This window comes from Peromyscus maniculatus, chromosome X, assembly GCF_049852395.1.
Source record: "Peromyscus maniculatus bairdii isolate BWxNUB_F1_BW_parent chromosome X, HU_Pman_BW_mat_3.1, whole genome shotgun sequence".
Lineage (NCBI taxonomy): Eukaryota > Metazoa > Chordata > Mammalia > Rodentia > Cricetidae > Peromyscus > Peromyscus maniculatus.
In genome coordinates this window covers 49,328,174-49,472,352 of record NC_134875.1, presented here as the reverse complement: position 1 = coordinate 49,472,352, position 144,179 = coordinate 49,328,174, and the positions used below count along the sequence as shown (strand labels likewise).

Below are 144,179 nucleotides of genomic sequence, written 5' to 3'. Positions count from 1 at the left end.
TTTAACTCTGTGAAGCTGTGGTACTGTGCCTGTTTAAAATGCCTGATTGGTCTAATAAAGAGCTGAATGGCCAATAGCAAGGCAGGAGAAATAATAGGCAAGGCTAGCAGGCAGAGAGAAAAAAATAGAAGGAGAATAAGAAAGGAAATAGCAAAAGGGATCAAGGAATGAGAAAAGGAGGAGAGGGGGACTCCAGGGGACAGCCACACAGCCAGACATGGAAGGAAAGAAAAGATCTACAGAAATAGAGGAAAGTAAAAGCCTGGAGGCAAAAGGTAGATGGGATAGTTTAAGTTAAGAAAACCTGGCAAGAAACAAGCCAAGCTAAGGCCAGGCATTCATAAGAAAGAATAAGCCTCCACATGTGTGATTTATGTGGGAGCTAGGTAGCAGGCCCCCCAAAAGAGTAAAACAACAACAACAGTCCTTTGTCTAGGTTGACATTTCCCCCTATGTTAGCATATCTTTGGTGTCATCCTTTGAATCAAAGTAAACCTAGTCAATGATAAGTTCAGTATTGGAATCCGGAACTGTCTACAAAGCCATGGCCTTAAATATGACTATGAACTACCTCCATGGATACATTTTATATTCATTGTATTCTGAGTCTTTGTGAAATAGTAAAATTACCTTGAAAAATACCAAATCTGCTTTCTTTACCAGAATGTTTCAAGGACAAAATAAAAGAATAGCTAGTCTACGCCACAAACAAAATACAGAACATTATTGACGAGGAGTTGTTTTGGAGTTGGGGTATGCAAACACAGATAAGATTAAATTCCTTTCCTTCAGGAGATTTCCATAAGGACAATCTGCCTTGAACTCTCCTTGTCTGTGAAGCTGCCTTAACAAGCGTCAAACATTAGACAAGTGCCTGTTTCCTAAGACACTGTTTTATTACATGTACAGTGAAGGAAAGCTACCAGCCACCAGTTTGGAACAAGCTAGGGTAAAAATCACACATGGCTTTCAGCAGCTCCCTACAAAACTTGGCAACCAGATGCTGCCAATTCCCAAGGCAAATGAATGGAGAGGAAACAGGCAATAATTTGAAATGTGACTATAATGTAACGTGACTGCTGCTTTTTGCACAATCAGAGTAGACATGCACATCCAAAGGAGTGATGTCCCCTTCAGACTAGCACCTTGGGAGACGAAATCCCCCTGTACATTTATTGCAATGATGTTGCCATTGCTCAAAACACTTTTTGGAACCTTTCTTCTCTAGCAATTGACTTCCAAGCCTATGGCACATTTTCTTAAATACCCTCAGTGGTGATAAATCTTTGTCCTTTAAGGGTGGATTTGATTTTATCAAATAGCCAAAGTCCTTCAGAATCAATCCTAAAGAAGAAGGTGGATGATCAATTGCAGTAACAAGAGTTCTTATAAGGGAATAAAACACTTCTCCATTCTTTTTTCCATCCTATTTTACTCTACCCACGTCTCTCTTTCCCACTCTCTATTACATGTACGGCTACAAGCCAATAAGACCACTTTGCTAATGTAGTTAATAACCCAGTGTTGAACAGACACTACTGTCTAAAGTTTCAAGGCTAGGTGAGAAATAAGTATGGCTATACACTGTTTCCTGTAAAGCACAGGATGAGAACCTCCACTTAAAAGAATCTTCAGGGTAATAAATGAGCTTAAATAAAGAAAACAGAAAAGCACAAACTCCAGATTATTTATCTACAAGATTTATCTTATCCCTCACAGATGTCATAATTTTAACACTTATTTTTTTATTGAAAACTATCATACAAGATACTTATCCCCTCCCCCAGCTCCTCACAGATCCCCCACCCACCAAACTCTGCACTCTTTTCAATAAACAAACACACACACACTCACAAAAACAGAAAACAAACATACAAGTAAAGGACCAATAGGCCAAAAACTATGCCCAAACCAAACAATCTGAGACAAGTCTACAAAACCACCATTGAGTTGGTTTTGCGTCGGTCATCTACTGCTGGGCATCGGTCCTACTGTGACATGTGGTTAATATGCCCAATGAAACTCTATTGGAGAAAATAGTTTTTCCTTTGCAAGTGGGCATCAATTCCATATAGCTTCTTGGTTAGGGGTAGCAGCCAGTGTCTGCTCTGTATTCTCAGTGCTGGGACCCCATTTAGCTTGAACCTGTGCAGGCGCTGTGCATGGTCCCATAGCATCAGTCCTGTTGTGTCTGGAGGACACTGCTTCCTGGGGGACATTCATTCTCTCTACCTCTTACAATTTTTCTTCCTCTTCCACATAGCTCCCTCATTCTTGAGGGGAGGGCTTGATGAAGATAACCCATGTAGGAATTGAGTACCCCCAAATTTCTTACTTTCTGCACATTGTCCAGTTGTGGGTCTATGTGTCAGTTCCCATCTATTACAAGGAGAATCTTCCCTCCTTGTAGAGAAGCTTGACTGAGCAAGGCACTGATCTGAATCTCAGCCCTGGGTGGCCAGTACAGCACTTCTCCATGTCAGCAGGAATGTCCTGTGACTTGGTACTTCTTTGCAAATACACCCAACACGGGAGAGCTCAACATTTCTGAATAGTGACTTTCCAAATATGTTATAAGTTAGAAATAAGAATTCTGCCTCTTGGGGGCTGGAGAAATGGCTCAGCAATTGAGAGCACTGTCTGCTCTTCCACGGGACCTGGGTTCAATTCCCAGCACCCACATGGCAGCTCACACCTATCTGTAACTTCAATTCCAGGGTTTCCGACACCCTCACACAGACATACATGCAGGCAAAACACCAATGATCCTAAAATAAAAAATAAATTATTCCTCTAAAAAAGAATTCTGCCTCTTTATCCATTCTGACAACAAAGCAGTGAGACCACAGCAGAGTTGGGTTTGTCCCTGAGCAACATGGTGAAGGTGCAGAAAAGCACATCACTGGCCATTGCGCTTCTCTAGATCTCAACCATCAGCCCCTTGCCACCTTCTTCAGTTGCGAAGAGAATGGCATCGGGGCCCTCACATTAGGGAGTTAGAAGATGATCCATACTTTAGAAAACAAAGCATTGGAGACACAATTAATCCCACAAAAGGACACCAGTCTACCAGAGAACCTTGATGTATCAATAAAGAGATACCTTTAGGCAAAACTAGAGTATATGAAATCACCAAAACCAGGTAACACCAACCACTTCTGTGGAGTCATCCCCAGAATCCGCTGTTTGCCTGAAATGCTGACTTTTTCTTTAAGAGTCAGAGTTCAGACTATAGTATTTCAGAGCAGACAAAGCTTTTAGAAAAGACCATTCTCTCTTTTTAAAAATATGATGTGCAAGTGGATGTGACAGGCAACCAGAGTAAGAAGTAGCCTTTTTCTAGATCATACAAGGAGAGAATGGTTCTGCTGGGATAGAGCCCGAGGCCCTGGATTTGCCATCATACTGGCCTCTTTCCTCTAGGCCAGCAGTTATTTGTAGAAATGCCCAGCTCGGGGCTGGAGAGATGGCTCAGTGGTTAAGAACACTGACTGCTCTCCCAGAGGTTCTGAGTTCAGTTCCCAGCAAGCACATGGTGACTTATAACTTATAATGAGATCTGGTGCCTTCTTCTGGCCTGCAGGGACACATTCAGGTAGAACATTGTATACATAATAAATAAATCTTTAAAAAAAAAAAAGAAAAAGAAAAAGAGGGCTGGAGAGATGGCTCAGAGGTTAAGAGCACCGACTGCTCTTCCAGAGGTCCTGAGTTCAATTCCCAGCAACCACATGGTGGCTCACAACCATCTATAATGAGATCTGGTGCCCTCCTCTGTATACATAATAAATAAATCTTAAAAAAAAAAAGAAAAGAAAAAGAAATGTCCAGCTCGATGGCTAAGTGAAGTGGGCCACAATTCCCATGCTAGTTGCCTTCTGCTCCCAATAAAAACTCTTGCATTCCTCTGGGGAGAAAAGAATGAGAGAAATATCAGAGTCCTATGCCATTTCCAGAGGCCCAGCAGCTTCCCTCTTGAGGACAAACAATCCCCTGGGGGACCAAGGAGCTTTGCTCTTGAGCCCAGGCAGCTAGCACCTCTTCCACAGAACCTCAAGTTTGTTATTGAACCCTCAAGCTAAACTATTGGAGGAAGTATTCTACCAATAATGTTTCTGTAGGGCCCACGGCACATGGTCTTGATTAGGATGACTACAGCAAAGCCGATGTCCCCCTGTGAAGGTCTGAAAGCAAATTGAAATCTGGCCAGTATTGTCCCAGCAGCCATAGGCTAGCTTCCAACTGCTGCTTGGTTCCAATTCAAGGGTCAGGGAGATGACACCTGCAGGGGTAGGTAAAAGGTGCAGGAGGCCAACCTAGGGAAGAGGAAGCTGGAAGGACTGCAGTTACAGGGATGTTTGTTAGAGAAAACTTTCCCCAGCTTCCTCTCTGTTCCAGCTCTAAACCTCAACATGCCTGAGCAGAGCTGATTGCCAACCCACCTCATCATGAAGTTCCAAGGTGAGATTTCCCTAGACACGCCATCAGTTCCTACCTTCTGTACAAAGTCTTTCCAGACAACTCTAGCTCACTAGAACACCTCAATAGCCCCTTGGCTTCCTCAGCAAGAATACGGTAGCTTACAGTTACATACCTCTCTCCACTGTTGTGCATGATGTTTTCGTCTCCAGTGGGCATGTTGGCTTTTTCTTATTTATTTATTTTTGTTTGTTTAACAGTTTCATACCTTTATATAATGGACAGTAGTTGTTTACACCTGCAACCACTCTATCATTTTTCTGTGTGGCTGGATGCATTTGATTAGAGTTTCTTGCCTGTGAGTGAGTGGACGGTTATTTGCTGGAGCAAGGACACTTTGCTTTTTCTTTCTTAGTTATATCAAAGGTTCTCCACATTGGAGCCTACCTATTCCTTCACACAACTCATAACGCCTCACTCAGGGATTTGCAGGAGTTCAACAACAAAACGGAGGTCACAGAATCACAAATGGGGTTCTCTAAATTTTTGCTGGATTATCAAATCCAAGTTGCCTCTATGATCCTGACTATGTAGTCATGCTGTATAGGAAGAAGTGCAGAAATGGCTAACCCATTAAAAATTCACCCAAGAGAAGGAAAGTTTAATGTGAGCCCCTTAGTTGGAATAGTTAGGCACAGGACACAGAGAAATACACTGTGAGGAGAAATATTCATCTATAAGAGATAAAAAAAATTAAGAAAAATCTAACTTCTTGAACGCTGGTGCAAGGTAATTCCAAATCTGAAACCTTTAACTCTTACTTGGGTGTATCTAGAAGGCCAATTTTTAATGTTGTGGCTATCTATGTGTCAGTGGTGGGGTACAACTTTAGAAAAGCCAAAATCCTTATAGAAGTGTGTGTGTGTGTGTTTGTGTGTGTGTGTGTGTGTGTGTGTGTGTGTGTGTGTGTGTGTGTGTGTGTGCACATTCTCTTATTTTATAGACTATGTCCCGGTTTGGATGTTACTGCATAGACTAATAGCTCTATCACTCCTTCTCTAACATATTACAGCTGCATCTGCATATTACCCTGTGTTGGGACACTAAGTTTCATGAAGGAAATACCTAAGCACTTCCAGTAACATGTCCCAGTCCACACAATTCCTGCCACCAATTAGATGGCATATGAATAATAGGCTGACTGCCATCAATGCTGAGTGAAAATACACAATCTATTAATCAAAGCAGAATGAGGTTTTCCTCAAAGATGCAGAGTATTAGTAGAAATGGAGCCTGAGCTACATGACAATGAATGGAAGTAACTCCTTCATATCTTAGGAACAACTGGTTTCTGATTTGTATTTTTTTATTTTGTTTTAGGGTTTTCTGTAAATCCCTAAATCACCAAAGAAATTTAGAAATGTTGTCTTCTGAAGGATTATTCAAAAACAATTAGGACAAAGGTGGTTCTGAATATCTTCTAGGCAAGTGTCACATGCCTCCGTGGAATTTCCTTTCTAGCTTGTCAAGCTCACCAAACTGTGTTACACCATTCCCTTAAGCCAGTGCCCTGAGCTGTTCAAACTCCATTTAGGTTCTCCATAATGTATTATTCAAAATGATGAGCATGTCTCGAAGCCTGAATGTCTTTTCCTCCTTTGTATACCCCATGGTACCTCACCAGGGCTGCCCACTGAAGACCTACATCTCGCCTACAAACCAAGAGGAATCAGCTTATATCAGCACACTGAAAGAGATAACAGGCCAAAAGAAGTACTTACAAACACTGAGCAACGAGTTTCTCAAGCAAATGTTGCAATGTGAATGCTTTGGACTTTCTCTGGGGTAGTTGAAGCTGTTGAACACGGTCCCCTTTTATGTCCCGACATTTTGCCATGTTAAAGTCCTCCCTTTTAGTGACCCGGAAGAAAAGTAACACCAATCCAAGGACAGGAGCCTGGCCCCCTTTCTTTGCCCTATTCTCTTTCATTTATGCTGTTGTGTTTTGGGTTGCCACATACTCATTTTAATAGCACTGAGTTTCATAGGGACATTTTCATACAAGTATATAATATACTTTGACCATACTCCCCCATACACCCATCTTTATTTTATCTTCTCTTCTGTCCCTTTCCCAATTAGTCCTTTTGTTCTCTTAGACAGAGCCTTACTCTGGAGCTCAGCTTGCCTGGCTTAGAACTCAACATCGTCTGTTTCAGCCTCCCAGTGCTGGAATTACAGGCATGCTCAGCATGTCCAGGTAGTTACCTTTTTTCCTCTGGAAAGAAACAAAAAACACACACAAAAGAGGGAGAGAAAGAGAGAGTGAGAGAGAGAGAGTGTGTGAGTGTCTTCCCAAACAAACTGAGTTCTACAAACAAACTGAATTATAGGACTACACCCTTATCATTGACAGCAATTGGGAGGCTAGGGCGAAAAGAATATGAGTTTGAGACAAGTCTGGATTACATGAGCAGCCAAAGGATGGGTAAATAAATAAATAAATAAATAAATAAATAAATCAGTACTAATGAAAGAATTTTGTATTTCATAATAATCAAGGAAAACGGAATGTTCTAGCACCCTCCCAAAAATCATCACAGACTGTTCTTTTCCTCTCTGTCCATTGACCATTCATTCCTTTTGCATCCTTTAGGTGACCCTGATGTCTGTAGTCTTACCTAAAATCCTAGTGGATTATCAGAGTGCCCCAACATCACTGCCAGAGGCCACAGCTGGCTCTGTCTGAGACTCAGCAAGTTAGCATGTTTGTCTAGTAGGTACCACAGTGGGATTTAGGAAATCCAATGGTGTGTCCCTGTGTTGGGACACTAAGTTTCATGAAGGAAATACCTAAGCACTTCCATAAATCCATGCAGACTGACTACTTCACATCTGCTTTTTTGGAACTGTCCTCAAGTCCTTTTGAGTATGTTTAGATAACAGCATGAGGCATACCAGGGCAAGGGAGTGCCTCCTGGTTCTCATGTTTGTAGCATCGTCCTCAAGCCCTGAATTGTCAGGCACACACAGTCTGGTTGTCTAACCATATGCAAATATGATTACAGCACAGCTTATTGCCATGGCCCCAAAACACTCAGGGGCAAAGTTTGAGCTTTCCTTTATTTCTCCTCCTCTTTCTCTGGCTTCCTTTCTCTGTCCCTGCCTTTCTTCCCTTCCACTTTGCCTTTCTTTCATCCTTCCTTTCTCTGTTTCTTTTCAACAACCCTTTTAGGATCAGAAAGAAACTTAAGGCAGTTCCTGGAAATCTGTGCTGTATTCCGTGTGGCTGGATGGAGACAAGTATGCTAACTTGGCTGCAAAGACTCCAGCATGGCCCAGAGCTTACTGGCCTTGAGGCCCGGCCAGGCCTGACTTGTCAGGTCAGGGAATCCCTGCTGCTCTTGTACTCTGCTCTCCATTGCTCTGGCTCAGTTCAAGCTCAGTGGCTCGCACTGTCTACATTGGCAAGACCATGCTGTTGTAACAGGCCAGAATGAGGTTTTCCTCAACCCACTGTACAATCCCCTGGGAATGTGGATGGCCCTACCTCGCTGAGAACTCACTTCCTCTTAAGACTTCATCATGAAGTTGTAAAATGCTCAATGACTTCCTTCAAGACTGGAAGCCGTACAGCTGCTGTCAGGCCTGGAATACTCACCACAGGAAGCTTCCAAAAAGGGGAAGAGTTCCCAATTAATGAAAAGCAGTTAGCTCAGCAGCTTAAGGGAGAAGCAAAGCTGGGCAGAGGCAGTTTGCCAGGATGGATAAAGGCATTTCCTATTTCAACTGGATAAATAGCATGAAAGGAAGTTCCCTTAAACTTCTGGGTTGTGAGCTTAAGCCAAACATTAAGGGGAAGTCTAGTTTTCTGGCAGGCAATGCCCCAAATTTAGGAAGTCAAGGACGGCTTCTCCAGAGTGGATCAGATTGGGAGCAGGTTATCCACATCTTGTGCAGAGAACACCAATGGAACAGTTGGTACTTCTGATTAAAAGAGAAACCTTGGTGGGGCAAAAGTACCCAGTCACTAGAGACTTCTTCTTACCTATCCATAAACTAGAAAGCAGGATTCCTTTCTACTAGGAAAGATTTCAAGAAAAGTACATGAAATGGTTTGTAAAATTATTTATATGGCACCAAACAAGGGATGGGCTGTCACAGAAACTTCAAGGGAAGCAACAGTGTGATTGTTTGAACAAGACTGACCCCATAGGCTCATATATTTCTGTGCCTAGTCTCTAGCTGATGAGCCATCAGAGAAAGATTAGGTGTGGCCTTACTGAAATAGGTATAGCCTTGTTGGAGGGGTTGTGTCACTAAGGGTGGGCTTTGACATTTCAAGAACCCACTCCAGGCCCAGGTGCGCTCTCGCTCTCGCTCTCGCTCTTGTTCTCTCTTGCTCTCGCTCTCTCTGTCCTGCCTGAGGATCAGGATGTAAAGCTCTCAGACACTTCTCCAGCACCATGCTTTTCTGTGTGTCACCATGCTCCCCATGATGATAATGGGCTAAGCCTCTGAAACTCTAAGCAAGCCCCCAGTAAAATGCTTTCCTTTGTAAGCGTTGCCTTGCTCATGGTGTCTCTTCACAGCAATAGAACACTAAGACAAACAGCCAGTGTATAAACTAAAGCCAGCCTGGAAGAGGGATTTAGCGTTGTAGGGAGGATATTGGAACCACAGGAGCCTACAGATAAATCTAGTCACATCCCTTCATTGTGGTATTAAGGAAACCAAGTGTGCTATTTTTTTTTTTATTTCTCCAACAAAGTTCTTAGTGGAACAATTTGAAAGGAGGAAGGAATTATTTTGGCTCACAATTTCAGGGGCTTCAGTCCATGGTTGGTTTGACTCTATTCTTTCTGGAGAGATGATGAGGCAGAACATCATGGCAGAAGGTAATGATGCAACAGAGCTATTCACCTCATAATAGTTGAGAAGTAAAGAGTGAGGGGAAAAGGGGCTGAGACAAGGTATGTCTTTTCAGGACATTCCCAGTGAATAGCTTTCCTTAAGTAGGCCCTTTCTTCCACAGTTCCGCCACTTTTTAATAGTCTGTTTAAAAATTGAGTTCATCAGTGGATTAATACATTGTGAATGCAGAACCATCACCCATCCATTTCCCCAATGCACTATCTCTGACTCCTGCTTGCATTGGAACCAAACCTTCAATATATGAGCCTTGGGGGTGGGGGTGGTAACACATACTCAAATAAATACCAAGCCTCGGAGAGGGATAAGTTATTACCAGAAATGACACAACTAAGAAAGTGAGAACCAAAACTGGGACTTGGGCATTTGGACTCTAAGTAAAAGGATCTTTTCATTCTATAATCTTTAATGCAGATCAGTATTAGGAAAGGAAAGGATGCCCTAGATGTGTATGAACATTTGTACAGACAAGATTGTCTTCTAGTGCCACTTTGCTGTATCCAAAAGCCACGCCAAGCTTGTTGATAGAAAAAGCACCAATTAATAGGACACTATATATTTTAGCATATTGCCTACACCTTCTATCTTTCTTAACCTTTTAACTCAGCACTTTCCTATACTATGTCTTCAGATCAGGCTATTCTGCCAGATATATATATATAGCAGTTGCAGTCTGCCACCAGGTTTACACTGGTCTGTGTTGAAAGTATATTAATTAGAGCAATGAAGTAACTTTTTTATAAATTAAATTTACTCTAAATGCATCCTTCCTACTTGGGGGGACTAAAGTAATCAATCACTTTTAAATAAAATTATGGATATCTTTATTTGTAGATTTTTTTTTTGTTTCACAAAATAGAAGCTAGAGGCTGGCCACCCTAGAACATTCACAAAATAAATGATTTTCATTTTTCTCAGAAGCCTTAAACACTAAAGAGTACTGCAGTAATTTATCCATCCCCTTTTTAACAATGTATCTGGACCTTATTTCTACCTGCCACTGTTTTTTTTTTTAACTTTGTTTCCTGCCCTAGAAGGTAAATCTTCAGAAGCAGTGTCAGATAATAGTGATGCTAATGCTAATCACTGCTCTATCAAGTGCTTAATGAGGTTCCTAGGGGAAGGCACACACATCATGCATGTTTGTTAATGAAACTGTGGGTGGCTATAGTATCATTAATAAATGAATTGCCTACTGATTTGGCAATTGTGATATGGACCTCACACAGCCTTTAAACTCTCCTGCTTATCCACTGGCAAAATGAAAAGAAATAATTTGCTCCATTAGGGACATTCCCAGTGAATTTTACCATGGTAAAAGGAGGCATTATAAAGTTGTTCAGGTGTATCAGAACACCACACTGTGTACCTTAAATATATATGATTTCAGTATCTTAAACAAAAATGATGTTTCTTGGAGTTTGTTGATCATTATTATGTTCCTATTGCAGTGTTCTGGTGTGTGTAAATGTAATGTCTTTTCATGCAAGTACCAGGACTAAAAAACATATGAAGTCCATACAGAAGTAGAAACATGGAAGCAGCAAGGCATAAAAGACAAGTCCTGCATCCCAGAGTCATCTGATCTCTGCAGTATTTGTGAATAAGGTGCCCTTTGTCTGATGACATAGAAACATGTCATGACATTTCTTGAGCTAGAGTAAAAAGAAAGGTTTAGCATGTGACTTTTATGCTACTCTATGAATCTGTATGTTTCATAAAATTATTACTTAAACTACTTCACTTAAATTTTCTGATTAGCCTAAGGCTTCCTTTATCAAGGCAGTCTATTTTATTTATATTCACATGTATTGATTATACAAAGCAACGGGTTTCATTGTAACATTTTCATATAATCTTGTAATGTACTTTGTCACTACTGGGTTTTATTGTGATTCCATATATGAGAGAAAAAATGTGTGGTATTCTCCCAATTTGGCTTATTTCATTTAAAACAATGAATTTCAGTTCCATCTATTTCCATGCAGATTATATAATACTTGACTCAAGCTCCATTGTGTTCATATACCAGATTTTCTTTATTCATCCTTTAGTTGAGAATTACTTAGTTTGCTTCTATATCTTGGCAAGCTGATTTTTATGTTTTTGGTTTATGCCTGGAAATGGCATAGCAGGTATATAGAAGTTATAATTTTGATATTTTGAGGAACCTCCATGTTGATTTCCATATTGGCTGTAGAGAACAGAAGAGGGCATCAGAGTCCCCAGAGCTGGAGTTACAAGTGGTTGTGAGTCTCCCAATGAGGGTGTTGGAAAACAAACTCATATCCAATACAAGAGCATAATATATTCTCAACCATAAGGCCATTTCTTTACCCACTAAAATATTTTAAAATCAGTCATAATAATGATTTTATTAACATGTTTTAATTGTACACATTAGTCGAATTTAGTGTCTTAACTTCATTTATACATAGAACATACATTGGTCATATCCAACCAGCTTCCTTTCCAAGTGCCTCTCTAGTGCCCTTCCCAAGCTCACAGTCTATTTCACTTTCAAAAATAGTTGTTCCAAGTTTCCACAAATGAGAGAAAACATAGCAATTTTCTGTGTGATAATTTTGTTTGATATAATAACTTGATACAATATCCTCTAGTTCCATCAATTTTGCTGTAAATGGCAACACTTCATTCTTCTTTCTCACTGAAAAATAGTCCACTGTCTATATAGCATATTTTCTTTAATTTTTCATCTATTAATGGACATATACATAGATTCCATATCTTCACTATTTTAAATAGTGCCAGAATAAGCATGAGCACGCATGTATATGTGTATCTGCTGTGTACTATTTTCATGTTCTTTGGGTTATACCTAGGGCTAGGATAGTGAAATATATGCTAGTTCTATTTATTTACTTCTTTATTTATAGCAGTTTCCACAGTATTATCCAGAATATATGAACTAATAGTCATTCACACTAGCAGTGTCTAAGAGTTCCTTTTTTCCATATCCATACTTTTGTCTTTTGATAATAGTCACTCTAACTGAGATGGCAGGATATCCCATTGCAATTTTGGTTTGCAATTCCTTCATGGCTAATAATATCATGCATTTTCCCCACGTATTTACCCATCATTTGTATTTCTTCTTTTGAAAATGTCTATTAAGATCCTTTGTAATTTCTTAGTTTGATTGGTTTTTACTGCTAAATTAGTTGAGCTTTTACGTATTCATATTAATCTTCTGTCAGATAAATGCTACTAAATAGTTTCCCATTCTGTGAGCTATCTTTTCATTCTATTGATTATTTTCTTGCTGTGCAGAAGATTTAAGCCTGATGTAATCCCATTTGTCACTTTTTGCTTTTATTTCTTGTGCTTTGGGGGTTCTATCCAGAAGTCGTTGCCTGTGCCAATACCTTGAAGTGTTTCCCTTCCATTTTTCTCTAATAGCTTTTGGCTTGTTTGAGTTTCTTTCTCCTGTGCAAGATAAGAAATAGAGAGACAGTACCTAAGGAGCTATTGGCAACTGATGGCTACTGGGAGAGACAGAATAAGTTTTCTTCGGGGATATAGCCCCTGAGAGGGTGTCCATGCTCTAGCAGGTGGATCTATACCCTTGAACATACAGTCAGCAGTAAGTATACTGACTGGGTTTAAGGGGAGGGGACAAAAATGAGAAGGAAGTCTGGAGAGAAAAGTGAGAGGGCAAGATAGAAACTGGATGGAGAGGAAACGGGATGAATTTCATCAAAACACACTATATGCATGTATGAATTCTCAATTTAAAAAAAAGACAGGAACAGAAAAGAAAGAAATAGTAATGAAAATCCAGTCAGCATCTGCATGTGAGTGTTGAGTTTTCCCAGCCCCATTTATTAAAGAGGTGTGTCTTTTGCACCTTTGTCTGGAATCAATTGACTGTTGGGTTCTTTTCTCTGTGCTTTGAAATAGACATCTAAAAGTAAAACTTCTGGCTTTCATTGGCTTTGCAGTTCTATCTCATATTTCTGGGGGCTTCCTTTCCCTTCTCTTAGAAAAACGTTATCTCCACCTTTGTGCTACACTTTCGCTGGTGACTCAAGAAGTACAATAGTTTGTGAAGACTTACAAGGAAATTGCAAGGAATAGTGAGGAGTGATAAGAAGCTAGAGGGTGCATTCAATGAAGGAATAAGGGAAAGAGAGTATGAGTTGTATTTATCCTTGACTACATCTTGGTTTACACGGTCTTGATTCATCCTTATTAACCCATTGCATTTGTATAATTTTTCTTAGCTATATCTGGAGTTCTATTGCCAAGGTGCTATTGATTTGAGCTGACATAGAGTTGACAAATTTGATGGAGGCTCTTCTTTCTGTGAGAGTCCAGAGTAAAACAATCAGCCATATGGAAAGGTGTCTGAAAAATGCCAATACTTGATTAGGGACACACTGGTCATTTGCCTTCACCGGAACATCTTTTTTTTTAAATATTTATTTATTTGTTTAGTTAGTTAGTTAGTTATGTGTATGTGTGTTTTGTCTGCATGGATGTCTGTGCACCACATGCATGCCTGGTGTCTGCAAAGGCAAGAAGAGGGTATCAGATCCCCTGGGACTGGAATTACAGGCCATGGTGAGTGGACATACGGGTGTTGAAAACTGAACCAGGGTTCTCTAGAAGATAATCCAGTGCTCATAACCACTGAGACATCTCTCCAGCCCCTCATCATGACATCTTATCTCTCACCTGACATGGATTTTTATTTTTACCCACAACTCATAGATTAAAAGTGAAGCCAAAAATGTTCATCCTAAGATCAAGGATGCTTCAGGAAAGCAGCCTGAAGTACAAATGTGCCGTGCATATCTTACCTAACACTCTATTCATTAACATGTAACTATTTGATCAACCAGTACGTTGCAACCCACCAGCATAAATCAGAAAGAAGCCATCTTACCTGAAGGTTTTTCACACCTCACAACTGTCCTGTGATCTGCAGCATCTGCAATCCTCAGCGTTCAAAATCAACCTTACTGGACTTTTTCTTTGAGACAGGGCCTTCAACTCACTATGTGGTTAAGGATGACTTTTTAACTCCTAATCTTTCTGCCTCAACCTACCAAGTGCGATTTATGCAATGACAAGATTGTACCCAGGGATTCATACATGCTAAGCAAGGGCCCTACCAACTCAGCTACAGCCCCAGCTTTGAATTCCTTAGAATTTTTAACAATCTAATTGAATTACCTAAATATAAAGTACATAGAAAACTGTAACTATAAACATCAAGTCTACAGAAAACATTATAACTCAGTTTCTTATTTTTATATTGTTGCAATAAAACACTATGACTAGGGAACTTTATATAAAATAAAGTATAATTGGACTTATGGTTTCAGAGGGTTGGAGTCCATGATGAAAGAGCGAAGGTGTGATGGCAGCAATAGTTTAATGCTCATGTCTTGATCCAAAGTCAGGAGGCAGAAAGCAGGCACATTAGTAACAGCACAAGTCTTTTGAAACTTCAAAGTCCACCCACAGTGACACAACTCCTCCAACAGGGCCACACCTCTTAATCCTTCCCAACAGTTCCACCAACTGGGGACCAAGTATTCAAACATGCAAGCCTATAAGGGCGATTCTCATTCAAACCACCATACCTGGAGTCAATATTGAGGTATCAAAGACTTATTTTAGTTTACCAACGTATTATTAAAATTTGTCAATAAGCATGCATGCTTTTTATAACTTCAAATATTTAAGATAAATTCCCTTCTGGTTGTAGACTTAGTGCCAGTTTGAACTTGTTGAAGAGGGAGCATGAACAAATGCCACAAAGTATCTGAGAAGTAGCTGGGCTAGAGGCACTTAGCCTCTTGAGTTAAACATTGGTGTTGCTAGCCTGATACAAGTCGGTCCAGATGTTTTCATGGTGGAAAAGGAGCTAGGTGTTGCAGTAGACTTCTGAGGTCACTAAGGGGTTTGTTTACCATCACTGTCTCGTCCACTAGAAACAAAGGATTAAAGTACTAGGTGTTCAAGGTACAGTTGAAATGGAGTGAGTTCTGAGTGGAGGGAATGAAGAAGTCCATTTCTTGCTTCCCTTCTACTCAAAGAACTAACACAAATTATCTTAGATCCATGGGCCTTAAAAGTAAGATTAGTTCATGTGTCCCTTTTTTCTTCTTCATTCACAAGGCAGCTGCATCTTCTGCTACTGCTCTAACCCCCTTGAATCTCAGTATACTTTTTGCAGCATGGAGTAGATAATCATATTTGGGGCATTAGCCCATGGCTCTGCTGTCTATTGGTTTGAAGCTTGAGGGTAAAGTAGATTTGCTTTCATACTTGTCAAGGTAACCATGTCTGCCTGTAATCCCTACAGGCATGCCCAAGTGATGGATGGCAAACAAATAAGAATCTTTGTATGTACAAACTAAGCATTGTTCACAAAGGTTTTGTTCAGATTCTTATCAACAGCTTATTGTTCAACAGTATTGGATTTGAGCTTGGGGCTTGTGGATAGCTGCCGGGACCATGAAACATCTTATGAGTTCTGATGACTTGCTCAATGTGTGTCTGTAAGGAGCCTGAAGAAGCTCCAAAAGGATTCTAGGAAAGATGTCAGTTCCTTGCTTTCTTGGGTCTGATGATCTTAGGCCATTTGAAATACTGATTGCAGACTCAAACTCTAAAGATATGAGGCTTCTAATGTAGCTTGGGAGTTATCTGAATGGGTCTTTTGTCTAAGTTCCTGTCTCAAATGTACAGTTTAATCTCAGGAATAGTGCAAATTTGGAGGGGGGGGCGAAATCAGCTAAGGTTTTTGGCTTCAGTTGGATTAGCTTTTGAGCTTTAGATATCTTTTACCAAGAGGTTGAGACTGGCTAGGCATATTAACTGGAATCTTATTGGTTACTAGTATCTGGGGGCTTATCTCAATTTAGGAATATGAGAAGACAACATGATGTTTAAATGAGCTAAACCAGGGAGAAGAGTTTCTCTAAGACCAACTGATAACAGTCTAGTAGGAAACACAAACCTATTACTGTCTTCTTTTCCAAGGATTTCCTCATATGTTATTCCTGTTGAGCCTTACAAGCTTCCCATGAGGCAGGTAAAGAAGGAGCAAATGTTCTCACTTGACTGGTGAAGAAACTAACTCCAGAGAAGTAACATCAGTTATCCCAAACCCCAGCAAGTTAATGGCGGAACTTAAAGTCACACTGAGATGTTCTGACTCCCAGAACTACATTCTGTCAGCTAGATGCTATTTTGCTTCACGTGATAGTTTCCAATTTTTTCTAAATATTGATTAAGTACCTCCCACATAATGGAGATTATTCTAAGAATTGAAGATAAGGCAGTGAACAATATATTTGTCTCCAGACAGCTTATGTTCTGGTGTGAGGGGTGATAATCAATAGACAACTAAACAAAGATATCATTGTTCTAGTGTCTTTTGGGTGCCATAAAAAGAAACAAAATGCATGGGAATTGCTTTTCTTGATATGTAATTAAAGAAAGCTTTCTTCATTAAGATGACATTTTAGAAAAGACCTGCCAGAAAAGAATAATAAAATAATATGGGGACAGATGGGATTGCATATGTATAAACTGAGGCAGGGATGTGTAATATATTTGAGGAAAATAGCAATGAAGTCAAAATCCATTTTCTATGACATCTACTTATAGCCTATATATTTAAAAGTAAAAAAATAATAATTCCATCTTTGTTTAATGTTCATGCTCTCATATAACATGAGGGGTTTACAGCTTGTATGATCCAGAGATCTTCAGACCATGAGAGTGACTGAGTTACTCCATCAAGGCAGAGGGTTTTCCAAACACAGAGTAAAGCTCTAACTCTGTGACTTCAGCAGCAGCAGCAATCAAAGACTGAACTAGACTATGTGCATCTCATTTTAGTTCATGTTCAACATTAAGATTTTGAAAATCTCTGTGTTAGTTTGGATTCAGGCTCCACTTTGAAACAATGTTAAGGAAAAAGCCCAACAACAAACATCGGCTGAGGTCACAGTTCATTGAGAATATTTTTGCTTCATCTGGTCTGAGGTTCAGCAAATGAGTGAGGTAAATTCTGGTGTTTGGTTCCTGTTTTGGATACAGTCAAATTGCAGTATTCAGTGTCCATCAGAACTCCTTTCTGTAAACAGAGGTAGAACTTCTTGAAGTATTGATGGTATTGGTGATGTGGGACTTAAAAAATAATTAGGTAGATAGTTTTCCTTCTGTCAAAATTTTTAAAGCAAAACTACTTTAAGAGGCTGAAACTTTAGCTAAATTAATGTGGTAATGCAGTTTCTTTCTACGTATTTAATTTCAAAATGTGAGGAAACTTATTTCCACCTACCAAGTTACACAAAGTACCGAGAATGCAAGCTCTGACTCCGATTGCTGAATATGCTTGCCTCTGCCCTTTCATGTTCTCCAGTAGCTGCCATAGTCATCAGATATCTATTGGACCAAGCCCCAAAGCTAGGAAATTGTTCTCTCAAGTGGGCAATAAATTTCTAGGATTCAGAATTATAAACATCCCCATGTCTTTACAGCGTCTGCCGTGAACCATGTTATTTTAGTCTCCCTGGACAGTTTCACATCATGTGAGTATAGTTGAATGAGATGGGACTCATAATAAAGATGAATCTGCTTTTGATTCTACATGCCCTACATCACCTTTGTGACCTTGAATAATTTGCTTAAGTCTTACAAGCCTCAGTTTCTTTGTTTGCAATTTGACATTCATAATAGATCGCAACTTCCTGCACCAATGCATGGATCAGAAGGATACATATATGTATATAGTTTCTGCCATGTGTTAGGTACACAGTGATGATGATGATGATGATCATGATTCCCTACTAAAAGGAACAGATTTAGTAGTTTTCTGATTTGAAACTAACATTTACTAACTGACTCTTCAGAAAATTAACGATGCCTGGAATTAAGAGCCCCAGTTAATGTTTGCTCTGCAATGATGAGCTAAGAAAACATAAAGATTTAGAAATTCCACAGTGACTTGATTCGTCACAGACAATCCAGATCATGTCCACACTCCTACAGCAAACAAAGTTCTACTGTGCAGATAGTTTATCTGGTTTGGCTTCTTCTGTGACTTACCAGAGTATTTGCCAGATCTCTTTGCCATATGTGCCAACTTTCCCTTGGTTCTTGCTTTTGACACAAGATTGGAAGGGAGTCAGAAAAGAAATCCAATACTTGCCCTTCTGTTACTGCCTCTTTGACATAGTGATTTAAACTCAAACACCAGGAAAATTCCTAAGCATATGCCAAGGATTTCCAGACAGCATGAGGCTCTTCTGATTTCACAGGAGGAGGACCAACCAGTGAGTGACCCCAGTGAGTAGCGCCTTGGGCATCATCTAGCGGACAGTTTGTTGCAAATTGTGCTGTTGTGGTTAGTTAGATAAATGGTGTTTTAGGTTTTCTGTTGACTGACTGTTCTGCTGCTTAGCATTCAATACATAACTAATCCTTGCGGATACCAGAGGTTTCCATGAGCCTCTGGAAGCTTAGAGGCAGGGAAAGATCCTTTTTTAGGGGCTTCTGAAGGAGCCAGCACCTTGTTTTAGATTTTTGGGTTCTAGAATTTTTTATAATAAGTTTTATAATGTTTTAAGTAAAACAAAACAAATTAATCATCCTGTCATCTCCCTGGAAGCCAAGCTTATCTCTATGTAACTGAGCAGACAGGGATCTGAGAACATGTCAGAACTACAGATCCATTAGAAAATGTGTCCATTGCCTACTCACTTGGAACACATTCAATTTCCTCTTCCAAAGACAGAGGTCATTGCTGCAATGAGTATCACAATTTAGTGAATTAGCATTCACTACTATAAATACCATATGGAATTTAGAATTACTTAATATGAAGGAGAATTTTATGAAGTTCATCTGAGTCTACAGCTATTCCATGCCAACACATCTTATGTCGTCTGATCTTGGAAGGAATTAATCTGACAAGATAGAGGATCTGGTAGTTCTTTGGTAGATAAGTCATCATAGTTATAATTTTTCAAAGTCAGTGAACTTGGGCTAAAGTACTTGAAAAATAACTGGTTAATACATGATCATAAACTGATCCACAGATTAGTAATTTCAAGTCTCTCTCCCCTGGAAGAGAAGAAATCTGAACAAATAGGCTATATGTGTGACTTACTTCACTGTAAAGTATAAAAACTAAATCCATTTGGAAAGTGTAAGTCAGGAAATTATTAAGAGCATAGACTAAACGAAAATTTGTCATCTTTCCCTTGTACTGATGTGATATAACTAGCCAAAAATTGAGCTTGTCCAAAAATTGGCACTATAGATGAAGGAAGAATATACAAGATCACATGAGAGGTTAGAAAAGACAGTGCCAAACAAAAAGATGCAATTAATCACCAATAATGTATTGGCCTCATAATGGAAAAGGGTCATACTATGGTGAATAGAATTGCAAACATTACAGAATTAAGGACATAGTATATTTTCAATAGTGGATTCCCCTATTGACAGAGTTTGAATTTAGCAGCTATTATGCACCTGAAACAGAGAAATGCAATTCTAGTTCAAGCTCTGTCATTTACCAGCAGAGTAAACTTGGAGAAGGTTCATTTCTTATTGACGATTATTTCCCTAGTCGATGAAATTAAAAAGTTGAAGCCAAAGACATATAAGACCCTTCTTGCTTTGAAATTCTACAAACATGTTTATTGAAACTATAAAAAGGAATAAGGAATAAAAGCAGAATATTTGGGGGCCAGTCAGTGGGACATTTGGGTACATAACAATGATGTCTATCATTGTCATCAACCATTGTGCTTGACCTGATTTCTTAATACATGCAGTGTCATTGCCAAGCACTTGATACATTGTGCCAATATTGCTATGAGTCACTGAGTTATTTTCATTGCTGTGTTTATGCCAGCTACTACTCTTCACACCTAGAATAAGAGTGTATACCCTATCTGGTGTCAGTACCTCATAATTTACATGGAATAATAAGGTTCTGGTAACCTCTAAAGTGATTTACTTTATTAGTCTGTGAAGACACCAAGAAATTTGGAGGTATATACTTCTTTATATTTTCTATACTATAAAGAGGCTGACATTTCTTTAACTCAATGGCACACATTTCAAAACCACAAATGCAAAACTGTAAGAGTTACCCTCACATCCTTCAGTGCTTTCAATATAATTGTCTCTCAGCTAGAATTCCCATCAATAGAGAAGAATAGTATGATCAGTCATTGAAATATTTGTATTTAGCTTTCAAATGTGGTATTAGGTTTTTATATGAAAAGTTTTGATAATGCTCACACTACAGAAAATATTGAAGTATACCACAGAAGACCAGCTTAGGAAACTTCAGAAGGTTCAGAAGGTTTACAGCTGTCAGAATGATAGACAAGGATAATTAGGGGAGGAGCTGCAGTCATTTTGCCAGAGATGATATCTTTTCTAATCACATCTACTACCAAATTTTTCAACAGTTAAACATTTTTTCTATAGGCTTTATTTCTAATACCTATGAAGAACCCTAATCTATAAACTGGCATGGAAAAAAAGAGGTAAAACAAGCTAATAGCAAAAGGAGGTAAAATTGGTTTTGGTAATCCATCTGTCTATAACAAAAAATTAACTGAATTGATTATATGATATGATCGAGTGAAAATTATCGTATACGTATTCATAACCTTCTCTTTCCTCTATTGCATGAAGGAGAGATTTTTTGTTTTCTCATTCCTAGAACCCATCTTTGGCAAAATCCATCTTTGATCTTTTGTGCTATGGAATCCAGAAGGGGCAGAAAGAGCATATGAGAGAGAAGGGGGAAGAGTTACACTACAATCAGTGCCAATGGCATAAAACAAAGTTCTCAGGGAGAGGAGGCTATTGAGCAAAGTGAGTTATTTTATGTGGATGTTTAGGAATGGTTAGGGAGAGGTGTTGTATTAAAGGGAGAGGCACTGGAAACATGGGGAATGGGAGTTTTTAAAAAGCAAGCAAGGAATTGTGACTTCAGTGGTTTACTCTTAAATATATACATTGTAGCTTTTGATTAGTACATGACTTTGAGTTCTTTTGAAATTATTTTCAATTACTAGACACACCTATACAAGTCATGGAGGTCCAAACTCCCTAAGAGTTTCAACAATTTCATAAAAACATCTTTCTCTAGGTTGTGTGCTGTGGCCCTGTAGATATGCAATGGCATTTCATAGCAGACCTGACAAATTGGCTTTTCCCGTAGCTAAGCACCAAAGCCCTCCCTGGGGCCTTGGCAGTCTGGTGGCAATAGCACTATCCCTCATCTCTGACATTTGGTTAAAAATTGTAACTTCCCCCATAATGCTTTGAAATCAATTTTCTCTTCTTCTGTCCTCATGGAAACTCTGTGAGATTGCCCTATGGTCCTATGATGTAGGATTAACATGTGTATTTTTATTGTCTTTTGCCAGTAAGTAATTGGCAGAGATGACAAATACTTGGCTCTTAGTCTCAATGCTCCTAGAGATAACCTGCACAGAATTTGGCAACAAGTTTGTCACCTAAAGGACGACTTGATACAGAAGATACTTGCAAGTAGATAGAGGTCATGTTAACTGTCTGTTCCAGGTTTCCTTAAATCATATTATACTATTATAGGTGAACAGAAAGCAACTTATCTAAACCCAAATACTTTAGCTTCCTTGGAGGGTAATGAAGGGAAAATTCATATTGACTTAACATGACGTTTATACGCCTTTCTGTCTTTTTAAAGAGGAAATGATTTCTCATTGAAAATAATGTCTATGAATTCTGTAAAACTACATTTTCACCAATAAAAATATCAAGTATATAAAAAAATCACATTATCAATTCCACTAAATTAAGCAGCAGGGAAGAGATGAAGCACAGAGAAGCTTATGGGCATCATTTTTCCTCAGTAGGGAAGTATGCAAGCAACTGGGGAAGGGCTTGTGTTTTCTCTTATTCCTTTAGCTGACAAGAAACTCAGGTAAAATTTAATGAACAAATATGATGGATTTGTCAGGGAGTCTGTCTGAATTATCTAGTACTATTTCTTACCATCTGTCCTTTTGGGTTTTTTTTATTTTGTTTTCTCCTTCTTCTCCTTCTCCTTCTCCTTCTCCTTCTCCTTCTCCTTCTTCTTCTTCGTCATCGTCGTTGTCGTCGTCGTCATCATCATCTGAATTATCCTGGTTTGGTGTGTTTTTGACATTTGAATACTGCTTAATTGTTTTAAGAACATATGCAAAGGAATTATACACGTAAGGGTTCTCAGTAGAAAGAGATCTTAATTTAATACCCCAAATACTATCTTTCCCACCACTTGATTATTTAGCCTCTGAAGACGTCCAGATAGAGAAGAGATAGCACTATCTCTAAGGCTCAATCACTCAGTTGTGGACAGCTCCTGGTCACTAGGAAGTTCTTACTTATGTAGAGTTTATAACCCCCAATTATATAATTTGACCCAGATTCTTCTTCCAACACAGAAAACAAAGTGAATATTATGCTCACCAATGAGTGCATTCTTTTCAGCACATGAAATGGTAAAGGGCTTGCTATCAAATAGTAACTATCAAGGGAAAAATAGGCAACTAATTACAACATAATAAATATGTAACTTAATTTGGTTGTTTTAAATAGTATGTGCGGAATATGAAAACACTACATGGCTTTGCAAATAAAAATAAATTTAACTTCCAATAAATGCAACAAATACAATATAATGTGCTTTCAAATAATATGCATAAAATGTTGGTCAAAGGGAGGTGATGTAGATAGATACATGAACAGAAATACAAGAAAATATTAAGCCAAAAGGAAAAATTCACAGAAAATCCATTTATTTCATACATTAAAATACATACAGAGTGCCTCTTAAGTATATCAGGCACTGTATAGAATACAAAGAGGAATCAAACATTGTTCAAGCCCTCAAGAAGTGTGTAATATTCGTCTTTTCTTTTAAGTCAAAGGATAATGCAAGATAACAAATGTCCAAACACATTAAAAAGTTAATAGTTCATAGCCACTAAAGAAGTAAAGATAAAATTATTATAGGAGTTGAAAAATAAGGATATATGCTTAGAAGAAGTAAGAGCTTTCTAGAGGAAGTGATATTTAACTAGACTTTCTTTGAAGGATAAGTGGTATTTGGACATGTGGAGGCAAGGAGACAGAGAAGGACTTTTGGGTAGAAGGAACAGCATTAACAAAGGCAGAAAATAGGAACCCAGACCAGGTTAGGGGAAGCAGTAGGTATGGTCTAGAGCAAAACCTGGAAAGCAGAGGGTAAAGAAAGCTAAGTGAAAGCCAAGGAACTGACAAAAAAAAGAAGAAAAATAAACACTGACATTTTTAAAGCAGGAATATTATAAGATCAGTACTGTAAGCCGCCACCCCCCCAAAAAATATGCTGAATACAGAAAAAGTTATATATACAGTGGTGGGGGGCGGGGGAAAATATCTACAGGAACATAACCATGTTGTAACATGCTTTTGGAATACTATCTCTGGAAAATCGTTAAAGTAGCACTGCACTTTCAAATTATAGGCATAAATGGAGATGATTCACACGAATGCTTGTGCTCGAAGCAACTGAGTACACCAATCCAAATCTGATCAAAGAGGTTCTACATGTTAGAAAATAGTCTTACTCTGTGTCTAGATGGCTCCTAGATCAAGAGATGCCTAAAAGAACAACCCGCTCTTGATTCTGAACCACACAAAAGACTAAATTAAAATACTGTCACTGATAAAGAAACAAGTTCCAACAGGCCGTTTTCTAAGTTGTTTCTTTTTATTGCCAGTGTGACTTAAAACAATTGCTTTTCCTTTGCTTTATAATCCTAGGAAAACATGGTCATAAAGAGTTCATCTGAGGCTACTTCCCAATCTGGGCTCAATCGCCTCTGCAGCTGCTGGCGTCAGTGAGCACAGGGCAAAGCCTCTCTTTTGGCAGCCTGACCTTACTGGGTACACAACTGTAGCCACAACTCAGCATCTTTCATGGCTTTGATGAATAAAAGTGCTATTAATAAGTAGCGATCATATTCAGTTTTTATCTTGCTTTGAAGCAGGAAGGCTTGGTTTTCCTCTATCTCCCCTCGCTCTAAACTCTAGCCCTCATTTTGTATGACAGACATGTTGAAACCATTCTTGACATCTGCCAATGTCAGTCATAACCTCGGAAATTTCTAGGAATTTAATTCTGTCACACATAAACCATGTACCATAACCTGTGAATGAGCCCAACCCATAGGATGAGGCAGAACTGGAAACAGAATTGGAGACACAGTTGTATCTATTTATATCAAGTCAACTTAGTAATTGTATAGCCATGGATAAGATCGCATATGTATGATAAAGGCAATTTGTTTTCAAGGACTTCACAATCTTTCCTTTCTTGCCGACTTGTGATGGTGTCAACAGTTGCACCATCCCATGCTAAACTATTCCTGTCAAACTTGTGTCTATGCATAAAGTTAGAACTATTATGCCCAGGATCTCTACAAAGTAGTTTCAAGTATCAGAGATTGTTCTAGATAAGTTAGAATATTTTGACCTTAGTAAAAATGGTTGTTTATCTGCTAACTAAATGGTGAATTCAGGGAAATGTTTTCTCCTTTCTGAAGCCCATAATTTTCTCCATAGTATGATGAACTTGACATCTCCAAAGTCTCTGCCAATTCTATGATTATATGGGCAATTTAATTGGAATCAAACACCTTTGAAAAATATTTAGGGACATCCGGAGCCACTCTGATCTATAGGGAGCCCAAGTGAGTATACAGATTAATGATTACTTCTGCTCTAGGTCTTTCCTTGAAAGTGATCCATTATTGCTTAGCCTAGAGCAAATCCAAACTGAAAAATAAGGAAAATGCCAGGGTTTCTACCAACCACTCCAGAAGAAATCCAAACAAAATCCAGTTAACAGCCACAGCATGTTTTATAAAAGCTCGTTTCTGTCTATGGCTGTGCTGCACCTACCAACCATCTTCACCTGACAAGGAGACATGAGACAGGAAGACAACACATTTCATTGTGTAGACTCCATGACTTCCTTTTTTAAAAAAAGATTGATTTATTTATTATATATACAGTGTTCTGTCTGCATGTGTGCCTGCACACCAGAAGAGGACATCAGATCCCATTATAGATGGTTATGATCCGCATTGTGATTGCTGGGAATTGAACTCAGGATCTCTGGAAGAACAGTCAATGTTCTTAACCTCTGAGCCATCTCACCAGCCCTCACTACTTCCTTTTTAAATTATTTTTGATACAGGCTTTTATATATCATAGTCTGGCCTCAAACTCACTAAGTACCTGATGTTGACCTTGAACTTCTGACTCTTGCCTCTACCTCCTTGGTGCTAGGATAACAGTCATGTACCACTACACCTAGCTTATGGAGTACTGGGTGTTGGACCTAGCTAGGACTATGTGTATGCTAGGTCAGCACTCTACCAACTAAGCTACATTCCACTCCATATTCCATTATTTTAATGATCTGTACAATCAACCAGGTGGAAAATGTTCTTGATTAGATCACCCATATTTGCCTGAAGAAGAGGTTAAAGCAAATGGTCAAACCATTGTGGTCTTTCAGCTAATTAATGCTGACTTGATTCAACTGAGTAAGTTATATTCTGTTGTTTGATTATCACATAGATGTGGCCACCTAGTACACAAAGTACTGCTGTTGGCTATTTGCCACTTCCTACTCCTTGCAAGTTGATTTCATTTGGATTGAGGACGAGGATGTGATGAGACAAGATTCTTGCTAATCTTGTTATTTGTATAATAGTAAGACTAAGACAAGGCAGTCATGGGAGTCCTTAGGCCAATACAGCTTAATCGAGTAACTTTATGTAGTAAATCAAGTTATAAACCTTGGAGGAGGTAGGTAGTCATCTGTTATCCCCTTCTACTTTGCTATGCCAAGTGAGATAAAAAACAAATGGATCACTGAAATCTGCCCACATTCTACAATATTCAACTCGTACCATAAAAATATTAGAAACATTGTTAGCAAGAAAATAAAAGCAGAAGGGTTTAGTTTGAGAACCAGCTGACTTCTCCTGGCTAGAAGATATGACATCAAATAGTAATTACAAAATAGAATAAATGATCTAAAGGGATTTTGAACAATTCCAACCTCCTTTGCTTTCTGTGTTTTCTATATTTTCTATAATTAGCACATACTGCTATTGAGGTCTATAGAGAAAAAGCTAAAAGGAAAAAAAAACCTAAATAATCCCTCATAGATGACCATTTCAGTTTGTCATGCTGAGAATGTACAATAAAACTTCAAATGAACAAAACCTAACTTGTACCTCATTAGCATTTTGTTTTCTTTTTGCAGTAATACATTCTGAGAAAAGAAACAAATCACAAGGAAACAAGAAGATATAATGGTTAAAATGAAACTAATTTAAATCTCTATTGGAAAATCCTTAGTTTTCTAAATATTTTGTATAATACAGGAAATGCAAACCACTTAAAAAATATTGCTTTGAAAAAATCATTTGGGTCCCCACCATCTGCAGTCACTGTACTAGCAAGCAACGTATTGATAACCCATTGTATATTAGAAATCAGACTATACTCCCACCAAGTCAATCAAGTGAAAGTGAGGAATATGTTCCTTCTTCATAAATAATTAATAAATACCAAGACAAATAGAAGAAAGCTATTAATGGTGAAGGCGTTCATGAAAAAGAAACCAAGAAGGAATAGAACAGCTTTACACAGAAATTCACTCATGATTAAATCAAGGAAAAGAAGATGTGGTCATAAAGAATACTGATAGGCTAGAAAAGGTACCAGCTAAGGGGCAAGAAAGGAAACAGGGGATCGGATCAGGCAAACAGCGAGGGAGCACTCTCTTTAGGGCTTGTTGCCCAATGAAAGATTTGAGCTACACCGCTGGTTCTCAACCTTCTTAATGTTGCAACCCTTTAATATAGTTCCTCATGTCGTGGTGACCCCCAATCATAACATTATTTTTGTTGCTACTTAATAATTTTGATTTTGCTACTGTTATGAATCATAATGTAAATATCTGATATGTGACCCCTGTGAAAGAGTCATTTGACACACCCCAAAGGGTCATGACTCACAGGTTGAGAATTATTGGGCCAGACAGTAATTATTTTGAAGACCTACACATTGGGAAGCCCAGAACTGGAGTATGATCCATAGAACTCTGTACCTTAACCCTAATACCCATCCCCTGCCCCAATGACCCCTCCATTTTCATAGTAGAGAGCTTTGCTACCCCTTCTGAAAGAGGAACACTGCTTGGAGGAATCATCTCTCATTCTAGAAGTAAAGTCTTAAAAGCTCAGCTTTCAACCGAGTCCTTGACACAAGTAGATGATGGCAATTTTATGTTGCCTTCTTCTCTAGAACACCCAGAAAAGGAATAAGAAACCCATCTCAAGAAAGTGAAGCCAACATCAGTCTTCCTGCATCCTCCTAAAATGTCAGCATAGTAAGGAAACCACCTAAGACTGTGAGAGATATCAGTTCAGGGCACTTTGAGTCAGCACTGAAGGCAAAAGAACAGCTAGGCTTGGTGTTTGTCTCCAAACTCACACTCAGGGTAAGTTGATTATGGAAAAATTGAAGAGTGAGAAAGGTACCAATTACACCTTAGGCATTTCTTCCTTTTAAAGGGGTTGTTCCAAAAGAATTAACTTCTTTACTGGCTTACATGTTTGGGTTATGTTTTAATAAAGAGATTATTTTCATAATAAAGGGGAAGAAAAGCGTGCTTAACCACTTTAAACATGCCTGTGTCTTAAGCCTTGCTGCTTTAGTCCATGTGACTATGGCAAGACACTGCCAACAACCTCTTGAAAATACAACCTGGAAAACTAAAAATACAAGTAAAAACAAATGTTGAAAGGGATCACTTTTAGGGACATGGATAAGGGACTGAAGACAGAGTAGTCAGAAGTGAAGGGAAGTATAAAACTTCAAGGAAATTGCTCACTTCTATGACTTCTATATCTTTTATCCTGACAGTGTCTCTTACATTTATTCTGTCATGTTCAGTGTATGTCCCTGAGGCCCAGGAAGATTTTCACCTACCAAGGACAATTCAATTGTTTTGTCTAGATTCTCTTTACTTGGATAAGAAAAGAGACAATAACAATTTGAACAATAAGCAGTAAGAAAAGAAATTTCTTCTTAGCCTTCAGTTATCCAGATGACACAGTTAGACAGGCTCATTTCCTGCCCTCCATTCTCTAGGCATTCCAGTCAACTAAGATCACAGCAGAATAGGAGTAGCTGTGCATTTATTTGCTGGAAGATCCCTTTTCCTTGATCTTATCTCATATTTCCCTGGATCTAATCTCATAGTATCAGAGTTATAAAGTATGCTCGTTAAGAAAAAAACTTTCTAGACATTCAAATTTAAAGGAAAACAAAGTGGCTCCTACTTTTTTGTGAAAATAGAGACCTTCTTATCTTCATTCAAGACACCCCTGATGCTTTGGAATGACTAAACTTAGATATGGTTCTCAACCTTTCCTTGGTGTTCACATTCACTTCAGTCTGCATTCAAATAGTTTGTTTTTTGTTTTGCTTTTGTTTGGTTTGGTTTTGGTGATATCTTGGTAATGAACAAAGCTTATGGGCAAAATTCCTTCCCAGAAAACCCCATACATTGAGATTGGGCTTGACTTATCCCTGGAGATTGGCAACCACTGAGGAATAATCATTCATGAATATCTTGCTCAGGCAGAACAATGTCTTGATCTGGAATGAGCTTCTCCATTGCCTTGTCAAAAGGAGATTCAAATGCTGGAGCTCTTTCCATCTAGGTAGGAGAAAGAGAAAATAGTAAGCATACTTTCTCTATACAGCCCCTTCCACAGGTTTTCAATATGACTGATTCTACCCACATACAATCTCTGTCCTATGAATAAGCCATAAAGTACCAAACTTTCTGGATCTTTGAATGAATAAACATCATTACATCAATCAACTTGGCATGAACACAGAATTTACTTTTCACAAATATTGAACAAAGGAGGAATAAAAATATACAGGTAGTTTTTAATTTGCTAATGAATAATTAGACTGTGGAATATGGAATACTTTCCCCCACAGAAACTATAAGATTATATGAACACAATGCTCAGATTTCTAGCCAATCAGAAAAGGCTGATATAGCCCATTAGCTCTAATCTAACTTTCCTTCTGAAAGCAGAATGTTAGGAAGCTTTTCACCCAGTCTTTAAGTCTAAAGTATCTTCAAGGAAAAAGTTTTAAAAAGGTGGAGTGAAAACTGATTTTCCCATCTTCCTACTCATTTAACCCATCTCCCAGGGATCCATTGTACTCCTGTTCTCCCAAACCTGCCTCTGTGACTCCATTCTTCACAACTGACAACTTCCATAATTCTCCCTATCCCTATCAAAATGAAACTCTCAGGTCCTCCTAAACATAGACTAAAGTTCCTCTTCATTATGATAAATATGGGTGATTAATTGCTTTGTACTCTACAAAAGGTACATCCATGGATAAAAGAAGTGGCTTGTCGGTCTCAAATTCACCACAGTTAGTGAAACTTAGGAACTGTAAGGAAGGGAAGTGAAAAAGCAGGTGTGGGAAGCCATTAGTATCTAGGGATACAAGAGAAAGCGACTGGATCAACAAGGTAGCCCTGCCTATCAGGCAGCCCCTGTAACCAATCTGTCAAAGCTGTGCCCCCTTTCCTAACATCTTTCCTTCTACAATGTCTGACTAACAACACGGGGCTTGATCAAAGTTTGTTTTCCCTTCATAGTGCCAATGATGTTGGCAGCAGGTCAGAACATTCATAGGTATTATGAGTCTTTTGTACATTGAGTCTATTTCAATAAGAATCAGCCTTCAAATTCACAGAAATTTGCAAATAGTCTGCAGTAAGTGATCTCATTGTGTGGCATTAATGCGGGGCATTTAATGAGAAATAAATGAGTTACTTGGGAATTCTTGGGTTTAGGTTAAGCTTTCTGAAATTTGTTAAGGGTGCTGCTCTTTCCAGAGACTTTGTGATTTTTCACAGGCCACCAAGGTCAGAATGGGCAATTAATGTTATAATTAAAGCACAAATACAAAGGAAGCCAGGATCAGAGGTTGAATCCCCTCCTGGGCCAATAGTTTCAATGTTTCATATAGCCACAGTCCTGGCTAGCTGCCGAGGGTCCAATGAGTAAGTTTTGTATACAGCCTAAGCTATATCTAAAGCCGGAAGAGCACCACCAAGCACACAGTAATGATGGTGAGTCAGCTGCACTATGTTCTGCTGCAATGTCCAACACATTTTTAGGAATAGTAGGTTCTTCTACAATTCAGTCAATGTCTGCTTGACTCTTTCAGTGGGGGAGGGGGGTCTTTCAAGAGCTTCCAGACTCTTTCCTGCAGTGAGATGGGGGAAAGGGGAAAGAGGAGAGGGACAGAGAAAAATAAGGGAGAAAGAGAGAGATCGAATCTGTGACTGGCAGTACCCTTGTTTCCCTACTCATAGGAAAGAATGTTTCAGGAGTTGGATGACTGTGTGTCCCAGCTGCTTATCTGCTTATGCTGGTCAGCAGGAAAGAACAAAGCCAGACCACAGGTGGCAGAGAATCAGGAGGTGGTATTGAAAGGCCAACAGCAGCTGCTTGGGAAACAGAACATTTTTGACTAGTACATAGTACTTGTGATTGTCACAAAAATGAAGATACACTGTGGTTTTCTTATGGCAGAACCACTCACAGACAGTTGATGAAGCTAGCTTGAGAATAGGTGTTATGTGGATGCCTTTTGTAGATTTTGCTAGAATTGTGATTATTCTGGACCGTGCTAGAAAGCAAGTGACCAGGGGTATACAGAAATACTCAACTGTTTTTCTTAGAATCTTCTGATATCTGTCGACTTTTGTGACTTCCTAAAGATACGTGGAGAAGGAAACATGCTTTAGGGCCAAAGTTTCTTTCCACGGAAGAGAGAAGAAGAAATCAATACACAGGAGGCGAGTGCAGTAGTTTGCACTTATAATCCCAATGCTGGGCAAGCAGAGACAGGGAATTTCCTGGGGCTTGCTGGCCAGCAAGTCTAGCTGAATTGGCAAGCTCCAGGTTCAGTAAGAGACCCTGTCACAAAATAGAAAGTGAAGAAGACAGCCAACATCAGCCATCAACCACCGGCATCCACAAGCACATGTGATTGTCGCAAAAATGAAGTCATAAAAGTCTACAGATATCAGAAGATTCTGTAGATGATACAGATATCAGAAGATTCTGTAGATGATACAGATACCAGAAGGTATGGAGCATAAGGAACCAATAGGTCCCTCCGTTCTAATTATATGGTCATAATTATTTTGCTGTTGCTCCTACAAAGCCATCTCATCTTAGCAGGGAAAAGGGAATGAGACATTATTCTGAATCCAAGCCAGGATAAGTAATCTTATTTGCTTAGCAATTCCACCCATGGAAAAGATCAAGCAGTGCCTCCAGAGGAAATGACATAAGTATCCCTTCAATATAGCCATGCCAATGTATCCCACGAAACCGAGGATATTTCTGTGTTGCCTAGATAAATGTATCTACGGACCTGCAGTGATTAACCATATGGCACGGGTGCTCAACAATGAGAGACAGGTGCACCTGCCTGATAACTGTATAAAAAGGCCATAGTTGTTAGCATTCAAACATGTGATCAATGGAGAAGACAAGGAGCTCTCGGGCCATGGCAGCCAATATCCCTCAAGTATAACGTACTCTGCAACAGGCCTTGCCACAATAAGGTTTTTGCCCAACTCAGTGGAGCTTGGAAGTTCCCCAGCTACACCACCTTCTGCCAAAAGAATACAGTCTGAGGCTAGCACACATGCCAAAGGAAGCCCCAGCTTGGGAAATCTGGCAAGATTCTGTGCCCTGTTTTCTCACTGGTCGTTACCTTATGGCTTGTTTCGCACCAGCTGCCTTTCTGCTTTTCTTCTTTGAAATGCTGCGATCTCTGCTGGTTGCAAGCCATGGCCCCATTGCCTGCAGGGCAGGAAACACCAAAATAGGTATAAAGAGAGCGTGCCTGATTGGGGCATAGGAAAACAGATCCAGTGATTAAGTCTGAATTCCACTTACCCATCTTTGCCCACTGGAGGAGGTACAGGAAGAGGTTTCGTGAAACCTTTTTTTCCAATAAGCCAGAAGGTCTCTTCTGTGCCTTTGCCCTTATTGAAAATACAGACAACCTTAACCACATAAGAGTCAACTTTTCTAAAAGCATCCTTTGGTCAGTAGGGTACAAGCATTCATTTCAGCTCAGAAATAGTCTCTGTTCTCCCAGTGTCAACATTCCTTGTACCTATTTTTCTATATGGCTTCCTCACCATATGCACCCGAGGCAAGACAAGCTGAGATTCAAAGTGAACACCATATTAAGCTACATTCAGATGTTCTATGTACTCACCACTAGACAGCTCCATCTACTTTCTCCTTGCTCTACAATCCAACAACTTGTATAAAAACCCAGAAGAGAATGTACATGTCATCTACAACTTCACTTTTAAGCCCAGGCTGTCTTGATTGCTGTGAGAAGTCTCTATTTCTGCAGCATAGTTTCTCTTTCTGACCAGGGATTCCTCTAGGTAGGTTAAGACCCCAAGGATGCCCTCATTTACAGGCAACTTGGTTGGCTGTCAAGAATCACAGATTAACAGGCAGTGGGCACATGCCTTTAATCCCAGCATTTGGGAGGCAGAGGCAGTCAGATCTCTGAGTTCAAGGCCAGCCTGGTCTAGAGAGCAAGTTTCGGGACAGCCAGGGCTACACAGTGAAACCCTGTCTCAAAAAAAAAGAATCACAAGCCTTAGAAGAGAAAGATCATAAATTCATGCTAGTCACCACCAGACTATCTCTCTGATGACCCTGAATCACCTCCCTCTATTCTTTCCCCCACTTTTCTAGTTAACCTTTCTCTTAATGTGCTTCCCTCTCTCTTCCTTTCAATTATTTTTGCCTGTCTTCTCATTTCCTCCACTTCATGAGAAACAAAGTGTTTATTTAGACAGAAAGCCACATATATTCTTTACTTAATAATAATGGCAATAGCCATATACAAATTAGGATAATTAAAGACTCTCCAAGCAGTTTGCAAATATTTGGTTCAAACAAACCCACCATGAGACAAATAGAAAAAGAATACTCCAAAGCCCAAGTTCCATTAACTGACAACCACATAATTCACTTTCACATAGTAGGACTGTTTGATGCTGCTCTGTTTTCTGAAGAGAAAAATAAAGACAAGAATATACTCTATCACTCATTCTTGTATTTGTATATCCTTCCTATACCACAGTTTTGAATTAAAAAAAAATGGTTTTCTCCATAAGCATCTCACAGAATAGTTAACAAAAAACAACGACCAGGCCATCTTTTCTAAAACATTAGGCACTATTTGTCTACTCCCCTGTCACTTTCGTCATGGTACTTGGTGAAATGTCCTACAGAACAGTTATTTAGTAAATGCACAGACAGTTCTATTAACTGCAATTCCTAACTTTTGAACACTTAGAATTCTTATAAGGTTCATATCGTTAGAACTTAAACTTGAGGACCCAACTCTTAGACATATTTAACTGTCTTTCTTGAGAGCTACAGGCCACTAGGACAGCATGCTAATTTCCAGAGAAACTTTGTGAATGCCAAGATTATGGGTGGGTCCCGGGTCACTCTGGAATGCCCAAACTAATGCTTGCAAAAGATGATGGGAGTGTTACAGGGTCAGGCCAGGGTCCAAAACAAAGAGTATACGAAGGAGCTCCCGGGGTTCCTTGAGGTTTTGAAGCTCATCCAAGCTGATTCTTGGAATCCTAGCTCCCTGTTTAAACACCAACTTCCACTATTCTGAAGACAGGAAGAGAGGAAAAAACAGCCAAAGCCAGGAGCAAACTCTCTGGCCCAATGTCAATCCCTAGGAAGTCCCAGAGGACGCCCCACCCCCACCCAGTGTGCATGCCAAATAACAGCATCTTGCTTTGGCATGACACTTTAAGACGCTTTCACATCTCCTGTCTTATTTATTCTTTATAGAGGTTCTTGAAGGTATTTTTATTATCAGTCTCATTCTACAAATTGGAACACTGAAGTCCATGACATTAAATGGCTCATTAATAAACAAGCATAACAGGCTTGAACCCAAGTCTACCAGACTACAAATTGTCAATGCCTTTCTATCCACACTACATGGTTTCTCCAATATATTGGAGTTGCAGGGCATATCTAGAAGCTAAAAGTCAACTCTTAGGATCTTGAAGGTTGTGAGACTAATGAGCTTCCTGGTAATCTCAGGTAAGAACACACCTCTATGTAGATAAACAGAAACACAGAGAGGATGGAGTTACTTGTCTGATGTCATGCAATGATTAGAGAACAGACTTTCATAAGCCTAACAATATTGTTTCTTCATTTTTTTAGTTCATCTACATGTGTGTGCATGTGTGAGTGTGTGTGCATGTCTGTGTATCTGTGTGTGTTATGGGTTAAGAGAAGGAGTAAAAAAGATTGGAGAAGAGAAATCACAAAACAATGCTAATATTTATATACCATAGAGCCAAATGGTACTTAATCTCAGAAATTAGAGACAAAGTCTGAAAGCATCAACCTCTAGCAATGAAAACATACGTTTGCTGAGAACAAGAGTTTAGGGAAGTCTTTTCAGAATGAGAGTCTATATATAAAAAAAAAACCCTCTGAGAAATGGAACTGATATGCTATGATATGTACAAAATTTCAGCAAGAAGCCTCAAATTTGTCATGAGAACAGTGACCTAAGTAAACTCAGCTAAGTGAACAGGTAATAAAAATGACCTAGAGTTTTATAAAGCCATCAGGAGGAAAATACTGAAAAAGCAGAACTGGCTGGTTAGGCATTGGTAAACGTGTTGCCAACATAATGCAGCAGGGGGTTAAGTGGACATGGAGCTTACTCTCCTGGTCAGCCAAGCTTGTCATCTCTAAATGAGTCCTTTCCCAAGCTGCCTCAGCTTCCTCATTTTGGTCTCTTTCTTTTTATACCCACCCAATCACTATGAGTACCCAATGTAAGTAATTATTATATTCTATGCTTTTGCCCAACCTAAGCCACTGCCTGTATTCCATTAAGGCAAACAACATAGAAAAAAAAGTCATCGCTTCAGTGAAGGAAATAACTAAAGGAAGAGCATTGCCACTGGATCCAAAGGTTGAGCTCAAGCAAAGAGGTAGTACTGGAGCGAGTTCAAGCATCAGTCAGCTGGAAGGAGGCCATGTTTGTAGCCATCATCTTTGAAATCACAGCTGGCTGGTCTGCACATGTGGTCTTTCTTCCACCAAGTACCAGGGCAAATTTTGCTTACAACAACAGAGTGGATGAGAGGTCAAATCTTTTTTTTTTTTCTTTTCTGTTTTTTGAGACAGGGTTTCTCTGTGTAGTTTTGGTGCCTGCCCTGGATCTTGCTCTGTAGACCAGGCTGGCCTTGAACTCACAGAGATCCACCTGGCTCTGCCTCCCCAGTGCTGGGAATTAAAAGCGTGCGCTATCACCCCCTGGCAAGAGGTCAAAATCTTGAAGTAAGCCATTCTGAAATGTGGTAGCTATCTGATACACGCATGAATTACCTATCTCTAGTACAGTAGAAACCTCCTTTGCCCAACTCCTGCTATACAGTGTGTAATTTCTGACTCTCATGGGGAAGGAAGTGGAATGAATAGAAACAAACAAACAAAAAGCCTTTCCTATGTTCTCCCTTCTCTTTGTGTCTTCTCCTCTTCTTTCCTTTCAATATTCCTCCCTTTCCTCTTCACTTTCAACCCAGCCCTCTTAATGTCTCTTCCTCCTGAGGCTCCTGCACCCCTAAAATACAAGGCCCAGTGAAGCAGGTAGAAAACACTCCTTCCTTGTGCTTGCTATATCATCCTCCAAAGTTCCCTGCGATCAGGGACCGTTTGCATTGCAATAGGCTGCTTTGAAGTTAAGCCTCATTTCTCATGTGTGTACTTGAAACTCCTAAAGAGTCGACTGCTCCTGTCTAGAATCTGTAGAGGAAAGAAAAAAAAAAAAAAACACCATGGGACTAGGGCCAGTTTTTCTCTTTTTTGGTTTCAAAAGGGAGAGCTCTTCAGTTCTCCGGCTTTTAGGTGAAATTTCTGTACCCAGCAATATGAGGAAAGTGCTTCAGCCTTTGTCCCTCACTCCTGGGAAATGACAGAATGTACGGTAGAATCACAAAAGCCTTGAGCGATCAGATTTGCTGCCCAAGTAATAGCCCTCCCCCCAGCCTGCCATTGTGTGAGTCCTCTGCAGAAGTGATGAAAAGCCTCTGTCCCCTCAGAAGTGAGTCATCCCACCTACCAGAAGATATTAAAGATCTATTGGAAGAGCCAAACTAACACGAGGTAGAGAAAGAGGGGATCGATGAGAGTTGGGCCTTCAAATCTATACCTCCTAAAATCTAATTCCATGGAAATCACCAGCACCACCATTCATGAATGACAGAAAGAAATGCACCACCCTTACTGCCCATCTTTTGCTTTTCCTTATGAATAATCACTTAAAAATCATCTTCATATACCATGGTATCATGGAAGCAAATCAGGCATACTGAGATTTGGCCTGATTCTGAAGGCAAATGACTATGTGACCCTGTCAAAACGCTTCACCTTTCTAGATCTTGATTCCTCTCCTGAAACAGAGCAAGTTAGATCATCACATCAGATCCCTGGCGTCTCCTACATTTAGGTCCACAAGATGAGAAAGATAAGGAAAATTCAGTGGAAATTCCAAAAGAGAGATTGGATTATCTTAGTGCCAAATTCCAGGTCAAATAATAGCCTCAACAGACAGGAAATATGTTATTAAATGTTTGTCTTTCATGGAAACAAACTGTGTCCCCAGCCCTTCCAGTGGCCCTGGCCTTGGAGAAACACCTGTGTATATAATGGGCCGATGATGTGAATGAGAAGTCAAAAAGGGTAGACATTGAGTGAGCTGAAAGAAAATCTAAATTCAACAATACTATTCAGCAGTGCCAAAGAGCAAATAAAATGGAAATTAGACAATCAAAATAACAGCATAACTCATTGGTAAACCAAATTCTGGACAGTGCTTTTGGTCAGAAAGATCGAACTTACAGTCTGAAAAAAATGCAGAAAGATTTTCAGTTCTCCCAACCCTGTTAAAGGTTAATATTTCAAAAAGAAAAACAAAGAAGCACAAGGCAACCTCAAATGGAACTCGAGAATCTGCCCAACTTGCAGCTCCGTGTCTCAGACTCCCGAGTGAGCTTTTTCAACAGACCGTGACCTCTCGAGACACAGGTGTGTCCAAGTGGTTTGGTTCCCCAAACAAAAGGTCATTATACCTTGAGCTCCGTCCTTCCACGAAGCTCTACTTCGTAGCCTTCACCCAGAGTTCGAAGAATTGTCACTGTGCTGAGACTGACATGAATTCGGTACGCTGTAAAAGAAGGGGAGGCATCACTTCGGCTCCTTTCTCACTGGTAAAATCAATGAGACGTTAACAATGTAATGAACGTCGCCGCTTTCGAGTACACAAACCTCTCAGAAAAGTGGAGAGAGAGAGAGAGAGAGAGAGAGAGAGAGAGAGAGAGAGAGCGCTTTAGTCCTACTTAAATAAAAGGAGGAGGAGGAGGAGTGACGAGCTCATCAAAGAAGGCATTAGTAATAGCACCTATCAGCCCTCTTGAGACACTGTCTCAGATGAAAGGTCATGCAACAGCAAGGAGTCAACTCAAAGGCTGAGATGGAGAAAGCAGCAACAACCACTGTGCTCTCCGCTACAATGTAACTTCCGCTGAGGGAAGTGGGACTTCAGCAGCCTGGTGCACCGGTGGTTATTAAGGCTGAATTATCCAGACCTATATAATCCTCCTTTAGATTAAAAAAGTGTCTTTTCCAAAATGGGTGCACTTACAGCCATCTTTTAGTATTATCATATTTAAAACATCAGTGGGAAATAGCCCGAGATTTCTGTCAGTCATTTTGGGAGCATCAGACATCCCTTTTTTTATGGACAGTGAGTGCTTCCAGATATAAATGTGCATGAATATATTGTTTTGTAGTCTTGGATTCCAACATGTGACAGGAGCTTTACATTGGGGAATTTGATCTTTAAAAATTGATTGAGGACTAAATTGTAATTCTTTCCTGAAGACCAACCACTTGCTCCCTGAAACAAGGTCCCTGAGCCTCCTGATAACTGTTACTATATGAGCTGACACCTTGTTGAGATTGAGTCTTAAGTAAAAGTCCAACACCTGCTCTCATATGTACTGGCAGAAGCAGTCCATCTAGAGTCTGCTTATGATCTGACTAGGAAGGCATGGCTAAAAAGAACAAGAAATTTTTCTCATGTATAGGCATAGTGACTTTCCTTTTCTTAACAGCACACTACTATTGTTTGTCTTTCTCACTGAATCACATTCATCTAAAGCCTCTACTCAGAAAAGGGTTCTGTTTCTAAAAGCCACATCCCTGACTAGTGTATTCATTCCACTAGGTGCCATCGACTAGCATGTGACCTTCAGGAAGTCGGGTGATCCTGCTTATGGGGGCATATAGCTCAAAAGGCAGTTGATTTCAACCGCTGCCTAACTATGTGATAAGGACCACTCTTAAGTCCCTAATCACTCCCATTCAAGAATCCCAGTCTATTTAACTGGATGTGAAGGAGATACTGATGAAATTGATTTTTTTTATTAAGATGGTTGCTACACGCCCTAGTGTCACATTCAACATGAGGTCAGAGGCTACCTCTTATCAGACCCTCATTCAGTGGCGGGGCTGACTGCCATACTCGGTTCATAGACTTTAGCAAAGCACACTTACCGGGTTCAGGAGCACAGAGGTCACTCAAGTATGCTTCTTTATATCCCATACAATGCCTTCCTTGCAAAACCAGGGCTTACTAAACACTTATTGTGGATGATTCGGTTCATCCATTTTCTCTTTGTGCCTGATGACTAGACAAGATGCTACCTAAATCTCAGAATTCAATTTTTGCTCTCAGCTCTCTATTTCCAAAGTGAAATGTGTGGAGTTTTCCCTAGTGCATACCAGAATATGACTTCAGCCTTCTATGTGCTTACATCAGTTCTAAGCATTGTGCCAAATCTGCATTGCAGTTCCATGATCATTTTCACTTCATCTTGGGTTGTATTTCAAGCGCAAAGTCATACGCAAAGTCATATGCACAGAGTGGTTCCTGGAGGACTACTTCCATGGCTTCTGTCATATCTGTGGGGTTTTAAAGACTTTCCCAGATGCCAGAAAATTTATTCTGCAAACACTTTCTAAGTACTGTGGTGCCTCTTACTCATGGCTGCACAGGCTAGATAGGCTAAGACTGGACCCATTGTATAAACCTGTTTCTGTTCATGAAGGATGCAGAGTGGGGTCACACAGGGCACCACCCGCTATGCTACAGGCCACCATATCATCAAGGACTAGTTTCAGAATGGTGCTGAAGCTGAGGATGAGCTTGCCTTGCCTAGTAGCTGCCAGCACCAGGACTGCTGATGGTTTAAATGATTGCTTTCTTTAGCTTAAAAAAAATCCATGAAAACTGTGTATAGGATTTAATGCTGTTCCATATGTTTTCCTTATAATAACATTTGCTTTACTTAACCATGATAGAAATAAAAAGACATATTGTGGTGCTGACCGTACCTCAGTAGAGGCAGTGAGCAACCAAGAAACCAATAAAGCATCTTGTCCACAAAAACCAACAATGACAGAATCATTTGTACAGTTTTATTTGCAAAGAAAGGAAGAAACAGTAGAATCTTTGCTACTATGATCATTTTGAAGGAAGGAAGGAAGAGTTTTATGTGCAGGCAAGTTGGAATTAATTATTTTGGAATTCCAAGCTCCTTGGATTGAAGGATTATTACTAGCTAAGTTCTATGGGCTTATTTGATAAAGCCAGAAACTCCTGAGGTCCTAACTAGTTCAAAAAATTGGACTAAAGCAACAAATAGCAGCAGCCAGCTGGGAGGCAGCTGGCTCATGTGCCTTCACAAACTAGTTGAAAACTGAAAATGTCAGTCTCTTATCTAGTTCTTTTCTCTACATGACTCCTTCGTACCTACCAAGCTGGCCAATTCTTTCTTTTGCCCAAATGACTTTTTTAAGTTGTTTTGATCAAAGTGACTGGCTGTTTCAGTGTCACTTAGCTACAGCTCTATTTCTAGAACAGGAGAGGTACATGTTCAGTCCAACATCACCCCCTACTGGTTTGCTATTAGAGACCAGAGAAATGTGTGCTAAGTCTTAATCGTCTTGAATTATCTTTCCTTTTTCCTTAAAACACTGAGTACCCCATTTTCTTCCTCCCCTTTGAAGAATCACTTTCCTAATCACAAGATGGTCCCACCCTGTCCATCTACAGATACTCACGTAGGCCAGTTGATTCCATTCGTGAAGCTGTGTTTACAGTGTCACCAAACAAGCAGTATCTGGGCATGGTGAGGCCCACTACTCCAGCAACAACAGGCCCTATTAAACAGCAGGAGAGTGGGGCTGGAGTCAACAAGTGTGTACTCAACACTACTAGAAAAGACCCACAAACAGGGTGGGGGCAGCTTTGCAGAAGAACCAAAGTTGCCATCAAACCAATCTAGAAATCTAAAGGAAGACTGATGATTGAGTAATGAACTCTAGTCTACAAGGAAGCAAATTTACCATGTTCCAAACATGACTACCTTTCTGATTTACACCTCTATTGTAGCAACAGTTTTACTCAAAATGATGATATCTGCCAACAATGATAAATAAACATCAGGATCAAACCAGAAAAGCCTGAACAAGGACTCAGGATTCAAACGGATTTGTTGCAAAGAGAAAATGTGACTGTTTATTGTGCCTTAGGGTTGAAAGAATCTTGTAAGTCTATCTCCCAACTGTGTCAACAAAGAGAATTATTGCTCAGACAATCAGAAAATGTGGAAACAAGTAGAGCTGCCTTTTCATTATCTGTGGTAGGAGTGTGGAAGAACAGTGTGCAGAGATAATCTAAAATTATTTCCCATTTGTTCTTGCAGGAATTTTTGTTCTTACACTATTATGGCCGTGTTACATGTTCAAGATAACTGGAAAAAAAAAACACTTCAGCAGGCAGACAGAAAAATGAGTTCAACAGTCTACTGAAAGGCCCCCAGCCTTACCTTTCTGATTTTTTATTTTTCTATTAAAATAGTCAGCATTATATTTTTGTTGTTTCCTATGTTTCCATTGGTTCTTTCTGCTGTGAATAAGAGCAAACCAGAACTAAAACTGTAATTTTTTTTATTTTAATTCATTTCTTTCTTTTTTTTGTAGCATCTACTTGGGTATCACGGCAGGCACTATGGGAGTCAAAAAGAAATAATATATGGCCTACAGTATACCAGATATTCACATCTGAATGAAGAGACTACCAAGCAGGAGGCAAGCCAGGCAATGTGGCTGAGGCCAAGCAAATTGTTCAGACAGAAGAACTGGAGCAATTTAGAAGGTGAAGAGTCATAAGGAAGAAGGTTCCTGTGGGCAAGGTTTCTCCAGACTCTTGGAAGGTGAGTAGGATTCAGTTACAGGGAAAAGAGACATAAATGAAAGGTTTGTGATTGAGACTTCAGAATGCATGGTCTTTTTGGAAGTTCTTAGAGAGAACATTCTTCCAGTTCAGGCATCTGGGGAGAAACTACAGATAAGTTTGGGTTAAATGAGTTGTACAAAATGCAGTCGTTAGCCCACTAGAGAATTTTGAGCAAAGGTTATATGCAGAATATTCTTTGTCTTTTTTTCTTCTCTGGTCAGTGTATTGGATGCATTGAAGGAGGAGTGGTGAAACCAAATAGAAGGCTTTGGAAAGGAGGTGATGGTGGAAAGTAGGCAGCCAAAGTGGGGACCTGAATGACAGACATTATGAGAAAAGAATCAACAGGCTTGCTGGCTATCTGATTGAGGACCATGACTAAACTGGCATGGGGCTCTAGGTTTGTGTTCATTCATTGGAAAAGACAGTTTGAAAATTTAAATACGTTACATTTGAAATAATTATGAACTGCCAGGTGGCAGTGGCGCACACCTTAAATCCCAGCACTCAGGAGGCAGAGCCAGGCGGATCTCCGTGAGTTCAAGGCCAGCCTGGTCTACAGAGTGAGTTCCAGGAAAGGCGCAAAGCTACGCAGAGAAACCCCGTCTTGAAAAAACAAGAAGAAAAAAGGGAAAAAGAAAAAAAATTAGGAACCACCTAAACTGAGGTACGCTTAGGACACTGCAGGTGTGACACTGGAGCACAAATGAGGACAGAGTTTTCTTTGGAGAGAGGGTGAGCAGCTGCTATAGTCAATGAAAAATATGAATAAGATATGGTCCCTGCTGCCAAAGAGATTAAAGTCTAATGCGGTACAGACAAGACAGTGATAATTATGGGAAGGATGAATAGAGAGAGGCAAGCATGGAAGCAATATGGTGTTATTAAAATGATCAGTCCAGGAAGGAGATGCTGGTGGCCTAGACTTGAGTAGTGATTGTCAAGAGGACACAAGAGAGTCTCAAGAAATGTCTAATAGGGAAAGAAGTTTAAAACCTCGCAGTTGGGGCTGGCAAGGTGATTCAGAAGACAAAGGCACTTACCACCAAGCTTGACAACCTAAGTTTGAGTTCCAGGACCAACATGATAGAAGAAGAGAACCAAGTACTGTCAATCGTCCTCTGACCTTCACATAAGCACTGTGGCATAAACACATACATGGTAAAATAAAATAACCAGTAGCTGGTTGAATATTGAAGGTCAGAGGGAGAGAGGAGTCCAGGATGACTTCTATGATGATAATCAGGTCATTGGCGGTAACACTAAATGAAATATAAAGCACAGACTAAAGACACATTTGTATGGGAAGAAAATAATTCTGTTTTAGACCTGGTGAGTCTAAGGACAAAGTGAAATGCTCAGGTGGAAATGTCACACATAGGTGTGAAGCTTAAGGGAAAAGACTGTCCTGGAGCTGTAGTGTTAAAAGGAAGTGTTGTAATTACATTTTAAGTTCTGAAACAGTGTTTATAAAATAGATAAATTGTCTACAGTCACCAGCATATATGTAATACTTAAGTAGAAAAGAAATTGGGGGGAGGTGCTTGAAGACATTTATGAGATAGGGGATAAGTCCAGGAAGAAAATGTTCTTGATTAATTGATTACATTATCTTAAACCTCACAAATACTTGGCGATCTTGTAGCATAGTAAATGTAGACATGGCGGTGAAAACTGAGAAGGGTAGGCACCAGTCTATACTAGTGGTATAGACAGAGCAGGAGCTGCTGTCCACTGCCGCGGTGGAGGTGGAGTAAAGAAGGAAAACTGGCTAAGCAGAAAGAAATGAAGCATTGCTGGACACCAGGATAATCCAGCTGTCCAGAATCAGAGGACATCTACACATTTCTCCTTCTTCTTCTAAGGCTCCTACGAGGCACATGCAAATGTTTTCTCTTGCCTTCACTAGCTTCCATTACCTGAGTGAAGTCCTATACGAATTCGGACTGGCACTTCTGGCATGTGTCGCATCTTAAAGGTGCCCACAGAGCTCAAGATATCCAGGGACATGTTGGCAATCTCAGCAGCATGCCTACTGCCATTCCTCTTTGGGAGGCCCGAGGCCACCATATAGGCATCTCCAATGGTCTCTACCTGGGAATTACAAAGAGTAGGATTAACAAACATGTAATCTATTCGTATTACTTCAGAGAGAGAGAGAGAGAGAGAGAGAGAGAGAGAGAGAGAGAGAGTGTTTCAGGAGTATTATGGAAGCCAAATATGTAAAGTGAGGAAGACAGTGTGGGGTTGTCAATAATTCATAGGCCTAAAAGTCCATCAGAATCATTTAAGGAGCTTCATTAAAATACTGATATATAGGCCTCACAAGCAGTGATTCTGAAGTAAGTATAGCTTCTTCAAAGGCTATTGAATGGCCCTAGGAAAATATCAAGCTTCAAGAAATTTCTATATGAAGGGAAAGTGGGACTGTCCCCAAGATGTCCCTGGCAAATTACTTGGAGAAAATGTACCCAAAATACTGTCAGAGAGAAAGCATTTCTCTAGCTAATTTTAGAGAAATGGGCAGCCTTGGCAAAGCACATAGAAAGGCAAAGAAGGACAAGAAGAGTCCACCTCCTGATTTGTCATGCTAATATGACAATGTCACAAACCTTTTGGCTATGTGACCTAGGTCTTTCCCCACCAATCACCTCTTCCTCTCCTATTGCTATATCCTTGAGAGGTGATAAATCTGCCCTTTGCCTATTCTGCAAGAATCAGAGATTAATTAATAATTCTTTTTAATTTTTTAAAAAGAATCTGATCTGGATACTTGGAAATAAAGACGAGTCTCTGCTCTTCATCTTCCCCATGGAGTGTGCTCACTCTTTTAGGTAACTCATACATGGGAGTTTTTCAGGAGAATTCAAGTCACAAGCAAACTGGAAGGACTTTTATGAAATGTGCCAGTCAGGATGGCCTACTAAGCATTTGATTACAGCTAAAAAAAAAAAATCAATGAAATTCTGGAGACATACTGCCCTGCATAGAATCTCAGACTCACCACTTACAATCAAGGGGCAAATCGCTTAATTCCTCTTTGCTCCATTCAGTGTGCCCATCTTTAAAATAAGATGATGTCAATGCCTCACTTGTAGGATTTTTAGCACTAAATAATTTAATGTGCATCAAAGCACTTAAAACTGAGCAGGTGGACGATACCATACATTAAGTGTAAGTTATCACTACACTACCATCATCACCACCACCAACAACAACAAAAAAGCATGTCTTAAAGTCAGTCTTAGGACTATGGTTATTATTCAGTTCCATAAAATGAAGTTTAGGATTCACCAACGGGGCTCACATAATGGCTTTCTAAATAACCAATAATAATGGACATTAGCCCCATTAGCATGGGACTTTTACTTCAATGTGCTTCCCTTCAGTCTCCCAGCATTGGTATGGTTTGGAGGGAAGATTTCCACTGTCAAATGGTCGTGACAGACTTAACAAAAGAAGGGTTAGAATGCAAATGTTATTTGGGAACAGTGAGTTAGTGGCTGGCCATTATCAGAGTATGGTAGTTGACCACTTAGCTTTGGTAAGTTGTTACCCCAGAGACCGCAGTGGTATAAATGAGGACATTAGAACACAAAGCCCGGCACAGGTGAGCCCTGGTATGTAGATGGCTATGAAGAATTATGGGATGCAGCAGTCAAAGGACATTTCATGGGAAGCAAAGGCATAGAAAAGGATCTGGTTGAAATGGGGCAGTAGAAGAAGGGAAAGTGAGAACAAATCACCAACTTCTGCGGTAGACTTACTTCTCACATCCATTTTAGATTATCAAGTTCCAAGGGAGGTGATTCCAATTTTATAGGTAAGGAAAATGAAAATACACACACATTCGGTGACTCACTGATGGTTCAATTTTTATTTCCTTTGCACTGTGTTGTTTTTAATAAACAGGCTTGAAATTTTAGATTCCATTTTTGGATTCAGACAGCCCTGTTCCATCTTAAAAAACAAACCACTAACTCCGTATTGCAGCCAAGAAGTACCAAAATAGCTAATGGCTTCATCCCCAGGACCCCCAATGATTGTCTGAGCAGAATCAGCTGGATTGATTAAACTAGTGGCTGTGTTACTGCCCATGCTGAATCATCTTTGATTTTAGTTTCAACTGAATTAGCTTTCAGTGATTTGTTTTTCTCTTCAGGCTTCTTGAGTTCAACAAGTTAAGACAGGTAGTCTGATTCCATAGATTTTTTTCCTCCACAGTGGTTTCCATGTGCATTTCTTGATTAGTTTGCAGCTCCTGCTGATTGACAGGTATGATGTCTATTTCTGAACCCTATTTAGATGACATAGTTTAGCCCTTAAGAGTCTCTATCTGACTAATCTGAGATAAATACACTGCCTGGTGTGTGATTTGAGAGCTGGACCATTTGAGGCTACTGTGAAGGATCCAATAAATGAAGCTACTCATTCCCCAGCTTTTCCATGGTTCCTAAGACATGAGTTATCTAAACTTCAGGATACCTGAGGCATCTTTTTCCTCCAATATGACAAGTATCCATGCCACTAGCTGCTGTGGATATCACTCTATATAAATAAAACACTGATGGCCAGTGACCAGGCAGGAAGCATAGGCGGGACAAAGAGAGAGGAGAATTGGGGAAACAGGAAGGAGGAGGGGAGACACTGGAGCCACCGCCAGGAGAGGCAACCTGTAAAGACGCCGGTAAGCCACCAGCCACGTGGCAAGGTATAGATTTATAAAAATGGGTTAATTTAAGATAAAAGAACAGTTAGCAGGAAGCCTGCCACGGCCATACAGTTTATAAGTGATATAAGCGTCTGAGTGATTATTTTATAAGTGGATTGTGGGACTGCGGGGCTTGGGGAACCTGGAGAGAAGCTCTCCAGCAACAAATGGCGCCCAACGGCTCGAGTTTCCACCTTAAACCTGAGAATATTTAATAACCAATTCTAAACAGAGCCAAAACCAGGTTCCTGCTTCTTGTCTCATACGGGCAGCTAGACGCCGCAAAACGCAGGTTTGAACACTGGCGGGCTCCTGGCGTGTGCGTTTGACCCGCAGTATGGCGGAAATGAGGCGTCTGCCAGCAGCACATTAAGCTGTGTGGTAGATTTAGTCTTTACTATTATTTAAAAAAAAAAAAAATTCTGGGCTACACGCTGCTTTGATAAAAGCTTAGACCCACTATTTCTGAGACTTGATGACTCCCAGAGCTGGCAGAAAACGTACCACTGCCATGTTGGAAAGCTGAAATGGGTGGAGCCAGCAGCCACAGCGCCGTTTCAGGCTTAAAAGGCTACAGTTTAAAGCAATAAGTTCGCAGTAAGACTGATTCAGATAAAATAGTTTATAATGCATGTAAAAATGTACATAGGCTTAAAAGAAAAAAATATATACCATTATATAAATAAATAGTATCTAAAAATAAAGTGTTTTAAAAAAAAGACAGTGAAGGTAATAAGCCACATAAAGATGGCTATCACACATAAAATCTGGATTATGTTGTCTTTGATATTCATAACTGAAGAAAAACATTTGATTACAAAAGCTGTTGAGTTATGCCAAAATGTATATTTCAAAGGTACCTTGACTTCAAAATTTGGATTTAAGGATATGTTGCTTTGGAAAAGAGGTTCTGCTTTTGTTTCCACAGAAAGCCAGAGGCTGTGGATTTGTTCCAGATTAAGATACATCAGGTTTCACCAGCCAAGACCCCCTGAAAGGTCTCCGATGACACCATGGCCCAGATGATCCAACATCCAGAACGGCTTCAAGGCAACTGGCTCCCATAATACAGCCTCACGGACTACCCCATAGGCCTAAAATTTTCTTTGCATCCCCATAAGATACAGCGCCCCCCTCCAGCAGGAAGTAGTAGTAAGAGATGCTACGCCCAAATTCCCAAATATACCAAGCTGGCTTTAGAGGTGGAATTGGCTCACTCCCCCTCTAAACCCAGACATATTGCTTTAAAAAAAAATGATTAAGAGATTCTTGTGTCCCAAATCAGAAGAGCCCTCTGGTGTGGGACAGAGAAAAACCAATATTTTTATTTAAAACAGGTTGATTATAAATGTGATCTCTTTCTAAAAAAGAAAAGATATGATATGGATATATAGGATATGGAGATGATAAGATAAAAGGGTAGATTAATGAACCTACTTTTAAAGAACAACTTGTTTAAAATGTTTTACATTGGTATAGATTTTAGTTTATGTTTAAAATGTTTTACATTGGTATAAATTTTAGTTTATTGATACAAACTTGAAGTTAATTTTGTTATATTGTATATATATAGATATTTCTATTCTTGTTTGAGGTATTATGTTTATGTAACTCATTTAAAATTGTAATGGATAATTAAAAATAGATTAATAATTAGTCATCTATGATAATCATATTTGTAGCCATGTTAGTTAAGTCTTCTAGGTATACATAGATATATTTCAGATAGATAGGTAATCTTCAAACACTTCATAGACCTAGAGAATATGGCATTTAAATAACTTAGAATTCTGTTGACGTGAGACACAATTGCTCCTAGCTGCACCAATTGATCCCGAGAGAATGTTGGGCTTCTAAGACATTTCCATTTGGAAGTTTGTCTTTTTGGCACAAAATGGCCTACTGGGCAAAGAACTGCCCTTGCCTTGATGGCTGACAGTACAAACGCAATGCTGTCCTTTCTGGACAAGCGGGACACAAGGAAAGCGACCACTGTACTCTGCCAAGACAGGGTAAGATGGTCTTTCAGAAATCCTGCTTCTGAAAATGGTCTGTCAGATACTCTAGGCCTGTAGCCAATTTGAATGCACCAACAATACTGAGAAACATTATTAGGTGACTGTCCAGGCTGCCAGCTGTCTTGGTCTACTCTTGCAAGATTCCCGAAAGTTGCTTGCATCCGTCTACCATTTCTCAGGTACCATTAAGTTCCTTCTCAGGTCTTTGATGTGGTTGAAGACTAGATAGTCGTAATTTCCTCAGTTATGATAAAAGATAAGTTAGCTATAAAACCTTAAACTCACAAATATAAGATAGATAGGACATCTTCTTTAATATTGTAACTATAATTCTTGCTTGGTAATTGTTTTGTTATATGTAATTTTACCATGTTTAAGTTAAAACCTTCCTTTTTAAAAAAAGAAGAAAGGGGAAGTGCTGTGGATATCACTCTATATAAATAAAACACTGATGGCCAGTGACCAGGCAGGAAGTATAGGCGGGACAAAGAGAGAGGAGAATTGGGGAAACAGGAAGGAGGAGGGGAGACACTGGAGCCACACCAGGAGAGGCAACCTGTAAAGACGCCGGTAAGCCACCAGCCACGTGGCAAGGTATAGATTTATAAAAATGGGTTAATTTAAGATAAAAGAACAGTTAGCAGGAAGCCTGCCACGGCCATACAGTTTATAAGTGATATAAGCGTCTGAGTGATTATTTTATAAGTGGATTGTGGGACTGCGGGGCTTGGGGAACCTGGAGAGAAGCTCTCCAGCAACAACTAGCAACTTGGGAATGTCTCAACAGAACTATGAGACTTTTAGTCATTTTCTACCTATTTCTACCTAGAGACAATATACCATGTAAAAGGAAAAATAGTAAGGAAGCATAGGAACAGCAAGAGTGAAAAGAGTTATCTGTTTTCTCCTCATATTCTGCAACCTTTGTTTAAAAAAAAATGGAACTAAGCTGGAAGGATGGGAAATGGTGAGTTAATACTTCCTCAAACCTTAGATGAATAGATGTACTTTGGGTTAGCCTGTATCAATCCCCAAAAGTTGCATCTTTAGAATACTCTGGTGTAATGCTACGTTCCTTGTATAAAAACAGTACCTAGGGCTGGAGAGATGACTCAGAGGTTAAGAGCATTGGCTGTTCTTCCAGAGGCCCTGAGTTCAATTCCCAGCAACCACATGGTGGCTCACAACCATTTGTAATGAGATCTGGCACCCTCTTCCTGCAGGCATACATGCAGGCAGAACACTGTATACATAATAAATAAATAAATAAATCTTTAAAAAAAACAATACCTAGGGAGAAAATCAAATTTTCATAGCATGTATTATATAAACATAAACTTTACCTAGGGTAGCCATCAACTATGAGAAAATCATCAGTATTTCTGTCATCTTTTCATTACCCAGCACAATACTTTCTACATTGTGAAGATGCATCCAATGAACTACAATAGGTCTCCCCATCTTAACCTCTTCTTAGTCATAATTCTAGAAAACATCTCAAAAGAAATCTTTCTGGTAATCTGTTCCTTATTTGAGACTTGTTCTGCCTGGCCTTCATTCTCAACAGAATAGTAATGGAGTGATGTGCTACTTTAATTTTCATTCCTAAAAGACAACATTCTGCAAAATTGCATCCTTCAATTTTGGAATACACATAAATAAATCTCATGTACAAAGTTTCATGCTAGAAAGCATTAGTCTGCTAATTAACATACCTTGTAGACATCATGACTACCAATGATGGCATCAAAGAGTGTGTACAGGTCATTCAGAAGATCCACCACTTCAATGGGCTCACTCATGGCTGAGATGGTGGTGAAGCCCACAATGTCACTGAAGTACAAGGTGACCAAGTCAAATCCCTCAGGTTCAACTGTGCGGCCCTTTTTGAGGGATTCAGCAACTGATCTGAAAAAGTAGACATAGCTATTCCTAAGAAGAGATTAGCCTCCTTATGTAGCACACACTAAAGACAATTTCTCTAAAAATCACTTTCAGGTAAATGGTGAGAAAGAGTTTCACCTGGGTAAAGCATATATTGAGTACAAAGAATGTGTCAGGCGCTGGGCCAGGTGCTGGAATATAACATTGAGAAGACAGATCTGGTCTCTGTCTCCATGGAGTTTCTTCAACTCCCAGGGCTTCTACCTTACCCTCTCTCTTTGGAGTAATGTTCCCTGTTGGTTAGTTTTCCACAAGACTAGTTTTAGCAATGATCTCCTTGAAGACCATATTACTTGGGGTGGGTGGGCAATGGAAATTCTAGCAACAGATAAGGGAGAAAGTCCCCTGGAAATAGGCCTGCTTCTTCCCTTTAAGAACTCTAGCTGGGCGGTGGTGGCACACGCCTTTAATCACAGCACTCGGGAGGCAGAGGCAGGCGGATCTCTGTGAGTTCGAGGCCAGCCTGGTCTCCAAAGTGAGTTCCAGGAAAGGCGCAAAGCTACACAGAGAAACCCTGTCTCGAAAAACCAAAAAAAAAAAAACTCCTGTTATTTGTTTTGTTCTTAAATTGGCCATCCTCTTGGCTCAGTCATGAAGTAAGATACAGAAAAACCAAGCCCCCCAAACGGAAATGATCATTATGTTCCATAGGAAGTAGGGAATTAGGATGTATGTTCTGTTTCCCTGCTTTCCAATTCTACTTTGATTTGAAGGTGTGACTCAAAGCCATTGGGAATAGAAAGGGTGAAGGACAGGGGGAGGGAACAGTTAGTTGATGGGTAACTTCTTTCTTCTTTTTTTAAATGGAACACACTGCTATAATGATTCACATTCCTCGGGTATTCACACATACAGTGGCAGCATCTGTGTTAGAAGCTTTTCCGTTTTCTGTTTTTCAATTTCCAGTTCTTCAGTCCGTTCCCGGATCAAATCTTCCAAGTTGCTAGAATACTGCTCCAACATCCGAAGCATAGAATCAATAATATTAGTCTTTTTCCCTTTATTGAAAGTTTTAAACTAAAAGTAAAAGAGAAAGAAGAGCCTATGACTACATGAGCCCCAAACTCAATACTGATGGAGCAGGCCTCACCACAAATCTTTTCCTCTGAAGGGCCACATCAGCAGAAATGAGCCCAGATATAAATAGGAAAGGTCTCATTGTCACCCTGCTCCATTCACACAGCACTTTCCATTCCATAGCCCCCAAAATTTCCTCCCATACTCCTGATTCTTTCGAGCCTGAGCACAGAGGTTCAGAGCAAGATATTCCAGTTCTGAAATGCTATAACAATAGTAGCCAGTTTTAAGGAAATAGGGTTTGGTCTAGAGCCCAGGTCAATTGTGGGTAACATAAGGAGAAATAGGGCAGGAATTGATGTTTTGTCATTGAAGTTATTAACCTACAAAACCACCCTTATCCTCAAATGATACAGTGTTGTCAAAGACGGTCTTGACTACACAGAGTGTTCCAAATATAACATGGCAAAATTTCCCTCTACTTCTTCCCATGTGATCCAATACTAAATGGTTCCATCTAGTATCTGCCTTTCATATCAGTCAGGGTCATGCAGAAGTTTGGCTAGTTTTGGCCTGTGTTTTTCCCTGATTTCTAAGAGGTTGCTGCTTGGTATGAATGTTCAATACATCCTCTCCAGACCTTGTCCATCTGCAAAGAGCTTAGTAACAGAAGCACTACAATCATGAGACGGTAGGTAGCTCCCTCCATGATGTTATAGTCACCATGTTCAGAACCAGAAAATATTGGTAGTGGCTTTGCTGGGTAGACTAGGAAGGTTCTGCCCAACAAAATATCTACAGCATGGCCACACATGCTCTGTATAGTACTCCTTGCCCCAAGGTGGACAGTAGAAGGCTCCTTCTAAAATCTGTCCACATCTATATGTCCACGAAGATCCTAAGCAGCCAGTTCAAATCCTCTGGGCTCCCTCCGTAGCCTCACTTAGAGAAGCTCATTCACCTCTTTGCGTTTAAGCTGTATTAGATACAGGAAGCAAGGAGGCTATACTTGTCATCAGACAGACTAAACTTCCAGTAAAGCATTTTAGTGAGGGTAGCCCCAGTAATGCTTTGTTTGAAAGTTGCATGATGGGCACTCTTACTATCTATCAGCAACTTCTCTCCTGCCTTCTGAAATAACATCTTTAGCATCAACACAAGGACAAATGGTTTTTCCTCCTGCCTCACAGTAAGTTTTTAGAAATGTGACCTTTATGGTCCTTTGCTTTTTCCATACCATTGAACACCTGTTTGAGTGTCCTCAAGAACTCTAGCCAGACTAATGGACTTCCATTGTTAGCTGGAGGACACGGATGACTTCCAAAGCAGGGCCCTCTCAGGCTTTCAGTCCAAGTCTTTCTCTTTTCCGCCTCAGGTACCTGCCAGTCACAAAGCAACTGAGTGCTGGACTCTAGCCAGGCTCAAAAGCCTCTCTTCCAGAGCTGACACAGCACTCACAGAGAGCACCCACAATATCTGTAGTGTGCAAGTCAACAAGGCTTAGACTGCATATGCCAACAGAGGAACTCTGTCTTGTCTTCCACCCTCTTCCTAGCTCTGACTCTAGGAAAACTATCACCATCTTTAGAAATGCAATATCTTTTTTTTTTTTTTTTTTTTTTTTGGTTTTTTGAGACAGGGTTTCTCTGTGTAGCTTTGTGCCTTTCCTGGAACTCACTTGGTAGCCCAGGCTGGCCTCGAACTCACAGAGATCCGCCTGGCTCTGCCTCCCGAGTGCTGGGATTAAAGGCGTGCGCCACCACCGCCCGGCCGAAATGCAATATCTTAAGGAGAGGGGTTATCACTTTCCATGCACCCATTCCCTCCAGTAGCTCTCAGGAAACCTAAGAAATCTAGTTTTATGTTCTAAACGAACAACCTTTCAAACAAGATGTATTTTTTATGACCCTACATAAACAACCTGGCATCACCTAAATACTATACTCAAAGGAGTTCCTTAGAAGCACTGATAGCTGTGTGAGAAGTACCACATGTGCCAGGACCATCATAGAGGATATACTGGTCTTATTCCAGGCCTAAGGACCTCAAAGCCAGTCCTGGGCTGCTTCTTAAAGAGGAATGTCCTTTCCCTTTGTAAGGAGCCCCTTCTGCAATATAAGGACCCAATGAGTTTAGCCTCAGAGAGGCAAACTACGGGGTAATTATAATTTTAATAGATTTACCTGGTTAAATATTTCATCAAAAGTTGGCCGTTGTTCTGCAGCCTCAGCCCAGCATTGCTTCATCAGCTGGAGACATTCTGGAGGGGCATACTCAGGAGAAACCACAGGTCTACACACAGGGGGAGGCTTTAGAAGTCTGTCTATGATTTCTGACAAGGCACAAAAAGAGAAAAGTTTGTGAATCAGGAGAAGTGCACCAGGATTCAGCAGAGAGCTGAATCTCAACCAAGAAAGGGATTTGTCAGGAGAAAAGATGAAGGAACCTTTTCTTTAATTTCTCCTCAGATAGCTTTAATGTTGAGTACATCTCAGGAAAGGCCTTTTGGGAAAGGAGTGAGAAACTGATCAGTTGGACTCTTGTTACCATGCTATCCTGCTTCTGCTAGGTTATAGATGCAGTTTATGATGCCAATTCCAATAGGGCAGCTTCAGTATCCTCTCCTCTTCACCTGTCCCGAAGTCCCCTCATAATTACCAAAACAAAGACACTGAGCCCTCTCTGTGAGCCTATATCCAGCCAAGGTTCATGCAAAGGAAATTAAAAACAACAGTGAAAAGTTCGGGGCCTTATTAAGACTCTCATGGCTGTTGGTCAATGAATACTGCTTAGAGTGGAAAAATCTATTATACACCAAGCTATAGAATGGGCACTTGACATGTGTTTGTTGTTTCATTGGATGCTCAACACAAACAGGTGAGGTGGGTGCTCTTATTCTTCCTGTAGATGATAAAACTGGAACATACAGAGTAAGTAACTTGCCAGAAATCACATGGGTAGTGACAGAGTTCAGGTCAGAACCCAAGCTATCTCCGTCTATTACACTGCTCTGCTTCCAAATGTCTCAGGTCTCAACTGCAAGATCACAGAACCCCTATATAGAGCCAAAAGTCTTCAGTGGCCAAAGGCTTAGTTTATCCATACTGAGTCTTTTTCCAAAAGCAGAAAACTCTTTATAAATAGGAGAAAATCATTAGCTCCCAATGTCCCCATCCACTCATACTGAGCCTCAAACTCATTTTTCTGCTTCTAGCCTTAACTTCTCCAAACCATTCTAAAAACATGTATCTGGTCATGTCACTTTCTAGTTCAAAATGCCTCCATGACTTCTATTTCCAACAGAATAAAGTCCAAGCTCCTTAACATGGCCCTGACTATTTCTTCAGACTCGCTACCCATCCCAAGTCTCCTCTCCACCACCACCCTCAACTTTTAACCTCTGCATCCACCACCAAACTTTGACTGCCTTTTCTACCTCTGCATTGACCATAAGCCTTCAGTAGTGCTACTGCATATCCTAATGCGTGATGCTAGCCTCCAGGGAAGGAGTTCTGCTCCTGCTTCTCATTTCTCTCAGCTCCTTGTATAGCACAGCTTCTTCAACCCAGAGTAGCTTGTAATGGAGCTTCCAGTGCCATAGATTCCATGGGAATGAACCCCTTGGAAAGTGACTGCTCCAGGAAGTCTACTTTTTTGTCATAACGTATGTAGTTGACTTGGTCACTTCTCTGCTGAGGTCCAGCATGACTTATTCCCTTGAGGATTTCACAGCCCAAGGAGATAAGCAATGAAAAATATTACAAATGCTTTAGCAGATACAGAGAGATACAGGTAAGAACAAAGAGGATGCACACCGAACAAGTCAAAGGAGAATTTCCAGCATTGGTGGCAGGAGTTGCTTGAGCCAAGTGGGAAGAAAGTGAGGAAATTCCAGACATTATGAATGGCATGTGCAAAGGCAAAGAGGTGGGGGAAACCATGTACTCTCAAGGCGCTAGAACACTAGAAGTGACAAAGGGTAAACACAGGCAGGAAGTGGATGGAATATGAAGGGCCATCACGCCACATGTGGAGCCTGGGCTTCATTCAGAGACAGATGAAGAAAAGTTGGAGGGCTTTAAACACAGTGTGGCATGGAATGCTGACTGTGGCAAAAGACAGCTACATAACTTAGTAATATTTCCTACGTCTTTAAAACCGTTTACTTTGAAGTAAATTTAGACTTCCAGAAAAAAATTGTAGTAGGACTCAGTGATTACCTGCATACTTCTCACTGAGCTTACTGTAATGTTAACACAAAATACCATTGAGGACATTGGTATTTGTCTAGTGCTATTATTACAGTCCTTATCTGGATTCTGTAAATGTTTCTCTAATGTATTTTTTTTATGTTCCACAATCCAATTCCAGATCTTTTTCTGCATGTAATTGTTGTGTCTCAATCTCTTCCAATCTGTGACAAATCTTCATTCTTTTCCTGTCATTCATGATTTAGATACACTTGATCAGGATTGGTCATTTATTCATTTATTTATAAATTCCACACTGGCCTGGAACTTGCCATCGCCCTGCCTTGGTCTCCCAAGAACTAGGATAACAAGACTGTGCTGCTATGCCCAGGTGCTGTTATCCCCACAAGGTTATTTTGTAGCATGTCTTTCAACTAGTATTTATCTGAAGCTCTCTAGTGATTCGGCTGAGGTTATTCTTGGCTTTTGTTTTTGTTGTTGTTGTCAAGAACCTTACACCACAAAAGTACTATACATACCTTGGAATGAAATAGCACAAAGGTGATGTACTATCTTACTGCATCATGTCAGGGGTACATGATGTAGCTGTGTCTTATTATAGATGACAGTAACCTTGATCACTTGGTTAAGGTGATGTCACCAGGAACCTCAACTTATAAACTTACTATTTTTCCATTTGTAGTTACTAAGCATCTTCCAAGATCAGATGAGATAGGGCGCGTTCAGAGCGGTATGGCCGTAGACAGTTACTAAGCATCTTGGAAGCTCATACTCTGAGACTATGCAGCTAACTTGTTTCCTTTAAAATCTCCACTAACTGATTTTATTCTTCATTGACAGATCTTACCTAACACTCATGTGTTTCAGTGGGAGACAGGCAAGAAAAATCTGTGGCATTGCTATATGAAAAGACTGGCATCATGGAGTATCATGAGCAGTACTAAAGTACTTGATAAGAAGTATCTCAGAAGAGCAGAAGTACTGCGTGATGGGGGTAGTGCAGACTGGAAAATTGACAGAGGTCCTAAAGTCCCTGGATTATATGTGAGTTTGTAAAAGGACCAGCTTCCTGGGTGAGAAAATTTCTTCCAGACGCTAAAACTGTCTGGCTCCAAGCCCTACCTTCGTATAACAGACAAGAGCAGCTCTTTGCAGAGCAGCAGGCTGTTAACAGTCTTCCAGCAAATGGTGACCTGCTGATATGGGACACAGTGGGCCCCTAGTACCCTTTTCTCACTTTCGGCTTACCTTTGGCAGGCAGATCCATCATGCAGAAAGGAGCACCCCGGACCATCACTTCTTGCATGATGATGGCAAAGCTATAGACGTCTCCGGCAAATGAACCTAACCTGATGCCCCTAGGGGCTCTTAACAGTTCAGGGGCCGTCCACAGCAGCTCTGCAAAGAAAGAATTATCTAATAAATGCGAGGAGGATTAACTGACATCTGCAATGCCCTACAGGGCTCTGAGGGTGCTGTTTTATTAACTGCTTTATATTTTTATTAGACAGACTGGCATGCTAGTGCCCCTCAGGGTCTGAATCTATTAATCTAAGTGATTACACACAGACAGAGAAAACTACTCTCTCCACCCCCCACCCCCCAGAATCACGCAGCAAGACACAGTATAAAGGTGTGGGGAAGGTCAGGACACCAGAAGTGGAGGCACTATCTGATGCTTGCTTTCGTGCTCTCTTGAGCCTGCAAGTCGCAGTTGGCAGGTTTCCATGGAAAGGCAAGGGCAGTGCCAGACTGGTTGCCATGGATCTGCCACTCGCTAAGATCTATATGTGTCTGGTAATTTGATTGTACCGGGGCTCAGGGATTCACTACTTGCTTTCTCCAGGTCTTCTCTGCAAGGATTAGAACACCCTCAGGCCTCTGGTGTTCCTTGCAGAGCAAAAAGGTACAGCAGCTACATACCTGACTCTGCAAATATTTATTGAGTATCTACTATGTAGCAGGCACTGTGCTCTGGGGGGGAATGGTGCACATGAAGCAAACCTTCACTCCCCCAAAAAGAGTTTACAGACCAGAGGACAAGACAGCCATGTGCATCCCTTATTGCAATACAAGAGGGTTAGTGATGAGAAGCACTGTATGGTACACGGAAGTGAATCTATTAAAACCCAAATTGGAGTAATGGCTGGGTTCTGCCGAACCTTAGGCCCTGTACAGGGTAAAAGTTTATCCCTGCTCCCATAGTTTAGCAGTCAGAACATCGAACATTTTTGTAGCAGGCACCTTAACATATAAAGAAATTGACTTTATCATATAAAAGAGGAAGTCAAAAGAGGAGGCAGGGGTTTTTGTTTTTGAGCTATATATATATATATATATATAAAAAAACACCATTTCTCTGAGTTGAAAAAATTGGTTGAATATGGGTAATTTCATCAGATTTAAACTAACAAACAACTGAGCTGGCTAAATTAATCCAGGAAGACTTCCTGGAAAAGTTCAATCTCAAATGTGCTCATTAAGAAGGTCAAGGGTGCAGCTTCGGGAGCCGAGAGGTGAGGGCTTTGCAGGCAGAAAGAACAGTACGTGCAAAGGAACAAGAGGCAGAAAGGAGCAAATTGCGGGTGGTGGCAAGGTGGTAAGCAGATTAGTGGAGGGCTGAAGACAAGGGCTCTGGGAAGGAATAATGAGAAAGGAGAAATGGGGCTGGTGAAGTGGGGGGAGGAGGGGGCTGAAGAATGGGGGCAGAAGGTGAGAGGCCCTGAGAGCCAAATGAAGGCATTTGGAGTGAATACAAAAGGCAGTGGGGGTGCTGGAGCTGAAGAGGGATTTGATGAAAACCCTGTTTGGGAAGATTAATCTGGCAGTCTGCACAAGCTGGGTGGAAGGAGAAAGGCTGGAGTCAGGGAGATGGGCTAGGAAGCTCGCGCACTGAGAGCTCGCCGCCGCTGTGAGGTGAACGGGACCTGAGTGGGGGTGGGGTGCAGCAGCGAAGCGGGAACCAAATACACTGAGGGGCTCCAATGGAAAAGGAAGTGACAGGGTCAGACACCTCCTCCCTGGGCTTCAGGAAGGAGGAGTTAGAGGAAACGTGTTTATGTCCAAACTGGAAAGCCGGAGAATGCCTGTTAAGGGGTCTAGAAGCTGGGGCCAGGGTTAGGGCTGGTGATGGCTACATTTTCATCACGTTCAGTGTGGGCTTATTAGGAAGGGAGCCTAGGAGACAAGTTCCTGCGAAGCAAGAAGGTGAGTAGAAAAGAGATTATTTGTTTTGTTAGTAAAAATCCAGGAAAGAGAAGTGTAGCCTTAGTTTTAGACAACCATGGTGAAGAGGCCTGAACAAAAACTTCTAGACTTGGTCTTCTTCATGTGCTCATCTTCTCACTTTGCCTTTCAAGTGTCTGTTCCCAGGAACAGGCGCCTCTGACTTCCAACTCAACACCCACCTCTGTGACAGTCTCTGGTACACTCACAACAGAGGTCCACTCATGATGGTGGTTTGCTTTTATGTCTCCCTTCCTAGAAAAGCGTATTTACAAAAAAAAAAAAAAAAAAAAAAAAAAAAAAAAAATGACTGAATGATCCTTTAGTCCAAGGAATGTCTTCTCTGACTGTGAGATTTCAAGCAGAGGAAGTGGAGGAGGGAGCGCCCGAGTGGATATTTGAAAGCAAAATCAAAAATGGCACTTGTTTCTGGCATGCTCTCCCTGCACATCTAAAAGCATGAGACGGGGAAACAAGCAAACTGTCTGGTAAAAGCTCAGTTATTAAATACAATCATCACCAAATAGTACTTTCAGAAAGCACTGGCCTGTACATTGCTAATGGCTAAAACGAGCTTGGATCTGGACTACACTACAGTCAAGAGTGAGCAGTAAGGAACACACCTCCCCATCTTCCAACCCATGCCCACTTCCTCGTGTCCTCTCCAGAACCACGTAAGAGTCACTAGCTACCATTACACATGGGCTGTCCGAAATGGGAGGAAAGTTACTTAGGCTTCTTTTGTATTGGCTGCAGCCACGACTTACTCTGAACTTGTCGTACTGATAAAGTCAACTTTGAAGAACCATGATGATACAGCATTAAAAAAAAAAAAAAGAAAAGGAAAGGAAACAAAACAGAACTGGAAGTCAAGAGATCTGGGTTTATAAATCCCAGCTTGACTACTAATTTATTTTTTCTGAACCTCAAGTTTCCCAAAGCAGAAGTTGAGCCAGATGACCTTCAAAGACTGACCATTTACAAGGCTCTATAAGTATCATCGTTTAAGATGGAGATCAGCTCCATTGTTTCTTTTTTTCTCATTCATTCATTAATCTAACAACTATTTATTCTGCCAGACACTGTGAAGTTACTGAAGGACTCAAACCTGCTTCTTATCTCCATGGAGTTTATAATTTGGATATGGGGAATAGACAACTGAGTAGGTAAGTATTACTAAGAAAGTACAAATCCACAATAAATTTGGAGACCTTGCCGGGCGGTGGTGGCGCACGCCTTTAATCCCAGCACTCGGGAGGCAGAGGCAGGCGGATCTCTGTGAGTTCGAGGCCAGCCTGGGCTACCAAGTGAGTTCCAAGAAAGGCGCAAAGCTACACAGAGAAACCCTGTCTCGAAAAAACCAAAAAAAAAAAAAAAAAAAAAAAAAAAAAAAAAAAAAAAAAAAAAAAATTTGGAGACCTTAAAGATCTTGAAGAGAGCAACTTAGCTGGGTGTCAGGGGTCACAGGAAACCTCTTGATACAGCAGTACTTATGCTGAGTCCTAAAGGAAGAGGACTTAGCTATGCTCAGATAAGTGTTTGTGACGAGAAAGGAAGAACATCCTAGGCAGAAAGCATAACATGTGTGGGAGGGCTGAAAGAAAGAGAGCTTGACGTACATAAACAACCTGAAGGAGTTCATCAGGGCGGGAGCAAAGAGATAGAGGAGAGATGGTTAAGCTCAAACCAAGTAAGACTCATGTCAGTCATGTAAAAGAATTTGAACTTTACCCTAAAGGCAATGGGAAGTCATTCAGTGAGGGACACATAACAAAATTTCAGATTTGCAGTCTAGAAAGTTCCCTCTGGCTATAGTATGTAAGTAATAGACACCAATTTGGACAGTGGAGTAAAATAAGGGTGAGAAACCAAGGTACAGAGACAGTAGACAGGACACGGTCACATACACACACACACACACACACACACACACAGAAGCATATACACCCCCATAGGCACAGCTCCACACAAACTGAAGAAATCCTTTCCCCACTTAAGACTAAATGTCCCTACAGTTGAAAGTTTTGCCAGTCTGTGAATTAAATGTGAATTAAATGGAACTCTGGAAAAGTATTGTGTTTTACCTTTTCTCAATGTCTAATTTTTATAGAATGTTAAGTACCTGCCATCTCTGCAGCTATTATCCCAACACCCTATTGTAAAGCAAGGCAAATGGCAAACTAGGCATTCAAACTAGAATTAGACAAGTAATTACCACACAGCTATGTCAGGGACAGGGGAAGGGAGAGGGAGCAGGAGAGGGGAAATATCACAGCTGTCACTATGATTTTTCAAGAGTTTTAACTCCTCCAAAACATGAATGGACAGAGAAGGAGAAAGCTGGGGTTTTTGACTAGGTAAAGACCTGAACTGAATTGCTGCGAAGTCACTGTGTGGTCTTAGTAACTCATGAGCCTCTGTCCTCTCATCTGTAAATGGGCGAGTTGGACTAGATGGAGCCCTACAGTTTAGTGCTGCATACATTTTGGGAAGTGCAGATGTGATGCCCTCAATGACTAGCTGTCCATCTCTATCAGGCCATGTGCTTCTCTGTCTTTTATTGTTCCTGCCTCCCATGTAGCAAAGTCAGCAATTTTAAAACTTGTAAGGCCGCCCGCCGTTTTCTAGTGGCCTGTCTTTGGGGGATTGTCTGTTCTCCCACGCCTCACATTTCTCTTTTAGCTTTGATGGGTTATGATTCTGCCAGGCATTCCTCGGCGATGCCACTTGTGCACTAGACAGAAGACAAAAGCACAAAATGGATGTCACAAGTATGCCTGCTTCCTTCCAAGTCTGTTGCTCTGTCTGAGGCCATCCCACACAACCCAGAGAGCACTCATTTGCAGGGGAATGCCTCCTTGCTTCTTTCTCTCTAAAAGACACAGTGCTGATATGCTCTAGTGGCATCCCATTCTAGAATATACCTTGTGGGGGTCCAACTTCTAAATTACTCTCCATTCAATCTGACAAGTATTTATTGAGCGCCTACTGTGTGCCTAGCACTCAGCAAGATTCTCCAGGGACTGCTGGGGTGTCTAAACAATACAGCCTAATCCTGCCTCAGCGGGGACTGAACATTATTGCAATGGCTTTGTTTGGAAGGAAAGGCTGGGCTGAGGTTACAGCATGCAGGCTTCATTCAAGTCCCTTGGCTTGGAAATGAGGCTGGATTTTCAACAAAAGTGAAGAGTTGAAATCACCAAAAGGCTTTAATTCAATGCATAGTTTCATTTGAACCTTGAAGTTACCTTGTGTGCATCAGAGGGTACAATTCATTGCTTACCTTCTTCAGAAGGTTCCTCTTCAGAGAGTCTCAGCATTTCTAAGATTTCATTAAAGCCATAATCTGTCACCTTTAGTACAAAACGCCCATCTACCACACAGTTCCGAGATTTCAGCCTCCCATGAATAAATTCTCTGTGGTGTAAGTATTTCATTCCCTGCAGATGATACAACAAAATTGATTTAGGCACTCATTTAACTGTTTTATGCTTTTAGAGCCAATTTCTGTGATTGTTAATGGCATGGGTGATTATGATCCAGAATTCAACCTTTCTCTCTTATTTGCAGGCAAAGCAAACCTTTCACAAGGTGTTTAGACAAAGTCTAGCTCTAAAATGCTTGACTTTGATTAAGAATCATATCTTGTGTTTATTGAGAATTATGTGCACTGGGAAATCTATTGACATTTCAAGCACAAGATGGATCCATATGCGTGTAATTGCCAGGAACTGAGAGATTCTGATTTTCCTCAACAGATCTAATGCAACTTTCAATCCATTATTAGCAGAAGTAGAAACTGGTGAGGCTTTGAGGGATGGCAATTTAACAAGAGCTACAAAATTTTTACATACGTATACTGTAGGGGTTCTACTTCAGAAAAACCATGTATCCTTGCATTACGTACACAAACGAAGCAAGGAAAACACTGCAGCTTTGATTTTATATAGTGTATAACTGGAAATAAACTAAATATCAATAAGGGAGTAGCTGGATTTATCTTGCATTCTTATCCTTGCATATGCTGTAACACTTAGAAAGAATAAGGTTGATCAGTACGTACTTATTATAGTGATATAACTATAAACCAATTAGTTAGTACAAAATAGTGAGTTGCCGAGTTATGTGATGGCATGCACATTAAAAACAAATGCAATTGTTTTTAATATATGTAAATAAACGTAAAATGAATTTCAAGTCTAGCTTCCAAATTTTTAGCAGTAGCTAATTTACAGTAGAGGTGAGAAAAGGAAGAGAGTTGGATAAATGTCAATATTTTTCCCACATAGATTTGTAGCACTTGATTTTAATTTAATGTACTATTTTAAAACAAAAGAATAGCTAAAGGATGCTAGGTATTTCTGATCTGTGGGATTGCTTGAGAGCCTTTATATAACATTCAAATGTGATGTAGAAGAACTCTCCATCAGATGAGTTTAATCACTCGGCAGAGAAACACATCTGTATTTTAGTGCAGTCATCTCAGCACTGTTGATGCCAAGTGTCCTTTTAGTGAACTAGCTCTGCTTTGCAGCCTGATACCTCTTTGATTTCTCATGCTTTCCATTTGCTGCTCTCAGGAAGGCATGCTCTTCAGCACTTCCAAGCCTAGTCTACAATGGGCATGCTTTTCCCCAGGATAGCTAGTGATTGAATATCACTCACCTGGGCCTGAAGAAAATTGTCATTTAGAGACGTCTCTCTTAACTAACTAGGTGTTGCTTGCATTGTGAGTAGAAATAGCACTAGAATAGAAACTGGTGAGTTTACATTTGCATTAGCTGTGACATTACTAACCACCACAGCATTCTACTATCAGCTCTTTCACATAATAGTCAGCTGATAAATACATATTAAGAACCTATTATGTGTGCTAGATATTGCAAAATAAAGACTGTCTCATGTAGCTTCTCTGAGCCTCTGGGGGCTTGGAGAAGGCTAATTGTGACCATTTTACAAAGGGAGAATGAGATAATGTCTTCCCCTTTCATACCTCCTTGAAAATGTTTAAGTCACTATATAAAATTCAAGGCTGTGATTAATGTGTACATAGCTCAACAAGTACTCAGACCAACTCCATTAAAATACACATACACAGAGCTTAATGTCATCTCATAGAGTTCATTGGCTTTATAGAAGATCATCCATGGACCTTTCCATAAATTCCCATTGTAGTAGTCCATGGTACACACAATGGAGCTGCTGCCTTATATAATCAGTGGACATTTGTGTTCCAGCAGTAGAGTCCCACATCCACACTTAGATATGCCAAGTCTCATCATCTAGTTCCAGACTGACACCTTATAGAAAATGAAAGCCAGCAGCTGGTTCTAAACGGTGTGGAAGATTCTAGGAGTGAGTATTTCCCTATATCCACAAAGCAGAGAAGTGGGATATGGCTAAAGGCAGAAGAGGACTTAATGGCAAACAGAAGAGATGGAAATGTGGCCCTCAGATTGAGAAGAAACACAGGCAAATACTTTCTGTATCAATACTCCATAATGCATATGGACAAAAGGGTGGTGGGAAGGTAGAGAGTCAGTACTTGGGAGACAAGGCACAGGAATGAAATGATCATAATGGCACACAGGAAAGAAAACATCTCCAAATCATAAATTTCTGACCTAAAAAACTAGAACAAAAACAAGTCAAAATCTTTGTAAACTTCAAAACTGTAAGGAAAATCCAAGACTCCCTTAGTCTTGCCAGTAACCTTGATGAGATCCAGCAGTAGTGATGATTTGAACATCCAATCGAGTTTCACATCATCATTAGTCAGTATGTCTTCTAGGCTCCTCCGAGAACAAAATTCTGTCACAATGGCAAACATCCCTGAATCATAGAAGAAGCCCACTAAAGGGTTGACATTCTCATGCCGCAGGTCTTTCATCTGCAAAGAAGACATACAGAGAACAATCACAGCTGTCTTCTTTCAGTGGCTGACTGTTGACTGTACTACACAAAAGGTACAAGAATAAGGATGTGCAAGATGCCAACATGAAGACCCCTGTTTTTATACAAATTGTAAAAAATGAAAAAATGAGAAAATAAATATATTTTATATTCTTATTTGAGGTATGAGAAAATGATAAGATCATATGAGAAAAATAAACACAATGCAGTCACTTGCCCCAAAAGAGCTCACACTCAGTGATGAATAATAGCAAAGTGATCTGAAAAATGTATCTCATCATGTAATGTGTTTTAAAAGAGACCATGAGATGTTGAGTGAGCTCAGAGGTTAAATATCTCATCCAGACAAGCAGCAAGGGAGGGAGGTATCAAAGGAAGCTTTCCAAAGAACTGATAACTAGACTGTACTGAAGAACATACAAGAATTGACCAATTGACTTGATGGAGGGGCAGAATACTTCTGAGTGGAGGAAACGACACCAGGTTTAGTCTTCCCAGACTACTATGTAATGGGGAGAATGTGAAATATCAAGGTAGAGAAATAGACAAGAGCCACAAGTCATGGTGTGAATATCATAATTTCCTTGTCCTATGTCATAATTTTATGGAGAAACCTGGAATGGAATTTAAATAACTATACTCTATTAATATTCCCATTAAATAGATATAAGAGAGGAAAAAGTCCTCCTCCAAATCATTCTCGGATTCCTAGTTGGGTTTCTGAAAAGATGGTGGTGCTATACACCAATACAGGAAATTTGAGGAAGGTGTAGTGGCAGGTTTTGGGGTGCTCCACCACATCTTGTTTATTGTTTACTGTTCATCCTGCAACTAGTTGCTATACATGTTAGCTGATAATTTACAGTCACCACCATCTCAAGAAAACCGTCCTGTGGTCTAGATCCACCTTACTAAGAGGCTAGGTCCCACCCATAGACCTCAGGCAAAGAGTGAACGGGAAAAGCGTACAAGTTCAGGCTCAAGATAAGATCATGTAGTTTACTGTTGTTTCAGCAGTTACTCTATGCCAATGCTTTTCAACCTTCCCAATGCTGCGACCCTTTAACGCAATTCCTAAGGTTGTGCAGACCCCCAACCATAAAATTATTTTCATTGCTACTTCATAACTGTCATTTTGCTACTGTTGAATAGTAATGTAAATATTTTCAGAGATAGAAGTTTGCCAAAGGGGACGCAACCCACAGGTTGAGGACCACTGCTCCATGTGAGCTCATTGTAGAGCTAGCCTCCAGCTCGGATCAAACGCTTGCTTATCTTTTACCTCTGCTCTACCTTGTTTCTTCTGTCATGTAATTTGAACAGAAATGTCCATCATAGGCTCAGGTTTTAGGCAACCTACCAAGGTAAATGAAAAATTAAACTTCACTGTGGAGAAACTCAATCATGTCACACTGAAATAAGGCACCCAGTATATCAAGCTGGAACTTTCCTTAAATTTTTTTTTCTTTTTTTGATTCAGGGCTTCTCTGTATAGCCCTGGATGGCCTGGAACTAGCTTTGCAAACCGGGCTGGCCTTGAACTCAGCGATTCATCTGCCTCTGCCTCCTGAGTGCTGGGATTAAAAGTGTGCGGCACCACCACCAGGCTGGTTGGAACTGCTTTAGAGTGTTATGTCTGTGGTTTAGATTTCAGGAAACAGGCCTGAACTGAGATCAGATGAATGGGAATTTTAAGTGCGTAGATGGTAGATAAAATCAACGTGTACATTAAGATTACCTAAGGAAAGTATGTAGAAAAGAGAAAAGGGAAAAATATATCAGTGATTAAAGGATGGAAAAAAGAACAGCATACATTTAAAAAAAATTAGAGATGATGCCATAGAAATGAAGGAAATCATATTTAGACCAATATGATTAGCACCATAAGACATAATTCATAAAAATCAAATAAATATCAGAGAAGTTAGGTAACGTGAAGAAAATGGTAGTTATTAATTACAGAACAGCACTATGCAAACATGTTTACACAGGAACATACACAAATACATACGTGTGCATGAGTTGATTCTCTGCATCTGCACGTTAAACTGATCATAGATAAATTTGAAAAAATTGACTTTATACTTAACATGTACAGAGCTTTTTCTTGTTACTTCCAAAATAATATGGCAATTATGTACATAGAATTTACATAGCATTTGGGCATTACAAATAATCAAGACATGACGCAAAGTATGTGGGAGGGTGTACACTGTTTGGATGCAAAGTATTCTTCCCTCTTCTGTAAGAGATTCGAGTATTCATGGATTTTGGTTGCTGAAACCAGTTCCCTGAATATAGTAAGTACAACTCTCTGGCCATATATAATTACATACATGTGTGTGTGCATACAGTCATGTATACACAGGCTTAGAATGGTAACAACATTGAATGACTAGAAACAGACTAGGTTTTAGACATATAAATGTCATGATGTGTGAAGTGAAAGAAAGAAGTCAAAGACTATCACATGGAGTTTGAAGAAGATGGCAGTCCATTTACTGGAATAGATTGTGCTGTAAGACCTTCAACAAGATGGTCTGAGCCAAAATTAAGTTAATCCTGTGAGTTCAACGCTACCCTGGCTACATAGCAAGTTCCATACCAACTGGGGCTAAATAATGAGAATCTGTCTCAAAAATGAAATATTAAAAGGCCAGTGTTATAGCTGAGTGATTGACATGCTTTGAACTCAGGTTCAATCCCCCAGCACCAAAAGACATTAAATATTTGGGAGCATATTTGTTATAGCATCTAACATTATCCTAATAGCCAAAACACTGGCAAATTTCGGACCTATATGTCTGCCTGAACTTTACAACCATCCATCCTCAGATGTAAACATGAGAAGAGATTCTCTGTTGAAAGTAGATAGATACCTATATGCAGTCATATCCTACAAAGACTCTGAATAAGAGGGAAAGTCTGGAATACTTTCACAAGGTGAACAATTACTAGGTAGACATATACTTTACCTCTTCCATAATGCTTACTTAGCTGTCTACCACCAAAATTTCAAGGGTTGAATGCATCTTGTATCAGGACATTTGTTATTCCCCTATCTGACATAAAACCCTTAAGCATTCAACTGTAAGAGATACCTGCTTCTGAGTCAAATACTAACCCACATAATCTTAAATACTCCCTTGGCCAATTAAAAATAGTTCTGAAATATGGCAATATCAGAATTAATCCCTCCATTATGCCAGCAGTAGTGGCACACGCCTTTAATCCCAGCGCTTGGGAGGCAGAGCCAGATGGATCTCTGTGAGTTCAAGGCCAGCCTGGTCTACAGAGAGAGATCCAGGATAGGCGCCAAAACTACACAGAGAAACTCTGTCTCGAAAAACAAACAAAAAAAAATGTTCATTGATACATATTGCAGCAGCAAAGTTTTTCTACCTCCATTGGCTAGTTGGATATACATATCTTTTTCTAGCACTTTATTTTGTTTTGTTCATTAAATAAAATATTGTTCATATTCCTGTATCAACCTATCTACTACTGCCTACCACCCAGAAGTCAATAACCCTACAGAACATATAATTAAGGTACTGGAAATGGAAATTTTTTCAGGATTATTTTCTCTTTTATTTCATTTTTTAAGTGTGTGTGTGTGTGTGTGTGTGTGTGTGTGTGCATGCATGTTAGAGCACACATGTGCAGGCATGTATATGTGAATCCAGGTACTCCCAGAGGTGCCCTGGAGCTGGAGTTACAGGTGGTTGTGAGCCACACTGGAAATCAAACTTGGATCCTCTGGAAGAGCAAAACATGCTCTTAACCACTTAGCCATCTCTCCAGCTCCTATACTAGAAATTTTATGATCTAATACTTCCAACCAATATACTGCAAGAGTCAGAGAAACTTTTGAATGTTTTAAAAAGTATACATTTTTATTTTTATTTATGTGTATATATGTGTGTAAGAGTGTATGACACATGCATGTGTGTCCATGAAAGCCCGTAGAGAGTGGTAGATCCTCCAGAAATGGAGTTACAGATGATTATGAGCCACCCAACATAGGTGCTGGGAATTGAATTAGGGTCCTCTGGAAGAAAAAGCCATTACTCTGAACTGCCAAGCAATCTCTCCATTCCTGGGACTTTTAAAATTTTGTACCTCTGTCCCCACAGCTTTTTGGCAGCATTAGGAATATATATGAAAATTAAGAAAAAATGAAAATTACTACAAAATATGTTGACAAATACAAAACAATGTATTTTAATTGTCTTAATTTCTTTAAAATATGTATGAACATTTAAAGTAAAAACTGACCCTGTATTATGTGGTTCATGACATACATAAAGGTAATATACATTCAAACATTAAAGCAAAGAATATATATAGAGAAGCTAAAAAGAACAATGTGTTTACAAATTCCCCCTGTTTGGGGTAAAGTAGTATATTATGACAAGTTCAAAATGTATTCAGGACTTTCTAGAACAATTATTTAAAAAATTAAGTATACCTAAAATGCAAATATAAGAAGGAAATTGAAGTTCCTCCACATAATTTTAGCCCAAAGGAAGGCAAGAAAAATGACCAGAATAAAAGAGAGGAATAGATGAGATGGACGATAAATAGCAGAACAAACTCTGAACTATTTCAGTTGGTACCTCAATGTACTGAAGACTACAGTTACTAAGTACAGGTTGCAGAACAATGGGGAAAAAACGCAAAAAAAATAATGTATGCTGCCGGAAAGAAAACATTAAGTCCATAAAATAAATAGATTGAAGGTGAAAAGATAGAAAAATACACACAATTGAATGAGAGGATGAAGTGGTGATATTATTATTGAATAAAATATAAATCAGGCTAGCCGGGCGGTGGTGGCGCACGCCTTTAATCCCAGCACTCGGGAGGCAGAGCCAGGCGGATCTCTGTGAGTTCGAGGCCAGCCTGGGCTACCAAGTGAGCTCCAGGAAAGGCGCAAAGCTACGCACAGAAACCCTGTCTCGAAAAACCAATATATATATATATATATATATAAAATGAAAATAAGTATTTCCAGAGTGAATGGTTTATAAATGATAAAAATGATGACCACACTATCATAAATGTACATGTGAGGCTGTATCCTGGAGCTGACTCATACTGGATCTGAGGAAGAAAATTTTACAGAATTCTGTCAACACTGTGTTTGCTGATATTACATGGGTAGGTAAAAAAGAAAAAAAAAAAAACTCATAATGGAAGTATTTACAAAACAGTAATCAGAAAATATTCAAAATTGTGTTTTTTCACATAGGAATGTTATAAAGTATTTACTAACACACTAACATGTATACCCTTCCTTAACATTAGAGTATCAATGTACACAAAGAAGAAAAATCATAGAATTAAACAATAGAGAAAATTTAATGAAAAACACATTGAAAAGAATGTAGTAAGGATGAACCAAAGGCTGAGGGGCCCCCAGCTGGATCAGGCCCTCTGAATAGGTGAGACAGTTCATTGGCTTGATCTGTTTGGGAGGCATCTAGGCAGTGGTACCAGGTCCTGTGCTCATTGCATGAGTTGGCTGTTTGAAACCTGGGGCTTATGCAGGGACGCTTGGCTCAGTCTGGGAGGAGGGGACTGGACCTGCCTGGACTGAGTCTACCAGGTTGATCTCAGCCATTGGGGGAGGCTTTGCCCTGGAGGAGGTGAGAATGGGGGGTGGGCTCAGGGGAAGCAGAGGGGGGTGGGAGTGGGGAGAACAGGGGACTCCGTGGCTGATATGTAGAACTGAATGGTATTGTAAAATAAAATAAAAGGAAAAAAAAAAAAAAAAAAAAACAAGACTCGACCTCACACACCCCAAGAAAATCCAACCACTTTTCCTGGATTATCCCAATAAATATTTTCAGCATTAAAAAAAAAGACTGTAGTAAGGATATATAAGATCAAAAGTGATCCTAACAATTAATCTTTCTGATAAACATAGTTGTACAAAAAAACCCCTAAGTATCATCCAGAAGTACTTTAAAAGAATAGTGTGGAATGAATAAGTGTAATTCATTCCAGCTATGTTAAGATTTCTTCAATACTTATTTTAAAGCAATGTACCTTACTATATTAACAGAATAACGGCATAAACAACACTCATTTCACCAGGCAAAAGAAATTGTTTTGAGAAAACTACATAATTGAAAATTCTAAACAATCAGGGGTACATATATTTGACTTAGAGATAGTATTAGACGTAAGTGAACTGTTTTGAATCCTTTTCTTTTAGAACCAGAAATATGGCAAAGATGTTGACCCTCCCTAACCAACTGCAGAACCTATGTATGCATAATGATTGGAAAATAAAATAATATAAATAATAGGGGAGAAGGGAAGGCTCCTTCTTATAATAAATGTCAACCAGTAAGTATAGAAAGAATGTTAGTATTATAAAATTATTGCCAGGCAGTGATGGGCACACACCTTTAATCCCAGTACTTGGAGACAGAGGCAGGTGGATCTTAGTGAGTTTGATGCCAGCCTGGTCTACAGAGTGAGTTCCAGGACAGATAGAGGATACGATACAGTGAAACCCCATCTTGAAAAATCAAAAAAGAAAGAAGAAAAATTTATCAATTAGTAAGTAAAATAGTGAGTAAGAGTGAACTATAAAAAAAAAGACCCAAGAATGGTGTCTCACACTTTTAATCTCAGCTCCTAGAAGGCTAAGGCAGGAGGATTGCTATGATTTGGGGGCCAGGCTTTACTACAAAGTGAGTTATAGAACAGCCTGGGTTACAGAGTAAGGTCGTATATCTCAAAAAAAAAAAAAAAAAAAAGGAACAAACTATTTCTATAGATTCAAATTATTTAAAAAACATGTACTAATTCTGTGGGGCAAAGTAACTCACTGGTGAGGAAGCTACATAGTTATCACTTCAGCAACATACTCAAAGTCAACATCACCAACAGTGGGATGGTCAACACTGTGTGTCTCCTGGATAAAGTGCACAAAAAGACTACATCACTCCTGGAATTATGTGGCTAAAGACGCATAAAGTAAACCATGAGAATATTGGGCAAAGCCAGGTAGAGGGCAATTTTACCAATAACTGACCAGAATTCTTCAAAAACTATTAAGGTGAAGAAAGAGAAGTTTGAGAAGTTGTTACACCAAAGAAACCCTAAGAAATATACAGCCAACTACAATATGGAAACCTATAGTGCAAACTGACATGGGAAGAAATGCATTATAATTGTATTGTATTAAGACAATTGATAAAATTAAAATATGGGCAGTAATTTAAATAACACATTGTATAAATGTTATATTGTCTGATCTGGATCATTGTACTGTAATGAAGTATAAAAATGTCCCTGGCTTTAGAAAACACATGCAAAAGAATTTAAAGGTGAAAGGACAATGTCTGTCACTTACCTTTAAATGACTCCAAATGTATAATGTATAGGCAAAAGAGCAAACTGTAAGCAAGTGCTAAATCTGAGCAGACTATGTGCAAGTCCCCTGAAACATTCTTGAGGGTTCTTCCATAAAATTGAATTCATGCCCAAATTAAAACTCAACATACACACACACACACACACACACCAAAAAGAAGGTTTGATGCACAACCCCCTATGTTGGCTTATCTCTTTATTCACACACTTATATTTTATCAGCTTCCATAGTTTGGGCCATTTTGTCTCTTTATTTTGAGTATAATTTTTAGGATTAGCATCTCAGGTCATAAAATCACTGTGAAATGGGCTATTTCAGCTGCCTTTGGTCCTCTTGGATTTATCTCTGATTATTTTCCCTTCATTCCAGGCACCAAAATCCTATGTAAGGGAAAAAAACACATCATGATAGTTCCTCTTAATCCTTAGGAAACCCCTTGTTCCCCATGGGCCACATCCCTTGTTTCCATTCTTTCCTCACTTGTACTGTGGTCTGCAGAAGGTTGGTCCTCATTCAGATCTGTTGGCATGATTTACCTGCTTTGTAAATATGGAGAAATTTACTGTTGGTAGCATTTGAAGGAACCAAAGACAGTATCCACAAATCTTTCATGGACTCCAATCCAAGTTCAAGGAGGAGACAAAAATTTAAATGGCTTAGAAGAGATCATGCCTGACTTATTTATAGGCTGCTTCCTTGAGTAAACCATCCAAGGACACTTTGAGCATAACCAGTGGAGTTAGGAAAACACCGTATTTCAAACACTAATTATCAGGTGAATCATCAAGGTCTGAAAAATGGGCATATTGATGATTATGGTATACTTAATTGATAATTATCTTAATAGGCATCATTTTATAAAGAAGTTATGAGCCAGGAATATGCAAGATGCATTGTGTGCATTGTCTCTTAATTCTCTTCCTGATATAGGAGGGAAGGCAGTAAAAAGCAGACAAACGTTTTGCAAATAGGGACATGAAGGCTCAGGGAGTTTGGGTGATAGGCACAAATTAATAAAGCTCCTTCTTTGATTCAGATTCAGTGTTTTCCACTTTGCTACCTTTGCCATTGTGTCACAGAATCATACCAAGCTAGTAATAACAAATCTGCCCTTCTCCTGTACAGGTTTTCTAAGGTTGCCTCATTCTGGATGGTCACTGTTAATTACTTAGAAGAAAGTATTGGTTTGAATAGGAATGAATAGAAATGAGGGTTTCTCGTACCATTTCAAACACATCACTTGCACTTGATTTGATAGACTTAATGTCCCCAAAATCTCCAGGAGGGAACTTCTTGAGCCACACCCAGTCACCCTGGAAAGAAAAGGGATAGAACACTGATGAGATTCAGTTGTCAGCAGCTAGAGCAATGTGCCTTCCACATAAAAGGCTTAGAGTAAAATTACCACTACAAGCAGATTTTGTTATCTCCTCCCCACCCTCTACACCAAAGAAATTCCATATTCCAGGTTAAAAGTGTCAAGGCACTCAGAGCAGGGGAATGACCCCCATGTATGCAGATCCCAGGAAATACAAGGATAGCACTCAGAAATGTCTTCCTTAACTAACTGCAGAAAGTGCTAGGTCATTTCACTTAGTCATAGCTAAGTGATGTGGCACTGGGCTCGCGTCGATTAATGGTGATGGTTGGTGATTGCAATTCCCACTGCCTTGAGGCATCTGTAGTGGGAAACGCAAGGCAGGAGATGGAGTGCCACAAATGTCTGCAGCATTTACCTTAACTCATTTTTCTCTTGTGTGACAGGCCATGGGGTCAAGGTGGGGGCCTCTCTTACACATTCATCGTAAATTGACTGATTTAAACGTAGATTAAACATTTTTTAATTTTGATTCATATGTGTACTGCTACAGTAACAAGTCATCTAGACCCTTTCCAAAGTCTCTTTCCAACTTTTGCCATTCATAATAATTTTATTTTTTTAGTTGAAGTGTTTGTACGTCTAATGGGATAATTTGATACATGTATACAATGTGTAAAGATCAAATCTGAGTAATTAAAATTGATTCTTAACTTTTGCAACACAAAAGTACAATTTTTAAGGTCACTGTCAATTCAAACTCAATTATTTTGTTGTCTTTCTTCACTTTTGCTGCCAGTACCTGATAATTTTCTTCTGCATGCATAGCCTCAAGGAGTCATCAGTCATCAAGCCCTACTTAGTTCTGTCCAACCAAAAATTTTTTAAAAGCAATATAAATATAGATTCCTTTTCCTCTGTGATAATGATAATGTCTTACACTGTGCTCCCTAGTCTTCGAAGTGCCTGCACATCTATTACCTATAGCCTGGAGAGTCCATTTCAGGCTGCACCTACTTGTCATCAAGTAGAGATAATAAAGCAGAGAGCTCTGTGCAATCCAATTGTGAAAATAGGAATGTGTAACCACTCTCTTATTAAGGAATATACCCAGCTGTAGCTGTTCATCTGGAAAGCTGCTAGAGGCAAAGGCTAATGGTAGCTGCCGGCATCACAGTAACTCTCCTGCATTTTGTATTACAAAGCATCTCCTAGCCAAGGAGTTCAAAGTCTCTCAACTAGGGAATGACTCTAGATTTGTCCAGAGCTGGACAAATCTGTGAGAGCCAAGCTCATTGCCCACAAAGCTCAGAAAGGCAATGTGGCATGAGTTGGTGCCTGCAGCAGAACGGACAAAGTGGGACCCTGGACCAGCTGCATCAGTGTCAGCTGGAAACTCTTTAGAAGTACCACTAACTGAGTTCCACAGAACACCTAGAGAATCACAAAGTACAGAGTTGGGACCTGTAGTCTGGATGTTATCAAGTCCTCTCCGTAATTCTGATCTATGTTCAAGTTTGCAACCTAAAGCCCAGCCTTTCCCCTGGTCTTATCTCTGTGATGCTTCCTTCATTCATGGCCTCTCCATTTGCCTCACACTAAGCTTCTCTTATCAAATTCTGCTCCCAGGCAGGGATCTAAAACTCATTCAGAGAAGTCAAGAGAACTGCTGTGTGGTGGTGGTGGTGGTGGTGGTGGTGGTGGTGGTGGTGGTGGTGGTGGTGGTGGTGGTGGTGGTGCACGCCTTTAATCCCAGCACTTGTGAGGCAGAGGAAGGCAGATCTCTGTGAGTTCACAGCCAGCCTGGGCTACAGAGTGAGATCCTGGCCAGGCTCCACAGCTACACAGAAAAACGCTGTCTCAAAACAAACAAACAAAAGTCAAGAGGATCTGCCACAAGCTTAACTGTTTTATATCTCAAAGGATTTTGCCCTTTACAGCCATCAAAGGTTAAGCCTTAAGCTGATAGAACAAAACTCTAACTGGAATTTTACAAAATGAGATGATGTATAATGCACACTAATGGTTTTTGTTGTTGTTGTTGTTTTTGGTTTTTTTTGTTTTTTTTAAAGCCTCCTCAGCCCCTTGGCAACTGTCACTTGGCCCTCAGTAACTACCAGCTGCTATGGCACCTTAGTGCTAATTAGATAATGATGTTTTCCCTCAGGTGGAAAAAGAAGCCCTAATTCTTTGAGTATATAAGTGTGCACTTTGTTTTTGGGCAGCAGCCTTGGGTACATAAATGCACACACATTTTACAAGCATGCATGTTCCACACTCACATTTGCTAACCCGCACCCTGGTCACAAAGGAGCACATCCCACTGGTAGTGTGTACATTCTGTATATCACCAAGGTCTCCCTGCCAAGGGAAGCCTCTTTTAGGAGGTATAGAGTCTGCCTATCAGGGTGGGAGAAACAAACTGGACTTAGGGTCCCATGATAGGAGAAAGAGGCAACCTCGAGGAATTTCTGAAGCACCGTCAAAATAATGACTGAATAATATGCATCATCAGTAATGATGGTCTAGAGATAGATGTGAGGCTTGACACCCTACCCATTCCAAAACTAGACCCAGAAACCAGAATGTCTGCATCTCCTTCTGTACAACTCACATTTAAGTTAGAACATATTGTCACTGCGAACAGAACCCTCATAGATGTGATGCCCTATATGGTGTACAATCTGAACATCAGTTAATTACTAACAGCTCTGACTGCCTTACAGGTCATACATGATACCTTCTTGAATGGAGTTAGCTCCATCAGAGACATAGGCTGACCTTCTGTTTGGATTCTTTACTGCCAGAGTAGCTAAGAACAGTTTTCCTGTCAAATCACTAAATTTGAGATCAGGAAAGGGTCTTACATACACATAACTCAATCTCATACCTCCATAAAGAACCCAGAACAAGAACAGCACCAATATCTTCCAGTGCCCACTCTGATCCTCTTTTCCCTACCAGGTTCCCCATGTCTGGAGTATTTGATTTGCTTACATTTTGGTTCTCACACAATCCGTAAGCAGATTTATATTGCATCTGTGTGCATCCTTGTTCATGAAAAATGAGGGGAAAGGAGGAAATGGGGAGGTTTTCACATGGACTAAATAGCTTTTGTTTGTGACTTTTAAAACAGATTGATAAAATATTTCACTTATCACTTACTTTTTAATTAAGAGAAAGAACCATTAAGTTCAATTCATGGAAGTTTTTTGAACTAATTTAAAGTCTATCTGTTTTGCACTAAGGCCATTGTGAATTAACTAAAATAAGAGAACAGATCCTAAACACAACTCTTCTTCAAGCTCAAGGGTAGCCTTAGCAGATCCACTTAATCAGTCTTCTCTTCAGCCTTCCCGCCTTTAGAGCAAGGTACCAGATGAGTTCTCCAGGCTTTGTTACTTTAATGATCTATAGCTCCATGATGAGAGACAATGGCTGATGGAAGGGAGAGGGGTAGAGGGAGCTCAGTGTTATAGGAAGGAAGAAAAAGAAAAGGTTCTGAGCATGGTAAATGAGTGCATGGAGAAAGAAGACTCGAGGAGCAACACATGGGGAGAGGCTAAGAGTTAGAAGGTTGTAGCAGGAATCTTAACAGTTTTTATTAATAAAAATCAAACCTTAGGCCAGTTATTGGGGTGAACTCTGGAGATCAGAGAGACAGAACAAGCCACAGCTAACCTCACCTGGCCAACTTCTCAGCTGATCTTGTTTTCTCAGACTGGAAGCCTCTGTGCCCTCATATCTGAATGGCTCTCAGCTGAACTGCTGCTCGAAAGCCTGAAAGTTTAACCAGGCCAAATGCTTCTAGTTTCTGGTCCTCATGCCTTATATATCTTTCTGCTTTCTGCCACCACTCCCTGGGATTAAAGGCTCACTTCTTGGAATTAAAGGTGTGAGTCACCATGCTTAGCTGTATCTTGTATGCTTGCCTAGCTCTGCCTCCCAAGTGCTGGGATTAAAGGTGTGTGCTACCACTGCTTATCCTCTATGTTTAATATTGTATCTGTTCTGTCTCTGACCCCAGATAAGTTTATTAGGGTGCACAATATTTGGGGGAACACAATACCACCACAGAAGGTGCCCAAAAAGGAAGCAGAAGATGAACTCCGGGATGTCTCCTGGATTTGGGTCAGGATCACATTGCTTCCTACCTCATCTCTCCAGACCCCTAGACTATGGTTATTAGAGCAGATCGTGACAAATGCCTAACAGCATCTGCTGTCACTGCTGTCTCCCACGCTGGTCAGTTCACCTGGCTCTGTTTTCTATATTCAAAGAATATAGAAAATATCTGTGAAAGGTTACACATCTGTACATGAATCAGAGTATGACTATTGTGTCGCTCAATACAATGTGTGGGACCCCCTAGATAAAAAGCCTGTCTTTGGCTATTGACCATCTACAAGCCTATTACGTGGAAATTCCAGGAATCCCAGGTACAGTTCTCCCATTTGGTTGGTTGGTTGGTTGGTTGGGATTGTTTGTTTCTTTGACTTTGCACGTGCGTGCAGTAGCAGTAGTACTAATTCATGTGTGGGAAGTTCATGTGCACTTGTGTTCATGTGCATGTGGTGGCCAGAGGTTGAAGTTGGTTATCTTTCTCAATTGCTCTCTGCCTTATGTTTTGTGACAGGTCTCTTACTAAATCTGGAGACTGAAGACTAAACTAGCTGGCCAGAAAGCGCCAGGACTCTGCCTATCTCCAACTCCTGATTGGCAGGATTATAAACACACACTGTTGTACTCAGGTTTTTTTAATGGGTTCCAGCAGATTAAACAAAGGTCTTTGTGCTTCTGTGGAAAACAGTTTACTGACTGAGCATTCTTCCCAGTAAAGGGTTATCATTATGCAGCTCTAACTTGTTTAGTAACTACTATGTAGTTCAGGCTGTCCTCCTGTAACAATCCTCCTGCCCTAGTCTCCCAAATGCTAGGATTACAAGCATGTATCACCATGCTTGGCTACAGTAACATGGATTATGGAAAACTGACTTGTTTGCAACAGAATCTACTGGATGCAGAAACCTCAAACAACTTCCAATAGAGGACCATTTGAGCAAGCTGCTGAACTTTTTTTGTTTGTTTGTTTTTCAAGACAGGGTTTCTCTGTGTAGCTTTGGAACTCACTCTGTAGCCCAAGCTGGCCTCGAACTCAACAGAGATCCGCCTGCCTCTGCCTCCTGAGTGCTGGGATTAAAGGCGTGTGCCACCACCGCCCGGCGAACTTTTTGTTTTTAATCTACTGATTCAATTGACTTACACTCCATCTTAGATATCTCTTTAACCTCAGCCAGGGAGTTTTGTAGACTGTCTTTCTTCCTTTACACCTTACTCTCAGTCTAATATTTACTTCACTATATGGTATTATTGTTATTAACACCCTCTTGGGGCTGGAGAGATCACTCAGGAGTTAAGAGCACTAGCTACTCTTCCAGAGGACCTGGGTTCAATTCCCAGCACCCCTGTGGCAGCTTACAACTGTCTGTAACTCCAGTGCCAGAAGATCCAACACCCATTTCTGGTCTGTGTGTATACACACAGGTGGTGTAGATATAAATGTAGGCAAAACAGCCACACACACAAATAAATAAATAGATAGATAGATAGATAGATAGATAGATAGATAGATAGATAGATAAATGTCTTTAAAAAAAAACGAGCATACTCCTTTTGTGAAGATAAAGATCCCCCACCCATGAACTGACTGACCAGCAGTCATTTATGGAAAGTTATATAATCAGCTTCATGTTCAACTTCCAAAACAAGAAAATATCTGACAAAATCTTGAAGGGCAGTAACAGGCTTTTATTTTTCTTTCTCGATTCTACACTGTAGACTTTCAACCCCACCAATAAAGTATACCATGATTGAACACATTAATTTGTCCACTGAATCAAAGAATCATAGCAGAGCCATGCCAGATGTGGCCTTGGAGGCTTCTCTCTCTAGAAATTACCAAACCTGGCTGCACATATCTAAAAGTATATCAATTGGCTTAAAACATACATCAATACCTGGTCACAGGTCCCTACCAACTGAATATCAACAAGAATCAACTGGTAAGAATGGGAGTTTGGACATAGCTCTTTTTTCATTTTAAGTTTCAGAGGGCAATTTTAATGCATCCCTGGGATTAAGAACTCAATTCAATTTCTAATTTGGTAAATGAAAAGTGAAGGTTATTGATACTTCCTTCAGAATGCTGTTGGTGCATTGCGACTGTAAAGACCTAAGTTCACGCTGTTTGACATTCCAAAGCTATCGGATCACTTCTGCCTTTAGTTTTTCATAGAGGAGATTCTTCAAAATCTCAAGCTCACATTTGAAACAAATCCCCTCATTGATTAGATTAAATCACAGTAAAATCCAGAAGTTTCCTGCTTCAAATTAAGATAAAACTCTCACCCTCAAGTATACAGAAAGACCATGTGTGATGCTAATTTGGTGTGCAGTCACAGGCAATCCACTTGTGAAACTGGGCAATTCATATGTGTGTGTGTGTATATTATATATATGTGTATATATATAATATATGTATATGTTTATGTATTTATTATGTATATATATAAACAAGAATTTATTTATCACAGTTCTAGAGGCTGGAAAGTTCAAGGTCAAGCGATAGTAGATTCAGTTGTTGAGTGAGAATTGCTGTTTATGTCCAAGATGGTGTTTTCACATCCTTTGAAGTAGAGAAATATTGTGTTGTCCCATGGTGGAAGGCAGAAGGGCAAGCAGGCCAAATGCTGTACAAAGTTTTGTTTATAAGGACTTTACTCACATTGATTGAATCACTTTTTATACTCTCATCTCTTTTTATTGACACATATTCATTGAACACAATGATAAGTTTCATAAAGACAAGTTCTTTCAAGAATATCCTGTACTTTAACCACAGTCATGCCCTCATATCCTCCTTCTCTCCCTGCCACTAATCTCCTCCCTTCCCCCCAGTCTTCCACACTCATGTCATATACCTCTATATATGTTTATACATTTCTAAAAGTTCTAGGATCCATAAATGAGAGAAAACACATGATATTTGTCTGAGTCTCACTTTTTCACTTAATATCTCAGGCTATTACAAATGTCATGATATTGGTCACTAAATTTTAACACCTAAAGTTTGGAGGTAACATGTTATTTATTTGATGGAGGAGAATATTCTTGGAAAATCCATTGCAGTCAACAATCTGAATTCTTCCCTGTTTTAGACTTCTTTTGCAGTTCCTATTGAAGGTGAGCGTGTCTGCTGCTCTCAGGAATGTCTCCAAACACAACAAGGGAAGCACACTGGGAAAGCCTCACTTAGGAGGGACAGAAGGATGCTCTAGTTTCCCTTTACCCCCTGCTTAATGTTTTCCTCCTGAGAAGAAACAGCTCATCTCTACAAGTGATGCAAGATTTGTTCTGGTTGCCAAATCTTAATATCTAAGAACAATGGGGAGGAGGTGACCTCATAAATCTTGAAAGACAGAAACTTCAAAGGGATGTTTCTATTTTATAAAGCCTAAAGTAACCTGTTATTCCCAAAGATAGTACAGGTGAATAAAAAGAAAATTTTTAAAGTTTCAATGTCACCAGAAGGTTACAAGTGTAGGAAAAGCAACTAGACTTTGAAGATTCCCTCCAAACCTCACCCCGCATATCTGTATCTCTAGACATCTCACACCAAACAAGTAACTCAGGCAGTCATTTCTTCTATTACATATAGTGTTGTGGGATGACTGGCCCATTTAACTATGTGGGTCTCAGGTCTTTTCCCCACAAACCTAATAAATGCATTGAGTTGAAGTATCAATCAAGTTTCAAGTAGAAGGATCAGTTGCTGGGGAAAATCACTGTCAAAAACATCAGTCAAGAAAGCTTGTAAATAGACACAGACAGGAAGACTTGGGGAAAAACAACTGACTCTTCAATGACAGCATTGCTTTCAAAGCCAAGGTGGCTGCAGATTGAAGACCTTTTACATGTCTTACCTCGTAGATTGCTATGTTGGAGTTCTCATAAGTAGCTGGAGTTAGACTGCCTGAAGAAAAGGACAGCCTTGGGGACCTCCCACTTTGAACTTCTGAGATAATCTGGAAGCTTACACTGGCACGACTTCCTCTCTGTGAAAGGATTAGGAGAAAAAAAGGTTATAAACAACATTGTCATTATTTAAAACCAATTCATTATAACCATTCAGAACGCTTTTTAGGCTATGGTTGAAAACTTACTTAAATTCTACATACCACCAAGGAACGGTTAACATTGCCAAGTATTTTTTTTTCTCCAAGATAACTTGCTTTTTTTAAATTAAAATATAATTACATCATTTTCCTCCTTCCCATTCTTCCCTCCACCCCTTCCTTTGCATCCCCCAATTGCTCTTTCTCAAATCCATGGCTTCTGTCCTTTACTTGTTGCTACATATATATTTGTGGATGTGTATTCCTAAAGGTGTAAATACAACCTCCTCAGTCCCTATAATGTTACTTGTTTGTTTTAGACTGGGTCTCATTGTATGGTTTATAATGCATAATCCTCCTGCCTCAGCCTGTCAAGTACTGGGAATACAGGTATGCAACACACCACCCCTGGATCCCAGAGAGAATTTGAAGCAAGAAAGAATACCTGTCACTAATTTAACCTGGAATCCTCATTTTATAGACATGAAATTTAGACCCAAATGGTTAAATATTTTCCAAATATCATCTTGTCAATCATTTAGTTATGAGAAATGTGGTTATAGGGAAATCAAAACTTTTAAAAATAGAACTAGGGGATAACTTCAGTCCCTCACTCCCAGTACTGACTCCATTTTGTTCTGCTCTGCCAACTGGCATTGTTCTTTCTGAAGATGAGATTAACGACAGAAGGCCTCCCACCGAGCAATTAAGTTGACACAGAGTAAGTGGGTTATGGGCCCATGATAAGTGTGAGGCTGAAGTAGGCCAGATTCTTTATTCCTTGATTTTACTTAGACACACAGTCTGAAAGGGGGAGCTGCAAGCTTCCCAGTTGAAGGACAAAATCAAGAGAGTTCTCTACAATCTGTATTAATCTTTACAGATAAGCTCTTATATCTTCAAATAAGCCAGTAGACTTATTTTATGTGAAAATGGATTAAATCAACAGGTACCTCAATCTTTTTCTCTATAGTTCTTAAAATGTCATTTAAAAGAATTACAATGAATAGAAAATAACAGATATCATTGTTATTATCTAGGCAAGGCCCCCAATAACACCATTTATTCATTTCTTATTAATTACTTTTATTACTAGTTGTCATAGTAGTGTTTCCATTATTTTGAAACAAAGTCTCACTCTGTAAAACAGGCTGGCCCTAATAACATAATTCTCCTGCCTCTGCCTTCATAGGACCAAGATTGCTGGCACATACCAACAGAGCTCAGCTTCTCTTCTCTCCTTTTTATAAGGAAGAAAAAGACAGCTGAAGAATACAGGGGTTAAAGAAGGACTTTGGTGTTACAGTTCCCTGTCCTGCACTCTTTCTTACCATCATGCTTTCTATCAGTCTTGCTTGCCAATAAGAATTTATCCTAAGTACTTTCTAACATTTCGATTACAATGGTCCTTCATCAACTGAAAATAACTGGTTGCCTTAGCCTTGACTTAAGTTCTTTTGGTACCAAAACTATGACAAAGTCTGAAGAAAATGTTCTGAAATTTTAGCAGCTCAAGACTTAAGCGCACATGTAAAACCTGACTCTTCACATAACCCCTCCATCAACCTGCGCTCCCTCCAACAGAGCAAGGCCAGGGAGCCATCTACTCCCCTTCTAGTCTTTATTTTCACATCTCGGCAAAAGCACGTAGATGTGTATTAAGACATAGACCTCTCTGTGAAGGGCAAGGGAGAAAGTGATCAAATATGCCAAAATCCACATACACTTGGATTTCAGCTTCACTTTCTTCTCAGATCTTCTTTTTCTGACCTGACTTCTCCTGCCCTGCCAATTTTTCTAGACTGAATTAATTCCGTATTCTCCAAGAGTTTACACTTTCAGACATTCCTTTTGGATGGAATTCTTGGCTTGGTTTCTTGACTGATTAAACACAGCAGCTGCAAGTTTGTGACTGCAGAGCAATTAAGCAAAATGTATGCTTCCCCTATCTGTTCCACTTGGAAGCCTTGACAGAAGCCAAATGCCAAAAGAGGACTTGGAGGCCAGAGCTACGTTCTTCTAGGGTAATACCATTCTTTTCCACTTAGACCAAAACACTTCAACAAGCATTAACATTCCCTAAGGGGCTATCGATATTTGCTGTCTTTTTCTCACTCTTACAGTAAAAAATTGTAGTGATGTCTTTATTCTCTTCCGGTCAAAATGTACGCCTAAATGAAATGCTCTATCATTGTGTGTGCTGTCGTAAACCCTAGGCATTCTGTCTGTCTGTCTGTCTGTCTGTCTGTCTGTCAGTAGCACTCACTGCTGTGGTTTTTATGACATTTTTCCAAGTCCTGGCACACTTTTGACACACAAGTGCAGTTTATATATTAGTATAAATGAGAAGGCATGTGGATGGATATTTATTACAGACTTTACTTCGCTATTACAAGATCTCTGCATTGAAAAGGCCAATTTAGGCCCCAAATTGAGCATAGTTATTGTTTTTGCTACTTTAGAACACCACATCCAGGCAGCTGTCAAGAGCTGTCAGGCTGACATGGGTAATGCCAAATTAATAAGGGTTTGGGGAATAAACTGTATGCTTTGACCGAAACTTTAGTACATTTATCTCTATTTTCACAATGACTTTTATGACTGATCACATTTCTAGATAAAAAAAAATTAACAAGACTGAATTATTTCATCTTAGTATCAAGTCACAAATTGGGATTGCTTCACAGCTTTCGAATCAGGGTCTGCACTTTCTCCTGCTTCAGTTGAGGAATTTCATACAAAGAACACTGAGTCTGAGTTTGAAAAACCCAGACAGATCCACCACCATGACTGCTGGTGTCCTCTAGTGGTTTCAGAAACGGAAATGAATTTTTGTGGCATGAGAATAGAGTAGAGATTTCAGCCAAAGTGATAGGTCTGCCTTTCATCAGCACATTTCTAGGGAGGTGATATTCACCTTCCAAAGCCATCTGAGGACTTAAACCAGAGGATTCTAAATGGGAAACGAAGCAGCTAGCTCATCTGTTCATTCGATCAACCATACAGGACATTATCACCTAACTCCTTTCTTCATACAGCCAACTAATCACATGTAACTTTTAGTGTCATTTTTAAGCAGGTGACCAGTTTGCCACTGAGGTAACCAGTTCTTAAATCTGGTGTAGTAAAATGACAGCAGTAAAGGGCACGTGGTGTCTTTGTGTCTTCTCTCGACATCTTGCCACCCCACAGTACATGCAAAGATCGGTGTCATTATTGCAGCCAAATAAACTAGCATAAGGAACCACACCAGCTCCCTTGACAAAAATCCCCCACCCCCACCCCTACCCCGCATGCTCTCTTTCCATGCTTCTGTTTATGCTGTTTCCTCTGCCCAGAATATCTATCTCTCAGGGCCAGGAAGACAGGATGGAAACTGAATAAAACCACAGAAAACATGTCTTTTACAAAAAAAAAAAAAAATGTAACTACTCACTACTGAATTTTGGCCGACTGCCAACAGTTAAAAAATATATTGATGATAATTATACAACTTGATAGAGCACAGTATGATGCTGTTCATAGATACATACATTGTATATTTCTCAAATGAGGATACTTAAATTGCTTGTCATCTCAAACATTTATCATTTCCTTGTGATGAGAACATTCAAACCCCTATATTCTAATTATTTTGGAGTGTATCACACAACAATGCTAGCTTGCAATCACCCTTTTGTGATAAATGCCAACACTTACAACCCAACTTTTACAAAAGCTCATAAATCCAGATTTTTTTTTAATGTGTAATTTCAAACCTTGCTACTAATTTCTCCTGGGAGGGTCAAAGCAAAGTGATTGATAAGCAGTCTGCCATCTAGGACATAGACAAATTCTACCTTCCCTTCTTTTAAGCCTCAGCTTTGGATGCGGATCTCTGAAAAGACTCCTTCCACTAATCTGACTTCTCTGAAGTCCTATTCAATCTCCAGCTCATTTGTTCAATTTGGCATTTATTGATTTCCTTGCATGACTTCATTGTCTTTAACTTGACTAGAATGCCCCAGAAGGGAAGGACTACATGTAATCTCAGAAAATGTGTCCCAGGGACAGTAGCAGGTCCTTATGAAGATTACCTAATATAACACAAATATAAGCAGTATTCTTGTGAAACTCAACCCTCTTTAATGAGTTGAATCATTGTTTTCCAAACTTTTATTTACAACTGTGAACAGGTTGTGTGTTAGAGGCTAATGTAAAGTATCCCTAAAAGGGGTTATATGAAGTCTAAGCTAAACTATTGCCCAGAGTAGACTATGTTCACTTTCAGAATACAGTGCTAAATCAGCATTATCTAACTGAAATAGAACATGAAGTATATATGTAATTTTAATTAATAATTAATACTCAAACATATGTCATGATATAAATTAATTGATTGCTATATTACATAGTGCATAATAAACAAATCTGAGTAACATTTAGATATCCTTAAATATATATATATATATATATATCATTTCCTTTTTTATCTTTTCTTTTTATTCTCTCATACAATACTCATTTCTTTTTTAATTTATTTTAATTTTATGAATTTGTCTGTGTGTACGTATACGCATGCTACATGCTTGCAGGTGCCTGTGGAGCACTGAAGAATGTGTTGGAGCCCCTGAAGCTAGAGTTACAGGGAGGCTGCTGGACATGGGTGCTTGAAAATAAGTTCAGGCCCTCTGCAAGACCAATACAGCTTTTAAGTGCTGAGCCGTAATTCTATTCCCCTATATTACTTCTTTATGTCAGTAACCATTGGCCTCCTCTTTTTCTTTTCTTTCTTTTTTCTTTTTTGTATATTATGCAGTAAGTTTACATTACAGTCACTCAAGTGTTCTATAGAACACTAGAATTTATTCCTCCTGTCTAACTGTAATGTGGTACCAGTTATCTAATCTCTAGTTCCCTGCGTTCTACCCTTCCTACCCTCTGGGGATCACTCATCCATTCTCCTAATTCTACATATGAGCAGGATCATGTGATAGTGCCTTCCTATATCTGACTTATTTCCTTTAGCATCACGTCCTCTAGTTCAATCCATGTTGCTGCAAACAACAGATTTTGTTCTTTTGTGGCTGAAGAATATTCCATGACACATATGTAACTATGTGTGTTCTAACAGTCATAGTAAAACATAAATTAAAATAGATAAAATAATTTAATAATATGCTTTCTTTAACCCCATATATCTAAAATAGTTTTTGTTTATAATCAATTTTTTTTTTTTTCGTTTTTTTTTTTTTTTTTTTTTTTTTTTTTTTTTTTTTTTTTTTTTCGAGACAGGGTTTCTCTGTGTAGCTTTGCGCTTTTCCTGGGACTCGCTTGGTAGTCCAGGCTGGCCTCGAACTCACAGAGATCCGCCTGCCTCTGCCTCCCGAGTGCTGGGATTAAAGGCGTGCGCCACCACTGCCCGGCTTATAATCAATTTTTTACAAATTTTTGTGAGATATTTTATAGGTTTTTATACGAAGTGTTCTAAATGCAGTGTGCATTTTACTCTTGTGTTTTTGATTGTTAGCCTAGCCTTTTAATGGCTAAACCATCTCTCCAGTCCATGCATTTTCATAATTGAAACTAACTAAATGACTTATATATTCAATGGTAACTTGTAGCTTCTGGCTATGATATCGGGCAATATAGCCAAGAAAAGGGGCTACTTACCTTACTGCCAAAGTGGGGATTAATAAATGTCACATCTTCCAAAGTCAGTAGAATTCTGTTGGGTCCTTTAATCAACTGGATTTTATTTATACGTCGCCTGAAACAAATATGAAATAAAATAGGGGACAAGATGTTTTTGCAGACTCTGAGGGGATCTGCTTTACTATAATATCTGCAGCAAAGGGAATCAGCAACTTACTTTTGTATAGGGATAGTATCTCAGACTGATAAAATAGTGACCTCCCATCAGGAGCACATTCAAAACACCTCTGAATAATTTTAAGGAACTCTGCATAGTTCATACACTATGCACCTTAATAATCTTAAGATCAAAAGTCATTGATCTCTGGTTTATACACAAAATCACATTAAGGAAACAAAGCAAAATAACACGAATTAGGTAAGATTCCCTAGCCTTAGGCAGAGCTGGAACTGGAATCCTTGGTCCCTGGCTACAGGCCCAGATTTCTGCCCATAAGACCACTTGTCTTGAAAAGTTGCATCCATGCGTTGCCAAAGCAACAGATTGAAAAGTGGAAAAATTCAGTCAGTTGTTTGCTTTGTCTACACGAGTCCAAACAAGCGGGCTGACTCGGGTTTTTCTGTTTTGTTTTGTTTTCCCTGTTACCAAATTAGTCTCTTGTCTGAGTAATACATAGACACAGTTTAAACATGACTCTCTCCAAACATGCCAATTAATTTGCAGTCCATGTAATTATTTTATGCAAATCAATTAGTAGACTTACATAAGAGTGTACAATGTCTACCCCACACAATCAGATGGGTGTACCAAACAATTTAGGATCAAGACAGAACATTAGTCTGTGCAGCGCTCTCTCTCTCTCTCTCTCTCTCTCTCTCTCTCTCTCTCTCTCTCTCTCTCTCTGCTAGAAGCTAAATTCTGATTTTGTTTTTTTCCATAATTCAATAATGCAATGTGTTCACTGCAAGAGTCAGGGTGAGAAAAACAACCACTGAATGCTTTGTCAAGCTGGCCTAAAGAGACTTCTATAACAACATCACTGTAGCTTTAAGTACCAGGAGCCCAGTCAATTGTTCTCCATGACTTCACTGGTTTGGAAACAAACAAACAATTAATGTGCTCCTAATTGTCTGCCAACAACTATGTCCCTTATCATGGTGGGAGCTGTTGCCCTGCAGAGGAAATTAAAAGAGCCCTGTAGTGACTTCCTGGGTAGAGCACATGAATCTTTTGGCAAAGTAAAACATCACTTCCTAACTTATCTGTTTCTTATGTGTAGAAAAATGTCTTAAAGCAGGCACACCTGTAAAAATAATTGTGCTTCAAAATACAATCTAGTAGAAAGTAAATTGGATTCCCAGTCTGGGGGTGGTGGTGCTGGTACAGATTTTGTCATTAATTAGCCAGGTGCAGGTGACCTTGGATAAATAATTTAACCTCTTCATGCCTCAGTGTCTCCTATTGAGTTGGATAATAGTCCTTACATTACCAGCTTTAGAGTTGTTTGGAAAATCAAATGGGATAATGTATGTGTAAGTGCTCTGAAAAGCATGAAGCACCAGGAAAGAAGCACGGCTCATTATTATTATTATCATCATTAGTATTACAAAGCTCGGGAGAGCTTCACAGAAAGGCAATGCAATCTGGTTCAGAGGAGCAGGGAGTTCAAAGAATCCTTTGTTTTTGGGTGGTTGGGTTCTTTGCATGTCTTTCTTTCTGGGAAAAAAAAACCTTAAACAATCAAAACACACAGAAAAGGAAGGAACAGAGAGTCACTCTCCTGCAAGTAATCATCTATTACAGAAATTCATCAGCCGCTCAGCTCTTCTGATTGCAGCTGTGGTGGGCAGAGAGAGGGAGGAAGGCAATGAAGAGGGGTACCTTTTATGCTTTGTTAGCTGAGGAACCAAGGACCAAGAGACTCTGGGAAATGATGGGCCTTGTTCTCATCTCTGAGTTTTCTGTGACCACTTGAAGTACCAATTGTCTCAAACTCATTTACCTCTCCAATCATTTTCCTCTCTAATCATGTCCCTCTCCAATCATTTTCCCCTCCAGTCTTCTTTACCCTTCAGCTCGCAGCTCCAAACAACCCCCACCACCACCACCACCCACCCACCCACACACACATCCTTGTGGGTCCTCTTTTTTTCCCAGAGTACCAGTCCATTCAGTTTAAAAGACCAGCAAGAATTATAATTTGAGAATGTTGATTAGTAATATAAGCTGCTGACTGAGTGGAAAGAGCCTATGACTCCTAAAATCTTGAGGGTGGGGGTTATTGTCTGTCATTTGTTTTTTCCGAGTGTCTAAGGATATTAATTAAATATTAAATTATTTGGCAACATGTAAAGGATATTAAATTTCTGTTCTTAGCACTGACTGACATGTCCCAGCCACAGAAGTTAGAAGAAACAAGTGTGTCTTAACAATTCATAACCTACCTGCTCTTTTGTGTGTGCTGATCAAGTTTTTAACTAGATGATGCTTTTTCACAGGGATGCCAACGTGTTAAATAGGAAGACTAACACCTGTTGTGATGGTTTGAATCTCATTTGTTCGTAAGTTAATTGAAATAGCAAAGCTGAAGGGCTCTTCAGCATCATCTAATCTAATTCCTTCACTGTACAAATGAGAAAATCCTGGCCAAGTGAGGTTAAGTAACTTGTCCAAGTTCATACACTCTACCTACTTTTTATTGGAACTTAGCAAAATAACTCCCAATGAGTCCATACCATATTATTGTTGAGACTACCCTTGCAAAGAGATGACAAGGTGGAGAGACCTACTTCATTTCTCACTGTCCCCAAATTACTCTCATATGGACACAGTCCAACTCTTAAAATACAAAGATCATAAGAAAGGATTTTCAGATTAAGTGACATTCAGACCAGTCTTGAAACAGGTCATCAAATTAGTGAACCACCTGTTAAAGGATTTGAGGGAGGAATACAGAGTTGATGATAACTATGACGTTGATGAATAGAGGGGGTAGTTTCTATCCAAGGAAGAAGAACAGTAGCAATCCGGATTGTTATACCCTGGTCAAGAGGCATAGATGTTGCTGGGCGGTGGTGACATAGGACTTTAATCCCAGCATTCAAGAGGTAGAGAGGCAGGTGAACCTCTGAGTTTGAGGCCAGCCTGCATTCTAGGACAGCCAGAGCTTCACAGGGAAATCCTGTCTCGAGAAAAAAAAAGGGGGGGCGGGGTAGATGTGCAGATGAAGATTCTGGGTTCACAACAATTAGCAGGAAAATATGGCGTATCTACAAAGGGCTTAAGTTTTTCCATTTATTGAATGCCGACTAGGAGTCATGTATGTGGTAAGTGCTTTGCTTACTTTTGCTTATTCAGCCTCTATTGTAATCTTGTTTTAAGACTGTATTTTTAATTATATGTATATTTGTGTGTAAATATGGGTACACACAGGAGTGCAGTGCCAGAGGAAGCCAGAAGAGGTCATCAACTTCCTTGAGCCTGGAGTGAGCTATCTGACATGGGTGCTAGGAGCCAAACTCAGCATTCAGTCTTATCCACTAAGCTACTCTCCAGCCCCTAAAATAGTTCCATGTATTCTCTGTGTGTGCATTGGGGTAGGGGTGTTGAGCACTCATGGGCCACAGCATGCATGTGTAGGGCAGAGGACAATTTGTAGAAGTCAATCCTCTTGTTTCACCATTGTGGGTCCCAGGATTCAAGCTCAGATCTTCAGATTTGGCAGCAATTGCCTTTATACACTGAGTGATTGAGCAGGACCTGCTACTCCAAACTTAGGAATTAGCACCGCTCTTTGTAGAGCTTAGAATCTAGCCAGTCTGCCTGCAATACTCCAACTCCATTCCCTACCATATCATTTGGGGAAGGAGATGGTTCCTTTTCTAGCAGGAATGGGGCATAGATAAGCAGTAATAAGGAAGCTTAAACTCCTGGTTCTTTTATTTCACCATTATGTTGAGAGCCAGATCTACTCATAGGTAACATCACCACTGACACTACAACTGAGAACGTTATTCTCAGCATCCTGAAAACACTTCATTCTAAATGGGGCCAGTAAGGATGGTAAATCACCATGGAAAAGAAAATCAGTGGGTCATATAATGAGGCAATTGTACTGAAACATGACTTCCTGGAAATCAATATTAACAAGGCTATTGTGGACTTCTATTTTGTGTATATAAAAAAGAACAAAAAATGTACCTTACAAAGTAAGCAAATCCATTAACAGACAGCAAGGCTATAAGCAAAGCAAGGCAGACCATCATGGCTAAGGCGGGGTCGATACCTGCTGAGAGGGAAAGAAAAAAAGAGAACAGCATTGGAACAGAAAAGCAGTGAATACAGCCCACCACAGAGCGAGTCCGTGTGCTTCCTGGTGACTCTAAAATCAAGCCACATGTACCTAACCTAATTCCATTTTTCTACAGCACAGTCTGTCTTGTTGACTTTATGGACAAGAAAGCAATTTCACTGTTCTGAAGCAAAACCACTCACCACTCTGACAATAACAAATCACATGAATTAAGGCTGACCAGGGTGTTTTCTTTGGAGGAAAAAGTCTACAAATGGAAAACTTTGAGCGCATTAATTTAAGTTGGACAGCAATAAAATTCTTTAGAATAGGTATGGCATCTTACCTGTGAAGGGTAAGTATTATGCTGTCTAAAATAAAGGACCTTTTTAATCCATCTGAGTCCTCAGATTTGTCCTTTAAGGGTGAGGTACAGTCTGGTTTTGACAATTAGTGTCTACATAAGCATATATGTTGATCTCTATGAAATCTAAATATCTAAATAGATTACATATATTTCAGGGGGAAGTACATGATGATGTGAGTGAAGAAGCAGTTGGATGTGTCATGTTAAAGAAAAATCAGGGTCAAAGCTTATTTCAAGTAGATGCACTTGTTTTTGGAAAGGTATAAATCAGAATACTTGGGGTCCTTTTAAAGGTACCCTCTGGCTCTCAGAGACTTGATGAAGCTTCCCTCTTCCAAAAGCTAAAAGAGTCTTACTAGTCAATCAAACTGCTAAGGGACATCAGAATGACTAGTTGTGGTTCCTACCCTCAAGAAGCAGTATATTTTGCAGAGTGAGGAGACACAACCAATCCATGAGAAACAACTGAAAATTGATTTTGTGCTAAGCTGTAAGGTGGAAAATTTTAGTGTAATGGTAGTTTAGACAGGAGATGGTGTAAATAAGGTATTCTTGGGGTAGAATCTGACTGACAGCATTTGGATATACTATGGGATACCCAGGTGATCTTTTTAGTGGAGGAAAACAACCAGAGGCCCCAGGCAACTCAAGTGAGGGAAGCAGGAACATACTCTCCTTTTATTAGAACAATGTCTTTGAGAAAGACTGAGCCTTCTTTCAGAACCCATGATGGGTTAGCTTTCAAATTGTGAATGATTATTTAAGACTGGGGAGTGCCTTTTGTGGTTCTGATTATTTTTAAATGAAGGAGATGGAGTCCAAGACGTCTGTGCAATCTGCAATGCAAATGTGTGACTTTGAGTGTGTTTCAATATTAAAACAGACCGTGTCTTAAAGAAGTGCCCCCCCCCTATAACTCCCACTGAACTAAACTATCGACCAGTGCGTTTTCAGTCCTTACCTCCTCGGCAGATCTTCCCTTCTGCAAACCAGCATTTTGCATCTGCACTAGCGGGCCTGCCACCAGGGAAGTGAATGGGGCTCCCTCTGAAGCGAAGCAGTTCCGTTTCCATGTCCACCGTGTAGGTGCTGCGCAGTTCCCATTCTTTCCAGTTGGTGTCCAGGATTACATACTCAGAAATTCCATTTCCATTTGAATCTGTCCTTATCAACTGGTTGAATCCATAGAACTGCATGCGTCTGGAATGCTGAACCAGGCCGGCAGCACTAGCCTGTCCATTTTCTTTCAGAGCATTATTCACGGCTTGTGCGATAAAGTAAATTGAGTTGTAGATGGTTCCAAACAGCGGTGAAACCTATTTTTAAAAATTACAATTATCTTGAGCCCTAGTCACCCTAGAGCAATTTCAGAGTATATTCCAAGCTTCTCTTCATTATTATGTGCCACACGTCTGAATGGAGCAGAGCTATGAAGACCCGGGGGGGGGGGGGGTGCGGGAAATATTTCTAAGGACTTGCTTGGCTTCTCCCCTGAATTTTTCTGTTTTTCCCCCAAGGCCTCCACATCTTTAAACATATCAAATATGACAATTTTACGAGCAAACCAAGTCATACACAGTATATGTTTATGTTCCTCAGCTTAAAAAAAAAGGTGATTTAGGGTTAAAAAGAGCACTAAACACAAGCCTGAGCTAGACAAGGGGAGTTCAAAGGAAATTTACCAGGCTAGTTACTGGTGCAATGGTTATGGGGAAATCACTTCCTTGCACTACTAGAGTAGTAGGTGTGTCCTCCTGTCTGTCCAAAATACCTAGTCTACTAGACACACTCCTCAGAGAGGTGGCTACTAGGATCCCGTTTTAAATGCATAGCCACACACTAGACAACATGCATCTAAATCAACAAATCCCACACCCTATGGGCTTGCAAAGTTGCAAAGCGTGCTTTGATGAGAAACCACTGTAAGACAGTAGGTATGCTACAGAAAATTGCGTGACTATGCCTGCTACCCAGTTGTTACAAAGGCAATGCTATTTGTATACTATGCCTGAGATACTGCTCATTAACCTTGGAATAACTCCTGTATCTTTTATCATAAAAGGTGAAGAAAAAGATCAAACAATCCCTGTACTCTGCAGCCTCCACAACCACGGACTTGCGGTTTCCTATAGCATTTCAAATAGATTATGGAGGTCATTTTAGCAAGCTTTGAAGAAAGCTGATACTGTTTTTGTATCCTAAGGTCTACAAAGCTAACCTCCTGTGACAAGCTTCAAGTGAGAGAAAAAAGTACTTAAAATTAACCAAATATGCTTGTGTTGGAAATGCAATTCAATATACAGAGCAGTATAGTAGCTAACAGAATAGTTCCATGCTTTGTTTACGTAGACTATGGTGGGACAACCATGACTACAAATTAGCATCACCCGAAGAATATCAACACCAAGCTCATAGCAACAAATTGAGATGCTAAATTTGGGAGCCAGAGATCAGAATTATGAAAAGCATCCTAGAGGTTCTAATATATCTAAAATTAGTAAAAGCAATGGACTGTTCCTAAGGAAAGAATGTTTGGGTGCATCACACATTACTTCACTCAGTATCTTCTATAAAGTGATAATACAGAATTATGACTATTGTAACCTTTTATGTCATCTGATTAGGTATCTTCATAGGTAGAGAAGGGAGATTCAGAGATGCCAAGTAATCTGACAAGTTCACTCATTCAATCAGAAAATCAGGGATAGAATACAGGGCTCCTATATCTTGGGTTAGTATTCTTGATTGGGGCGGGGGGATGCTGGCTACAGTCCCTTCTGCTTCTTAACTCTCCTAAAAATTCTTGACTTTTGGCATAGTCAAGTTCTTGTTTAGCATTCTGTTCTCTTCATATTAGAGTGCCCCAAACTTAGATCTTTAGCTTCCTTTCTATCTATACTCTCTCCTTTGGTGACCACTTCTGCTATTATGAATTGAAATTGCATATCTATGCCATTACAGTTCAGACCTCTCTCCTATATTCCAGATTTAAATAGTCAACTGCTTACTTCAATAAGTTTATTTGCATGTTAAATTTCAACATACCCCAAATTGATCTTCACCCCACACCCCTTGTACCATCTCTAATACGTATCCCTCATTTTTTTCTGAATAGCTACTGTATTCTTCCAATTATTTAGACTACTGAGTCTCAGTCTCCTGAATTCTGTTTTCATGAACTCTCTTCACTACCAAACCCCAAGACACATCCTTCAGAAACAGATTAGAAACAGTTCAAAACAAGATGTCCACCTTTAGTGAACAAGAATACACAGAGATCCTTTAGGAAGTCTTCAGTAATCTCCTGTCTGGACTTTCTTGACAGTGGTAGCCTTTAGTATTCCTGCAAAAGCCCAAATACTTTCTGAGATATTGGTATGACACCAAGTGAAGGAAGGAAGGCGAAGTACAAAATCAATACTAGCAAAATAAAATAAAAACTAGTTTTTAAACACCCACAGGGCAGCAAGTCCCTGAAAGCAGAAAAGAATGCTAGTGTTCTGTTCTGAAAGGCATAGAGCCTTCTGGGAAAGAGACTGTATCTTTCTATCTTCTACCAAAATAAAACATTGAAACTCTTTTTTTAAATCTGCCTCTGAGTTGATACACTGCACTATTTCCTGCTAGCTCGTCTATCCTGCCCTCTGTGTTCTTAGGCAGGCCCGTTAGAACTGACTGACAGCAACTCTCTAAGATTACTGAGACTCGAAGCCTATTCTTTGGGAATCTCTTGCCTATGCTGCACATACACACAAAGACGAGAGAGAGAGAGAGAGAGAGAGAGAGAGAGAGAAACCTGATGTGGGTGTCCTCATAGCCACAAAGTTATAATGGAGAAAGGGCTTGAAGTTAAGACAAAAGCCTAGCAGCAGTATTCAATTACAAAGGGGATCTGTCACCATGATCCACTGTCCATGAGAAGCCTTGGGGCCTATTTCACCCATTCTACTCCTTAGCAATGGAAATTTTCCCTTCACAGAAGTCCAAAGTCCAAAGCATGCTCTGCTAGCATCAATCACAAAAGTTCTCTAGTTGTATTTGCAGCAAATGATGAGAATAAGATGCAGAAGATGAAACAAGGGAAAACTGGGCATGCTCCACAGCCCTGTTCTGGCTTCTCACAAAACTGTAAAGAAGTGTGGTGGTTTGAAAGAGAATGTCCCCCATAGGCTCAAATGTTTAAATATTTGGTCCTGAGTTGGTGGAACTGTTTGGGAAGAATTAGGAGGTGTGGCCTTGTTGGAGTGGGTATGGCCTTGCTCAAGAAGATGGGTCAATGGGGTTGTGCTTTGAGATTTCAAAAGCCAACAGCAGGCTATGTCTCTCTCTCTCTCTCTCCTCTCCTCTCCTCTCCTCTCCTCTCCTCTCCTCTTCCTTCTCTGGATCAGATGTAAGCTATCAGCTACTGATCCAGAACCATGCCCACCTGCCTGTCGCCATGTTCCCCACCGTGATAGTCCCAACCTCACCCTCTTAAACTGCAAGCCCCATTAAACACTTTCTTCTATAAGTTGCCTTGGTCATGATGTTTTGTCACAGCAATAGAAAACTAAGACAAGAAGCAAGACAGAATTAGCAGGAATACCAGTCAGACAGATGACTTTGCTGACATCATAGTCCAGAATTGGAAGACCAATGATGATCTGTGCTGCTGTTTTTGTTTACTGTGTAGGTCTGAACCTGACTAAGTGAATTGTAAACAAATGGCAATTGAAACATACCATTGGTTTTTATTTCCTGACTTTAGAAAACTCTATTCTAAGCCTTTTAGAACTTCTAAAGATGAGAAGAAGGCCACAATAAGGAGCTCTGAATTTGTTCAGCAGTTTATGCTGTTATTAAGTTGATTATCATCATTTCAGATTTGTTGCGCTTGAGATGGCCTCAAACTTGCTTCCAAGGAACTTGGTCCTCAGAAGTGTACATTAAAACCTACTTCCTCAAAAAGTCATTACTTTAATGACAAAATGGCAACATCAGTTTTGAACAGGAAGCTAGACACATGTAGACATTTTAAAATTTTAAGTTAATTTAATTTCTGTTGTTAAAAAATGATACTGGTCGGGCAGTGCTGGCACACGCCTTTAATCCCAGCACTCGGGAGGCAGAGCCAGGCGGATCTCTGTGAGTTCAAGGCCAGCCTGGTCTCCAAAGCAAGTTCCAGGAAAGGTGCAAAGCTACACAGAGAAACCCTGTCTCAAAAAAACAACAACAACAAAAAATGATACTTAGGCCAGGCAGTGGTGGTGTACACCTTTAATCCCAACACTAGGGAGGCAGAGGAAGGCAGATCTCTGAGTTCCAGGCCAGCCTCATCTACAGAGTGAGTTCCAGGACAGTAAGGGCTACAGAGAGAAGCCCTGTTTCTCAAAACAAACAAAAAAAAATGGTACTTACAGTAATTCATGATCACAACCCTTGGACTTAGCCAAAAGCTGGATTAAAAGCCATTTGGTATGATGCTCACAAACACAATACTCTTATTTTACAGAAAGTAAGATAGACAGACAACTCACTTCAAAGTTTTGGAAATCCTTCTTTATACCCTGTCTGCTGGGCTTCTTTCTGGGATGCTCCAAGCCTAACTAGCTCCCCTTCAGCTTAGCAGCCCCCTGCCAAGCACACATATTTGGGACAATGGAAGACAATAGGTTTATGGATCATCCTAGGAAATCTGGAAGATTCTCTTTGCTTAACTGTATAAGGCCACACGTGGGGAAAATATCCAAAATGTGTGTTCCAGCAATACATGACTGTAGCCAACAGAATTTCATTTAAAACAAACATCAGAGTACAATAAAAAAAGGGAGAATTTAGGCACCAAAACCTAATTTCAGAAGTCTATTTTGTGCCCAAGTATAGAGGTACATAGTAATAATCCTTGCTCAATCATCCTGAGACCAAATTAGGAAGTTTGTTAGTGATCTCCCACCCCTAAATCTCTCTATTCTGATTTACTGTTCTCTTCTCACAGATCCTTGTAAAGTCTCACTACCTCCTACATCCAAGTAAAACAACCCAATAAACATGTTCAGATCAAAATATTTGTCACTTGGTTCTGTTACTTCCTTTAGTGAAGAATGAGCACTAGCTATTAGCTGAATGTAATAAACTACAGTGAGCCTGATGTGTGGTTCCATGGTCAGGTTTAGCAATCTTTGGTGGAATCTCAAGACTGTCACTTGTCTTGACCTTGAGAAAACTGCTTCGAGCTTTAATATCCTTACACATAAAATAGAGATGTTAGTGTGTACTTTGTGGATTGGCTTGAGGATGCAATGGGATCATTTATGTAAACTACTTAGTACAGGGTAAACACTAAATATACAATGCCTGCTATTGTTTGTATTTATGAAGAGGAGTTCCTGTCCCTGGTAACATCATCCTGTAAATGTGGTGGTTATGCCCTTATTCCAGTCTTGAATCTATGACTAGTTATAGTCTAAATTTTAAAACCATTCCTTCTTCCTGGGACAAAGATCTATTTATATTTTATTTTCCATTATATCCCCTGATGAGTTCCTGAGTTGTAGCAATAACTACTTTATTAATAATAATGGCTAACATTTACTGAGGGGTTATTAGGTGCCAGGCAAATCCATTAGTGTCTTGACTCATTTGAATCTCACAATTCTGTGAAGGGGTACCATTACTATGTGCAATTTAAAATGATGAGAAGCTACAGAGTTTAAGTATATTCAAGGTAGCCTCTTTAAAGCTTTTAACCAATGTTCTATGTCTGAGCTCAATAAATATTTGTTGAATTAATTACAGAGCTGTAGTAAACAATGCAAATGAATATCATATGTACCCTTTTGTAAATTCTTTTGTCCTTCATGTTTTGTCCATAGCTTCCTGGTATAGGGAGAAGAAAGAACAGAACATTAGTGTTTCATAATTAGCAATATCAAAGTCCTCTGCAAACCTGAGCCAGAGACCATGAAGAAAGGAGGTGGCTGTAGGAGTAGTAACTGATTTTGCCGAGTGGAGGTCAATCAAACTAATGTATCTTCAGAGGAAAGTATTGATAAGCAGCAAGCAACTAGGCTTTCTCAGGATACTGGAAAGGGTTAGTAGTTAGAGAAGCTCAGCACTGTGCTAGTGGGGGTGAGGGTGAGCATTTAGGAGAGAAAAGTCTTTGGATATCTGAGGGAGGGATACTTAGACATCTCCCTGTCTTGACATTCACTGAGAAGAGAAAAGACCTCTAAAAAAAAAACCAGAAATGCATTATGTTCATTCACAGCAACTCCAGAAACAAAACAATGGAAACCAAGAAACTGGGAATTGAGATGGGGCGCCAAAATCAGTGATGAAGTTCAAGTCTTCATGAAGCTGAGAGTGAGAATCTCAGGTTCTTTCACACCAATTTGTGCCCCAATTCTGGCAGTCAAGGTTATGAAGTCTCTACTCTGAAGACAGTCATCGACTCAAGGGTCAAAATTGCATAGATATCAACTAAAACCAACAAACCAAACAAACAAAATAAAATGAGACAACAGGTGACTAGCCAACTGCTCTCTGCAGAAGCCCACTAGGTAACACACCTACCTTCAAATCTGCTGTTTCGAGCTCCATTCTTAACTATAAGCAGATGTTCAGATTGCCAGATATTCAAGCAAAACTTTTAACAGTAAATACAATGATTGAAACAAAGAAACATGAAAAATGAGGAACTAAGGGGAAAAAAAAAACAGAAGTGAACTTCAAAGAAACTATGATATTTCCAAAGAAATAAGAGCTCTCCTTGTCCTTGAGTTCCATATTCACAAATTCAACCAAATGCAGATCTCAAAAATACAACACACATATTTGCATGCATATAAATATATAATCATATATTTCCTTGTATATATACTTGAGAAGAACGTGTATATACTTGAAACTTTTTCTTTTATTCCCCATATAGTATAAGACATAAGTAGCACTTATATTGTATTAGAAATCATAAATCATCTAAAGTTGATTCAGAGGATGTGGGGGAAAGAGCATAGGCTATCTACAAATGCTACAGCACTTTATATAAAGGGCTTGAGAATGCATGGACTTCGATATGTGGGGGAGATTCTGAAACCAATGTTCCATAAATACTGAAGGACAAATGTAGTCTGTCTGTAGTGATATATTGTGTACCCTAATAAAATTTGCCTGAAGATCACAGAACAGAACAATCCACTAAATTAAAAATAGATGCCAGGAAGTGGTCGCACACACCTTGAATCCTATCACTCAGGAGACAGAGATCCATTTGGATCTCTGTGAGTTCAAAGCCACCCTGGATTACATGAAATTGATTCAATCTGGGAGAGAAAACAGAGAAACAGAGGCAGACAATGGTGTCACACACCTTTAATCCCAGTACTTGGGAATCACATGCCTTTAATCCCATTACTAGGAAGGAAGTAATATGGCTGAGTGGAGGAAGGTATATAAGGCTGAGGAGACAGGAACTAAGCCCTTTTCAGCTGAAGACCTTTTGTCTGAGGACTCAGAGACATTCAATCAGAGGATTCATGGAGTTGGTGAGGTGACATGTGGCTTGTTCCCTTGTCTCTCTGATCTCTCAGCATTTACCCCAATATCTGGCTCCAGGATTTTTATTAAAAGACCATTTTAGCAATTTGTGTTACATTTGTCCTTGATGAAAAAGGACACCAATAAAATAGAATGGACTCTTAGAAATTAAAAATGCTGTAAGTAAGCATTTTGTAAAAAGAATCAGTAAAAGACTAAGAGCACAAAGTTCAGGAATTCAATAAGGTAAACTAAATCAAAGATATGGAACATATAAGAGAGTAATAAAACTATTAAAAGATCAGTCCAGCATAGAGAGCAAGCAGAGGAAATATTTACACAAAAGATACTTGCACCTCCATGTTTATTTCAGCACTATTCAGACCAGGCAGAAGAAGAAGGCAACCCAGATGCATCGTCTCAGCAGATGAATGGATGAAGAAAAGAAAGTGTATGGAACACTCACCTGTTAAAGGTAAAATGTTGTCATTTGCAGCAATATGAACTGGAAAACCTTATTCTTGGCAAAAAAAAAAGAAGCAGAAATACAAATACCATATGTCCTCACTTATTTAAGGAAAATAATAAATCAACTTGTAAGAGTACAGAACAGTACAGGGATCTCTAAAGAAAAGAAAAAATGAAAGCAAGAGGGGACAAATAAATGAAGAGGGAACTGGGAAGAGGGGAAAAGTGTGGATGGACATCATGGATGCATGATGGATCTGTATATGGAAATACTAGCTTGAATTCTATTTATTTTCCAAATATGCATTAATAATTATAATAAAAGTAGAACTAAAAACTAATCATTTAAGTGTTATTTATTGCTGTTTTGTGATTTAATTTATGTTTGTTTCAGACAGGGTCTCATGTATCTCATGCTGATCTCAAATTCTCTGTGTAACCAAGAATAACTTTAAACTTCTGATCCTCCTGCCTCTACCTCCTTAAGTGCTGGGATTATTGGAATGCAGGACTGGGGGTTAAACCTTATCTTGCATACTAGATAAGGATTCTACCAACTGAGATACATCCCCAGGTTCTCATCACTTATTTAAATAAAAGATTTCAATACTTTTAATATAAAAGAAGCTCAATCTAGAAAATCTTCCCTACCTAATTGTCTTCCTAGAGCTAATTAAAACAAAATTATTGAAAATAATATCAAGTAAATAATATAATGAAATCTCCCAGGAAGAATGGGCTTCTAGATCAAAAAGGTCTACTAAAGGAAAAGTATAAGATGTGTTAAAGACTCATACACGGTCATATTCCATAGCATTAGAAATAAAGATAAGTAAAGCTGAAGATTCAGCTCAGTGGTAAAGGGGTAGTGTGAGGCCCTAAATTCAATCCCCAGTAACTCCCCCTCCCCATGAAAAGAAAGTAAACTTCAAAGGACTGAGGGAAATGATGTTTTCACCAAGATTGATACAGTCAAGATAGACTAAAGAGTTTCCCAACATGCAAAACATTAAGTATTTACCACACATGCCCTTTTCAGAGGCTAGAAGGAGATGTGCTCAACAAAATAAGTGAGAGAACAAATCAAGAAAAACGGGAGTCATGAGAGTTACGAATTGTAGTGAATCCAGTCCAGAAGAGAGGAAAGAAGAATTTGTAAGGTGAAAAGGGAGAATTCAGACAAATAGTTGTGTGGCACTCTTAAAAACCATAAGCTTAGATGGGACTAGAAGGCAAGGAGCCTCAAGGAAAACAAAGCTGATAAGGGATTTTACGGGTTTTATCATGTATAAAATTGTTTTGAGAGGATTTTACAGTCTTAGCAGGAAGCGTAGAATGACTTAGAGATGCAAATGAAAGGAAGTTTATTTTGTGTATAAGGTAAACTTGCTGGTATTATTGGAACACATGTCCTAAAGAAACTTGTGATTTCTGCAATATCATAACTGAAAATACTGCTGGGTGTAGAAGCCACTAACAGAAGTAAGAGGATCAGGAGTCCACAGCCATCAGTCTTGGCTACATAATAAATTTAAGGTATGTTGGGATTCATGAGACCCTGTCAGAGAGAGAGAGAGGCAGAGACAGAGAGAGAAACATACTTATATTTAACTAAAAGGAGTTAAATGTGACATTATCATATTGAGGATTGGAATCAGGATAAGAAAGTAAAAAAAAAAAAAAAAACAGGCGGTGGTGGCGCACGCCTTTAATCCCAGCACTCAGGAGCCAGAGCCAGGTGGATCTCTATGAGTTGAGGACAGCCTGGTCTACAGAGTGAGTTCCAGGACAGGACCAAAACTACACAGAGAAACCCTGTCTCGAAAAAATATATATATATGGGGGTGGGAGATGGCTCAACAGTTAAGAGAGCATACTGCTATTTCAAACAACCTGAGTTTGGCTTCAAGCACCCATGTCAGGTAGCCAGTAACTCCAGCCCATGGGGTCCAACTCCCTATTCTGAACTGTGTGGACTCCTGTACTCACATGTACATACTCACATACTCTCTCTCACACACACACACACACACACACACACACACACACACACACACGTATGGTCTTTACAAGAAAAAAGCCCCTAAACCACATGACAGTAAATACTTCTGATGAAGGGGAAGACGGAAACTTCAGAACAGCCTTTTTGTTTCTATAAACATTTCAGCACTTCCTGACTTTGAAATTGACATGTATCCATCTCTTTGATAGTGTATTTGTTTGGTTTTAGTCTTTATATTTTATCTTTTAAATGAGGCAAGAAATAAATTGTGTTTGAAACCTTTGCTATAGGTAATGAAGCTTATGTAGAGAAATTTCAGATTCACTGAAAGCTATTAGGCAAAATAATATATCCATATTTTAAAGACATTTATTTGACTTATGTGTATGTATGTAATCTGCATGGGTAAATGTGTGTCACATGCATGTAGGAGCCCACAGAGGCCAAAAAAACGTGTCATATTCCATGGAACTGGAATTATAGATGGCTATAAGCCATCATGTGGCTTCTGGGAACCAAACCCAGGTCCTCTGCAAGAGCAGCAATGCTCTTATCTACTAAGCCATCTCTCCCGCCTCTACATCCCTACTTTTTAATCAATTATATTATTTTAAGTATGAGTTATATCTAATACACTTGCTAATCCAGAACTCATTTGTTCACTCATTTATTTTTTCTCTGTGTTCATGTAAGCCTCATGTAGACAGGAGTAAGTAATATGCAGGTAAATGTTTAACACTGAATCTATAGCTACAATAAAAGCTTCATTTGTAGTGTTTTCTAGTTCTGGTCCTGTAAATGTTCTTTCCATGCCTGATTTCAAGCTACCAAAATGATTGCACCTATTTGCACCTATTTGGTTTTGGTGAACTGGCTCCAACATAGCACTGAGAGAAACTTTTCCTGTCTTTTCCCCTGTTTTCTCTCTCTGAACTTAATCGCAGTGCTTAGTGCATGGTGACTGTTCAATAAACAGCAGTTCACCTGTTGACTGAAAAAGAACAAACAACGTAAGCCCAGATATAGACCAATGTTGAATGAATGCAATCTGTCTAAGAAAACCATTTAAAATTCTCAAAGCCAAATAATGTCGACCACTGAAAATATTAAAAGACCCTCTGCTAATAATCAGAAAACTTTGAGAGAATGAGAAGCTGTATAAAGTCATTGCTCTTTGTGACTAAAAAGGTTCCATTGTGTATCTATACTACAACTTCTTTTTTTGTTTGTTTGTTTTTTGTTTTTTTTTTGTTTTTCGAGACAGGGTTTCTCTGTGTAGCTTTGCGCCTTTCCTGGAACTCACTTGGTAGTCCAGGCTGGCCTCAAACTCACAGGGATCTGCCTGCCTCTGCCTCCCGAGTGCTGGGATTAAAGGCGTGCGCCACCACCGCCCAGACACTACGACTTCTTTATGCATTCATCTGTTGATGGATACCTGAGCTATGAAATCATGTTTAGAGATTTTGTGAGAGCAGAAGGGCAACTGTCTACGGGGGACAAAGGGAATGAATGAGAGAGGGAAGGATGGGAGAGAACAAGATAAGGGATCTGCTCAAAGCTATTCTATACCTGAATGGAAAGAACCTTCTGGAGCCTGATCAGACAAATGTACTTCTTTGGTTTTTTGGGATAGGGTTTCTCTGTGTAGCTTTGGAGTCTGTCCTGGAACTCACTCTGTAGACCAGACAAACATTTTAAATTGAATTTTAAAAATGTAAAAGCTTTTAAAAATTAGCCAGGCCGTGGTAGTGCATGCCTTTAATCCCAGCACTCGAGAGGCAGAGGCAGGTGGATCTCTGTGAGTTCGAGGCCAGCCTGCTCTACAGAGTGAGTTCCAGGACAGGCACCAAAGTTACACAGAAAAACCCTGTCTCAAAAACAAATATCCAAAAAAAAAAGCCTTTAAAACTTAAAACAAAGCAAATACAGATAGCGGAAGTTAGACTGTAAGATGATGCTGTGTCACCATCAATCAATACCAAAGGAGAAAAAATATAAATGAAGACAAGAGAGAGCCAAGCATCCAGCTATTCAGTTTATACATGCTACTTTGTTTAGTCATCACAATAATCCCAAGACACAGGCCTCCCCATTTTACAGATGGGGAAACGAAGAGTCATAAACTCCAAGCAATTTTCTCAAAACAGTAAGGATGAAATCTAGCTTTCATGTTTTATATATATATATATTTTATTTTATAATTAACTTAATTTCACATATCAGCCACAGATTTCCCCGTCCTCCCTCCTCCTCCCCCCTAGCCCTCCCCCCAATCCACCCCCATTCCCATCTCCTCCAAGGCAAGGTCTCTCCTGGGGAGTCAGCCCAGCCTGGTAGACTCAGCCTAGGCAGGTCCAGTCCCCTCCTCCCTACTCCAAGGCTGAGCAAAGTGTCCCAGCATAGGCCCCAGGCTCCAAAAAGCCAGCCTGTGCACCAAGGACAGGTCACAGCTCTACTGCCTGGGAGCCTCCCAAACAGTTCAAGCTAATCAACTGTCTCACTTATCCAGAGGGCCTCATCGAGTTCCATAGGAGCTCCTCAGCCATTGGTTCACAGTTGATGCGTTTCCACTAGTTTGGCGATTTGTCCCTGTGATTTTTCCTATCATGGTCTCAATATCTCTCGCTCATACAATCCCTCCTCTCTCTCACCAATTGGACTCCCCAAGCTCCACCTGGGGCTCCCTGTGGATCTCTGCATCTGCTTCCATCAGACACTGGATGAGAGTTCTATCATGACAGCCAGGGTGTTCAGTCATCCGATCAGCAGAGCAGGTCAACTCAGGCACTCTCTCGACCATTGCCAGTAGTCTACTGTGGAGGTATCTTTGTGGATTTCTGGGGACCTCTCTAGCACTCTGTTTCTTCCTATCCCCCTGGGGACTTCATTCATCATGGTATCTCCCTCTCTGTTCTCCCACTCTGCTCCTGATCCAGCTGGGACCTCCCGTCATGTTTTCATTTTTTGCTTACTTTTAACTGACATGTTAAAATACAAAATTATACATGCTAATGAGATACCCAGTGATGGTTTTATACATGTTTACCTTCTATAATGTCTTTAAACATTATAGCATTTATGAGATAACTAACATAAATAAGGAATCATTCATATAATCTATCATTTAATAATGAAAATATTTTTTAAAATTCTTTCTTCTAGCCGGGCGGTGGTGGCACAGGCCTTTAATCCCAGCACTCGGGAGCCAGAGCCAGGTGGATCTCTGTGAGTTCGAGGTCAGCCTGGGCTACAGAGTCAGATCCAGGACAGGCACCAAAACTACACAGAGAAACCCTGTTTCGAAAAAAAAAAAATTCTTTCTTCTTCCTTTTGGAAAAACATGCTGCAGCATGGTATCTACAGCCATCCCATTATGCAGTTTCTTACTCCTACTGAGCTGCACCTACGTCTTCCTGGATCAACCTAGAGCTAGGGTTAGACCTAAGTTTGCCTCTCTCTCATTATAGTCTCTTCCGGCTATGCCAGTTCCCTTGAAAAATACCTTTAAGAAAAGTCATTTTTTTAATGGTGGTTTTGCTTATCAGAGACATGAGGTTAATTATCTCACCTCGTTTCTTTGCATTCTTCAGTTACACAGATTTAGCCTATGTACCTGAAAAGTGGGAGTAGAAATGCATGCAAGGAGGCTTTTTAGAAAAATAAGCTCTGTACTCTGTTGTAGCTCTCTATCTCCTTGTCTAAAGCAGAGTGCAGGGTGCCTAGCAACCAAGCTAATGGCGTCCTTTTTTTGGGGCATTAATTATCTTATGTTTTGCACAAGTTCAAAGGATTTGAATCAAATAACTAGAGTGCAAGGTCTGAGTTTTTTTTATCAATAGATATGTTCGAATATATGCACACCACACACACACACACACACACACATGCACGCACACGCATACCTCTTCTTCCCTGAATCCAATGACTAAAGGAGAAAGATGACTTCTCAGATTGTATTTATATGATGCTGTATCACTGGCTTCAAAGGCACAAAAATTAACAACCAGAACCTTTGTGTATAACTACAACACAAAATGACGGATCTGAGCAACTCCCTTAGCAAATTCAGGGAGTCCTGTAATTCCTAACTGCAATGAGCACTTGTTTTCAGGTGTTTGTATCCCCTATAAGAGAGCTTCCTAAGAGACACAGCGTTGGTGATGCAGAACAGTCCAGTACTATCAGTACTTTTGTGAGTCAGTTTTCTTAAAAGAAAAACAATCTGAGAAATCTTTGCTATCGAGGCAAAAATCATATGTAATCCTAAATTTCATCTGAATCACTTTTTCATAGAGAAACAACCAATAGTACAAAAAAATAAAAGCTGGTAAGACTCCTAGCAATAAATAGTGGAGAGGGTGCCTGAACTGGCCTTCCCCTGTAGTCAGATTGGTGACTACCCTAACTGTCATCATAGAACCTACATACAGTAACTGATGGAAGCAGATGCAGAGATCCACAGCTAAGTACTAGGCTAAGCTCCTGGAGTGCTGCTGAAGAGAGGGAGGGATGATATAAGCAAGGGAGAGGTCAAGATCACGATGGAAAAAAAACACAGAGACAGCTGACCCGAGCTAGTGGGAGCCCATGGACTCTGGACTGACAGCTGGGGAATATGCATGGGACTGAACTAGTTCCTCTGAATGTGGGTGACAGTTGTGTGGCTTGATCTGTTTGTGGGGCCCCTGGCAGTGGGTCCAGGATTTATCCCAGGTGCATGAACTGGCTTTTTGGAGCCCATTCCCTATGGAGGGTTACCTTGCTGAGTCTTGATGCAGGGGGAGGGGCTAGGCCCTGCCTCAACTTGGTAGCCAGACTTTGTTGACTCCCCAAGGAAGGCCTTACCCTCCCTGAGAAGTGGATTGGGGACTGGATAGGGAGAAGTAGGGAGCAGAAGTGGGGAACTGTGGTTGGTATGTAAAATTTAAAAAATAAATAAATAAAAAGAAAAGAGAAGTGAGAAAAAGCTGAATTAACAGCATGTCATTGGGGAATGTGAGAATTAGACACAATCTCCCTTCTTCTTGGCTAATTGAATTTCAGTTTTGTTCATACTGTTGGCAACTATAGACTATATCACAGTGATCTTATTCCTCTCTCCAGATTATTGTGACAAAGAAGGTCTGGGGAAAGTCTACATGGGTAACTTCTGAGGAATATTTTCTGTCTTCAACAGAGATACAAGAACAGAACCTTCCTGTTTTGCATTTCTGAACATCTATACCTGTGTATAATGTCTGGAACTGTGGCAGTCATTTGGGGACCTTAAGGTGACTTGCAAAGTGCTAACAGTGAAAAACTGGATGACATTATTGATTTGCTGGACTGATCACCACTTGAGCTCTCTGTTTCACATTTTGCAAAATAACAATTATTAAAGACAACACATGTTGAGTCCTCTGTTATTTATAGTGAGAATCAATAGCACTGATATAAAATCCTTAATAAATTCTTGAACTTTGAAATTTATCCATATGACATTCTAACTGCCTTTGAAAATGCTTACTGTCTGTGTCTAACTTCCAACCTATAGAAACTACCACATGGGCTGGAAGTGGGTGCACATAACTCAAATTTTCACATTTGGGAAATAGAAGCAAGAGGATTGCAAGTCCCAGGCCAGCATCTGCTACAATGAGGCCTTGTCCAGAAAGAAAGAAAAGAAAGGAAGGAAGGAAGGAAGGAAGGAAGGAAGGAAGGAAGGAAGGGAGGAAGGAAGGAAGGAAGGAAGGAAGGAAGGAAGGAAGGAAGGAAGGAAGGAAGGAAGAAAGGAAGAAAGGAAGAAAGGAAGGAAGGCAGGCTGGGGGCAGGGAGGGGAAAGGTAGAAATTTTAGGAAGGAAGAAAGGAAGGGAGGGAAAGAGGAGGGAGGGAGAAAGGGAGGAGATAAGGAAGGGAGGAAGGAAGGAGGGTAGGAAAGAAGGAAGTGACAGAAGCAGGGAGGGAGGGAAGGAGGGAGGGAGAAAGGAAAGGAGTGAGGGAAGAAGAGAGAGGAGAAGCTTCCATGTGTATTTCTCTAGCACAAACACCTCCTTTGCTTTCCTGTCTTCCTCTTTCTTCTGTCTTTGCTCTCTACACACTTCTCTACCTTCTTCCCCTTCCACTCCTTTTTATTTCTCCAGCCTTTAGTAACTTTAACCTTTATGTATGTATGTATGTATGTACGTATTGTGTGTGTGAGTGTGTGTGTGTAGGTGTGTGTGTGTGTGTGTGTGTTTATTTATTTATTTATTTATTTATTTATTTATTTATTTATTTTTATTTTTCGAGACAGGGTTTCTCTGTGTAGCTTTGCGCCTTTCCTGGAACTCACTTGGTAGCCCAGGCTGGCCTCGAACTCACAGAGATCCGCCTGGCTCTGCCTCCCAAGTGCTGGGATTAAAGGCGTGCGCCACCACCGCCCGGCTGTGTGTGTGTGTGTGTGTGTGTGTGTGTGTGTGTGTGTGTGTGTGTGTGTTTATAAAACCTAAGTAGAACCTGCTCAATTTGTATAATGTTCCTTGTTCCTTGTAGGTATGTTTTCAGGGCTGGCCATTTTGGCAGTAGACAACTGACTGGTGTCCTTCCTGGGGAAAACCACATCTCCTGCTCCCAAGCTTTCCTCTGTTGCTTATAGTTACAGCCCACTGTCTTATCTTGCTGATGAATTGGTTCCAAACTTGGATCACAAGAAAGACTTCTATTTTATTAGCTCCCCTTGAACAGCCCCAGCATATGTTAAAATAAGTTTTGGTTTCCGAGTTTCTAGTTACCAGAGAGAAGAGAAAGCTGGCAGAATTGGGGAAATGTTGGCAGCTATTCATCTGACAGGGACTTCTCAGAATTATGTGGTAAGGGGGGGGGGGGGGAAAGCCATTCATTTTCTTAATATATATATATATATATATATATATATATATATATATATATTCTTGGCTTATGCCAACTTGTGAGTGTGCACTTACTTGGTGTGAATCAAGCTTGTCAGGAATTTCTCCACTGGCTGCTGCTTCTGAATAGGCTTCATAGAAGGTCTTTTCATGGGAGTCCATTGTAATAGTCAACACGGCATCGTAGGCTTCGCGGAGTTTTTGATTGTTCCTCAGGACCTGGTAGGGGGTGTGCTTATAAGGTAAGCTGTAGAGCAGCACGTCATAGGGGACAAAGACGTAAGTCCCATCAGTCATTTTCAGATCATGAGCCAATTCCAAGAAGTGTGTCTGAGTCTCTCCCCCAATCAAGGCTGAATGCATACACATGATGATTACTGAAACCAGGGGGAAAAGGTTAGGTAGTAAAACGTAGAGGCAGAAACCAAACAAGAGAAATAAATAAATGTGTTCCAACCAATCACTTCGAAATGATTCCTTTCCTATGCCCACGGGATGAACAAGATACTGAGGTCCTAAGTTAAGGCTGAATAAGTTGCATATAGAGGCAAGAAGGACATGTCTACAGGCTGCAGAGCCTAATTCTAAAGAGCAACAATAGTATAACTTGGGGGCAGAAAACTACGAGTCCCTAAGGTTGAAAGGCCTATCGAGGTTATACACTGATAGTGCTAAGTATAGCTGTGTACTTCTGGGTGAATGACTTATCCTCACTGAGCCTCCAGATGGCAACACTTCATGAAGAGGTAGTGATAATGTAAGGAGAAAACTCACAAGGTGGGTCTAGTATCTACTCTTGTATCTAAGAAGGATAGATGGGGAGAGAGGCCCATAGTCACTATGGCTTTCTGCTGTCCACTCATTACAAACACGCACTCCAGCATATTTTGACTAATGTCCCCTGCGCTTACCAAAAGCCATTATAGACCATGAATGGCACTAACACATACTCATCCATAAATGCTACTAATATTGTGGATGATATGTTCAATTTTTTCAACCTAACTTCCCTATAATTGGAATTACTTCGCACTCAATTTAATTCTTTCTAGACTTATGAAACTATGTTGTTTGGCAAGGCTATGCTAGAATGGACTGGATTAGAGGGGGCCACGGTTGAAGAATGGCAGCTAGATCATGAGACCGCAAGTCTTATATCCAATTTTGTCCTTGGCATGCTAAATGAGTTTAGTTTAAGCCCACTTGTGCTTCAGTGCCCACATCTTTAAAATGCAGATTCCAATGCATTTCACAGGTACATTGAGGAGTTTAATTACATAATGCCTGGCAAGGACTCTGAGCTCCTTGAAGAAAAGCAGAAGGCCTATCACCACTGGTAAATATTAATTATACATGCTTCTATGGAACCTTTAACCTGAGGAACTAAGTGTGCTTAACTGCTTCCAATGACTGGTCTTTGGCCTTACCGTATTGCTTCGTGTGTTTTCAAAAGCTTTCTTTACACTTTTTAAATACTCCTGAAAAGTTTTGCTTTGGAACTAGAGCTGCCACTCCTCAATTATAAGCCACCCGGGAACTTTTAAAGTAGATTTTTTTATTGTTTCTTTGTTTTTCGAGATAGGTTTTCTCTGCGCAGCTCTGGCTATCCGGGAATTCTCTTTGTAGACCAGGCTAACCTCAGACTCAGAAATCTGCCTGCCTCTGTCTCCTGAGTGCTGGGAGTAAAGGCGTGTGGCTTAAACTGCTGGCTTGAGATGGATATTAAAGATACACACACAACACCGGGCGGTGGTGGCACATGCCTTTAATCCCAGCACTCGGGAGGCAGAGGCAGGCGGATCTCTGTGAGTTCGAGGCCAGCCTGGGCTACCAAGTGAGTTCCAGGAAAGGCGCAAAGCTACACAGAGAAACCCTGTCTTGAAAAACCAAAAAAAAAAAAAAAGATACACACACAAAACATACATACAACTCAGCCAAACGAGTTTTTAAATGACCACTAGTTCCTGGAAAATAAATACTTCAAGAGGATCTACGTGTATCCCAATGCTCAGACCTTCCTTTGAATGCTCTAAGGAGATCTTTGGAGCGATCTCATGAGCCACACAACGAATTCAACTTCAGCTATAGATAACCACACACTATAGAATGGGAAAATATGGCACCAGAGAGGTTTGGCAAGTCAAGAGTTGGGCTTAGGAAGAGAAATGAAAACTACCATCACCCTCTCTGTTTGACCACACCATCAACCATGAATTCATTTGATCTAATGAGCCAAGTTGAAGGGGGCAGGGTGAGCTAAACCATGTGCTTTAGTTAGTGGCTAGTTCATCAGTATTCCCCGGCCAGGAAGTCAGTGTCGGCATTTCTCCTGACTTGGTTATCAAACACGGCTCCATTTAATTCCCTTAAGGAATATTGAGATCACTGTGTGGAAAACATTAAATAGGATGAAGTATTTTGTGTTTATTAAGATACAAATATTTCCAAGCATTCAGTGGGAGCTATTATGACGTGCCATCCAGACACATCCACCTCAGGACTGACACACTCCCCCAGCTGCTGAGAATGTTAGCATGTGATAGCTAATGCCTCACCAATAATTAACCTCAGCTGAAGAGAGCCGCCTCTCACAAGGTCACAAGCCTTTAGCAGTGAACTGAAGCTGGCGGGGGTTGACTCACACGGAGCCTATGGTTACATTTTCTGGACATCTGTAAGCCAGTAAACAACATGTTATTAGCTTGAAATTGGCCATAGTGAAGGTGATTTACTCTATGGAAATCAGCAAACTACAAATCAGGGCTTTCTCATTCCTGGGAAGAGGCTTGCTAAAACAATTATTAGCACATTGTACCCATTCTTTGAGTCAGCCTACACCTAATGAGCAATTTACACGGAGTTGTCCCAGCTCCAGAGCACCCCTTAAGGATTGGGTGAGGCCTTTGTTGCTAATTCTTCCCACCTAATTTTCTAGCTTTCTCTTCCTCATGAGTGTTATACTTGAAAATAATCACCAATAAACTTCATGCACTCAAAGTTACATCTAACACCAACTTCAAGCCACCCTATACCCTAAACTGGCTTCTATTTGTTGCCTTAGTTTGTATATGACAGCTTCTTCTATGAAACTGTGGACTTCTTTGGGTCAGAGACTGGGTCCTTTTTATCTCTGCACCTGGATACACACACACACACACACACACACACACACACACACGCACGCACGCACGCACGCACGCACGCACGCACGCACGCACACATACCCACGCACACACAATTGTTTAGATGAACACTTGCATGCTAGCAAATTCCTGGGAGAAAAGAGTCTGCATTCATGTATTTTTTTAAGGGTTCCATGAGGTATATGAGACATGGACATATTTGCATTAATAAGAAAGCAGAACAATAGGAAGATATACTCTTGGGTAAGTAGACACTCGCAATCTTATATTTAATGCCAAGTGCCATTATCTTACCCCTCAATCTGAATCTCTTTTTTTCATTGCCACATATAAATGACATTTTTTTAAAAAAGGGGGTCCAAATTTCCAAAACTAGGAAGACTATTTAAGAGTATCTAACTCAACCTTTCCCTCTCATTTTTAGCTGAAAAAATGGAAACCTTGAGAGGGTTAATGATCTCAGGCCTCTATTTTTGCAAGGCAAGAACTTGCCATTGAACACAATTAAAGTGGAAAGCATAAACACTGAATTCAAGCAACAGCATCTTAATTTAATAGATTGAGTGCTTCATGCACAGGGATTTATGGACGCATCTGTTCTACGAGATGGTTTTCACTAAATAGCTTTTATTATCTCAAAATTACATTCATTAAAATGGGATTTGACCTCTAAGTTGTTGTCAGAAAAGGATTAGTATACAGAAAACTTAAATCCTAGACAAGGTTTAGGTCAACAGGTGGTCACCAAGTAATATTAATTTGTAAGTTTCCATCTTGATTGTTAACAGTCAAGCCCTTCTATAGCCAAAACAAGGACCAGAAAACACCCCCTCCGGAGATCATATCTTACAAGAATGATAGGAGCACTTTCTCTGGTACATGTGCACTCCACTTGAGCTGCCTAGCAACCAAATCTTCAGACCGCGGCGCTGCCTGGGGTAAGCTATGTAGGACCTTCTCTCACTTTCCCTGTTTCTACAAAGGACTATCATGAAAACCCAGGGACAGCCAGGCCCTGGGTTCCTCACTTCTTCTTTCTCTTCCTATAAGGAAAGGCTCTACCCACTACTTCCTTGCGATAGATTGTTTGTATTCTTCATAGGGCAAAGCTTTCAGACACTGTTCTGCATGCCTATGATCCCAGGACGAGAGAGAAGTGGGCAGGATGCTCTTGATGAAGTGTTACAGTGCATGGCCATCCTGAGCTATACATAACAAGTTCAAGGTTAGCCTGAGATACACAGGAAGGCCCCGTCTAAAACAAAACAAAACAAAACAAAACAAAACAAAAGAAACCAAATATCCAGCAGTTCTCACTTTATCTCACAGACACACTGACTATAGAATCCTCTGTGGAGAAAACGGGGGTCTGGTTTTCACACCTTGTGAGATGGGATTGGTTCCACGAACTAGTCCTAAAGAAGCCTTTGGGACCATACTCACGTTCATGAAACCTCAATGAACAGAAACCCCCATTCTTCTGCCCTCCACCTGCATTTGGGACTTGGGTGTGCTGTTTTCTTCCCCTGCCATTCATTTTAGCCTATTTCAGTTTAATGATTTGCTCAGACTGAAGGGAGAGCAGAGCACAGGAGGGGAGAGGCAGAGAGGCCACAGAGCGGAGGAAGCTTAGAGGCTTCCTCTAGTGCTGGGTCTTCAATGATTTGACCATTGCTGAGAGTGGATCTGCTCATAAGGGCAAGTGGTCTTCTCACCGTTCATATTTATGCACACTTAAATTTATCGATAGGGAACTCTATACTAAAATCCCTAAGAGGACTAACACCCTTCACCCCAGTACGGCCAACATCACTGTCATTAGTGTTGGAAACGGGGCTTAAACCTGGCACACTTGGGAGCACTTAAAATCATTTCATCATTTCATTCTTTCCTAGAATTAAGAAAGAATAACAGAAACCATATGTATGCAGAGAACACGGACTCCCTAGTGCATGTGTTTTAGGAACACATCTCAAGCAGAGAGGAAGCGACGAAGTCCTTTTACAGTGATGTTAATGGGCCAGCAGGGTGAGCATCACTTGGGAACTTACTAGAAATCCATATTCTGGACCACACCCCAGCTTCTCTGAATCAGAAACTTTGGAGAAGGAACTTAGCAAAGTGTTTGAAGAAGCCCTTAGGGAAGTCCTGATGCTCACTTAGATTTGAGAGCCACTACGTCAGATAATCCTGAAGACACATACCTCAGCTGTCCCATTCACTAGCTGTGAACACCAGGCAAGTTTCTTACCCTTCTGCCTCAGAGGTCTTATCCATAGAAATAGAAGAGTCATCAGCGTTAGTTTATAGGGGCATTGAAAGAATTGAATGAAGCAGTCCATGTAAAGTCCTTTCAAAATGCCTAGGATATAATAAATTCTCCATAAATACTAGGGGTTATCAGTTATTCCTTTATGTGCAAGGATGTAATCAATGTAAAGAAGCTGGTCAGGCCCTGGCTATAAAGACAGAAAACTGTATCTAGTTTGAGGAGAACAAGAGAAGGCGATTTTGACTGCCACAATAAAGCAATTCCCATTTGGAAAGATTTAAAGGAAACCCCAAATGGTGGACAACCAGGTAAACTCAAATTGAAAGGATTGCCAACTAAGAAGACAGGAGGGATTGAAATCATCATTTGAAAAGTCCTCTGCCAGCTCGAGGTAAGGCCTCCTGCTGGCCTTTGTAGGAATAAGAAAAGGAACCCTCCTGGGTAGATGCAATTCCTCAGGTGCTTTGCATGGCCAGTGAATGCTCCTTTGTGCCAAGGGACAAAAATCTCCAGCAGGGCTCATGTTTGGAGGAGCAGAGAGTGGATGGAAGTTAGACCCCCATATCCACTCTGCTAGGTTCCCAGGCACAGGGTCCACACAGTATTCCTGACTGCAAACTGAGGTTTTTGTCTTTGATTAACACCTCCACTTGACTTTGTTAGAAATAAAGATATAAAGGTTATTGGCAATCGCTTCCAAGATTTAAAAGAAAAGAGCTGATAACCTTGAAAAGGCTGAATCCCCCTACTCTGAGGCTTTATTGCCCCTATCATCTGGTGTTAACAATGCCTACACCTATCTACTTGCTCTTGTGAGCATCACAGATATTGTAAACTTCGAAGAAGAAAAAAAAAGACAAAAAACCCAACTCCTGCAAAGTACTAACAAATGAGATGGCCAGTGTGTAAATACCTTGTAAACTGTAGAGCGCTGCTTACGTGTAAGGTAGAACGAATAATGGTTTCTTTTGTTGTCTCTGTGACCCAACATCTAAAAAAGCCTCTGCTCTTTCCCTTTCTAAAAGTCTGTAGCTATATTATTGTCACTTTACTGTTTAATTGACCATTGCCTCCATGCTGTGTAAACATGATTCAGACTTGTTTCTGAGAAAGACACTTCCTCTAACTCCAGTGAAGCACCAGTCATCCGGCCTAATTGGAAACATTCATTTACAAGAGACAGAAGTGGCATATGGACCAAAGCCGGCTCTTCTCTCCCCTCCATCCCTATCACCATCACCAGTCCCACCAGCCACTACCACTGTCACGCAGGAGCGCCATCACTGTTACTGTGAGCCAACCTTCCCACTACTGCCAGATCTCTTCCCAGAAAGGGGTCCCTTCCCACTGTAGTCGGTGTGCCATTGAGTTACTTGATCATCCCATGGAGAACTCCCGTCTTGGGTTACAACACTTGGAGCTCTTGCTTTCTCAGCCTAACAAGACCTGTTTTCTCTTCTGCCGCTGCCACATCTCACCTACCAGTCGGCACAGACTCAAATCCCAACACTAAACTGTACCAGTTGTGGGAGCCACATACTCCTCTGCCCACTCTACACAGAGATACATGCAATCACACTCAGTCTACAGTCCAGCTTACAGCCCAATTTCTCTGCTTCCACACCCAATCACATCGTAACTCACATCAGTGAGGTCCTGGGACACCTCATCTGAGTTTGCTTATGTTTGTCAGAAACAGAGAAAAATAATCCAGGAGCACAGAAATGTATCTTTACCCCCCGATATTGTGTCTTTCAGAGTCCTCCTCCTCCTCCTCCACCTGCTACAGTCAACCTTCTTACAATAGGGGCTTTCATTGCTCCTTAAACAGTCTCTGTTGAGGTCTCCTCATTCTCAAAATTCCCATGCCTTTAGGGGGCCGATTCATATCATCATCAAACAGACATTCAGACTAAACAAAGGTTAAGGCAAGGATGCCCGGTCACTTCAAATGATGAACATTTATTTGCATTCTAATTACCATAAAGGCAGCGGCTCTGAAGTCTGCTTGTGCTTTAGAAGTACCTGGGAAGCTACTTAAAAGACCTTTGCTAGAGGGCCCACCACAGGCCAGTTCAATTCAAGTCTCTGGAGGTAGCTTCAGTCATTTTGAAAAGATGCCCAGGTAATTCTAGTGGTCAGCTAATGCAAGAACTCTTGGAAAAAAAAAGAGGTAGGCTTCCAATGGTAAGACAACAAGATGCATGTTTGTACCTCTCTACCTCAAAGGAACTGGTGGTGGTTAACACTCAATACTAATTCCTCTCAGTTTGAAAACAAAAGAGCCTTGGGGCCTGGATTTCTTTCACATTTCATGATTGGGACCAAAATATGAGTATGGTATTTAGAATGAGTGGGATACGACACACCCATGGAAGGTAAACTCCTAAGAGACATAGGACTTCATGAAGCTCTCTAACTTACTATAAAGTTCTGATATTTACTATACAGTTCTGATATATGTTGTTTTGTTTCTAGCATGGCTCTTCTCTGGAAACAATTTTCTATTTTTAAAAATAAGTCTGTGCTCGGCAAGTACTACATTCTGTTATGAAGTAATCAGAGCCACACTGACCGCCTAACACTGAAGATTTTATAGACTGGAGTTTACAGACTGGAGGACTACTGTAGATCCTGGAACTAAATCTTCTGGCCTTCATCTGCCCGCAACGATCATAATTAAGGTCCAATAGTGGAGACACTTGAAATTTAAAATGGATTCTGGCTATAAGCCAGGCCTAAGATGGACCGTTCTCTAGCAAGTCCATTGTTGCGTTAAAGAAATGAATGGGGACCAGGACTAATCCTAGAAGCAATCAGTTTGACAAGTGGTTTCTGAGCTACAGGTCCTGAAGTGATGGAGTGGCTGCAGTTTGACAATGGGCATTGTTCCCATATATCACTGCCACTTCCAGAGGAAGGTAAAGAGGAGATTTCTTTTACAAACCAAATAAAGTGGATGGAAAAGAAAATATCAAAAGCAAGTGTCAAAAATGTAAGAAAAAAAAAAAGAAAAAAGATCTGATTCTAAAGAACAAGGAAGGTTCCCTCCCCAAATCAACTCAAATCCTGTTAGTAATTGCAGCTTCCGTGAGTCAGGTCCTCTGTAGTACACTTTGCCTATTTCCTCTGCAAGAATCATTTCTGAGCACAAAGCTTCCCTTGAAACGAGAGGCATATTAACACAAAACCTGCTTTGCAATGTTTCCTCATCACCTAAGTGCCCTCCATACCAATGAGCTCCATGCTGCAGGCATAAGAATCCCACTTTAGGAGAAGAGAGGTTCTAAGTGAGATGTGATGATGCACGATACTGGGCACCTATGAAGGGACGACTCAGAAGAGAGTCAAAAGCGGATCTCCACTCCATGATTAAAAAAAAAAAAAAAAAAAACAGACAAAAATGAAAGCACAAGAGTGCATTGTTGTGGTCCTCAGAACAAAGACAAGGTGTGGCTGCATCCTCTTGATGCCATTCTTCTACACCAGCTGCTGAGATCAGGTGCTGGTGCACAAGGGTATTTTGACCCTTCTCGAAATCCCTATTAAGTTCCTAAGATTGGCTCTGCTGAAGCCACATTCTTGGGGTTTGAGTATCTGTGAGGAAGGCATGCACATAAAGAACTAGGAAATATATGCTAGCCTAGAGTACGAAGGCAGAAAACCTTTTAGAGATTGTCATGTTTAAACCACATTTAAACCCCAGCTGGGGAGCAAGCACTCACTGCGAATTCTGTCTGCCTGTCGAATCTGCTGCAGAGCTTTCTGAATGCTTTGGCTGTCTTGTCCTGTGGTCAGGACGACCCCTACAGGTAGGCCGTGGCTCTGAAGAGCACTTGAGACTCGATTGGCTGTGTGCACCCAAATGTCTTCATCTGAGGAAATAACCCCAGCATGAGCCCACTGGAAATACTTCATGACAGTTACAAGCACCCGGATAGGAGAAGGGAGTGTCCGAGAGAAGGTCGGGTGGCGATGTTTGTTATCTAATTCATGGTTCACACAAGCCCAAGAGAAAATCCCTTTGTCCCAGCTGTTTCCCAAGAGTGAGGCTGCCTCACAGTAGCCAGGGTTGGCAGGTCCAACAAATCCGGAGGCCATCTGCTGGTGGGAAATGAAACTGGAGAGGGCCTTTGGAGTCTGGCAGTCTTCATTAAGAATCACATATTCGAACGTGTAACTCCCGTCAAATGACACGTCCCGGCTGATTCGTTCAATTGCTAAAGCAGCAGCAACCTCAGGCAGGGCCTTTGAGAAGAATGGATCACATGTCCAGGGGCCTATGACCCCTATCTTGTAGGGGAGTGCTCGCACAGACTGTATGAGAGACAACAGGACCAGGAGGCACACGTATTGTAGGATCTTGGAGGACGCAAGGCCATGATGTCCTGACAGTCTACTGGAAATGGTAAACCAGGACAGAAGTCGAGAAAAAGACCAGGGTCCGAGGAACATAGCCTTGCTGCCTTCCAGCAAGCTAACAATGAGATACTGGAGGATTACTCTGCCCTCTGGAGATGGATAGTAGTGTTTCCGAGTGCCTGTCAACCAGAGAGAAAGGTTAGTTACCTGATTTCTGCAGTCTCTCAGGGAAAATCACTTCTGAAATACAGCCTCCCAAGTTGAAATCTTCCTTTCTCCACCCCAACCAAAACTTTGCCTCATCCTGTCCTCCTCACCTCTGTAGACAGCATCTTCTCCATCCACTGTTCACTCACATGTTTCAGTCAAAACCTGTAACTATGGAGGCTCCTTGTTTGCTAGCCTCCACATTCAGTCCACCACCAAGGCCAGTCGATTCAACTTTAATTATAACTGCCCACCTCACAATGTTCTCATGACTACATTAGGTAACATACGGGAAGTGCTTATAACATGGCCTTGATAATCATTAGAATTATATTTGGTGGTGGTGCACGCCTTTAATCCCAGCACTCGGAAGGCAGAGGCAGGCAGATCTCTAGTTCGAGGCCAGCCTGGACTACAGAGTGAGTTCCAGAACAGCCAGGGCTGTTACACAGAGAGATCCTGTGTTTGAAAAACAAAAACAAAAACATATTTAGTGTACTATTATAGTCATGATGGTTTAAAAAATGTCCATGTGCCCCCATACTGCCTTTCTAGAGATAGACAGGTGAAAACAGATAATAGCAGCACCAAGGAAAAAGAGCTGTTTGAGGTAGCTCACACAGAAGAAAACGAACAATTGTCTCAACTCAGAGGTGGGGAGAAGAGAGGTGGGGAAAGGAGAGAGCAGAGGCAGGGGGATTATAAGCACTCTATATTTCTGGCTGTCATAAAGATACCTTTTTTGTTTGGTATCTCCGTACTTACAGCATTTTGTACTTTCAAGCACAAGAGAGGAGGCAGAGGAAGAGAGGGAACAGAGAAGGGAACAGGAGAAGGGAGGAAGAAGAGGAGAGAAAAAGGTGATCTCTCTAGAATATGTGTTGAAAAGCTAAAGGGAGCCAGATAACTGTGACTCACGGTAGAGAGTCCCATAAGGCTTTCATGGCTTTCCTCTTTGCTGACAATATGGAGAACGAATCAGAGTTTAAAATATGTGTATGTAGCTGAGCATGGTGGCGCATGCCTTTAATCACAGCACTTGGGAGGCAAAGACAAGAGGTCTCTGTGAGTTCGAGCACAGCCTGGGCTGTTACATGGAGCAATCCTATCTCAAAGAAACAAAGTCTACATTAGATTCCAGAATTTCAAAGCATTTCATCTACCTACCTAGATTTATAGAATCAATCAAGGCAAAGGCCGGATGACTAAGAGTTCTATATGTCATGATTTTTCAAACTTCTGACACTGTACATGGCATTGTCATCTACAAAGTTCATGCTCGAGAAATGTGCAATCCTGTTATCCACCCCCAATCACAAAATAATCTTATAACATTTTAATGCATTTAGGATTTGTTTTGGTTGGGCCAACTTCCCAGCTCTCCCTAGCTGCATGTCAGATGTGCCTGCTAGCCGTGGTGTGGAGAGTGGGCTGGAAGGCTGGCAAGACCAAGAACAAGACAGTGCGGAAGCACCCATATGAGCCATAAGAGACCAAGAGCAGAGGAGCAAAGATGTAATTATAGGAGAATTCAGATGAATTTCTCCCAGATGAAAACAATCAAGGAAAATCTCCGAGAATCCACAAGACTTAAAGGAAACAGGTCATAATGAAGACTTACAAGCCAGTAAGGAAAGAGAGAAGCTTATTGTGTGCATGATGAAGCTTGGAGGATACAGAGCGTTTGTCAGTACCACACTCTAAAATCAAGTAAGTAAAAGACATCTAGGGGCCCAGGAGACTTAGACCCAGAGAGTAAGGATGCAAGTCTGAGGACCATAATGAGAAAACATAAATAAATAAGGATGAATTAATGATTTCAAGTCAGCCAAGACGACAAATGCAAAAAGCTTCAGTCCCTGCATCTCTTACCCCCTCTCCTGTTCTTCTTTCTTCATGCTCTGATAAATGTCACATCGTTCTTCTGACGCATCATCTGACAAGCCTAGGATCTGGAAAATACCATGCCTTCTGTGTGGAATCCCCGCTTCTGTTTTCCCATGCTTCCCTTCCAGGCTCTTTTGATGAACTCTATCTTCAAGAACCAACTGAAGTGTTCCCCACTTTGTGCTGCTACCTTAGGTAACGCTCCCAGGTTGAGTTCAATGCACCCATATTCATAACTGTGAGAGAAGGCATTACTCTTGCCCATAGCTCTCTATATTTCTGGCTGTGATAAGGATACAGACCTGACTGATGGCTCTGTACTTACAGATGTCGCAGGGAATAAGCAAGGATGAGGGCAGCAGTGTGGAGAAGAGAACCCACTGGGCCAGGAGTTCCTAAAGCCAAGTTCCCAGCAAAGAAAATCAGGTGCGTGTGTGTGAAAGAAAAAAAAAAAAAAACAACATTCAAGTTGACTCGAGGCCATGAATGCCCTCAGGAAATAGAATTATACTCACAACTGTGATCACAACATTTAGGAAATTAAGAAAAAAAGACTGCAGAGGGTTCAAGGATAGCCCAGTGTACAGACTGAGACCCTGTCTCAAAAGAAAAATTTTAAAAAGAACTATACATATATTAAAAAACATTAATTGATCAAGAGAGATGATAATGACGAAAACCATTAGTAAATACTTGCTTGAATCAAATATCAAAATAATGGCTTGGCTCTCCCCAGGGCTGATAATCCACACAGCTGTGCACTGATCAGGCCATGCTATTTTTTTTTTTTTTTTTACTAACTGTAATCGTTTTGCCTATGGTAGCCCTGCTGGATATAATCCTGCCTCCAACTCCTAATTTTGTGAGAAACTCTAATTGGGGCGCACCTGGTAGATTTTAAAGACCCACCCAACTAGTGTGGCCGACATTCACACACCAGGGCAGGCTGCTTTAAATGACAGTGGAGAGCAACATGGGAAAGGAAGCCGTTCTGAAAGGAACATGCCGAAGACTGAGGGGTGTGAGGGTCAGAAAGAGACTCCCAACTGCTTTAGGGGTAGAGGAAGGAGCTTCTGGGATGGCTGCAAGACTGAAGATCTCAGATCCATTACAAGACTCTGAAAGATAATACGGTCTAATCTCTCGTCCATAAAAGCCCACACCTGGTCTGTGTGCTCTGTGGAAGCATGTGGGTCGGACACAACCGGAAGGATAAGGTGTGGGCTACAAGCTGACATCGAGTAAACAGCCACGGGCTTCTTTTCCGGCTTCTTCCCAGTCCCAGTGGGAGGGCTCCCCGTTTCAAGTATGTTTTGTGATGAAGATACTGAATTATAAACTCGTAGCTTAGAGGCCCTCACCCTTCCAACCACCGCGGGTGGACAAGGAAAGCAACTCCATGTGGCAAATGGATCCCTGTTTCCAGTAATAAGGTGAAGAAGCTGCTGTCGCTCATATGTGGCTTGTGCGTTCCGATGAAGCATCATCCCTGGTGTAATGGTGTTGTGCTAGAACTCTGGAGAGGTAAGTGGGACTTTAGAGGGACTGACAGGCTTTGGAGGGACATAGTGTTCACAAAGGGATGAATAAATTCTTGGGAGAATGAGTGCATTCTTACAAAGTGCGTCCCTAGTGGTTTGTGCCATGTGATCTCTTAGATGTGTTCCTACCGTTCAATGTCACCTGAAATGTTACAGTTCACCACGAGGCCCTCAATGGGTGCAGCTGCAGATCTTGAATTTCCTGTTTCCAAAGCTGTGAGCTTAATAAACATCTTTTTTATAAAGTACTAAGCCTCAGATATGTTGTCATAGCAACACAAAATGGACTATGAAGACAGACAATTGGTTCTTCTAACGCAAATATACCAGTTTTATGAGTTCTTTTCCATAACCTGTAGATTTAAATTAGAAATCAGCACCCAGAATAATAAAGGCTAAAATGTACTGAGTTCTTAGTATGCGAAAAGCACTAGGTTATACCCCTTGCATCTATTATCTTATTTTAATAAGAACTTAATTTACAGAATTCATTATAGCACTTAGAGGTACCTGCTGTCATAATTAATTATAGATGAGGAAAGAATACTGAGAAAGAACAACTTTCCTGGGGGTGCAGCATAGTAGACTGAGGATTTCCACCGCCGTTGATTAAACACTGTGATCAAAGGCTTATATATATCCCCTAATCTATAAAATAACTGAGATCCCCTCATTATGCCTTCGATTCGACTCAAATTGAATTTTATTGACTCATTTGTGGTTTAAGACTTCCTTAGTCCTCCCCTCTCCATGAAAAGAATAAATTAGACAAAGAGGTAGAGAAACAAAGGAAAATTCAAAATTCACAATCTAAATAGAAGAAGCCTGTAATTTGAGTTTGATCCTAACCCTGCCACAACCTGACTTGAAGCAGACTGTTGCAAAAGTGGAACTGGGCGGTCACTAGTTAGACGGCATTATAGATAAAGCCTGCATTGGTGTTCAGGAATGGAAGTCTTAGAAGTACATCCCCCAGCGCTCAATTTCTTCATCTGGAAAACGGGGTTAAATATAATCTATAATCTTTTGAAGAGAACTGGTTAAATACATTACAATGCTAAGCACACAAGTGTCTTTCCATAATGCTGGTTCTTCCTTGCTGCTAGCGAAGTGAATTGTATTGACAATCAGAAGGCCAGGTCTCTGCATCCAGCTCTGCTAGTGACTCACCACGCAATGGTCAACAAATTGCTCCCCGTTTGGCCCTAACCTGGACCTTGGGATCTTCAGTTAGCTGTCTTCTCTGGCATACACGGATGCTGGCTTCCATGCTTCTTCCAGACAGTTATTCCAAACCACTCCACTATCAAAGTGCTTGCTAGACCGCTCAACATCGCCCTGCAAAAAGCCTCCAGCTTCTAAGAGGCTTCTTCCTCAAGTTTCAGCCCCAACCCTTGTCCACTGAGTTCCATCTGGCAGATCCAGTTTCTTACTTTTGATTTATAGCCCTTGAGGAAGGACCTAACATGTGAAGCCCGCTCTCCCTCCCCTTCAGTGCGATTTATACTATGCTGACAGCTTGGAGTCCTAAAGCCGTCACTTATCATCATTGTTCCTACACACATTCAGACCTGAGCCCTTTGCACTGTGCCTGGAACATAGGAAATGCTCAATAAATACTTGTTGAGCAATTACGAAGAGGAAAAACAGCAGCAATGAGATGTTTTTTTACATTGCTGTGTTGTTGAAAAGGCCCTAGTTCAGACTTGGGTCAGTATCTGCCTTTCAAAACTATCTGTGAAGTGAAGTCTGCCCCTCAATTTTTTTTCTCAATTCTTGCTGGCTACTCCATTAATAGAGAGCAAAAGAACTCTATAGAAAACTCTCTTGAAATAATCTACATGGATATGTGAGGAATGAGAAGATATGATGCCTTCTCTTTCTCCTCTCAAGCGAGGTGGTAAGGACACTTCGTGCCAAATGATCAGTGTCTAGTTTGTCATACTTTCAAGCCCAAGTTGTAGGTATGGGAAGAGCATCCATGTTTTGAAGAGGAAAATTAGAGCTTGTAAATCAAAGACATCTGCTGTCCGTTTTAGTGCACGCCTGGCACGCTAATGGTATAATCCAAGTCACTCTTCCCAAGCACAATGCCTGACCCATCTCAAATTCTAAAACATTGGCTTTTCTTGAAGTATTTTTCAAAGTTTATATGCACTTATAGCATAGGCCCTTCCGCCAGCCATGGGTCAGAAAGTGCCCCTTGCCCATCCCTCCCAGTTACTGATGCTCTTTTCCTTCATTAACGGCAAGGTTAATGCTCCGCCAAGCTGAAGATCTGCCCTCTCACTCTTTCTGGCATGTGTGTCGTGCATTAAGCACCACAACTAACTCTGCTGGGTCTCCCTGGAGAACCAGAATTGTCTATGTTGCTATAGTATTTCATCTTGATTCCCCAGCTCAAGACTTTATGGGAGGAAAGCTTATTCTTTAAAAAGAATCAATAGAGGAGTGAAAGGAGGAATGGAAAGGGGAGAAAGTGGAGATAAGAAGGGGAGGAAGGAGGAAGGAAGGAAGGATGCCTTCACCTGTTGGTTTTGATTTAAAGACAAATTATAACGCTCTTGTGTAAAAGGCTTTTGTCTATAGCCTTCAAAACAAGCCTGCAGGAAGGTCCCCTAGGGTTAATGGGAAGCATACACATAAGAAAAATGAAATCTCAAGTTATGAAATTTTGGAACTAGAACACGACTAACCCACAGTTCTGGGGTCGTTGCCTAGGTAACTCAGGTATGAAGACCTGCACGGGAGTCAAGCTTCCTCACACAGTGCTTAGCAAATAGGGATGCACCATCTCCTTTCCGGTACTTTTCCCAATCTGCTGGACATACGCGGAGAACGACTGTGACACATAGAGCTGAGGAAAACGGCTCCTCACCCCAGCTTGTCAAGCTGGGGACTTCTCTGGATGATTGAGCTTTGCAGTTACAGCCTGAATCAAGTTAACAGCTTGGCTAAGACAACATCAGGAAGAAATAAAAAAGAATCATGAGAGAAAGTAAATAAAAGCTTGGAGGAGTTTTTAAATCCAGATCTTGATTTAAACGCCTCTCTCTCTCTTCCTCTCTCTCCCTCTCCCTCTCTCTGTGTATCTCTCTCCCTCTCCCTCTCCTCTCGTCCTCTCCCTCCCTCTCTTTCCTTCTTTTATACCACATATCACAGTAAAAGTAATGTATCTCAGGCAGCGTCTGAGCTCACAAGTGGGCTGTTTGTCTTCCCCTGTCACTGTCTCTCCTATAAACAAGAGTTATCAACTCCTTACCATGTAATTCACCATTCAAATATCTTCAGTGGACAGCCTGCACATGCAGATGCACAGCTACTCCAATGCATCCATTTCTGCACATCTTCTGGGCTCTCAGAATCCTGCCAAGGACTCTGGTCTGTTGACAAATTCCATTGAAAGAGTAAATGACTGTGAGGCATAGTAAAGCTCTGGAAAAGCACCCGAGCATCCCCACACCAAGACCTGGATTAGGATTTACAGTGACACTTCTAATCCTTTAAAGTGATCCCACCTGTAAGAGCTGACCTAAATGCATTGACCCAGAGGCTAATAATGAGAATCCTCTAGATATATGTGTCCTCCACAGGCTACTGCCTTCTTCTACCTTTCTAGGCAGACTCACATGGCCTTGGATTTTGCCTTTTGTTCCTTCTGTCTGATACCTACAAAGCTCCCCTTCCTCCAGGACAGCTAGCTCTAAATGCCAGGACACGCATCAGCTGTGTTTCTGGTCCAAGATATGAATGATAATCCAGAGTGGCTCCCTGAAAAATTCAAAGTACAGGAAATTTCTCTCCCTCTTGCACCTCCATTAGGGGCCTGCACTTCCTTTCCTTCCAAAGGGGGTTGCTAACTTCCCTGTACTCCAGTCTTCCTTCTTCCTCCTCCCGAGTTCAGATCTGTGCTTTTCCCCACCATCCCTCTCTCTGCGCGCCTGCGCACCATTTATTCAGGGCTCTACTCTGGAATCTGAAGTTTAAGAGTTGAGATATTAATGAATAAAAATGACTTCTATTAAGTAATGGTTACTACATGAAAAACCATTTTTTACAAGAGCTTACTTTTGGTATAATTCACCTATCATATCTACTCTCATGAAATGTATGATTTAGAATGTTTTAGTATATTCACAAAATTGTACAATCATTACCAGTCTCTCACCCCAGAACAATTTTCATTTTCCCCACACGGAAATTCTATGCCCGGTTAAAAATCACTCTTGATTCCCCTTTCCTCCTCCTTTCCTCCTATGCCTAGTTAACCACTGATCTGCTTTCACTTTCTGTGGCTTGCCTTTCCCGGTGGACAGCTCATATAACTAGAATCATGCAGTTCGTGGTTTTTTGCATCTACCTTATTTCACTTATCATTATAGTTCCATGATTCATGCTTGTTCTATCATTCATGAATACTTTACTCCTTTTTACTTAAGTGAAATTATTCTCTGGGCATTTGTGTGTATGTATGTGTATGTGTGGCCATGTGTGTGTATATATGCAGAGACAAGAAGTTCACTGTCTTCCTCAGTCACTACCCACTTTTTTTTGGGGGGTGGGGGTGGGGATACAGCATTTCTCATTGAACCAGAATTTGGTTAGAGTGGTAGCTAGCGAGCTTTGGGGATTCACTGTCTTTGTCTCACTAGCACTGGGATTACAGGAGCACGCCACTATGCTCACCTTTTTATGTATGTTCTGGGAAATAAACGCAGGTGTCCATGCCTGCACCGTAAGCAGTTTACAGACGAAGCCATCTCTGGAGCTGCAATTGCAGAGAAAAATTTTAGGCAGGCTAGGAGGTGGTAGCACACACCTTTAGTCCGAGCATTCCGGAGGCAGAGGCAGGCAGATCTCTGTGAGTTCAAGGCCAGCCTGGTCTACAGAGATCCAGGACAGGCACCAAAACTACACAGAGAAACCCAGTCTTGAAAAATAACAACAAAAGCCATGAAGTGGAAATAATATTTCCTTTTCTCTTTGGTACATACATAGAGAAGTTACTGGGCAAACATATTCCTGTTAAGCACCTGCAGAGGGCGCCCATTCTTTCCTTCTACCTTTACATAAATTCAGGGGATTGAACTTGGGCTTCTAGGCTTGTAAGTTCCTTTACCTACCAAACCATCTGGCTGCCCTGTATCCTTCCTTTGCAATTACAGTTACAAAGAAAAGAAAATACAGCTCTTTACATTTACTGTGTTTCCTGCTAAACACTACAGGACTTCAAAGACGTATATCATGGAAAAGTGGCAAAGGCCTTACATGGCATTAGAGAGCAATCCTCATATCCCTTCATGATGGAGATGCAGGTTGGAGCATGGACTATAAAAATAGATCCCCAGTGGCAAGTCCCTAGTTAGTCATCCAGAATGAGGCCTTGGACATGTTCTTTCTTCAAGTCTGGAAATCTTGTATGAACCTGGGGAACATGTTTGGAAAAATAAGTATAAAAGAAAAGGAAAGCTGCTAGACAAGATGTTAGACAACTTTCTACACCCTCCTATTTCCAATGAGGGCTCTTAGTGGCAACTTCCAACCCTTAGAAAAGGTTTCATATGACTTTATGCCACTGAAATTTCTTTTTTAGAATATTTTTGAACAATATTTGCTATCTTTATGTGTATGAGTATTTTGTCTGTGCACCACATGCATGCAGTGCCGATAGAGGCCAGAAGAGGGCGTCAAATTGCAGATGGTTGTAAGCTGCCACGTGGGTACAAGGAATTGAGCCTGGGTCCTCTGGAAGCAGCCTGTGCTCCTAACTGCCGAGCCCCATCACTGAAATTTCTTTAGCCCATTCCGTAGTAATAGCCAAGGTCTCTCTCCATTTATCATGCTTATCATGCTCGACAGGAGGTATCAACAGGATGTATCTTTTAAAAGGACAGTCTGGGGTCAGGAGCAATATCACAATTACCAATTACTGTACACGTCCTCACAAGTGGCACTGCAAATGTATTATTTTGCACAACAACCTAAGACACAGGGACAATTCCTAACCTCATTTTACATGTGGAGAAACTGATTAAGACCATATAGGTTATGTTGCTTGGCTAAGGTTACACAGGAATTCAGGGAGTGTGGTTTAAGAACTTAACACTTAATAATTTTGCTATATTGCTTCAGACTGCACAGAAACAGTAGGAAGGTAATTTCTATGCACATATTTTTGTGCACATATATGTATTTATCTATGACATTACAAATGGGCTTGGTTTTCTGCAGTTTTACCTGGACAGATGGAATTTGGCTCCAGCTGTCATAGTCAGTCCAGAAAGCATGGCCAGCATAGAGCTCAGTGCTGCCCTCTGGTGGCCAGCTTCAAAACTGAAATTATACTAAAGCTGTAATGACAGCACATAGCCACAGGATGTCACTATTATATCATCATGACTATAAAAATTCCTCTAATGTGAATTTTTAATATTAACAAAAGGGTTCACATGCTGGTTATGAAAACATTTTGTGAGACAAAGCAGTGAAAAAATCATTAAAATATTTTGTTTATATTGAATATCGGATATGTGCGTATTTGCTTTTTTGAGACAATTTGCTACAATGCAGGCTGGCCCAAATTTGTGGCAATCTTCCTGCCTCTGCCTCGCAAGTGCTGTGATCAGAGGCGTCAGGCACCGCACTGAATTTATATTTTATTTCATTTCATTTCATTTCACGAGACAAGATCTCATGTAGCTTTCACTGGCCGGGAACTGTGTACACCAGGCTGGCCTTGAATTCACAGACCTGCCTAATTCTCCTTCCCAATTGCTGGGATTAAAGGCATGCACCATTATACCCAGTGCAGTTATTTTTTTAAATATGACATTACAACATACATGTTCTCGTTAAAACCATTGGACCTACCTTCAAACCGTTAAAACTGGACCTACCTTCAAACAACAGCTCTATCTTTCCTAACTTTATGAACTGAGATTAAATGTGTAAATTCCTTAAATTGTGAGTTTGCTTGTGGGGATTAAAGATGGTAAGTCTAGTACACAGCAAGAGCTCAAACCATGGCGTTTCTGATCAAGGCCTTGTAAGTCTATGGTAGGCCCTCTGCACTTTCGCTTTGGGAGGCTGTGACCCATATCTTCTCCCACATACACTGATGTGAAATGCTAAACAGATAGTGAAGAAGAACTTAGAGGCCTGGGGAGATGGCTCAGCACTGGCTGAGCACTGGCTGCTCTTGCAGAGGGCCAGGGTTCGGTTCCCAGCACGCGTGTGGCCACTGGTAACCATCTGTAACTCCTGGCTGGGGCCTCAGCATCTGCCTCTGTCCTCAGAAAGCAGGCATGCGTGCAGTGCCCAGGCATCTACGCGGGAAAACACTCACGTGCATGAACTGAAAGCAAATCTTTTATTTACAAAAGAAGAGCTTGAAGAGTTTTAAAGCTTTGACTTTACAATGTATTGCTTGTCCGTTTTTCGGTGAAACTTACGTGGTTGTTCTTTGAGACTCATTCTCATGTATAGCCCAGATTGGCCTCAAATTGTTATGTCACTAAGTATGAAACGGAATTTCTTTTTATTTTATTTTAAAATTTGTTTTTGAGTGTGCATATGTGTGTGTGTGTGTGTGTGTGTGTGTGTGTGTGTGTGTGTGTGTGTCAGAAGACAGCTTGTGAGAGTCAGTTCTCTGCTTACACCATGCAAGACGTAGGTAGCAAACTCAAGTCATGAGACTTTGAACTAAAGTTCAAAGCACTGAACCATCTCATTGGCCCTGACACTGAACTTGTGATCCTCCTGCCTCCACCTCCCATGTATTGAGGGTATATTTATACTTCTCAGTAGAAATTGTATATACTCAGTAATTCTTATAAACTTACCATTCAACCAGCCATTTTGACAAACTACTGAATCTTTCTGAGTTTAAAATGTAAGCATTCATAAAAATCAATGCACTGTATGTTTTGACATTTACTTAACATTTATTGACTTGGATTTCAGAGTTATCTTGATGTGTTGAGCCAGTGACTCCAATAACTTTAGTCAAGCTTCAAACTCCTTTGCAGATTCTTGAGAACTTTACAGACCTAAGGCATTGTGCCTATGATGTTTGAAAATCAAAGCTTCTGGTTAATATCATTATCATGTCCCTTATACATTATTTTTATGGCCACAGAATATTTGTATATATTCCAAAGTGGGCTCATCTATTTCCTATTATTATAGTTTTAGGTTTTGTTTCCAATTTTCCCATTATAAATGATGCTGCAATGTGCAATCTTTAAATATAAACCTACTTACAATACATTAGATGATTACTTTAGGACAGATTCTCAGAAGTGAAATTTACCACATCAGTGAATATGAAGATCAGTTATAGTTCATAGCATATGTAATTATTTTACAAAACACTAGGACCAATTTGTGCTCTCATCAATAGCAAATAAAATAAAAGTGCCCATTCTATGGCTTCTCAATAGCTTCATGGACCTTCCAAAATGACATTTTGTTTTAGTATGTATTTTTATAATATGTGATTTAATTTAAAAAAAATCTGTGTCTATGATTTTGTAAGCCAAACGCACATCTTGTTTGGTGAATTATCTGTCTTTTTCTGTATCTAAGGTCCAAGAGTAAGCAGAGAATGCCCCCCAAATTAGTATTTTCCCGAAGTTATGTAAGACTGTACAGCGAGGGGCCTGTGAAATGGCTCAGTAGGTAAAGGCACTTGCTGCTAAGACTGGGGGACCTGAGTTCAATCCCTGGGACCCACAGGGTGAAAGGAGGGAACTGACTCCCATAGGTTGTCCTCTGACCTGTGTGTGGTGGCACACGTATGACCACATACACACACAGAGATAGATGTATGTGTACACATGCACACAGTAAGTAAAAAACAAATAGGACCAAGAAGTCAGTTTCCAGAAAGAAGGGGAGCTCATCCAGACAAGCCCAACTTTAAGCATGTTGGTTTTTTCCCCTGTATGGAATTTGTCAGCCTGTGGTCCAAACAGATGCTAAAAGGGGCTTCAAAGAGGCACAAAAGCCAGAATAGCTTTAGGTAATGTCTGCAAACTCAAGAGAAGAAAAATTGGAGTTGGAGGTGGCCCGAGCCCTGCTAAGATGTGAGCAGCCTTGAGTCTGGGGAGACATAGAAAGATGGAATTGGCGCTAAGCACAGGCCTGGCCATCTGTTAACCTGCCAGCCACGTAGCAAAGAGCAAAAGACCAGAAATAAAGACGAGTGGCTAAAAAGTAGTGTGGAGCTAGCGAATGCTTCACAAAGCTACCGAGGAACTTCTGGAAGAACACTGACTCTGGGAAACAGCCATCCCTGCATCTCAGGTTGTGTCCCCCTTGATCTTAGGAAGGCACAGGTTAGGGCTGGAGGGATAGCTCAGCCGTTAAAGGCTAGGCTCACAACCAAACACATAAGGAATGCACAGGGTAGATATAAATGGAGTCTAGCAAATATTGTGACCTTGCCTCCACTCCCATCCCAGAGGCTGTAGTGACTCAAATCACTTGTATTTCTGTCACTTTGGAAGGACACAAGGCGTCTGTATACTTTTTCAAGCACAAGGGCACAAAGTCAGTATTAAAAAACCTGAAATATCAAGAAACAGCACCAAGAAGAAGAAAAAGCACAGGCAATATAGACAGACTCAAGATGACCCGGTTATTGTAGCGAAATGGCATGGGCTATAAACATAAGAACATAGAAGACAACACACTGGATTTCACCAGAAAACATAACTGTAAGAGAAAATCAAATGGAAATCCAAAACTGAATAACACAGAAAGTGAATTTTTTTAATATTTTTATTTTATAATTAACTTATTTTCACCTATCAGCCACGGATTCCCCCATCTTCCTTCCTCCCACCCCCCAGCTCTCCCCCCAATCCATCCCCCATTTCCCACTTCCTCCAAGGCATGGTCTCCCCTGGGGATTCAGCTCAGCCTGGCAGATTCAGTTGAGGCAGGTCCAGTCCCCTCCTCCCTACACCAAGGCTGAGCAAAGTATCTTAGCATAGGCTCTAGGTTCCAAAAAGCCAGCTCATGCACTAAGGACAGGTCCTGGTTCCATTGCCTGGGGGCCTCCCAAACACCATTGCCAGTAGTCTACAGTCAGAAAGTGAAACTATAAATTCAAGAATCATATTTCGTCCAAAATAAAGCCCAAGATTTACCAATATGTTGTAGGATATGACAAGTGCCAGCTGTTCTCCCTTTTGGAAAACTGTCCTCCCCCCATTTCTTAGAGTATTTAGGGACTGCCAGTCTTCATGCCCTGTCCTCCTCCTATTCGAGTGTCGGCATGATGACCTACCCAAATGAAGTGAGCTGTCCTCAGAGTTTTGACCTTGAACTGAAAATACACAATGAACTAGTTCATAGTGCCAGTGGTGCCTTGGCAAAGTAGTCCATTGTTTTCCTCGATGTAGATCCCAGTAGATACTGTGGTTTCTATGTTTTCTGAGACCAAATTGTTCATTGTTTTTCCTGACAAAAGTTGACCCACCCTCTTCCAAATTGGTTCCTTGACTAGTAACTATATTAGTTTGTATAAGTAATAAACCAACTCCCACACCTCTGTGGCTTAAATACGTAACTCTGTCAATTTCCTAAAGGAAATGAGCTAGAAGACTATGCTCCACAGCTACCTGGTTCCACTTTGGCTATGCTCTACTGTAGACCTTAAGAACTGTCTTAGTTAGGGGTTCTAGTGTGGTGAAGAGACACCATGACCATGGCAGCTCTTATAAAGGAAAGCACTTAATTGGGGCTGGCTTACAGTTCAGAGGTTTAGTCCGTTATTATCATGGCGGGAAGCATGGCAGCATACAGGCAGATATGGTGCTGGAGAGGTAGCTGAGAGCTCTACATCTGGATCTGCAGGCAGCAGGAAAAGATAGTGAGACACTGGGCTTAACTTGAGTTTCTGAGACCTCAAAGCCCACGACTAGTGACATACTTCCTCCAACAAGGCATCACCTCCTAATAGGGCCATTTTCATTCAAACCACAACAAGAATCATCTACATTTAACTGGCAGGATCAAGTGTGTGGGGGGGGTTCTATGGAACGTGGAATAGTGGAAATATGGAAAGTGAATAGAAAGCATTTCCATTCACATTACATTGCCCAGAACTCAGGAATGTGGCAACGCAACACTTTGCAATAAGGTGAGCCAAGAAATGTAATCTGCATAGGTTTCTGGAAAGAGAAGAACTTTGATGCATTAGTTTCCTCCGTTACATGGGAGATAAATTCCAAGCCATCTACTCATGATGCATAGTACTGAAACCTGCATAATGTATTTTCATATACATAAATACCTATATCAAATTTAATTAATAAATTAGGCACAATAAGATATTATCCATGACTAAGAATATAACATATAAATATAAAATATAACAATGGTATCAACATACTGAGATAAAACTGCCAGGTCCATTATCTTTGTACTTTGGGAACATTACTAAATAGAACACAGGTTCCTTGAACACAAACAATGGCACACTGTATGTAGTAATCAAGCTGATAACAAATATTGCTACTAAATTCATAATCAGACGATAGAATGTACAGGCTGTATACACTTGACAAATAAATTATTCATGTACCAGACAAGACAACACAGGATGGCATAAGATTTCACCACACTTCTCAGAACTGTGGACAACTTAAAACTTGAGGATTATTTTGCAAATTGTCTACATAGTGTTTTGGAGCACAGTTGACCATGAAAAACTAAAATGTTATAAAGTTAAACTGTGGCTACAGGGAGATTATTGCAGTGATGAACCTCTTTACTCTATACTGTAGTCAAAGTCATCTGTCACTTGCTAACAAAGAACTACAGTCAAGACAGTGAGGGTTTTTTTTTAATTTATTTATGTATTTATTATGTATACAGTGTTCTGCCTGCAGGCCAGAGAAGGGGGTGCCTGATCTCATTACAGATGGTTGTGAGCCACCATGTGGTTGCTGGGAATTGAACTCAGGACCTCTAGGAAGAGCAGCCAGTGCTCTTAACTGCTGAGCCATCTCTCCAGACCGGGAGGGTGTTTTTTAAAACAGAGTCTTGTTATATAGCCCTGGATGACCTGGAACCGGCTATATAGACCAGGCTTGCCTTGAACTCATAGAGAGAACTCACCTGCCTCAGCCTCCCTAGGGATGAGACTAAAGTCATGCACAGGAGATAGGATCTTAACAGACAGAGCCTGTGAAGGGGAAAGACAGAGGGGAGTTAGTGTAAACAAAGAGAAAAAGAGCGCTGTCTGGTTTGACTGGAGCACCTGAATGCATATTAGAAGCAGTATGAAGCAAGGCTGCAGGAGATTGGGTCCTGCATACAAGACTAAAATCTGTAGACGGGGAATCAACAAATGACAGCCAGCCTCTTAATTAAAACAACAACAAAAACTAGGTATTTTTTAGCTATTCTTTCATAGATGTGTATAATGTATTTTGATCATATCCACCTTACATCCCTCTCCAATTCCCCCTAGACACCTCCCTCCATGTCTCCCTCCCAGCTTTCTTTTTGACCTCAAGTCCCCTTAGCTCTGCCCACATGTGTGCGAGTATAGGCCAGTCAGTGGAGCTTGTTGTCCACTGATTTCTGAGTAAAAGTCTGGTGGAGCACATTCATGCCTAGTTAATTGGATATTGCCTATAGATGCTATCCACAGATGATTCAGTAGTGACCACACGGAATATACAGCCCATGAAGCCTAAGAAGATTTGCTGTCTGGACTCTGACAGAACAATGTTATCAACACCCCTTGTGAGCTATTGGGAACCACTGGGGGATGTTGAGCAGGCGAATGCTAAGCAAGCTAGCACTACCACGTAGATACACATTGATATGTGTGCAACAGTTTTTTGCCTTGAGCTAAGGGGGTGTGTGCATTTGTTACTTTTCTGTTGCTGTGATAAAATAACAAGACCTTTTTAATCCCACTGACCATTACTGCAATAGTAATTGGACAGGACTAGTCACATTAAACCTCTTAGACAAGGTGATTTTTATTTTCAAATTTGTTCTGAGGGAGGGGCTCTGTAACTTGAAAATTTTCAATTCTTTTTTTAATACTTGTGGTGGTTGCATTGAGGATAACTCCCATAGGCTCATAGATTTGAATGTTTCAGCACCAAGGAGTGGTACTATTTGAAAGGATTAGGAGGTATGGCCCTGTTAGAGTAGGTGTGGCCTTGTTGGAGGAAGTGTGTCACTGGGGGTGGATTTCAAGGTCTCAGATGCTCAAGCCAGGCTCTCTTCCTGCTGCAGGGGATCCAAATGTAGAATTCTCAGCTACTATGTCTGCCTGCGTGTGGCCATGCTTCTTGACATGATGAAAATGGACTAAATCTCAGAAACTGTAAGCCAGCTCCAATTAAATGCTTTCTTTTATAGGACTTGCCATGATCATGTTGTCTCTTCATAGCAATAGAACAATGACTAAAAGAACACTGGATCGCCGGGCGGTGGTGGCGCACGCCTTTAATCCCAGCACTCGGGAGGCAGAGGCAGGCGGATCTTTGTGAGTTCGAGGCCAGCCTGGGCTACCAAGTGAGTTCCAGGAAAGGCGCAAAGCTACACAGAGAAACCCTGTCTCGAAAAACAAAAAAAAACAAAAAAAAACAAAAAAAAAAAAAAAAGAACACTGGATCAAATCATCCTGTTACAGTGCTATTTAACATGTGCATTGTCTCGTTATATATAAAATTTGGTTTTTAAATGAAAATTTATTTAAAAAAGAAATAAATGGTGGGAAACAAACAGACCCATATCAATACACCAAGAAATGAGGTAGATGAAGAATAAAGGAAGATCAATGAGAAACTTCAAAATACCTTGTTGCCTGTAGAGCTAAATACAAATAAATCTGCAGTCACTGTACATACAATAAACTAGCATCTCCATTGAAAAATCAAAGGCAAAGGCAGTGAGGTGGCTCGGCAGGTTGAGGTATTCACCACAAAGCCTGGCAACCTGAGATTGAACCCCAGGACCCACATGGTAGAAAGAGAGAACAGACTCTTGTGAGTTATCCTCTAGCCTCTCCATGAGCACTGTAGCATATTTACACCCACCCACCCTCAAGAATAACAAATATTTTAAAATTTAAAGTCAAAGACAGGACAGTAAAGACTTCTTGTTCTAATCATAAAGGATTAAATTTTTATCTCATTTACTCCCAGACTATGTAAGAAAAAAGGAGGAAAGTCCCAAATAGCCAACATCAGAAATGAAAGAAGGAACATTTCAATTGATTCCACACAATGAAGGCGATACCAAGAAATTATTATGAACTAGCTGAAAGCTCTATGTGCCACTCGGGCCAGTTGAAGCCAGTGGTTCCAGCAGGGCTATCAGCGATATGTCCTGGGGGATATTGAGCTACTGACCAAATTGCTGAAGAATATGCAGAGCACTGTGAAGCTGACACAGTGTTGAAGAGGCCCCTAACTACTGGATCTCACATTCAAGTCCTAACTGGGCTCCGGAAGACCCCTGAGCTAAATCAACCAGCATCCCTGGCTGGTCCTTAACAAAGCAGACTTTCTGGACCTCACAGGGCAGCAGATTCTCCAGCGTTTACAGGGGAAGGGCTTAAAAAGTGTCATTTTTGCCATCTGTAAAGGATGAAAACATCAAGCAAATGTCCTGAGGGTCACAGAACTGAACAATTGCTGCTACTTCTACCACTAAGCAGAGAACCTGGAGTATCATGATGGTCAGTAGCTGTCCCTAGTATGGGCATCAGTGACTCTTCCCCATCTTGTCCCTGAGGCGGCAGCACCTCAGGACAGGAAGAGCTGCCAGAACGTGCAGCCAGCCAGAATCTGCTGGACACTTGTGCAGTGATGAATCCTCCGATCAAAACTGTGCAGACAGGTCTGAAGCTGGTCCCATGCAGAAACATACTGGACTACCTGGTTGCAAAGAGACCATGGGTGACTACCACCACTTCTAAACCTTCTAGTAGTGCAGGCTATTCAGGTAATCCAGAACTGGAGCTTAGGTAGTACCTAGGATATGATAGAGCCCCACCCCCAAAGAGGAAGGCTGAGAAGTTAGAGAAGACACAGGAGGCCAAGGTTCTCCCAGGCATGCATTGTGTCAATGTCATATAGTCCAATTACATGCATGGCAGTTCTTGACTTCCTCCCAACCATCACAGTGGGCTGTTGGACTCAGTGAGGCTGAACTGTAACATTCTGCAGGGCCTTCCTGCTACCATCATAGACAACTGGACCAGCCGGCTGTTACATGGCCTCCTCTGCCCTCGGTGGCTGGGATACTTGAATTTGGCACTACTACCACCAAAAACGCCACTCTTATCTCTAAGACTCAGGACCCTGCTCTGGGTAGCACTATGCTCTCCTGATACCAGCTCCTGCCACCCTGCCCCCAGGAGGCCATCCCTAGTTATAGTGACTGGGCCTTGGCTTTCTGAGAAGTCTTGCCTGTATGGCCTATTTAGATTTCCTCTCATCCTTAAGGAGAAAGTAATGCTATCTCAGAGGAATCAAAACTATAATCTCTAATTTTTTTAAATTTGCATTTAAGAATGTTTCTCTCCCTCTCTGTCTCCCATTACCTTCCCCCTTCTCCTGCCTACACCCTGTCCCTGTATTCTGAGAGTCTCACTAGCCTCAAGCACTATAACCCTCTTGTCAGAGGCACCTGAGTCCTGTGATCATTTGTGGGTGCCACCACTCCCAGCTAAAAGGCCCACCTCTTCCTCACCTTTTCATTGTGTACCCATAATATATTGGGCTCATGTGTTAAAAAAAATCTCTCTCACCAATAGGCTAGGCACAGGCAAGTTACAGACTGGAGTCCTATGTCAGATTCTCCACTGTCTCATAATCCTACAATAAATAAGGAAGAACATTGTTTCACAGTGAATTGTTACTATTGCCTGTGTTAATACTTGGGCTTGAAGGAGAAAGATGGAAGAGTGAAGCTCCAGCACTGGTTCGTCCCTCAGGCCCCAAGGCCTGTGTCTTGAATAGGCCAAAGCATCACCTGGAAGGTAAGCACCTTCTCCCAGTAAGACAGAGAAACCTAAAAGATGATCATGGAGTGCATCCCAGAATTGTTGATACCCACATACCAGCAGGCACCCAAGGGATGCTGCTATCAGAAGCTTAGATTCTAGAAGGAATGGGAAGGAGCTCACCAAGAAAGAAAGGAGGTGCTTCTGGACTGGATGGGGCTCAAGCTGGTCTGTTGATCGAACCTCATCAGTCTGATAAGGATACACTGGGATGTGAGTATAAACCCTGTCTTAGGGTTGGTTTTATTGCTGTGATGAGACGCCACGGCCCTGGCAACAGTTAGAAAGGAAAACATTTAATTGGGGCTGGCTTACAGTTCAGAGGTTTGGTCCATTGTCAGCATGACAGGAAGCATGGTGGCAGGCAGGCAGACATGATTCCAGAGAGGTATCTGAGAGTTCTACATCTGGATCCAAAGGCAGAAAAAAGAGAGAGTAACAATAAGCCTGGTTTGAGCATCTGAAACCTCAAAATCCACCTCCAGTGACAGAACTCCTCCAACAAAGCCATGCCTACTTCAACAAGGCCACACTTCTTAATAGTGCCACTCCCTATGGGTCCATGAGGACCATTTTCTTTCAGACCACCACATACCCTTTCCTTCTTGTAACTGACGGCCATCATTAGGGTGAGATTTCCACTGGTGCCTCCTGTTGGCTGCTGGGTAAGATTAACTTGCCCTAAGATGTGCCCTCAGCACTCTCTGCTTTCTGCTGGTGGAGGAGGTATTCAAAGATACGTGGCTGTGCCAAATGCAAAACACATTGGAAAGGTCAGATCAATATGTGAAATCAGCCTTAAAAAGTAATGTTCCTACCATATCCAAGAATTGTGTAAAAGAAGAATATGAACACAATTATAGAACACAACCTAGATGCCTGTCAACCAAAGAATGGATTAAGGAAATGTGGTACATATACACAATGGAGTACTACTAAGCAGAGAAAAACAATTAAAAAAGAAAACAACATAACATCTATAATTACTACAATTCACAATATTTGTGAATGAAAAAGAGGTGAAGGATGTCTATAGCAAGCAGGTAGGCTAACAGCAGATCTTTACCTCTCCTTCCATCCCTCCAAATCTAATCACCTAGTGTCTTAGTTTAGATTTCTATTGCTGCCATAAAATACCATGACCAAAAGGCAAGTTGAGAAAGAAAGGGTTTATTAGGCTTACACTTCAGCATTGCTAAGCATCACTGAAGGAAGTCAGAACAGGAACTCAAACATGGCAGAATCCAGGAGGCAGGAGGTGATACAGAGACCATGGAGGGGTGCTGCTTACTGGCATGCTTCTCATGGCTTGCTCAGCTTGCTTTCTTATAGAACCCAGACCAGCAGCCCAGGGATGGCTCCACCCACAATGGGCTGGGTCCTCCCCTAATTGATCACTAATTGAGAAAATGCCTTACAGCTGGATCTCACTGAGGCATTTCCCAACTGAGGCTCCTTTCTCTGATGACTCTAGCTTGTGTCAAGTTGACACACAAAAGCAGCCAGGAAACCTAGTTTCATCCCTGCATCTACAGCAGACCACCTGCTGTGGCCTCCCGTCCTCTCTGCCCTCACCTCCTGGGAATCTAGCAGATCTTAATCCTCCAACCTCCCTCCCCACTCATCCTGTTGTCCCAGTCCCCAACTAAGCAGTCATTCTCTAGGAACCTGTTGTACCCCTTTCGCAAAACCCCCCAGAGAGCACCAAGGAGCCAGTTTCCAATGCAAGCCCATAAGGGTCCTTTTATTCAGGTTCAACCTGGGCCGCGCTGTATAGCAGATGGAAGGAAATATGATGATGGCCATGAGTCCAAGTGTAGAGGGTTTTTGTAAGGAAAAACCACAAGCCAGGAATTGGCTACTTGGGATTGGCTAGAAGGGGCAAGGTGATTTTTTGAAACTACTGGTCTAGACTTTTATCGGGAACAACAACCCACTGAACAAGATTATCTGGACTGTTCAGCGGGATTATCTGGATATCTCCAAGGGCCATAAACCACAGACAGGATCCTGTTAAGCTTTCCTTTCCTGTATAAACAGCAGACAGGACGTCTGCAGGAGGATACTGCTCTGTATCTGTTCGAGTTATCATGGCATATTCCTGAGCCTGTAAAGTTAATTCTAGGCCTTCACATTCCTCCCTTCACAAGTACCAATGACAGGACTCAATCATGAGTCCTACCTGTCCAGAGGTTCAAGGGTATTGGGACCTAAGAACCATTAGCTAATAGATTTTTCTAGGACAGTGACATCTGTATCTATTGCCATTTTTTTAAGGTCCTGTAGTTCTGACCTTTGAGTATAACCAGATTAACATCTTATATAGTACCTCTTTGGTTCTGCATAAAGAAGGTCAAGTGTCTTATCTTATTGCAGAACCATATCAGTTAATAAATTTATCTATTGGCAACTCTGAACCTATTTTCATGGTATGTCAATGGGCATTATAGTTGGCCATCTTGCCTTTATGCCAGGGAGTTTCCTTTTGACCTAGCATTTCAGCCTTTTCTGAACAAGAAACATGGGATGATGTATTCTCTTCTGGAACTGCTTCAAGCTGGCATTAGGGCGCTATAGTCAGGGCCCCAAAAATGCTGAAAGACTGGTCAAGCCTGGGCAATGGGGCATATGTCAGAAGCATGTGGCTGTCTGACCTCGTAGAGACAGGAAACAATCACATCGGCTGGGCTGGTCCACGTCAGCTTTGAGCAAGTCTGGAGCTCACAGTCGTCTGGAGCAGTATAGTCAGCCAACTGAAGCTTGGAGGTGTCTGCTAGCCAAGTAGAGACCTGTTAAGACAAACTTAAACTAGGAACAGAAGTTAAAAATCTGTGAATTTATTTGGAATCCTTAGGCCCATACCCTTAGTAACTGGGAAAAGCAGGAGTCTCAAGACCAGGAGAGAGGAAAAAATACCATCTTTAGGAATAAGCTGTACTTATCGGGGGTCCTTCTGACCTTTGTGAAGTGGATCTAGGTTTTATGACTCTTTTAATCCTCTGCGGCCTACATGAACTATCTTACAAAATGACATAAAAGTTTTAGATACATTAGTATTACCAATCTGTACTGAAATCCATGTTGTAGACAAAGCAGGTAATGGGTATCTGTAAAACAGCAGACGTGGACTCATACCTTTGAGTCCCAACAAGAACTACAGAATTGGGTTAAAACCTTGTGTGTTTTCCTTCTGTCCAGAGAACCAGGTATAAATTGGACAGATTTTTGGCCTGATGAGAAGCACTGACTGTTTATATTTAGATATATTTAGATGACAACTAAAATAAAACTAAAATGTTGAGCTTGTGACTGAACAGTAAGTAATCATTGCTCTACTAGTTTATCAGAACTCTATTAAATGTTAAGCTCTAAAATGTTATACATAGAACAGGAGAGCAATCTGAAACTTTTTTTTATCTTAAATCATTTTCTGAGATCCTCAAAGCTTAGAAGCTTTCCTATCCTCAGACCTTTCTTTTTTTTGGGGGGGGGTTTTCGAGACAGGGTTTCCTGGAACTCGCTTTGGAGACCAGGCTGGCCTCGAACTCACAGAGATCCGCCTGCCTCTGCCTCCCGAGTGCTGGGATTAAAGGCGTGCGCCACCACCGCCCGGCCCTCAGACCTTTCTTAGACTCATATCTGAACCTTTATGACTTATTTAAACTTTTATATCTTAGAACATTTTTTTAAAAAGTGAGCTAACAAGCTGGCTATAGCCTTGCAGAAGGATCTGGTTGTCTGATGCTGCCACCCTGACAAAGTTGGAGCTAGCCTAGCCATCAGTAGTATTAGAGATCTGAGAAGGATAAGCTATATCTGAGTGCAGACCAAGCAGCTTCCAATCCTATAAGTTACAGGGACCAATCCCTACCCAGGTCTCCATAGTGTTGGAGGCACCATTCAGAATAGCATCAATCTTCTTCCGCCATCAGGCCCATAAGGCAGAGTATTTTTCCTGTGGAATAGGGACACAGAAGACTGACCTTGATTTGTCCAGGCAAAAGGGTGCAATCAATTCCAGTGTCCTGCTGCTTGTCCACAGTCTGGGCTGGGTCCTGGCGGCAGGCATTGCATTAGGGCATCTTGCTCTGTGGTCGGTGTTGTCATAATCCAGGCAGATGTTGTGGTGCCTTGTATGTAATCTTCTTTGGAGACCTTGGGTCACTGCTAGGATCTGGAAGTCTGTCTGATATAATAAGCTTTTAGATCAACATTTAAATGCCATATTCTGCAGATCTCTGAAGTATGAGGGCTGTCCAGGTATATCTGAATAGACAAACTTTGTTTCTAGTTACTTGTTTTAAGCTCAACCCTGAAAACATATGCAAGGGACTGAGTAACTTATTCCTGTAATATTACATCAATACTTACCCTGACTACAATTAAAAGAACTTGATTATTTATGACTATTTATGTTCTCTAAAATTCTACAATAACTAGCCTTAAAAACAATGATTCTAAATTGAAGCTCATCTAGTATCAAATATGGGTACAGTAAAAAAAACAAAACAAAATATTGATATAAAACATATATATATTATATGCATCAGTTTATCCAAATAGCTTAAGCTTAACAAACTTAGCAAATACAAGGAGGCTAGACAACATTCTTAAGCCTGAATGTACCTTGGGCAAGGAGAAACATTCTCCAAGTCATTGGTTCTCAACTATCTCAATGCTATTTCAT

At 40.6% G+C, this 144,179-nt stretch overlaps 1 protein-coding gene and 2 long non-coding RNA genes across 3 annotated transcripts; all 3 read right to left on the bottom strand.

Annotated features, from left to right (window-relative positions):
* Window positions 1–23,172: 23,172 nt before the first annotated feature.
* Gucy2f (guanylate cyclase 2F, retinal) lies at window positions 23,173–121,225 on the bottom strand. The gene is made up of 20 exons (XM_076561562.1): window positions 120,130–121,225; window positions 119,176–119,991; window positions 110,111–110,412; window positions 93,146–93,500; window positions 91,727–91,814; window positions 87,544–87,640; window positions 81,700–81,831; window positions 73,623–73,712; window positions 64,807–64,983; window positions 62,377–62,533; window positions 57,117–57,266; window positions 53,841–53,989; window positions 51,494–51,657; window positions 50,412–50,604; window positions 43,887–44,061; window positions 40,791–40,889; window positions 37,736–37,830; window positions 32,478–32,566; window positions 32,293–32,381; window positions 23,173–29,182 (listed from the first exon to the last, which is right to left on the bottom strand). The coding sequence occupies exons 2-19, from the start codon at window positions 119,903–119,905 to the stop codon at window positions 32,294–32,296; spliced, it is 3,330 nt and encodes a 1,109-aa protein (XP_076417677.1). The 5' UTR covers window positions 119,906–119,991; window positions 120,130–121,225; the 3' UTR covers window positions 23,173–29,182; window position 32,293.
* A 4,765-nt stretch (window positions 121,226–125,990) lies between these two features.
* LOC143270902 (uncharacterized) lies at window positions 125,991–128,866 on the bottom strand. Its single transcript, XR_013048115.1, has 3 exons — window positions 128,716–128,866; window positions 128,134–128,215; window positions 125,991–126,830 (listed from the first exon to the last, which is right to left on the bottom strand). It is a non-coding gene; the product is annotated as an uncharacterized LOC143270902 (long non-coding RNA).
* A 4,468-nt stretch (window positions 128,867–133,334) lies between these two features.
* On the bottom strand, window positions 133,335–142,863 carry LOC143270901 (uncharacterized). Its single transcript, XR_013048114.1, has 4 exons — window positions 140,088–142,863; window positions 139,808–139,899; window positions 135,577–135,643; window positions 133,335–134,304 (listed from the first exon to the last, which is right to left on the bottom strand). It is a non-coding gene; the product is annotated as an uncharacterized LOC143270901 (long non-coding RNA).
* Window positions 142,864–144,179: the final 1,316 nt, after the last annotated feature.

Excerpts from the sequence above, each read along its gene's own strand:
- Gucy2f (XM_076561562.1), bottom strand. The coding sequence starts at position 119,905 with ATGTTCCTCGGACCCTGGTCTTTTTCTCGACTTCTGTCCTGGTTTACC. Across the intron at positions 62,534-64,806 it reads TACTGCTGGATCTCATCAAG|GGAATGAAATACTTACACCA; the intron begins GTTACTGGCAAG and ends TATCATCTGCAG. Across the intron at positions 37,831-40,790 it reads AATGGAATCAACTGGCCTAC|CGTACCGAATTCATGTCAGT; the intron begins GTGAGTATCTGT and ends CTTCTTTTACAG.